Source organism: Nymphaea colorata, chromosome 11, assembly GCF_008831285.2.
Source record: "Nymphaea colorata isolate Beijing-Zhang1983 chromosome 11, ASM883128v2, whole genome shotgun sequence".
Lineage (NCBI taxonomy): Eukaryota > Viridiplantae > Streptophyta > Magnoliopsida > Nymphaeales > Nymphaeaceae > Nymphaea > Nymphaea colorata.
Window position 1 is genome coordinate 1491290 of NC_045148.1, and position 108944 is coordinate 1600233.

The 108944-nt window shown below is 40.0% G+C and overlaps 10 protein-coding genes across 26 annotated transcripts in view; 8 read left to right on the plus strand and 2 right to left on the minus strand.

The window, feature by feature from the left end:
• The window catches only part of LOC116264434 (uncharacterized), a 15658-nt gene extending 2751 nt beyond the window's left edge, over positions 1-12907 (plus strand). The window contains exons 6-16 of one of the 10 annotated variants that reach the window (XM_031644648.2): positions 639-736; positions 2765-2838; positions 3068-3155; positions 3524-3681; positions 5822-5864; positions 6859-6924; positions 10670-10764; positions 10863-10941; positions 11235-11316; positions 11479-11533; positions 12327-12907. In XM_031644648.2, the coding sequence (XP_031500508.1) occupies positions 639-736; positions 2765-2838; positions 3068-3155; positions 3524-3681; positions 5822-5864; positions 6859-6924; positions 10670-10753 (611 nt within the window). In that variant the 3' untranslated portion in view covers positions 10754-10764; positions 10863-10941; positions 11235-11316; positions 11479-11533; positions 12327-12907. Of the gene's footprint in view, positions 1-638; positions 737-2764; positions 2839-3067; positions 3156-3523; positions 3682-5821; positions 5865-6858; positions 6925-10669; positions 10765-10862; positions 10942-11153; positions 11362-11478; positions 11534-12326 lie in introns of all 10 variants that reach the window. The other 9 variants (XM_050080539.1, XM_031644646.2, XM_050080542.1 and 6 more) reach the window with 9 other exon arrangements.
• A 7885-nt stretch (positions 12908-20792) lies between these two features.
• LOC116265050 (protein ROH1-like) lies at positions 20793-23217 on the plus strand. 4 transcript variants are annotated; one of them, XM_031645578.2, is made up of 2 exons: positions 20793-20906; positions 21641-23217. In XM_031645578.2, the coding sequence occupies exon 2, from the start codon at positions 21726-21728 to the stop codon at positions 22893-22895; it is 1170 nt and encodes a 389-aa protein (XP_031501438.1). In that variant the 5' UTR covers positions 20793-20906; positions 21641-21725; the 3' UTR covers positions 22896-23217. The 4 variants fall into 4 exon arrangements, with proteins under 4 accessions (XP_031501438.1, XP_031501439.1, XP_031501442.1 ...); XM_031645579.1 differs by having other exon boundaries at positions 20812-20915; XM_031645582.2 differs by having other exon boundaries at positions 20812-20906; positions 21807-23217.
• An 8509-nt stretch (positions 23218-31726) lies between these two features.
• LOC116264280 (AP2/ERF and B3 domain-containing transcription factor RAV1-like) lies at positions 31727-32986 on the plus strand. The gene has a single exon (XM_031644414.2). The coding sequence runs from the start codon at positions 31830-31832 to the stop codon at positions 32919-32921; it is 1092 nt and encodes a 363-aa protein (XP_031500274.1). The 5' UTR covers positions 31727-31829; the 3' UTR covers positions 32922-32986.
• An 8683-nt stretch (positions 32987-41669) lies between these two features.
• LOC116264619 (AP2/ERF and B3 domain-containing transcription factor ARF14-like) lies at positions 41670-42937 on the plus strand. The gene has a single exon (XM_031644945.1). It carries the CDS (start codon positions 41683-41685, stop codon positions 42709-42711), a length of 1029 nt encoding a protein of 342 aa, XP_031500805.1. The 5' UTR covers positions 41670-41682; the 3' UTR covers positions 42712-42937.
• Positions 42938-50021: 7084 nt separating this feature from the next.
• On the plus strand, positions 50022-57846 carry LOC116264751 (uncharacterized). 2 transcript variants are annotated; one of them, XM_031645128.2, is made up of 4 exons: positions 50022-50546; positions 51216-52551; positions 54281-55410; positions 57469-57846. In XM_031645128.2, the coding sequence occupies exons 1-4, from the start codon at positions 50144-50146 to the stop codon at positions 57531-57533; spliced, it is 2934 nt and encodes a 977-aa protein (XP_031500988.1). In that variant the 5' UTR covers positions 50022-50143; the 3' UTR covers positions 57534-57846. The 2 variants fall into 2 exon arrangements, with proteins under 2 accessions (XP_031500988.1, XP_031500987.1); XM_031645127.2 differs by lacking the exon at positions 57469-57846 and having other exon boundaries at positions 50024-50546; positions 54281-56192.
• Positions 57847-60257: 2411 nt separating this feature from the next.
• On the minus strand, positions 60258-61889 carry LOC116264625 (early nodulin-55-2). Its single transcript, XM_031644953.2, has 4 exons — positions 61496-61889; positions 61058-61176; positions 60510-60938; positions 60258-60412 (listed from the first exon to the last, which is right to left on the minus strand). Exons 1-4 carry the CDS (start codon positions 61671-61673, stop codon positions 60338-60340), a joined length of 801 nt encoding a protein of 266 aa, XP_031500813.1. The 5' UTR covers positions 61674-61889; the 3' UTR covers positions 60258-60337.
• A 10097-nt stretch (positions 61890-71986) lies between these two features.
• LOC116264387 (probable mediator of RNA polymerase II transcription subunit 26c) lies at positions 71987-77465 on the minus strand. 3 transcript variants are annotated; one of them, XM_031644557.2, is made up of 10 exons: positions 77212-77465; positions 75870-76390; positions 75541-75609; positions 75337-75419; positions 74806-74870; positions 74643-74716; positions 74486-74519; positions 74249-74367; positions 73394-73478; positions 71987-72596 (listed from the first exon to the last, which is right to left on the minus strand). In XM_031644557.2, exons 2-10 carry the CDS (start codon positions 76284-76286, stop codon positions 72490-72492), a joined length of 1053 nt encoding a protein of 350 aa, XP_031500417.1. In that variant the 5' UTR covers positions 76287-76390; positions 77212-77465; the 3' UTR covers positions 71987-72489. The 3 variants fall into 3 exon arrangements, with proteins under 3 accessions (XP_031500417.1, XP_031500418.1, XP_031500419.1); XM_031644558.2 differs by having other exon boundaries at positions 75870-76393; XM_031644559.2 differs by lacking the exon at positions 77212-77465 and having other exon boundaries at positions 75870-76408.
• An 8470-nt stretch (positions 77466-85935) lies between these two features.
• LOC116264489 (monooxygenase 2-like) lies at positions 85936-88745 on the plus strand. Its single transcript, XM_031644757.2, has 5 exons — positions 85936-86318; positions 86398-86460; positions 86647-86818; positions 87026-87260; positions 87885-88745. The coding sequence occupies exons 1-5, from the start codon at positions 86032-86034 to the stop codon at positions 88427-88429; spliced, it is 1302 nt and encodes a 433-aa protein (XP_031500617.1). The 5' UTR covers positions 85936-86031; the 3' UTR covers positions 88430-88745.
• A 574-nt stretch (positions 88746-89319) lies between these two features.
• On the plus strand, positions 89320-93548 carry LOC116264866 (monooxygenase 2-like). Its single transcript, XM_031645302.2, has 5 exons — positions 89320-89919; positions 91077-91142; positions 91673-91844; positions 92009-92237; positions 92717-93548. Exons 1-5 carry the CDS (start codon positions 89699-89701, stop codon positions 93259-93261), a joined length of 1233 nt encoding a protein of 410 aa, XP_031501162.1. The 5' UTR covers positions 89320-89698; the 3' UTR covers positions 93262-93548.
• A 4026-nt stretch (positions 93549-97574) lies between these two features.
• LOC116264406 (probable mannitol dehydrogenase) lies at positions 97575-105873 on the plus strand. Of its 2 annotated transcripts, XM_031644587.2 has the most exons (6): positions 97575-97726; positions 98077-98190; positions 98290-98803; positions 98932-99085; positions 99236-99399; positions 105786-105873. In XM_031644587.2, exons 1-6 carry the CDS (start codon positions 97629-97631, stop codon positions 105819-105821), a joined length of 1080 nt encoding a protein of 359 aa, XP_031500447.1. In that variant the 5' UTR covers positions 97575-97628; the 3' UTR covers positions 105822-105873. The 2 variants fall into 2 exon arrangements, with proteins under 2 accessions (XP_031500447.1, XP_031500460.1); XM_031644600.1 differs by lacking the exons at positions 97575-97726; positions 98077-98190; positions 98290-98803; positions 98932-99085; positions 99236-99399 and adding exons at positions 103880-104002; positions 104352-104465; positions 104565-105078; positions 105207-105360 and having other exon boundaries at positions 105622-105872.
• The last annotated feature ends 3071 nt before the right edge of the window (positions 105874-108944 follow it).

Sequence of the window (108944 nt, forward strand, 5' to 3'; positions counted from 1 at the left end):
GCTGAGGGTGTGGTATGGATGCAAAGGGGAAAGACAGTTAGACAGCACTTCTGGGAAGGCTTTGAGTATATTTACATACGAGTAGGCATGAAAAATGCACTTGTTATGTGACAAGTGGAAAGTGTGAAAGATTCAGGAAATGCTCTGGATAAGAATTTACAGGGCATTAGTTGTAAAGTTGTAAACTAAAATCTTAAGAAATGTAGAAGGTATATTGTTGGTGTTGAAAATTTGAAAATTTATAGTTTGCATTTTTCATGTTGAGCATGGGCTGTATGTTGGTTGAGAACAAGCAATTTGAATTAAGTTTGAAGTAAATTGGTCCTAGCCCTGGAGGACCCAGTACTTGTGTGGGTATTACACAAATATGAGGATAAGTACATGGGACCGGTAGGAATGTTCAGGACATTTTGATTTAACTTCGTTCATAATGTTCCCTCATTTGTAAATTACTGTCTCCTGAATTGATCATTCTATTAGTTTATCATAGTGAACAGCTGGCTTTTATTCAAATAGGCAGATCATGAAAAGTTAGGATGTAAACAAAGATGCTTCCTTTTGGTAATGGAGAAAATAATGTTTTTTCTGTCCATTATATATTGGCAAATGCCTCCCGTTTACACGTGTCAAATTGTCAGACATTGAAAGGCTCACGTATTCCGCTCTGCCTCTGGATTGTGGTGTGGGTGAGGGTAGCTGGGCTGGTCTTTGCTTCAGTCCAAATCAATGGTCCACGGTAATACACTTATGTACTTTGCTCTCATTTATGCTGTAGGTAAATGTTGCTTCTGTTTTCCTCATACTATAAAACCTTTTGGATTGGCATCACAACATAAAACTTGATTGTACTATGAACCAAGGGATATTTTCCATTTGTTTGTATTCAGCTCCTAAATTTTTTGTTAATTAATCTTGCTAACTGCCTGTTGACGATCATATACTTCATTAACCTATGACTGTTTAAGTTCTAACTGTCAAATCCTTAATTAGATGCATCAGGTGTTTTGGTATTGTGGCTAACCTATGACCCATCTGTTGTTTTCCAGACAATGACTGTCTACTTAGATATCAGTTGTGTTCTAAGTCATAACTTATTGTTCTAGTGGTGGTATGTGGTAGTTGTGCCATTATGGAACTAGGATGTAATTTTTCCTCTGTTGGATGTCACAAGGTTCATGCTATCAAAAGTCCACACATGTGTGTGCCTACACGTGGGTTGGATCCTCATTTTCTAACATGGCCTTTGAATTGTGATGTTTGAGGCTAGAATTGTGGGGTGACTTACAGGTATGGACATCTATAAAGTGTAGACGCTAATTTCAGCTGCGCGTTTCACCTCAAAATTCCCAAATTGAAATTAATAAATGTCAATATGGAGGTTTATTTGCTTATTGCTGTGCCTATTGATTCTTCGATACTGAAAAAGCTGAGACAATTTTGTGAAAATATGTAAATAGCCTGACATCATCTTCGTCTGCAATTGAAATCATCCATCAGCCAACCTGATTGCAGAAAGTCCAAAAACATAAACTTCGGAAATAGGCACCTCTGTCAACCATTGGTGAGCAAATGAACTGTCTTAAACACATTAGAGATAGATGCAATTAGCATCATGCTGGGAAGATTTTGTAGATTTTGGTTTTAGGGGGGGGGGGAAATGGCACAAGCGCTTGCATGGAACTATGATCCTGTGAAAAATGGAATAAGATGTTCTTTTTGCAAAATGTTAACATTCTCTAGATTCCTACAAATATTGGCAACTGGATATTCAGTTTTTTATTTTACCTTCGTGCCCAATCGTTCAACGTTGTTGAATACCAGAAATCATGTATGTGCTTATATTGATCTGCTAATATCAATGTTATCACTGGCGTATCGTATCGCGTATCGGTCGGGCCGACCTATACGCCGTATCGTAACATATCATAAATGTATCGTAACGTATCGTAAAATTAATTTTTAATTTGTAAAAAATATTAAAAAATTATAAAAAATACAAAAAAATCAGAAAAAATCTAAAAAAGTCCGAAAAGATAAACAAAAATCAGAAAAAATCAAGAAAAATGTATTTAAAGGAACATTCATCATTCATGCATACGAAGTATGAACTATGAAAGTATGAAGTATGAATATGAACAACACATTCCAAAATAAGAAACCAGACGTTCAAAAATCAAAATAACATACTAAGCAGCCGAAGAGTATTTGATTACATCACAATTTATAAGTTCAGAAGTCAAAACATATAGACATAGTTATCATCTTTCCTGATTCAACAAAAAGCCTCGTCAATCGTCATTTGCATCATCATCTTCATTCTTCATCATCATCTTCATTTTCTTCATTAAGTGCTTCTTCTATCCCCTCTGTTGCAAATGGAATGTCACAAAAAAACCAAAAAACCCTCTTTCTCCAAGCTTCCCATTGTGCCCTCTACGAGAAAGAAACATTTTCACGGGCAAAACTTGATGCAAATGAGGAAAATCTCTCCCTCCCACGTCTCTTGAAGCGTTTAGAAACAAGAAAAGAGAGAGAAAGAAGAGCGTATATACAAGAAGACGCAAAAAAGGGGACGTCGGGGCCCCTTTTTTATAAATTTCCCCGTATCGTACGATACGGGGGTGTATCGCCCATGTCGTGCAATAAGCCTACGATACACGGCCGTATCGTGTATCGTAGACGTATCGTGCGATACACGTCCGTATCGTACGCTACGGATAACATTGGCTAATATTATATTTGTTTTTTCTGTTTTGATCTCCAGGTGGCAGTTGCTCGTAGTTTTTGCAAAAGCATAGATATCTACGACCAAGAGATTCATCTTCGGAGTTTACACACGTAAGCTATTTTATTATTTAAATGGATCTCTATCAACATCTGGATCTTATGTTTATGTGCTTGAGTAACAAAAAGAGGCTCACAATAAGAGCACATAAGTTAGTTATCATCAGCTTATTGTTATAAAGGTTTCTCTGGCTTTGTTGAAATTTACCTTCTTTCTGAGCTATAAAAGTGATAGTAGTTGTTTCTGTCTAGCGACTGATTCAATTATGAGGTCTTCTTGCAGCTTGTGGAATCCTGCTTCTATATGCTTTGTGCAAACGGTAATTGGAGATGGTGGCTCTTCTATAATAGCCATTGCTGAAGGCTGCCAGGTATCATGCTTCTAAGCAGATGATTTTAAGTTGTTTTAGATAACTCTTGAAGGTGGTAAACAGGTTTTCTCGAAAGGGTCCCCGTGTTTGAAGATGGTTATTATGGTGTATTGAGCCACATTTTCAAGTGCTTGCTGCAATAAATAAAACATAATTTACTCTTTAGAGTTTACAAAAATTTCTATTTTTGTTTTTCCTAAACTGCCTCTCTGATGCTAGTCACCTGAGTTCCTTTCAGTCCTCAAATGCTGAGGTTTGTATTTACTTTCATCCATGCCCTCAATCAAACATCAATGTCAAGAATTTGTCTCTAGATTTAATCTTTGAAATACAATTTTTTTCTTTCCTCACGAGCCAACTTGTTGCAGCTCTCCATTTGGGATCTCAGAGTAAAGCAAAATGGTGGTTGCATACAGCGCATTACTGGGACCCTGGGAAGCCCTTTTCATGCTGTTTGCAGTTCTGCAGATGGTTCGGTTGCAGTTGGTGGGGCCGATCGTTCTGTGACCATCTTTGACTGTCGCAGGTTAACAACCAAACGAACATTGGAATTATGATTTGACTCTGATATTATTACATATGGTTCCTGTAATTCTTGCTATCTGCACCTTTAGCTCCCCTATTTTGGATGTTTTCATGGATGGTTCCATGCACTTTATAATTTAGCTAGTAAGTTAATTCCTGTGATCCTACCACCTCCAACACTACTACTGGCAGTCTTTTCGACAGCCGCTATTGCTTCTGCCATCACCTCTACTCACTTTCACCACCACCCCAAATGGTTGTCACACCACCTGCTACCTTCACCAACACTTTTCGACTGCAATCACCATTGTTACAGCTGCCACCTGGCCATCACAACATTACTATTGTTTCACCCAGTGTTGTACGTATCGTACGATACAGAGTCGTATCATACGATACGTATCGTATCAAACGTAAAAAACGATACGATACACCCCTTGTATCGTACATTTACGATACGGGCACGATACAACAACGATACGGTTATGATACGACACGATACATGTACGATACAATAATTTTTATTGATTTTTTATTATTTTTTGAGAATTTTTTATATTTTTTCTGATTATTTAAAAAAAAATGATATGTTACGATATTTTACGATACAGCGTATCTTAAAGCCAGATCGATACGGCTTACGATACGCTTTTTACAACATTGGTTTCACCACCAGTGCCATCACTGCTGCTATGCCAGTTCTGGCATAACCACTGTTTCTTTTTTTTCTCTAATTTTGTCTTAAACTAATTCATTATCGAGCACTTTCATTCTTGTACATCAAAGACATCAATTTTTTGTGTCTTTGTTTTGACAATAAATAGAGTTCAAAGGACCTTAGATATACATTAAACTTTCAGAATGAAGTTATGGAAGCCTTATAGGAACCATACTCACAAATATTGGTCTTAGGCTCTTAGCTAATGCCTACATCTGTTCAAGGCAGAATCACACAATATTAGTGGTTTTCTAATAAGATCTAGGAAAACCTCAAGAATAAAAAATCTGTTGAGAAAATTGAAACGCAAGCAAGAAAAATCCTATTCAATATGAAAACAAATGAGAATTTCATGATATCACAGTGATATTGTTGTGAATTATCAACTACGTCACGCGGATGCACTTGTAAAGCACCAGCACTTGTTTGGGCACTTCAGGATACTTGAGTGTGGGCATGGGTACAGTCAAAGGTGTGGCAGATGCATCAATGCATTTTCTGCCATTTTTTGTCCAACTTTAGATCCAGTGAACTTTCGTTAAGTTCGATTTTATCTTTTTTGTAATTTTTTAAAACCTTTTAATATTTTTTATTTGGTCACTTGAATTAACCGTTTCCTGAAACCTTCTAATTCTGAACACTTTCATGTTATGTTGTTTATCAATGTAGTAACTATTTTTCAATAATTATTTTTTTGTGAGATATATATGTGTATGTGTGTAGACTTAGTAAATATGATAACCATGTGAATGTATAGAGCCATCTAATCAATTTTGTTCACACTTCATAGTTTACGCAAATTTTTTTTTTTCAAATACAAATTAATCATGATTTGAAAAATAACTGTATATGAAGCACCATATGGTCATCAATTAAGTTATTTGGATGACTCTTAATCAGTCCACATAGTCCTCATATTTTCTTAATCTATATTTATATATAAAAACTGTGGCTGCATCCAAGTTTTCCTAAATTGCTTTGCATTCGAATGCGCACTGCACCTTTACCCACGTGACATAGGTTTGAAAAGTGTTTAAATTTCCTGTGTTTTCAATTTCTTACAAGATTTTTCTTTTATATTTTACCACTATCTTGTGATTTTCTCAAATGCTGCTGACATCTATAACTATGATTGGAACTAAAAGCAGAAAAGTCAACTTCCAACCAAAAGTAGATTGGCATTTTATTTTATAAACATACTTGTATTTAAGGTTCTAAAGCTAAGAAGACGGAAGCTAAATGTGATCTAACTGGGTGCACTGGTAGCTCAAAACCGAAGAAATCCACAGGAGTGTTTGTTTCTTCTCAGCTTTCTAAGAGCAGTATGACTGTCAAATTTTGGTTTCAACTGTATCTAGCGTACTAGTTAATTTGTTTCCGACCTTTTTAAAAACTTGCATTTTGACTTCAGCATTGCATGCAGATGGTCAGCTTTTTCAAGGTGGGTGAATTGTTCAAAGTATGAGGTGGGTTGTCCTGCAGCTGCTTCTCTCTTTCGAAGTACTTTTTTTGTTATCTTCTGAAATAGCAGGTCTCCTGCTGCCAGTTCTATATGCATCATTTGAATATATTATAGACTGGCCAGCGGCCAGTATGCTCTCTTCTTTACATGGTGGTCATTCTCCTTATTACTTTGCCCTCCTGAAAGCTGTTTGGAGGCTATTCCTTTATTGATGTTCCCATTTGGCTTTTTTTTTCTGAATGTAGTCTGGTGCACTCTTGTTAGTGTTGTATTACCTCAAGGAGGTATTTTTCCCTCACCGTAATGAGATATTTTTTTTGGTTGTCTTGTTGTAGTGCTTCTCCTTTCTCTTGCAGTAACACTATTGGAGGCACCCAACATCCTCCTGGATGGTGCCTAATGCCTAAAACTTTTTTATCAAACTGTATTTTCTCCTTGCGATTAGAATGTCCAAGACTGCCCTTAGCTACAGATGCTTCAAATCTCTATCTAGTCTTTTAATAATATATTTATAAATGCTTGCATCAGTGCATTGCCGTCAAAGAAAAAAGAAAGTAATTGATTCCATTCACATTGCCAGTGAAGCCATGCAATATCCATTCACCTTTCCAAGCCATGGACTATCCGGGCATCACATTATCTAGTCAAGCAATAAATGCTTTTAATCAAGCCATGCACTAACCATTCACCTTGGCTACTCCAGTCTTGCGGATCCCAAATTCCACTTATCTTGCACAGTTTCAAAAAATTTTACATGTTGAGCATGTGTTCTCTAAATTGACGGGCCAATAAGTTTTTTGCTTGAAAATGACTGTTTTTTTCCCCTTTCAATGACATAATGGTGAAGAAACATTTAAAATTTGTAAGCTCTCTTATGCTTCTACATGGTTAATCAATATTTCATAGATCGTCTAAAGTATGTTTCTATCAGACGTATCACCTGCAGAATGAATATCTTTGAATTGGTGGATTCTAACTGTAATTGCTTGTTATTGTAGATAACAGGTCTTGCATTCTCCTCTCTGGATGCTGATCATATTTACATTCAAAGTGTTGACTATGAGGTAATTGTATTTCCTACTATTCTCTTCTTTGGGCATCCATTCTCTATAGGCAACGTTTGGAATTTATTTATGTCAGTTTATTATTGTTTACATGTTGTAGAAACACGCAGCGGAAGAAGAGAAAGAAAAAACGAACACAGGATTTACGTGGGAAACCTCAGAACGAGGTGAAAAACTACGGGGAAGCTCTAACCTAGGGGCAAAACCGCAACCCTAGGAGAGAGAAAACTTAATTCACTTAATCAACAATTACAATAAGTGATTAGAATAAAAGAGGGAGGAAGAGAGACTTGCCTAGGGAACCGAGCCCGTCCTCGGTTCCCACGCCAATGGGTACCGGGTCCATATCCGGACCCGGTTCCCTATTACACGGTATTCTAACACACCCCTTCAAGCTTGGCATACATGTCAAACATACCAAGCTTGCTAACATTTTTTTCAAATTGAGATGTACATAAGGCTTTAGTTAGAACGTCTGCAATTTGATCTTCAAACTTCATATAAGGAAGGATCAACTCCTTTGAATCTATGCGCTCCCGTATGAAGTGGCGATCTATCTCCACATGTTTGGTTTTGTCATGCAGGACGGGATTATTTGCCAGGTTAATCGCAGACTTATTGTCACAATACATTTTCATCTTCTCTTCAATTTCAATTCCAATATCTGCTAAAAGAATCTTTAGCCATAACATCTCAGTAACCCCCATAGCAACAGCCCTGTATTCAGCCTCAGCACTGGATCTAGAACAGACCTCCTGCCTTTTACTCCTCCATACCACCAGGTTTCCTCCTAGAAAGATGCAGTACCCTCTGGTAGATCTTTTGGTATCCGTGCAACCAGCCCAATCGGCGTCAGAGTATTTCCTTCAATATTAAGTTTGTCCTGTCGTGTATACAGTAACCCTTTACCTGGTTTATTCTTCAGGTACCCCAACACTCTTTCTGCACTCTTCCAGTGACAATCAATAGGAGCATGCATAAATTGACTCAACACATTTACAGCATAAGTAATATCAGGGCAAGTAAAAGTAAGATAAATAAGCTTACCAACCAGCCTCTGATACCGTCTTTTTCCTTCCTCATCCAGGATGTTACCAGTTTTGATACTTATCTTTGTACCTGACTCCATTGGAGTTAGAAAGGGCCTGCATCCCAGTTTACCTGTCTCTTTCAGGAGGTCCAGAGTGTACTTCCTTTGGCTCATAACAAGCCCTGTTTCTGATCGTGCAATCTCTATTCCCAGAAAGTACCTTAATTTTTCCAGATCTTTAAGGTCAAATTTAGCAGCTAACCTCTCCTTCATCTTCCTTTTCTCTTCTTCATCATCACCTGTGACAATCATATCATCAACATACACAAGAAGAATGCTCACCAGGCCACTTCTCTGCTTAATGAACAGGGTATGATCACCATTTCCTTGTTTGTACCCATTTGTCTTCATTACCACCCTCAGTCTTTCAAACCATGCTCTAGGGGACTGCTTCAGGCCGTACAGGGCCTTCTTGAGATGACAGCATTTTCCACTTTGAGCATATCTGGGAGGCATGCTCATATAGACCTCCTCCTCTAGATGGCCGTTCAAGAAGGCGTTCTTGACATCAAGTTGGTCCATGCCCCACTTCTTTTGCACTGCAAGTACCAAAATGACCCTCACAGTCTTCAGTTTTGCAACAGGAGCAAAGGTTTCAAGATAGTCAATTCCGTATTTTTGGCTGAACCCCTTTGCAACCAGACGAGCTTTATACCGTTCCACAGTGCCATCATGTTTATACTTCACACTAAACACCCACGTGGAACCAACTAAGTGAGTCCCCTTGGGAATATCAACCACTTCCCAAGTGTTGTTCTTTGCTAAGGCATCCATCTCCTCTGTCATAGCCTGTAGCCATTTAGGATCCTCTCCAGCATCTTCCACACACCTAGGAATCACAGACATAGACAGAGTGGTAATAAAGCATTTGTACCAGCGGCGGTGGGACGGCGAGCTGCGTCGGCGGCGGGACTTAGGGCGGCGGGACTTAGAACTCCAGCAAGGTCAGACTTAGGGTTCCAAAAAAAACCCTAAATCACACACAACGAAGAAGCCAAACAACACGATTTTGGCTCTGATACCATGTAGAAACACGCAGCGGAAGAAGAGAAAGAAAAAACGAACACAGGATTTACGTGGGAAACCTCAGAACGAGGTGAAAAACCACGGGGAAGCTCTAACCTAGGGGCAAAACCGCAACCCTAGGAGAGAGAAAACTTAATTCACTTAATCAACAATTACAATAAGTGATTAGAATAAAAGAGGGAGGAAGAGAGACTTGCCTAGGGAACCGAGCCCATCCTCGGTTCCCACGCCAATGGGTACCGGGTCCATATCCGGACCCGGTTCCCTATTACACGGTATTCTAACACATGTTTTCTCCTATTGCTTGCTAAATGTTTCACGTATGCTGACTTACCCTTGCATCCAAGGAACTATATCTGGGGATATGAAATGACTTCTGAGTTCTCATTTCCATATTACTTTCTGTATTTGTTCCTATTTGGTATCCGTGGTTTGAATACTTCCAAGTTATGGTTGATATGAGGAAGTATGTTTCATTCGGTTTTGGTTGGATCTTATTCTTTGACTGTTCTCTGTTTTCTGATATTTTCCCTTATCCTCCTCAATTATGTCTCCCTTTTGGTTATTATTATTTTTTTTCAATAATTGATCAGCTGTTGATTCCTCAATTTGATAACCTTTTTGTACAAATACCAACTTTGCTGCTTTACTATGCCTTTTATTTTCATGGTTAAAAAGCAAATTGTGAAAAAATATAGCGGTGGCAAAGGAACATGTCAGAGCCAGGACATGAGATGGTTGGGTAGATGCAAGGATCTGAGTTCTGAAATTGTCCATCGAGTGCAGAACCACCAAAAGTCATGAATATATCCATAATATTTTAGAGTATGACTACAGAAAACAGATAAGAAGAAAAAGAAGGAACTTCAAATTGGGGAATCGGAATAATATGTTTAAAATTTTAAATAGTATTTAAAGAATTTCATCCAGAAATGACCCATCAAATAATTGCCATAATGCAGTCTTGTGGAATCAGAAATTGAATTGAATCTGCCAGGCGGCCGATTTAATCAATTTTCTGATTCAGTGGTTCAGCTTTCTGTTATGAATAGGCATAAAATACTATTATATGCACTTTTCTTAAATCAAATGACCAATAGAAAAATTAAAAAGAATGCGTTAAAACTTAAAACTGTTAAAAAATAATAGAAAATGCATAACGTACGTCAGGTTGCACTTTTTTCAGCCTGCAAATCAAAACAATTTTTCACTAATTCTATTTGATGTGGCTGATTCAGGCTGATTTTGGTAACATTTGTAAAGAAACATTTGTAAAGAAACAATATCTTCTTGGTGACTGAAACTTGCACATATTGAGTTTTAAGTATTTTCCTTTAGTCTAAGCAATATTTTTTTATACATACTCTCTCTCTTTCTCTCTCTCTCTCACACACACACAACCCTATGCAAATGCATGTTTTGTGCCTAATTTTTCTTTCTTGTATGTCCATGCTGTTGCATGCATATATGTATCTGATGATGCCTTAAAGAGCTTCGTTTAATTCAAAAGTCCACAATTTTTTATCCTCATAAATTTTCCTTTTAGTTTCACAATTACAAAGATGCATTTGTCCTAGCTGAGAAATTAGAAATGCTTTGACACAAAATTTTTGCTCTCATGGTAAAAAGAAGGATTCCTTTCACAGGTTTCTTGTGGGAATTGGAAAAAGAATAATAAGGTATTTTCTTTTAGAGGAGACTCAAATTGGCTAGGGTTTAGCAAGGTATGCACCTGTTTCCTTGCTACAAAAGTACCTAATTTTGTGCGTGACAGAACACTTCTTAGCCCTTGGATTCACAAGCTTTGTGTTGGAAATGACAGCATTCAACGACTGACACTATAGCTGGTTGGTGTGATTCTGGAAATATATTTGTTGCTGATGTTGGAGTTCAACAATAAGGTGCATAATAATGATCTAGATTTTCTGGTTTAAGTTTTGCCTGCTGAAACTTTTGTATGTAGCTCATTGCTGTGCTTAGTTGATTTTATGCTCTTTTTAGGTCCTTCATGCAAAGATTTTGAGATATGTACCATTGAATAAATTCTGTTTTCAAGTATCTTTCTTCTTATACTTCTGTTGATATATCAGATTCAATCATAAAAATTTTGCAGTACAATTTAATAGAGGGTACCACAAGCAAACATAGCACCTTGTAGATTTTGAAAATCACGAAAGGTTTATGTTTGTTCAAGGTGGGGACTGACATGTGCATGCACACACAATAGTGCCTGAGCAGTAGTTGATCCAGCTTAATGATATGAAGAGGAGCTTCAGGTATAGAAGTGCTTTTGGCAAATGTGTGTGTTGTTTAACTGGCAGGTATTCTTATCACTGTGCATCATACACAAGAAAACCAAAAAAATATCATGCCTAGCACATTTATGCAAGGGACTTGATAGATACTGATCTAACTTCGTCATTTGAGTTTTGTTGCAGGTAGAGTCGTGCTGGCCTAGTTCTTGCCAATTTGTGGAAGATGACATACATAAAGGTAAGATCGTCCTCCATTAAACCAAATGCGTGGATTGGCAAATACTGTATCTCCAAAGAACTTGCTGGTTTTCCTCACCATGAAAGCCAAGCCCAGAAAATTTTCTTTGCTAGCACCACTTTTCGACAGTAGGACTTCTCAATTTCCATTTAAGCCAATCTCTTCCTCATAAATTTGGTTTTTTGGACCTCGTCTTGCTTAGATGACTTTGCAAGGTTCCACCAGTTTGTTCTTTACATGCCTCGAGTACCCCCATAATTGAGTGATTTCCTCTCTTGTCCATTTTATTTTCCACTAATCTCTACGTATGTGCTTTTTTCCTAGTCTGTAAAAGTAATAAAGTTTCGTGGAAAAGTACCATAGCTTCAAATTGATCAGATGTGGCTAAAGTTTTGAAACGACTCTTCTGAGATGCTAAATCTGGTGGAACCTGGTGGCTAGGGTGATCCAAAATTTTAGGTACGGGCACCAACAGATAGTAAAATGGGGAAAACACTCATAAAAATTTTAGTTTCCTCCCAACCTAGACGGGTTAGTTCATTGGTGGGGTTTCAGCCGGGTCAGGGGTTGAACCTCTGGCCACAATGTAGCCCTGCGCCAATGCAAGCTCTAACCTCCTTACTAATGTTAAAGTATTCAAACTACTGAAGGTATTAAAATGTAATGTTTCACCTCTCAAAAGAGAAGAAAAACATGCTAAATTTAACTGGATTTGTGTGAGCTTGGATAAATTCAGTCTAAAAATCATGTCCGTTCCACATTAATGTTTTTGCACTTGTGCATTTCCTTACAGATGATAGACTTTGTTGTGCCACCCTCACCTGCGTTGAAGTTCCTCCTCCTGGATGCAGGAGCTAAATGTGCCTTCTCTGGGCTCACATTTTCACTCGCCACATGGCTCAAAGGCCTTCCTGCTGCTTTGGGACGTCTACAGTCTCCGCTGAGCTATCTTTGCATGATCAGGCACACAGAATAGATGGTTATCCTCACCTCATGTTTGCCATGGAATGCTTACTCCATTTTCTTATTCTATGATTAATGAAATCAGGGTTGGGTTATGATAGCATAAGACAGGCTCATGTTAATTACATAAGTGTTAGTATTTGGAGAAACAATTGCTTGGTTCTTTCATTTCGATTCAATATCTAAGTGTCGTTAAAGGGTCACATTTCAGTTGCCATAAATCCTTGGACAATTTAGTCAATTATGGAACTGCCTTTTCCCTACATTTGTACCTCACTAGTTGGGTCTCTTAAGGCTACAGAGAGAGATTTGAGTGGGCAAGTGGCTCTAACCTTCTAGAAAGTACTTGTAATGACTAATGGGCCATGTTAGCCTCATTATCCTAAAAAAGGTCTTACTTTTTGGCCGATATCCTGATTGCTATGTCCATTTTTTCTCTCTTCAAGACGTGCCCTCTTGATACAGAGTTTTCTTGCCTCCGTGCACCATAATGGCCGTTTACTATGTATCCTGAATGATGGAATTCTGAGATGGCAGTGACAATTCAGATCTTTTTCCCCAATTGATTGCAGTGAACAGTTACAAGCCTCAGAGAAAGGAAAGCCTGACGCTATGGACGTGGGTCCGAAACTGTATCACCCTTTCTCCTTTTTGAGGTCCAAGTGGAGTCACATAGGCGGGGTGAGGGGCCCCTACGCTATCTGGTGAAACAAATGATGGGGCCTAACAGTTCATCTGCAGTTTCATGCTTCGATTTTTACATGAATGTTCGAACTCAATTTTTTCTTGTTTTTTTTTTCATCTCCTCCTGAGAGACGCATCATATGGACGGAGCCTGGTCCAGTGCCCTTTACCCTTCCCCCACGCTGTGACAAATATACTCTGGGAAGAGAGAACTTTATGGGGTTTGTGATTGGGACGCACAACTCCCCTTCTGCATGTTGACTGCCGTTCAAGATGGCAACTCCCCTTCTGCATGTTGACTGCCGTTCAAGATGGCGGTGTTATTATTACTATTAATTATTATTGTTGTTCTAAGGAAGCATGCATGTTTCTTTTAGAGGGTGTCATGTGGGTAGGGTGACATTTGGTGCAGAATCAGAAATTTTTTATGAGGAAAATATAAATTTTGTTGAGAGCTGAAATATCATTTTTTAAAATTTTTATTTAGAACAAATGAAGTTTTATGAAATTTACATGGTTTTTTTTTTTTTTTTTTGAGATGGGCAGACCCTTGACATGAATATTGTATTTTAAACTTTTAACTTTTTTCTTCGATTTTGATTTTGATTACATGGAAAATAACTTTGAATCCTCTAAAGTTATTTTCCAGAAGGTGCATCTCTTTCTTTTTTTTCTTTTTAGTCTTCAAGTTAAGGAGTCCCCTCCACTTGTTGGGAGTTATCAATAGTTTGCCGGGTCGTTTGACAGCAGTAACACTTTGTTACTAATCAAGCTTTAGAAAACAGGAGATATTTATGAAACACTAGAACAAAATGTTTTATGAATTTGCTTCAATTTATGGGGTAGATTCATGGAATATTAACGATTGTGTTATTGCCACCAAACGACCCCTCAAGGTGCACAGCTGGTGGTGGGCAAATGAAAACTTTTTAGGCCTTTTGGAGAGAAATTTCATAGCAGATTTCTTTTGCTGAGTGTAACCAACAGCAAAGCAAGAAAACAGGCGGGACCCAACATTCCCACCTAACGTTAATGAATGGCAAGTTCCTCCGGACATGCCATTTTCATGGCAAAGCCTAATCTCATCCACCAGTCTTGTAATAAAAGAGAAAAAAGAACGATTTGTGAACCGAATCGGCGGAGGTGCCGATTCACTGATTCAGCTGAATCAGCTGTTAATCGCCAAACATATTAAAAAAATGTTTTTTCAGAAAATTTAAAAGGAAAAATATGCAAAAAATAATTAAAACAATCTTTCTTAAAATATTTCAACAAATAATTTATTTTGCATATGAAAGGTGGTGTTGGGCTGGCCTGCATCAGTCTTACCAACAGAGGCACACCTTCTGTTGAGCCCCATGAATCTTTTGAGCTTAAATGATGTAAATGCAACTCCTGGTCAGGTGGATGGAGATGAAGCTCTTGTTGGCACTTCGTTTTTGTGTTTTAAGTAGCAAGATAATGAATGTGGATTAAATTGCAGTTCTAAAGCTGGACCAACTACAACAAAAGCTTGGAATATCAACAGCAATGGGCCTGTTTAAGGGGCCCGCTTTCAAATCTGGAAGAAACTCAAAAACCTGAGCAGCACTAATTGGCCTTGTTATCAAATGAATTCGCATATTTGAACCATCTAAATTTGCCGATCGGGCCGGTCCTTGGTTCAATTTTCATAGGCATCAACTTATTGTGTAAGTCGACACAGTCATAGACCCTAAAGGCAAGGGAATGCGGGCTTTTGGTCCAGATGAGGACAGAATCAGGGCTTGAGGGAGGGGGGGGGCATCTGGGCCATGGCCTCACTTCAGCAAATTGAAAAAAAAAATACATTGAAAAAATTGAAAATTTTTAATTGCGTCATGTATTGTTTGGATTCGGGTTCAATTTATCCCCACGCAAATCTAAAGGTTGGACAATTTGTCCTGCCCCTGAAAATAATCCTGGCTCCGCTCTTGGATGGAATGGTTGAGTTGGGTGGATTCTGCTTACGTTGGCACCTTTATTTTTTAGTTTTGTTTTTTTTAAGTTACAAAATAATGAATGATTTTTAAGTTGTAGATCTAAAGTTGGACCCACTACAGCAAAAACTTGACTTGACCTTTGAGTATCAATAGTAATGGCCTGTTCCAGGGACCCGCTTTCAAATCAGCAAGGAAAAAAAAACACAAATATCAAACCAATTTTTTTAATTACATGAGCAGGAACCTAGCCAATAGGAATCTTCATTATTAATTTCTAGTTGCATTTCTTAAGTTTTTTCTCTTTTAGAACATTTTACTTCCCTCGAAGGACTTGGGCCAAAAGTAATGTGTCATTTGTCGTTGTCTTTCTGTGAATCTCGAATTGTTATATTCAGGAAATATTTGTGGCCTCCAATCATCTGCTTGCTACATCAAACTGGCTTTTTTGATACCAGTGATGATCCTAATTAAGGCAACTGAGAGAGTTGGTGGTCCGTCATTTCTTCACACTATTCTTTCCAACTATAAATAATTTGATGTTGCGGTGAGTTTGACCCAATTCCAGACCCGACTCCTGTGGACCCTGTTTTCACATACACATCCAAAACAAACCACATGGAACAGATTTTGGGTCCAAAAGTGAACCTTTCTTTCTTACCGGATATATATATATATATATATATGTATATATTAAAGATTTTGGTGCCATCGATTCCAAGTGTCAGATCAAGGTAAGACTGTAGCCCCCAGTTGTTTAATGACTTATGTTTCTACTCAAGTTGAAAGATATACGATAGAACCACCCAAGTCTCCCAGCTCTAACTTTAAAAACATTGGTGCCGTTGATTCCAAGTGTCAGATCAAGGTAAGACTGTAGCCCCCAGTTGTTTAATGACTTATGTTTCTATCCAAGTTAAAAGATATACCATAGAACCACTCAAGTCTCGAAACAACTCTATCTTTAAAAACATTGGTGGCGTCGATTCCAAGTGTCAGATCAAGGTAAGACTGTAGCCCCCAGTTGTTTAATAATTTATGTTTCTACTCAAGTTGAAAGATATATAATAGAACCACTCAAGTCTCGAAACAGCCCTAACTTTAAAAGCGAGAAAATGAATGGTTTTCGTTCAAGAATACTACCATTTTGAAATGGATCAGATTTCCCTTTTCTTTTTCCAAATGCCCCAAAGCTACAGCCGACTTGCATTAAGTGGGCCTGCTTCTCCAACTCAAGGCACATGGAAGAAATTGGATTTAAATAGGACTTCGAATCCTGGATATATCTGCGTAATCTATTTCAATCTGACCTGTTGGGATCCGAAAACGTATATTCTGATTCAAAATTATCTATAGAATATTAATAGCCACTTTCGTGGACCCATATGTACCCACCAAGATCTTGAACTGAGGAGCAATTCAAGGGATGTCAGCGGATGGGACACCCCTTTTACCATTATCTGATCTATTGGATATTCTCACATTTGGATTCAAATTTAGAAAGTAAAGATATTGTGTCAGAATCTGATTTTTAAATTACAATCCAAATTTGATCAGAATCAGTCGGTTAAATTCGTATCCAAATTTAAATCTGACTACTGGATTATAATCTCTTGAGAATCCGTCTTTCAAAATTTGTGTGCATCAGATATAGAAAATTTATCTACAACTGAATTCAAATCTGGACCATAAATGATCGTATATTTATTTAAAACTGAATCCGGATCTCTTGGGTTGTTATTTCAAATTCATATATGATCCAATTTTTTGATCGAAGCTTAATTTTTTTTTCACATCTAATTTTTTTTTAAGCATTTGGGTTGGACATCCTCCAGATTAAATCAAATCCACTGACATCTCTAATCCAAACCATTTGGAAACTACTTCATATCCTGACATTCCCTTTGGAAGGCAAAGAGCATTTAGTGGAATGTCCTTTGAAATATTAATAGAAGAAGCAGGGAATGACTGTTTGCTGCATTAATGTGCCATTTATATTCTTCTAATTGAAAGAAGATGGTCAGAACCGTTGAATTTCTTTTACTTTAATTGTTCTCTTATTTTAATCTACAGACTCTTTTTTATATTTTAATTCATCATCGACATTGGTTGATAAACGAAGCAACCATGGTTGATAAACGATATTGGTAAGAATATTTGACCCTGTAGAACCATGTGCTCTACTTGCATGGGAGCAAACGTCTCATTATTTAACAATCTTGGGAACCCTAAATCGTGTACTTAATGATTGCTTGCTGCTGCGACAGCAATATAAAAAGCTCGTTTGACTCATCCCAGTTTGAGGACGGTGAATGTCTTGGATACGAGAGAGGTTGGTCAAGAGATAAAATGTCCTTGGATTTAGTTTTCTTTAAAAAGCCGAAGTACTATGTATATATATATAGGACCGGTCATGCCATTTTCTTTGGTGCGGTTTGTAAGTGCCTAAACGGATATGGATATGGATCTGGACAGGTGAATTAAGACCCTTGGTTTGTTAGATTGGAATACTAAAGTGGTAGATTTTCGGATCCAGTTTCGTTTACCTGAACCGATATCCGAATTTGGTTTCCCATGAAAGCTTGGTGGGCGTCATCCGACCCGCATGATGCGGGTCCAGATCCGACGCGTGGGCACTTGAAAAGAGTCAAAAGACCATGCAGCCCTGGAGCATATGGTTGACGGAAAACCTGCTTCCCGGTTTCCGTTTCTCGCTTCTCACCGCTTCCACGAATCTCACCTGCCGTCCACGCTAGTGCAATGCCGCTTCGCTTGTCGCATCCCGAATCCCCGAGACCCGTTCGTTTCCTTGGTAACTGCGGCGTGGGGAGACGGTAACGCTCGGTCGGAGGCTACCGATGTGCATGGGGATGGGGATGCCATTTCTTTCATTCCTCTGGACAATTGTGTCATTTTACAAATGACCGTACATACCGTTCGGGCAGGTTTTAGCGGTTAGACGACCTTATCTGGCCGCTGACTACGGTCAACGAAATACGTATTTTTATTGATATACGTATAATGTACCGTATATCCGTATGCGCTCTCACCGGCGTGTTTGAGGGGGGAAGGCAGCAAGAAATGAGCTGGCGCAAAAGATCCCGGCCGTCCATCTTGCCACGTGTAGACATCATGGCGCGAATCCAGGAGCCGAGACCTTGCCTTATTTCCTAATATACCCCTAATTTTTTTTGAAAACGTTTTTCGTGCCCCTTTTTCGATTTAGAGGACGATTCCATTTCCGGCCTCACAGACCCCCGAGGGCATGGTCGTCGCCGGCGGGTGGAGTATGGGCCGGATCTGATCAGATATTTTATCCGGATCCGTTTCTGCACAGAATAGGACCGCACCTCATAATGGCTCATGGCCCAGCCTGTTAGCCATCAGCTCCAGTCAAGGTTTGACATGTTCTTAAAGAACTATTAATTGGAATTAAGAAGTTTGTCTAAATATGGTTGAACACATTCTTTTGAAGAACTCCCTAGAAATTATGATAAAAAAAGATAAAGAAATGTTTTCCCTAGGGAATTATTATCCAAACTAGTAAGTTGGACCATAGTTGGTGTGCCAAAAATGGCTGAGAAATGCACAATCAACCCTTATAAAGAACTACATGTAAGAATCATATGCGTGGTTATTTTGAAAAATGATATTAAATAAGTACAGGTCGTCAAATTGAGAGAAAGCAATTTGAAGTGAGAAAAATAAAAGGCGAAAAGGTTAAGTTTTGGGAAAAAAATAAATGTAGCTTTTGTAGTCTACTTAGGTCTCGAAGCAACCCTAAATTTTAACGACAAGGAAAAAAGAGAAGGAGCTTCGTCGTATGTATCGACCCCACGCTTAAGTTTGATTTTATTTCATTTGACTACATTGAGCACAAATTAATTGCTTCCCTTAGCACAACAAGACTAGTTCAACATTGGTAGGTTACTTTATTGGATCTGGATTTGGATCTACTTCTAATAGTCCGGGCCAGATGCAACCCCAAAGATGGGGATGGCGTCGTAGTTATTTTCTCGAAATCAAAGGGTGAGAATGCGAGGACCAAGTAAAACATGGTGTGTGTAGATTTCTTCCAATCCGTGTTCCTCTTCGTTGGCCTCGTTAGCAGACTCGGTCCTCCACCAATTTAGTGACAAAATTACTGAATAACCCTCATCCTGAGATCGTCTGACGAGTGCTTTAGGAAATTTACATGTTGGTGCTTCTTCTATGTAAATTTCTTCTTAGGTGCACAAACTTTTCGGTATATAAGAATAGAGGGGCGTCTAAGTTATTCTTTGAAGAAAAGAAAAATGCACACTGAGAGCCAATCTTTTCGCTCTAACTTCATAACTGGCTATAATTTCCTGGCATAGGTCAAGTATAGGATGTTCTTAATCTTAATTTATTTTAAATGTCATTGAATTTAACCCTTCAAATATTCTTAGCAAGAAAAAGGCATCGAGCCAATGCTATCTATAGAGTTGATTATTTCGGCGTTCTACTTACGACGGTTGAATATCCCAACCACTTGTCGCTCACTACATACCAGTTTCTTACTCATAATATGAAGTATTATTTAATTATCGCAAGTGAAATGCCTTAACACACACATATTACCTTCATAACATCCATGGCGACGTCACAACTGTTGCAATTATATTGCATTACTTTCAAACCAGTATGTCCCAAAAATTAAAATATTTCATTTACCTTTTGGATCTGTTGACTCTGAAGCCATTTGATGTCATTTCCCAAGAATATTTAGCGTGTTTTTTTTAGGAAGTAAATAACTTGCCCATTCTTAGGGTCCATCGACAAGGGTCACATTTCACAATCTATCCCCTTTATAATTAAGTTGTCCATGCAGATATGAAAACTAAATAGTTTTGGATCTGACCCGATTTTCTTTTTTACCTTGCAATCCAATCTTGACCAGACAGAATTCATACGACTTCTTTGTTCAAGTGCATGCATGCACACAGCAAGGAGGGTCCACTAGTGATGCTGACCTCAATCCATACATCACATCAGTAGGATCCAGATCCAATAGACGTAGAAGTAGGGACCCAGTTGGACAAGACCTGTATTTATTACGTCTGATCCCACCAGTAGGACCCGGACCTTGACCCAGTGCACCACAAACATGGATCCAACTGCTATTCTGGATCTAGATCCCGGACTCGAAACGTCATGCCAGTCGGATCCAGGCAGCCTCCCAAAGCGAGCATCCCATCCTAAGAATCTATCACGATATTTTGAAAAAAGCAGATATAATGTGACTTGAAACGATATTTTAAAGATATAAAATGGCAAATTACAAGTTTATAATGGTTTTGAAACAATTACTTTCTTACTTCATCATCCACATGACCAAAATAATTGGGGAGGACGTATACGATATTTTCAGGAAAAGAAATTTATCGTCGAACGTCGAAGGGGGGAACGCTTTGGTTATTTTGGCGGTTACTGAGGGTGAATGGAGGAAGAGGGGACCTGGATGTAATTCTGGTTACAACAGAAGGGTGTTTACGTCGTCCCGGAAGAACACGGTCGTCATTTTGGGGAAAAACAGAGGCTTTTTAGTAAATGGAAGCCCTAATTTCCATTTATTCATAAAATAATTGCATGTTTTACTGAGTCACAAGGTACACTTTCCCTCGTATAAAATCGGGCAAAAGTGGCCGATGAGTGAACTCACAGCGGAAGCAAACCCATAGGGAGAGAGAGGGGGAGAAGGAGGGAGAGAGAAGGATCGATCAGCCATGGCCGAAGATTAATGATATGTAAGCCAGGTGCCTCTTGGAAACTCCGCTGTCCTTGAGCTTTCTCTGTGTATCTGTTTCTTCTTACTTGCTCATGGGGTGGGTCTCTGAGCGTCTTCATTTCTTCTCAATCGCTAGTTTGAGGCGATCGATATAGCCCTAACCGGATCTCGTTCGGCTTCGTTCCTTTTGAGCATAGACCGCTCATGAGCACGGATTATCTGTTTCTTTCTACTTGAAATCTATTTACGGAACATTTCGGGGTGCGGCTAAATCTGGGTTTTTTTTTTGTTTTTGTTTCCTCGGTTTCCCCCATTTTTTCTCTCTTTTTTTTTTTTGAGCGGTTACTGTGCGGGTCATCTAGAGGTGGTTTGTGGTGATTCTAGGGTTTAGGATCGGAGATTCAGAGGGGATTCGAGCCTGAGGGTGAAATTAGGGTTTTGGATTGAGTTTGGGTATTTACTGTTCTTTCCTTGTTGTATCTTCCTTGTAGGGTTACCAGAGTCAATTACGTTCTTTATATGCTTTTTTTTCGCAGATTTTATTAACTAGGGTGAATAGGGGGAGAATTTAGGTTTCTTATGTTTGTCTTATTGTCTGTATTTGGCAGGCCTGAGGGTGAGTTTGTGTCTCGGAAGGCTCTCTGTTGTTGCATAAAAGCCTCTGCTTTTTCATATATTCGTTTAATCGAGCTCTATCAAAAAACGAGTTTTTGACCCATCCGTCTTTTAATTCTTTCTTATTTTTCCTTGCAGTCCAGAGCCGTGATTTCTTCCGTGTAAGGGCTGTTTCTTATGCTTGTTGTCTGCGTGGAATGTTGACTAGCTGTCTCTAGTGAGAATGCCTGCTACAGATTACCAGGGTACTTCTGTGCCTTTTGGGTCATTAGGACGTACAATTCTAAGTCTGAGACGTGAACAGGTTCATTCAATGGAGGGGAGTTCTGAATCTGGGTCTGCACAAGAGCAGAGGCTTGAGGCCTTCCAGCGGATGGTCACTGAGAACTTCAACCAACTTGCTTCCTGTAATCCGGATGAGCTTCTTTCATTGTCTTGGATTCGCCGCCTTCTGGATGCATTCCTCGCCTGTCAGGAAGAGTTTAGGCTAATCCTTATGAATCACAGGTTCCAGTTTGCAAAACCTCCTCTTGATCGTCAAACAGCTGAATTTTTTGAGCGCAGCGTCAAGGCTCTTGATCTCTGTAATGCTATTCGCGATGGGATTGAGCAGGTCCGACAATGGCGCAAGCAGCTTGAAATTGTACTGTCTGCATTGGATGCACGCCATCGTACTCTTGGGGAGGGACAGTTCCGTAGGGCAAGGAAAGCCCTTAGCGATCTGGCTGTTGGAATGCTTGAGGAAAAGGAGTCTGGATCATTTCTGGCCCAGAGAAATAGGTCTTTCGGACGGAATTCCACCAAGGAACGAACGGTGGGTCATTTCCGGTCCCTTTCATGGAGTGTATCCCGCTCTTGGTCAGCTGCCCGCCAGCTTCAGGCTATTGGGAACAACCTGAACCCACCACGGAGCAATGATATATTAGCAACTGGTGGTCTTTCTGTTCTTGTATACACCATGAATACAATTCTTCTCTTTGTCATGTGGGCCCTGGTTGCAGCAATTCCTTGTCAGGATCGGGGCATTCAGATACATTTCTCAGTTCCACGACATTTTTCGTGGGCATCTTCTGTTCTCCCTCTGCATGAGAAAATAATGGAGGAAGCAAAGAAGAGGGACCGAAAAAATTCTTGTGGGCTTCTTAAGGAAATACACCAGATCGAGAAATGTGCCCGTCAAATAACAGAGTTGGCAGACTCCGTCCACTTCCCGTTGCCGGAGGCCAAACAGAAGGAAGTTAGGCAAGGAGTTGACGACTTAGCTCATGTGTGTGAAACATTGAGAGATGGGCTTGACCCATTCGAGCGCCAGATTAGGGATGTCTTCCACAGAATTGTCAATAGCCGAACTGAAGGTCTCGATTGTTTGGGGAGACCACACAGTTCTGAGTAGCATGCTGTGCCAGATGGATGGCTATCCTGATGTAAATTTTTTGCAATTGATATTGTTTTTCTTTTTTTCTTTTTCTGAGCATTTGGCTTTCAGGATGTGATTTTATTGTTTTAATGGAAGGAAAGATATAGATATACTCCGTTCCCCTGCTCACCAAGAATAAGATGTTCTTGTGATATGATAGGAAGCAGGTTGCACCTTCTGTATCTACTATGTATTTTGTACAAAAAAGTATTGTTATCACCTTGTCATTAGTGCTATATCTTGGCTCCTGTCTTCATTGTATTATTTCTCACAATGTTTTAAATACTTAATTCCTTAACTTTTAGTGTGTCCATCAGGTTTCATTCAATTTACTATCCCTCTCGCTTCTTTTCACGCTTGAGAACATGTAATGTGAGTGTGTTGTCCCTTTTGTTTGCTTTTCGCTATATCCATCATGCTCTTGTGGATATTTCTAGGGCGATGGTGGAGGTTGAATGTAAAGGGTGATAAGATCCATGATTTTCACGTGGTGGCTGCCAATATGTAGCCTTCTTCTGTATGTGTCATTTTCGTAACCATGAGTGCTTAATCCTTATGAGTCTGCAGCAACATACTTCTGCCCGTCTCAAGAGCAAAGATATATAATTGCATTGCTCAGCTTTATGCTTTATCAGGGCAACAGTTTGTATGAATGCTAGTGTTTGAGTTGTTTGGAATCATTCTTGTGGTTGTGATGTTCTTATTTTGATTACCTAACTGATTCTTATGATTAGTCTCTGTAGTCTGGGTCTTGAGGGGAAATCTTTAGGCTTAATGGACTGAGACAAAAGAGGATTGTACCTGACAATTCTGAAAGTCGCTTGGTTTTCTTTTATTTCCTTTTTCTTTTCTTCTTTTTTTTGGGTTTTTTTTTTTAATATTTGGTGTTACAGAAGGCTATTTGGCACTCTTACGGCTTTTGTTTTAGGAATGGCTTAAGATATTACATTTGTATGTTCATTTCTCATTGTTGTTCATGGGCCTAACTAAACCTGTGAAAATCACTTATAGTAGGTCGATCTCTTCTGTTGACAATGCAGAGGATGGAGTCCACCAGGAATTATGAATCTCAAACGTGAGTCTGATCCATTTTGTTCTAGGTCCATGCTTGAAATGCGCCTTGGATACGAATTAGTGCTTGGACATTTATCTTATCTATAGAAAACGGAGGCCAACTTTGGAGTTGATTCAATAGCCAAGAAGTGATTTATTTACTTATGAAGGCTGGAAGCTTGGGATGGTCCTAGTTATATAAGCTCTGTTTCTTAGATGGCTCATCTGATTCCTTTTTGTTCTCTTTTCCATTTGCTGATATTTTAGATTTCCAGTGTGGTTAAAGAAATCCACGTTCTTATCAATTTTGTCTGCTATCTTTTTTCTGAGAGAGGAAATTATCGAAGTTCTGCTGCCCTACCATTGTTTTCTGTTCATTGGCAGGTCGGTTGATTTGGAAGTAATGTGGGTGGGTGGCACATATGATAAGAGGAAACATAATTGATGCGAAGTTTATGTGACGTTTTTGTTGCTCCGTTGCCAGTTTCTCTTATAGTTTATCTTTATGCTTTTGTCTAGTTGGGACAAGCAAGTTTTCAAATTTCCATTGGATAAACATCATTAGGCGGTGAAACTGGATCCCTTTTCATCCCAAAAGAGTAAAAGTATCCTCACCACTCTGGGAATGGTTTGTATTGCTTATTTAGAAACCTATATAGCTCTGTGATATAGAAACTTCTATAGCCCTGTGATCTCTTGCGCTGTGATATGGTTTTTGCTGTATATTTCTAGCTATTTTTTTTCTTGAATCTCTGTGTCCGTTGGCTTCACAATGCCTGCGCCCCAACATCCTTACTGCGAGTGGAAAAAACAAATAATAAGTCATCATTTTGCGGAGTTTTTTTTCCTTCAGCACTTGTACTTTTGTCTTGCACTGGCCTGAGTATGCAGGTAAAATTTGTTGTTGGCACCTGTGTGCTAACAACAAAAGTAGCATCTGATAAGTTTTTTTGACTGCCGGAGACAAGGGTGCACTGCACATGAGATGAAGATTTATTGATGCGCAGAATGCATAGGTATTCTTGTTTTAGTTGGGTGGGGTTGGGTAGGGTAGGTTGGTACCGCGGGGTTTTGTGCTAGTGGAGTAAGTTAACACTTTTTTGTTTCAATGTCTTGGAGAAGTTCTTGCATCAGTACCTGCGACAAAGTGGGTACCTTTTCGAGGATCTGCTTTAGAGAAGGCAATAAAGAAATATGTGCTTCTGAAATTATTTTAGAACCAAAATACAACTTGTAATAAAGGCCATAGAGAACTTTTAATGGGAGACGAGTTTCATCGAAGTTGTTACTCTTGAGAATTGAAGTGTTGTTTGGGGAAAATTTTCCCTTAGCAAGGAGTTTTCAGCCACCATTGTTTAGGGTGGGCGTTTGTTTGCCTGGTGAAGTACTGTAGAGAAGGGGAAATGGTACGAACTTTCCTTCCTCCACCAAACACCGAAAACTTTACTCAAGGAAACCGAGGGTTTTTGGTTGAAACTTACCACGGTAAATAGTCAGACCCCCCGTGGTAAACTTTACCTGCGCGTCCCTTTGTTGTGCATCGAAAATCCCTGCGCAAAGAAGCTGCGTCTCCATCTTCCATCCCTCTCTTTCTGACGCCATTGCAGCCTCTTGCAGAGCTCATCAAGCGGCACCAGTCGTTGCAGTGCTGCTTTCATTTGTTTCTAATGTCCTCTGTTTATTTATTAGATTGGCAACACCTTCTTCTCCTGCTTGCTTGATAATTTTATTACGTTATGTTTCTTTGTTGTAAACAGTTCTTTAACTGTTTTTCTCTCATTTTCCCTCTTTTAACAATCAACACCAATACATTTCACCAGGTGAAATTCCACTTGTTTGTCAGACGTGCCTGATTTCCAGGTGAGGTGAAATTTCACCTGTTCCAACCTTTACCAGGGGAACTTTCCCATGGTGAAATTCCACCTCCAAACCAGGGGAAATAAACAAACGCCTCCTTAGGAAAAGATTATATATCAAGGTTCGAACCTGTCATGTTTCACCAAATGTCAGAAAACTTCAAAAAATAAATCGAAACGCACGACCTCACATAAGAAGCAAACATGAGTGAAGGGAATTAACGCAAGGAAAAAAGTATAAGCAAAAATGTTCAATGTGTAACCATCAGAGGGCATATAATAGGAAGATTGTGCCGTTGATATACACGTTTCAAGTGCATTGTTTGATTTAAAAGGGAAGTATTAATCAAAATTTGTTTCATGACTAACGAAATTTAAATGACCTACTTACATGACGAGCAATTATAAATAGTTTTCACAAAAGATAATACTAAATCTTTAATGAACGCAAGAGATTATGGAATTTTATTTCAAACACAAACTTAATAAGATGATCAGCTTTTGTCGATTTTTCAACAATACATTTTTTGTAACCACAACCATTATGCTAATCATGTAACCTTATGATAAATAGGAATACAAACGGCTATATATAGATGTCTGGATACGAACTTTTTGGAATATGCTGATTACACAACTTAATATACTCATTGGCCACGACTAAGGGAGATCACGTGAACTAAAAGCGTGGGGTTAGAACAGTTGGGGAGAGGAACAACAATACACACGGGCGAGTGCTCTGGCCTGCTACCCGTTCAATCCTGGGCCATGGGCTTGGTCCAAAGCCAACATAGATTTTGAAATTTTGGAGATTCGGTTAAGAATTTAAACATTATCCTAGACTTTTTCCATTTCCAAAGTCTGAATTCGAATCCAAATATGTGAGTATCGGAAAAAATCAGATGCAGTAAAGGGTTTGATGTTTGGAATTTGATCAATTGACATCCCTATGACCTGCAGCTTTGGATTCTCGTCTCCGTGAAAAGGGACGAAACCCTTTTTATGCCTCTTGTCTGGTTGAATTGCAACCAGCAAAAACTTTATTTTCGAGTAAGGCAGAAGTATGACTTGTGTTAGTCCCAATCAAAAATTCTTTGTCCATTCTTGCCAACTAATTTCATGTTCAACTCTTTTTTAGACGTCGTTTGATAAGAAAAGGAGTTGTCTTTGATGCAGCGCTTAAGCTTGGGCCCCGACCTGGGCTGCCGGCAGGTATCTGGTACCCGGCCAAACCTAGGCCAGAAAAAAAGGGCACCGAGCCGGCGTGATCAACTATCTGGTCGGCTCAGGTGGGCATGATAATATTTTTTAATATATAATTTATTAATATATATATAATTATAATATTTTATTATAATTAATTATATTTATATATTTTTTTATATTAAAAATATATTTTTTAATTTAATCAGCTTGGGCCCATTTTTCGGGTGTCGGGCCGGCCCAATGCCCCATAGCAGGGCTAGAGCAAAAAAATTCTGGTTCAAAAGCATTAGTTACAAAATTTTGAATTTTTAAAAAGTCCTAATATGCAATTGAAAAATATTTGAAGTATCAATATGAATAAAAGAATTTTTTGTGCCACTGTGCAATTACCACACAAGGCGACGCGTGCATTCGCCTTGCTTTGAGTAAATTCTTTCAGAAGAGTCAGATCCTTTAGTAAGGTAAAAATACTTTTAGAAAAATACTTATCTTGCTTATAATTATGTTTGTAATGTAAAAGTAGTTCCAGAAAAGTACTTATTTTTCTTATTCCTTTATTGTTGAAGGAGAGACCGGTTCTTATGCTTCTGTTTCTTTTACTTCTTTCAACGACCAAACATGAAAAGTATCGTATTGGCCAATTTAGCCAAATTTATCCCTCGTTGAGTGGCATCTATATTGTGCAAAAAAAGGAAAAAAGGAAAAATTAATTCAGAAACAGACACCAGACTTGCTTACAGCTTACTAATAGAACTTATTATCCCCCATTAGACGTATAGGGTTCTAACTCTACACCCTAACAAAAGGAACAGAACGAAATTAAAAGCATTATGCATCACATGCCAACAAGCCAACAGTGTCAATGATGATGTACAACACCCATAACAATCAGAAGTAGCAATTATTTTGGCAATTACTGATGTGTCTAAGACTATGCATAATCAGAAATAACACTTTAGATACACAAAATTATTATATATCTCCATCATTTCATGTTTGATGTTTTTTTTTTCAGCAATAAAGGCCTCCACCTACCCACTATTTTCGAGGGGTTTGGCATGACAAGATGTTAGGTGGTCAGTTTTTGTTTTGAATCCTTAAAGTGTCAATTCTTTGTGCTGCAAAATGAGTGACTAACAATACACAAATTGAAGCGCAACTTAGATGGCACCACCAGACACCAAAAGCATGCTCTATGCCCTGAAAGATGAGGCGTTGAGTTAAGGCTGTTCATGAGCCAAGTTCGAGCCTAGCTGAGCCAGCTCGAACTCGGATTGAGTGGCATAAGCCACATCTTGAGTTCAAGTAGATGCCAAGTTGGCTAACTCGAGTTTGCCTCGAGTTTGGCTCTAACTTTACTGGTTTATTAAAGAGTAAGTTTTATCGAACTAGTTAGAGTTGGTTTAGTTGTTGAACAGCCCTAAGTTGGGTGGAGTCTTCGACCTTAACCAACCTTTCCTTTTTACCTTTCCTTTTTTATCTCACACACATGCGCTCACTCATAACCTGAATCATGATAAAATCAGTGATTTGGGATGATTTGAGGAAAATTTTCACTTTCTTTTTGGTATTTATGTGAACAGATGGTTCAATGTTTAAAAAACGACGCAATTTTCACTAAAACCATATCAAGTGAAAGCCTCCAAAGAGAGACGTAAAAGCACGATGACTCCCGCTGTCATATCATGATCATGATCATCAGAAACATGATGGCCGCTGACGATTCCTTGTATCCTGTATCCAGAGACCTTCATCACTGCCTGAACCCATGTTCCCTAAAGCAAAACATAGAAAACGATCACCACGAGAAGGATACAGCCGGAGGCCAATTATTCTTCGAATCTCAAAATCAACATGCGCGCCTTAATTGATGCGTCGAGAAGGTTTCTGTTTTCTTCTTTTTTCTTTTGGAAAACCGCCAGCAGAGGCCTGTCACCGTGCCCCTTCATGCAAATTATATCTGATAAGTTGTATTAAAAATCTAAGTTAAATTGTTTTCCAAAGCACCAATATTTAAACAACTTAATCCTAGAAAAGTATGAGAAACTAGAAAAGCAAAAAATCAAGGTCTGCCAACCTGATTTGACGCCACTTATCTTAAATCAGAGGCACAGCCGGTACATTGTGATATATGAGGCTCATTTTTGCGAATTATTATCAAACGGATGGCACCAAAATGCGAAGACTCCTAATGTTTCTTCACTTATCATCAATAATCATCATTCATTAATCACCAAAATGCACGAGTCACTAATATCCTGTTATTATTATGTCCATCTTTAACGTTCTATCTTTTTACTGTCGTCTTCCTTCTCTCTCCCTCTCTCTCTTCTCCTTTTTTTGTGTATATATGCATTGAACGAGCTCCAACTTGGGGCCAATTTTGTTTTCTTCCAATAATAACTGATTACGCCCATATGCATTCTACCTTTTATCTAAACACTGCCAAAGTTCAGACTCAGCAGCAGCTCGAATCTTTGACCTCCTACCTTCAAATACGTCCAACCTGTTCAAGACGAAGACAAGATCTGGACCCTCAGACCTTTCAGATTTGGAAGTCTGGGCAATAGAAATGAAAGCTTGCCGCGGCCGCAGCAAGAAGATCGATTGTAAGAAACACTTACGTTTTTCATTATATTGGTATCTTCTATATTGAGATGATTAAAAAGTTACCTAGTAATTGCGAAGAAGGAAAATAAAAGCAAGCAGCACATAACCTTGAGTTGTTAGAAAGTTAATGTAAGCATCTCAGAATATGAGCATTCTGCATTCTTTTTGCAATCTATGTAACTTTTGAATGACTATTGTGTTGGTTTGCTGCTTGCACTTAATTTTTGGTTTTTGAGGACAGTAATGGATAAGTCGTTCTTGGGGGTAGCAGACCTGACTCCATCGGTTCAGCTTCCTGTATCTACAGCTACACCCTCGAGAAGCTAAAATCTCTACTAAGAAAGCTCCGTGCAATTAATCAGTGGAAAAGCTTCAATACAGGAGTAAGTGCAGCAAGGCACTGGAAAGGTGGCTATAGTGAGATTGGAACCCGTGACCTATACCTTGAACTCCTAGATTTGCTAATTAATGCATGCATGCCTCTGCTTTCGATCATCTAATCAATTTTTATTCCGGCCAACACTGCCATGATCATTATCTCTTATAATGACGGGACTCTTAGGGGTTGTTTGGCTACAGTAATGTTATGTTTTATGAATCTGCTTCAACATTTGAGGTAAATAGTAACATACTATTGCTGTTGTCAACCAGCCCCATAAAATACTGATCTTAATCTAGGTATAATACTTTAACAGTCCTAGCCTCATTAAGGTTGGTTCAATTATTTAGACAAAGTTCAAGTAGATCTTATAAATTTAAGTTTTAAACTCAAGGTGAATCTTTTCAAGATGTAAATAAAAGAACAGGTATACTTTGGCAATTAAGAATATCCATCTAGCAAGGAAAAGCCAGATCGAATTGGGTTGTTTGGACTTTCCAAACTATAGGAGCCAAACAGTCCTTTATGACAGCCAGACACGAGGTCATACGTACCTCCTTTACTTTAATCAACCCTAGTCAGGTCGTACCTGAACGTACCTGAACGATGTCGGCAGCTTGGCATATATAACATGCATCTTTAAGTGCTAAAGAGTCCTTAGTTATTAGTAGCTCCAAACATGAAATAGTCCCCAATGTCCAATTACTACATAAAGAACAAGCTTTTCACATAAAATTTTAATAACACCAAACATTAAATACATGATTCATCAAAGAGCCTAACATAGCTGGTTGAGCTGAGTGGCATATAAATAGCATGTCATCGTCTTGATTAGGTGTTATATACCTTGGATAGCAAATGGTGGTACCACAAGCATAAGAAGTAGGGTGGGGGTTTGGGGGGCTGGGTGGGGAGGGGAAGACTTTGGCTTTTGGGTATCACCTCCCAAAACATGAAGTAGACACCAAACCACAATTATCATATTAGTAGCAAATATTGCACTTTGTAATATTCAATCAATTTAGGGCTGCACACAAGCTTAGTTGATCTCGAGCTGGGCTAGCTCCAGCTTGACTTGAATAAAAAAAAAACTTGAGCTTCCAGCTCGATCTCGAGCTCCATAGGGCAAGCTTGAGCTCGATTGGACTATACAACGTCAAGCTCCAGCTCAAATTGCTTGAGTCATTTTTGCTAACCTGTTTTGTTTCTTTTAACTCGTTGAACTCGTCAGCTAGTTAACTTGTTTAACTAATGCAACCTATGATAAACAAGTTTTATGTAGTAAAGCATAGTCGAGTTTAAATGAGTGGAGTTTTTACAACTCGAACTCGACACATTTAACATTTTGAGTATAAATTTAAACTATGAATGAGTGGAGCTCAAGTTGAGTTTTTTTCAAGCGAGTTCGATTGGAGATCAAGTTGGTTTGATTAGTTGTGCAGCCTTACCAAACCTCCCTCATGATATCTCTCTCTCTCTCATACACATACATACACACACAAACACACAATCCACAGAATTAAGAGGTTATGTCAAGGGGGATGCACCCGAAACCACTTGAGCTCCAGTGCCATCTCACATACATCAACTTGTTGTTGTATGGACCCCATCAACAACAATATTTTCCAATAAAACTAAGAGGATTCTAGCGATCAATAAATATGTAGCCAAACTGATTTCTTCCTTCACCCTATGTAGGCTTCTCCTAACTGCCATCTTACACTCACAGGCTTCAGATCTTCTGACCTAATATAGACCTTTGTTCCAATACCTATCTCACACTATCCTCCAGCCGCAAGCTCAGTCATGGAAGCAAACATTCCACATATCAATTTCTTCGGGTCCACGTCCTGTGGCGTTGAGAGGCTCCACATCGCCGGTACCGGTCTTCTCTTGGCCGGAGACGCGGACTCAGCGGACTCGTTCTCTTCAAACCGGAAGCTTTCGGTGTCTCGGTACAAAGGAGTGGTGCCGCAGCCTAACGGCCGATGGGGTGCTCAAATTTATGAGAAGCACCACAGGGTCTGGCTGGGGACATACGGGACGGAGTCGGAGGCCGCCAGGGCCTATGATGTAGCTGCGCTCAGGTTCAGGGGGAAGGATGCAGCCACCAACTTCAAGAACTCGCCGGAAAATGAGCTCGAGACCTGGTTCTTGGGCTCACATTCAAAGGCGGAGGTCGTGGACATGCTCAGGAGGCACACGTATCAGGAAGAGTTCTCGATTGCCAGCCAGAATAGGAAGAAAATTGCAGGCACCACTGGTGTCACGTCTGCCCGACCGGGATTGAGCTCAGAGTCCAAGCGGCGGGAAGAGCTGTTCAGCAAGGCGGTCACACCTAGCGACGTCGGCCGGTTGAACAGGTTGGTGATCCTAAAACAGCACGCGGAGAAGTATTTGCCGGCGGCAAAGCAAGAAGCTATGCTGCTGACGTTCGAAGACGAAGGCGGCCGGGTGTGGAGGTTCAGGTACTCTTACTGGAAGAGCAGCCATAGTTATGTATTCACTAGAGGATGGAGCAGGTACGTGAAGGAAAAGAAGCTCAGAGCAGGGGATGTAGTGGCATTTGCAAGGTCCACCGGTGCAGAAAAGCTGTATTACATAAGTTGCACATCAAGCTCATCAGCTGCAGAGAAGGTGCATCATGCTCCATTATTGCAGCAGAGCCCCGTAACGTCGGAACTAGAGGTGCCACCATCACCGCCGGCAGAGGCAATGGTGGCGGTACTGCCGCAAAAACTGGTCAGGCTTTTTGGGGTTGAACTATCCAGCAGTAGTACTAGTACTCCTCAGCCTTATGGTTGCAGAAGAAACTGCAAGAGGATGAGGGAGCAGGAATTGACTGGCAGTGAGTGCTGTAGCAAGCAGAGGATATTAGGCCTTTGTCTCTCATGTTGAATTGAATAGCTTTGTAATAACAAAAATGGCGAATATAAGTGTTTTTCTTTTCGATCTTTGCCCAGGTAAATCTCCAAACGAGATGTAAATATTTGCAAGTGGGGGAAGTTCAAATCATGTGACACTCTAAAAGGTAAAGATCTTGAAAGAAGAAGGGGAAAAGATTCAAAGAAACATGGTATAGAACCTTTTTCAGGGCCAACTTGCATGTGCTGTCCATGCTTTTTTATCTGTTAAAAATGATGAACACATGAAGTGCTGACTTGACGTCAGTGAGAAGTCTCAAGTTGATGGAAAATCTGTTCTTTTAAATTATTTATTCCGTTACAAGGAATCTATAATGGCGAAGCTTATGATATTTGCCGACAGGAGCGAGATTCTCGTGTTGAATCCAAAACTAAGAATTGACTACAATGAGCTTGCAATGAAGCAATTAATGGTACATTTCCTTTTAATTCGTAATACAATGATATTCCATCTTTTGAGATTTAGATTCCAACACTAACTTTAATTTCTGAGTGACTCTGAATACTTTATCCACTCTCACATATAATATGCATTCCTGTTAGCATCCTCATATCTATACTGACGTCCTTTTTTTTTTGGGTTGGCGGGGCGGACAGGAAACCGTTCCATTAGTCCCTGCGCTTACCCTGCTTGTTCTTTCAAATTTATATTTCTTATTGATCAAACAGCAAAATTTTCCTAGATAAATAAAAGGTAGCATGACAGTACGTCGTGAAAAAGCAATGAATGGAGAAGACTTTTCCGTCATGCTAAACTTTGAAGTTTGAAGCATCAGTAGTGGCTGTAATCTTGAGTTCAAGTAGCGAAGGAACTGTAGAAATTTACCTAGCTGCTTCATTTGAGGTTAAAGTTATCAAGTGAAGCAACTCGGTAGATTTCTTCGGTTCCTTGACTACTTGGTCTCGAGGAAAGAAAAAGGTGGTACGTTCCTGCTGTCTTTTTCTCGAAATGTATAATTTCGATACTGTGCTTCAATTTTGATAAAGTTTATTTTAGAGACAAAGAATAGATCAACTTACATAGTGGACGAGGCATAATCTTTTTCAGCAGCAACTGGCATTTCCTCCTGTCCGTGCTTTATATCGGTTAAGCAATGGGGATACTTTGTGCAGCCACTTTCAACCGACTACTAGCATGCATAAGTAGGAGGAAATAGCCGGTTTTTTCTCCGGCATGAGTTCTTGATGGATGATATTGCCTTGTTCCCTGCCTCACTTAATGTGTTTTTGCAAGCTAGCTAGTCCATACTGTTATATAAATTCCTGCAAAATGATGTCTTTGCCCTCCTTAAAAAAGAAGTAACCGTGAGAAAAGGAAAAAGCCGAAGGGTTTTATGGTTCTGTGGCCGAATTTAGCGAAGCTAATTAAAGCAGGCCAAAACCTGGCTTTTATTGCACCACAGTTGAGCAGATATAAACTAGTTTTGACGGTAACAATCAGGTTTCTTATGTGATTTTAGCATAGTCTAAAAAGCCTTATATGTATGGACACCAATAGATCTGACTTGGATAGGATGTTCGACTGAACTGCTTGCTTCGAAAAATCGGACATGACAAATTAAAGCAATTAACATCCGATTGAGAAATCAGTTTGGATTACGAATGACATCCGATCCAGTGGAGTCGAATTTAACTAATAAATAACTGATCAGGTTCATATTCAAATTTTGTTTTAACTCAAGATTCTATATCTAATAGCCATGCATCCATTCTGAAAATCTCAGTTTAAAAGCTCTTTCGGATGTGAGTATGGTATAAACTTATCTTTTTTCCTAATCAAATATGAATATACGAACATATATATATATATATATATATATATATATATATATATATATATATATATATATATATATATATATATATATATATATATATATATATATGGTGTGGCAAAAGGTACATCTAATTCGAAAATCCAATTGGCATCCCTTGTTTCAAGAGGGGACAGTCACAAAAACAACTAATAGAAAAAACGAAGGGCCATAGCATTATATATATATATATATATATATATATATATATATAGTGAAGCCTTCTACCTTCCTATAAGTTTTCTCTCATTATAGAGTCTCAGAATGGGTGGTGATATCATATTATGGAAAGTTCAACACGTAAATGGTGCATTTGCCATATACATCAAGAATAGCACTTAGTTCATTACCTTGCATGTTAATGATACGGTGAATGTATTTGGTTAATATTGAAGTTACACTTTGGATAACAGTACCCGGCAATCACGTTCGATGCTATGGAATATTTTTGGTTTCTGAATTAAATGAACAAGTCATCAAGATAGCATCTATAGATGCATAGGTATTTGCCCAAAGAAACAAAACAATATCGAGGACAATTTGTCTCGACTCATCAAGTACAAAATTGTTTCAACCTAGCGATTATCTTTTTTGCGATTCTCATAGCGTGAAGTTGTTTTCCAAGACAATTTATCGACAGATACTTTGCTGGAGACATCGAAAACCATTTAAAGTGAAAAGGATTGATAAACTACCTACATTAACATTTCTTCCCCTTAATGAGTTTCGGGCAACTCATTTAAAAAATTAACAATCTTATTCAAAGTTAATGATTGGATAACCCGTCTGTTTCGGGCAAGTTTGATTGCTTGGATGTATAATAACAGTGCAACTCCTTTGTAAAGACAAAGGAGTGCGCGCCATGCATGCAGCGGCGGAGGCAAGGAAGGCCGGGACATTCAGATTTTTAGAAAAACCAAAATTTGCTTATAAATTTTTAAAATTTTAGCTTTATCTATACAAAAAATTTGAAAAATTATGTTTCGGTTCATGCAGTTAAAGTTTTGAAACTATAGTTCAGTTCCTGCTGCAAAAAATTACTAGCTCCGCCCCTCCATGCAAGAGCAGGTCTTCAAGCATTAATAAATAAATATTGCTCAACTACAATGTTTAACATACCCAATGTATGCCTTTTTCTACAATTTTGGTTTGAACTGAAGAGAATCCGACTGGAAATTGGCAGTCTTGCCACTGATTGGATCGATCAAATTGGCAGACTGGAGCCGGTTCTGATACCACTGCACATGAATCCGAAAGGATTAACTTATTTATGCCATTATATATAAAAAGTGGCAAAGATCTTCATAATCAACCTGGATCTCTCACATGTGAGAACAGTCTCCAATATACATCTCCTTCAATAGCAAGTAACAAGTTCGGGATCGCTGTACTTGGATTAAATTAACGGGTCTGGTTTGTTTGGACGTGCACCACAATCGAGAAGAACAAAAGGGTAGGACCTCCGTACATGGACTAATTAATGGGTCAGGTCCAAGTGGGCGTGGGGTTTGGATCTGACTCTAATTTATGGGCGCCCTCAAGACAGTAGCAGGTTCATGCACCGCTGGCTTGTGGTGTGGTGATAATGTACACACACATATATATATATATATATATATATATATATATATATATATATATATATATATATATTTTACGCTGTCTTGGGCCATGTTTGGATCGGATCTGACAGTGGCAGTACGACTTGTGACAGGATCTGCTTCCAGTTGGCTCATAACACTCCCATGGTCCGGCACATTCAATTCAGAGCCTCACGAATCCACACTCAGGCTGAATGCTTATCCACAGAGACAAGTTGCTCCGTGTTTTAGAATGTCATGGTAAATCGAATCCCCCTCGTCGAAATTCTACCATGAGATAGAATTCCTTTTTGACCGCTGCATTTTACCAGGATAGACTTCGTTAAACACTTGTCAATATGTAGTTTTTCTCTTTGAATGTAATGTAGAGGGGGATTTTGAGAGAACTGAATTTGAGGAGCATTTAAAAAGGATATAAGGATTTGAGAACACACCTATATTTTTTCTTTTACAAATTTTGGAATTCTTAGAAATTTAAAATGGGTGTACGAATGTCTTAAAAAAGAGCTTTCAATGTTTTGTTTTTTTGTTTTTTTTTTTTTGTTTTTGGGGAGGGGCTCCGAGTTTTACATTGTGACTAGGACTTTTTTTTTTTAATATGTTGGATTTGTTGATTTCGGTGCAAGGTTCTTGTTTTTTAAGCTATGTATCGGTCAGATGAATGTAAAAAATGCTTCTGGTTTGATTACCTTTTTTTTTGACATATTTTCGTTTTCAGCCTTCGTAATAGTTGATGAACAGAGCCTGGCGGGGTTTAACCACTAGATGAGTTCATCAACTTTAATGATTTCAAGAGCTTTTTTTAAAAGACCAACCTTCATCAATGTCATGCAGATGATTTTAAATCGATTTTTTTAAAAGACCAACCTTCATCAATGTCATGCAGATGATTTTAAATCGATTTTTTTAAAAGACCAACCTTCATCAATGTCATGCAGATGATTTTAAATCGATTTTTTTAAAAGACCAACCTTCATCAATGTCATGCAGATGATTTTAAATCGCTTTTTTTATAAGACCAACCTTCATCAATGTCATGCAGATGATTTTGTAGAATTGGCTCTTGATGAGTTGCCTATGGTAAATCTATGCTTTTACTAAGAAATTAAGCAAGCAATAATATATACATCTATACATACATACACACACACACACACACACACACACACACACACATATATATATATATATATATATATATTCAAAAGAAGAAAGCATTTAAAGTATATAAAAATAATAAAAGTGTATGGCACACATGCAAGTTTGCCAGGAACCAGATTGGAAGCAAACACGTTTGAAGCCCATTTTACAACACCACCTGCCCGGAGACACCGCCAAACCACCACAATTCACCTGCGTTTGCCTGCGACATGCATTCAACATTCTCCCTTCTCTCTCTTTCTCTCTCACAGACAACGAAGCTAAGCCCCATGAAAGGGAAAGATCCAAACAACTCGTGGGCGCAAGTTTAAATGTGGCAGATGGGCTCGTGAGGAAACTGCCACACAAGTTGAAGATATTCCCTTTATGGCAGCTGCAACTTCATCCTACTTGGCTCGGCCCCTATTGTCTTCCTCAATAAATTGCCTTGACTTGGCTAAGCCTTTAATTAATTTCCCTAGCTAGTTGGACCATGAATTTAAACAAGGATATATATGAGCGGACATGGAATTATTGAGCTCGGCGTCTTGTGGTCTGGGCCTCAATTAATTTCTCCCATTGACTATATTAAAAAGAAATGAAACCAAAGTTTTTGAATGTAAGTGGGTGTGATTGACATGTCAAAATTTCTAAGACATATAATATTTGTTATGGATGAGAGGCCATAAGTACAATATATGAGAGATTTCTTGGAATATTTAGAATGCTCTAGTTGAGCGAACATAAACTACATGATTCAAACTTCAAGAATATATGAAATATGGCCTTGTGAACACGAGCTAGTAGAAAGATTGAGACGCAATGGTTTTTTTTTTTTTTCTGGTAGCTAGGAAGAACAATTAGGAAGATGATTGCATATCATTTGAATCTTAGCCAACCAGACTTTCAGTATATGACAAAGAGTCCCCATTCAGGATCAGTTGATCATTTAGTGGGTTGGTGACCAATGCAGCGCCGGTTAAGAACATGATAACCACTTCGCCTCCATACACTGTACCCATAAGTTTGTCATGTTGTTTATTTATTAAAAGATGGATTTGCAGGTGGACTCAAGATCTCACAGTTGGGACATCTTCCAAAGGTTCAAAGCCTTTCATCCTTAACTGGGATTTCAATTTTTTATTGTACACATTATTTTTTGATGGATAAAGGCAGGGGGCTTATCCCCCTGCATGCATTATGCATTACATTTATAATAATTTAATATTTCGAGATGAACACTAGGACTACCATGACGGGATAAACCTTTAGAGTGAAGCCTAGCTCTCTGAATCTTGATACATTACTTAATTGGAGCAAGTGTGGCAGAAGGGCTCAGTCATCCAAGAGACTATGAGGTCATAATCAACCACCCATTAGCTACGACAAAGGGGTCAAGTATTTAGGCCGAACACTTATTTTGCCTGCCCCATGCCCATGACAGGGGCTTTCTCGGTCCAAATATACACCTAGTCTCCTGGTTAGGTGTGTGAAAATAACTTTCTTATATATATATATATATATATATATATAGCCATAACTTTTCTATATATTATCCCCCAAACACCATTGCTATCAAAGGACGAGATGGGATGCAACGTAAAATCTATTTGTTTGTGTTGATGTTTTCTAACGACGTAAATTTCATGGTTGACAGTTTTTTTTTAATGTTTTATGTAGTAAAATCCGATTTTTATATAAGATTCTGAAGGTCATGTCTTTATATCTTCAAGGTTTCAAGGTTCTGTCTTATTTTGGTCCTAAGTCGATTTTTAATGCATATCTTTCAACTTAAGTATCGTACTTGTTATTAAAATTAATGTGACAACGACCACGAGATGCAAACCTCACATTCTTTAAGTGTGAGCCACCTCCTTGATGCCTCTTGAGACTTATGGCTGACAATGTATTGACTTACTTTTACATTGTTTATTTTGGTGAGTATAGATAAAATTTTGTATCTCATGAAATTTCAAAACTTTAAGATAAATGCAAAAGCTGGGTTTTTGTTTGGTGCATTCAAATAACCCGTTCATGCAATTTATAACTACGTTACAAGTCGTAAATCTAAAGCACAGATGATCACATGCATGTAAGCGGTTTGGATTTGGTGCTGAAGGTTTTGGAAAAAGGATGGAATGTGAAGTTGATGGTGATTAATCTTTTGAGACATAGATGGGAAATCCCGGTGAGAGGTAGGTAAGTTTCTGGCCAAGTGTTAGGAATGTCAATTCAAATGAATTGTCGCCATCAAGACTTGGGCATCCATCCTCAAGTAGTCAACTTGAGACGGTCGCTTTCTCATGAGTGCCCCAAAAACAAGCTTCCCGCACTAAATGTGGGAATATCTTTTCCATTTCCAGCGATCCGTTTCAAGGAGAAGGACAAATTAAATACTGTGAAAAAAAGGACGAGAGGGGCCGTGTTTGCCTGTGTGGAAGACGAGACGGTCTCGTCCTCCATGTCCTCGACAAAGCATGCGCTTGACAGGGGTCCATGCATGCACGAAAGCAAGAGGAACTAAAGGCTTTCCCATTCTTTAATGCCAAAATTAAAACAAATAACACCATTCTCATACGTCTACTCTTTTCCAATTAATACTTTTCGGCCTTCTCTCTCTCTCTCCCTCTCTTCACTCAATTCAATGAATTCTCATTTTGTTGGCTTTTTTTTCTCTTTCTTTCTATATATATATATATATCTTGAATTCTATCTAATCACAACCATCCAATGTATTACTTGAGACAATGTGATTACATACACTATCTGATGAAATGCATTGAACAATGTGTTGTGAGAGGTCGAAAGATTTCAACATTCAAACCTAAACGAAGAAATGCTTTCCATGCACATAAAGTAACCAGGAAATGCTTTCCATGCAAATGATTTGTGGAACTGGATCGGGTTCTACCGGCGAAAGAAAAAGGGATCGGAGAAAGATTGGAAATCAAAAAGGTTGGGAATGAATGTTGAATGCTGAGCATCATGGTCGCCTACACATTCATCGTCATCATTTATGGCCATCATGGTTCAGACTATTTATATCGTCGCATTTAACCTCGAAGCCAACTTGTCTGATCCGGTTATAGAGTTTTATAGCAATGAGGCAACATATTTCCTTGATCAATAATTTAAGCTGCTTCTTAGAAAGCTAAAACCAAAATATGTATAACGATATGAATATTTGTTGGAATAAATAAATAGGAAAAAAGTACGGCAACAATTAAATAAATAGTTTCTATACAGGACAGCATATATATCTTCCTCATAAAAAGTGCCATACTTAAATAACTAGTTAAAAAAATGTGGGGACAAACAAGAGAAAGAAAAGTCCAAGCATCAAAATTGCATGGCTTGGATAAGGTTAACGCCACTTGATCAAGTGGCACCACTCCTAATTTGTTATTTCTCCCTCTGTCAGACCCACTTGCTACAACGCTTTTGCTCTTTGCATCGTCTCCCCACTCACAACATCGAGTTGGTAAGAATAGTTTTAAACTATTATACAAGAGGAAATAAAAGTCAAACTGGTATTCATATCTTTGTAGATCTTCTAATAAATTTGGTCATGTGTTTTAGGGGGGACAAGAGGTTGGTGGGGACTTCAGCTTTTTCTAAGTTGTGGGATGAAATACTTTTCCTATTCACTCTCGTACGTCAGTAAATGAACTTGAACGGTTGGAGTACAGCTGCCCTGAATCATTTACCTGCCAATATGTATATCTATGTATGTATATATGTGAACTTGGTGCTCTAAAGCCAACTGGTTTGTCGGTATTATTTGTTGTACGAGTCATGAATTCCAACTTGGCAACGTGCAAGAAGTGGCATTTGGTTGCGACTAATTGTAGCTTGCCACGTGGCACACACACATATATATATATATATATACATATATATATCTCTCTCGTATATATTTGGACGCTTCAAATTAAGAGGGTGAGGGTAAGGGGGATGAACCTTTGGTTTCTTAAGGTCCACTTCCATGTGAAGGTGATCAACTTGCCGCGGGGGACCCACTCACATCAGGCATCCCCTAATCAGAAAAGCAAGAAAAGCCAAGACTTGTCACTCCATATCCAACTTAGCACAAAACGACACTTCCTACTCTTCATATTAATTTGTACCTGCACTTGCCGCTTTTCCTTTGGACTTTTCCAAGCACCCGGTAGCCTCTTTCATGGGTACCGGAGTTCGCGGAGAAGAGGGGCTGGTCGGCCGTGGGGATGCCGCCGGGCTCGCCGGCACGGTTTCCGGCCATGAACGACAAGGCCGGGGAGTGGTCGGAACAATCGCCGTCAACGACCTAGAGTCGCACGAGTTCTGGCCCTCAGCCAGGAAGCTCCCGTCCTCCCGCTACAAGGGAGTGGTTCCGCAGCCAAATGGCAGATGGGGAGCACAAATCTACGAGAAGCACCAGCGCGTGTGGCTCGGCACCTTCCGAACCGAGGAGGAGGCGGCGAAGACCTACGACATAGCTGCCTTGAAGTTTAGAGGCAAGGATGCCGCGACCAACTTCCGGGACATGTCGGTGGCGGACGAGTTCGAAGCAAGGTTCCTGGAATCCCATTCGAAGGCGGAGATCATCGACATGCTCCGGAAGAACACGTACCATGAGGAGCTCTTGGTGGAGAAGAGGAATCTTACGGGGGGCATGTTGTCGTGTCGTTCGAGACGAGACCCCAAGAGGTTGAGGGAGAAGGAAGAGCTGTTCGAGAAGGTGCTCACTCCCAGCGATGTGGGCAAACTGAACCGGCTGGTGGTGCCGAAGCAGCACGCGGAGAGGTACTTCCCGGTGGCCGCCGGCCGGAGACCGGAGGCCGTGCTGTTGAACTTCGAGGATGAGGGAGGAAGGGTGTGGAGGTTCAGATACTCCTACTGGAACAGCAGCCAGAGTTACGTGCTGACCAAAGGGTGGTGCAGGTTTGTGAAGGAGAAGAGCCTGAAGGCCGGGGACGTGGTGACTTTCGCGAGGTCGACGGGTCCGGAGAGGTTCAATTTCATAGGATGGAAGCATGGGGTGGTCCGAGCCAAGGCTCACCCACCGCCGCTCTGGGCCTCCTCCATGTGGCAGCCATTGACAGGAAAAGAACAACAGAGGCCGGCGAAGTTGGTTCGCCTATTCGGCGTGGACCTTGCGGCTGGCGACGATCACAAGCTATGCAGTTTGGAGTTGAGCCGTGATCTACAGAATTTGGGTGAGAGGTGATGAAAGGTGAGTGGGGATATCCAGTAGATGGAACTATCAATATTTGGTTTTTCATTGTCTTCTTTCCTGCTTGTATTGAATTTCAGTTGATTGATGAAAAGTAAAAATACTGTACACATCGGACATCTGAATATGGAAATAGGCTGAGTGATCATTGTAGCAGAAGTGAAGCCATTGCTCTGATCTCTCTCTGCCCATCTCTCTCACAGAGACAACAAACACAGATCAATACAAGTTTTTGGAATCTCCTTTAGTTTGTGTGTTTCTTTTCAAAGTTATGAATTGTCTTGACAAAATCAGGAAAGCTCCTGCTAGGGTTTACATGGCGCATCAGAAATATGTAGGTGAGCCTTAAGCCCCACTTTTATTTGAAGGATCTTCGGTCGACCGGTGGGGATCGCGGCCAAAAAAATGTTTCCGCCCGTGTGTCAAGATGGCCGGCCGTCTCCTCTTTTTGGATTGTTAAGGTTCTGTCGGTTGCAGAATACTACATCTCTTGAGCACGAGGGTTTTCGTTCTGAATTTGGTAGTAAATAACCAACTGTGAAGAACGTCCAACTAGGTGCTCTTAAACAGAGGTGGCATTAATTGACTTGGCCGCCATTGAATGGTGCCAAGAGAAATCTCTCTCTCTCTCTCTCTCTCTCTCTTTCTCTTTCTATCTCTACCTACTGAGACCTATTGCAGGGAACCTTAAGGATACTGCTAAAAAACTTAAAGGAAAATAAACAAGCTTTGTTGGAGTCTAACACGAAGTTGTACCTATACTGTACAAATCAAGTAACTGCAATGCAAGTTTGTTTCATGTATTTCTTACCATACAATTTTTAGATTAAGATTTGTAGAATTATTTCCGTTAACATTATAGTTTTCTCAACTTATGTAATGATTTATGTATTAATATTATTGAGTGCCGCAAATTGAATTCTAGGTTGAAAGGAGAATGTCCGTCTATTCATCTGTATGATTATAATTCATGAAAACAACTTCAGTTTGACAGAAAGCCTGAAACGCACCCAGAGGCATCATATTTCTATACAACACAACTGAATTATTCTATATGTATGCAAGAAAATTAGATGTTCACTTTTACTTTCCTCATCATGCTAAATGTCATGTACATCATTATCTTCAATCAATATTTATTATTCTACGTTCAAAAAGAGAGAGATAAACACAATTAAAATTGCCTGATTAATTTGCCTAAAACATCTTCATCACAGAGTTTGAGATTTATCTTCGAATATCTCTAACTTTGACATCCTCAATAAAATGTGGAGGAATGATATACTTTTTCCTATTTTTAGGAAGAAAGTAGCACATACGGATGTAATTTTCAATTGCACTTTAGAACTCGTACTCTTTGTTTTGAAGTTACTTCTATTTAGTTTGGATTAGAGTAGTGCTGCATTTCACGAGACTCGTTCGTTAGAATGCAAACTATTTCAACAAAATAGCAAGTGTGTTCCAACTTAGTTATCCTAGTAGCTAGTTTACTATCTGCAATCTGCTTTTGTGTTAAAAAGATGCTTTTCAGCCTAGAACTGGTTTTGCCTTTTATCTTGTGAAGGTTATTGTTCCTGCGAAATCTACAATTAGAGGAAACTTAGGGGGAACGTAGACTTGAGTAAAACCATAATTTTTTTTTTTGGTTGTATTGTGCTCGGGTATTCTTCACATGTTGAGGTTTCTTTCTTTTGTTCATGTATATTCGCTAGCTTCATATTCTAGTTATGCAGTAACCATGCATTCCTCGAAAGGACATTGTTCTCTTAAAAAATGTTAGTTAATTAACTATTTTGAAGGAAGATATTTAACTTCCTCTTTCTTCTCAACCGTCCTGTTATTCAGTTTTTTTTGGGTAGCATTATAATCTTTCATTGACCTTTTCTTTTGTCCAATTTCAACAACATTTTATGGGTGAGAAGGAGGTTTACAGGCCTAAACCTCCCCTCCCTCAATTTTCCCTAATTTTAAGGTCATCTGCTGCTTGGTGTCACATATGACAGCAGTGTACCATTCAACTTGAATACTGATCCCCATCGCTTAAGACACGAGGACATAGCCCCACAAGAGTCCAACTAGCGACCCACCTTACAAAGGGGCTTAGCCCGACCGGTTACACCATGTCCCTTGAGGCAATTTCAACGTTAAGTGTCAAATGTCTCAGATTTTTCTCCGTGCCACAAAATATACTTGTTGCAGGATCCAAATTACAAATTCTTTATGAAATGGCCATCAATCAATTGCACTATGGTTTGACTACATAGAACTCCTCTCTTTGTTAACCACTAAAATGATCCATGCAATCAACTAACTGCCATATAACTATCTCAACGATTGAAAGAATAAAAAGGAGCAAGATAGGAGATATTCTCATTAAATTCATCTTTGAGGTTGTAATCTGATAAGAAAATTAAAGAATCATGTAATCATAGTCAATATATAAAGTTAGCCTCATTATTGTGCTGTAGGCAGTTTGGTCATGGGCTCAAACTCCCTTTCGACCTTTCTTCTCCTGGGGTTAAAGAGGTTCTCACTTTGGAATCTTACATTATGTTGGGGGATGCCCTTGTGATATGATATGCTAATGGAGATTGGTCAGGTCTCCAACCCTAGATCGAGTTGCATGGTGCACATAATAAGTATACACCAAAGCAGCGGAGGGTATTTTTAAATTTTTTTATAAAGATAATGGGTATTTTAATTTTTTTAAGTTTTTACAATTTCTTTTTACCGTTTAGAAAGTTTCTTTTTTTTTTTTTTAATGAGAGTACTTTGGTCATTTAAAGGTTCATAATTTTTTTGTCGAACAGGGGTGTGCACATAACCAGCTTAGCTCCAACCCAAGCACAATTTCTCCTCTCTCAAGAACACGTCCATCTCGTTAGGCACTTCACGTATATCTAGAAAATTTCAAGGAAGACTATATAGACTAAATTCCAAGCACGAATAGTCTCTGGCATTAGAATAATACTTAATTTAGCATGCTCTATTATATTCTGCGGTTCCCGTTGTGTCTAATAGAGTAGGTCGGTCTGTGATACATAAGGACCTACAAAGCGAAATCTTCAATCTGGAATCAGAAATTCCGTTCGATCAAAATGGGCCCTTTGGTTGGTCCTGGTTTTCGAAACTACATGTTTGTATCTTAGGGTAGAGGATAGGCATGTGAAAGTATGTGGCCAATTTCAGGCTTTTGAATTGTACATTAATGTTGAATGGCATCATTTGATGTCATGGCCTTCTATTTTTCTATGAGCTGGGGGACACTATTGAATCAAATTTTTCGATGGTGGAGGTCTGCAATAAATGGTGCCTGCATGTAGGCGTGTGCGTGCGTCTATATATATATATATATATATAAAGCAGAGTCTAAATTGCTGGCTGCATGTTAGAAAAGTGAACTATATATATATAGAGTCTGAATTGATGGCTGCATGTTAGAAAAGTGAACTAAAAGCCAGGGTTCAAGTTTCTTGATAGTTATGAACTGAAAAAAGTCACAACAATGATATAACGTAGCAACTTTTGTGGAAATATTGAAATGCAAGTGGTGACAAATATGAAAAGTGTCAATATTATATTATTGCATGATCGAATATAGCAGGATATTCGACTTGCAGGAACTTTACTGATGGTCCAGTCGTCCAGATATCAAGTTCTTGGAAGGGAGAAAAAGCAATAATTGATGTCAACAAGAGAGGGGACTAGTGCTCTTATTTTCTTCCACGAATTGAAAAATGGAAGTTGGAAAATTTCTTGTTCATATGTTTTTTATTATTATCTTTACAATTGGGCTAAAGAGCTAGACCCACTACACGGATCATCAAAACTTACGGTTAGTAAAACCCGTAGGGCTGGTTGATTACCTTTGATCTGTTTGAAAATCTCCTTAGGATTTTAGATCTGTAAATTTAATATCAGACCTTTTTTTTTTTAATTACTTGATCTTAGATCATAATTTTGGTACCCAATGTAGAAAGTAAAATAAAGATCTCAAACATCCGTCTTAGCTATGCATGACTAGATGTAGTTCATTAGATTCATGAACCAATATCAATTTTAGAGGGAACAAAAGCATGTGAGGAGGGATCCATAAAACTAAAATCTGAGGTAATAAACTTCCCTCTAAAGTTTCCTTGTTCATCTAAAATCTATCCAAGTTTAAGCTTGCCGCAAGTATTATGCTATATATGCATTTGAACTCGTGTGATGCTCTACAACTTTGCATGACTGCAAGGCAAGCTTTGCTATTAGTTTCACGAACGGAACTTGTTGTGGCGGAAATTTTGCCGCTGCAAATAAACAATATTGTGATGGAAACCCAGAAAGCAGTGATGATTTTGGCCGTTGCCAAAAGATCAAAATTGTTGTAGTGTGGCAATCCTTCCGAACAAGATTAAACTCGGTTCGGATATGTGTACGTATTGAACTTCAACTAATTCTCTTATCTGCAAAATTTGATGCAGCACTAAGCCCATACAGTATGGAACTCTCGCCGGATTTTGAGTTTGGTTTAGACTCAGATTTACGTTCAGTTACGAAATTGTAGCTAGGTGAGAATTCGATGTCCACTTGCTTTAAGGAATGCAACTACAAGGATTCTGAGTCTTGTACGTTGTCGCCACCGTTGCTTTGCTTGGAACGCTCATCCGGCCAGTTCTTATTTAGTTCATGTTTTTTTCCAGAAATATCGATCATGAGCGGTCAGTGCAATTCATCAACGATAAAAAATCTTGCCTCTGCTTAATTAATTTCCATGATTTTTCAATGTTCCATTTGAAGGAACTGGGCAGAATGGAGGATGTAGTGCTAGGTGGGCACTCTGGGTCGACAAACACTATTCATGTGTTCGACCAGTCCCAAGGGGCCTATCATATATTGCTGATCGGACTGGTGGGCTGGTGAAAGTTCGGTCATCAGTTCAATCTTATTGGCTGCTAATCTTCTGGGCTTTGTGGATGCACAACAATTTTGCTCTTCACCCAAGTTTTAAAGCAACCATGAACCTCCGAAGAAAGGAGAAAAGAAGGGGGGCGAGGGGAAAGAGAGGGGCTGCTTCGACCTCTTCAAGGTATCTCCAAACCTCCATGTATTGATCTACGTTATTGGCAGAGCCAGAATTTTTTGGTTTAAGTGGCACTCGAGTCACCAGCCTAAGTCTAGTGTAGGCACCTAATGTAAAACTTTTGAGTTATCACTTTGTGATTTTAAGTCTTTCAGTTAAACTTTTAATGGGCAGTGCGATCACATTGTGTCCTACACCAGCCTTCATTTGTCTCCGCCACTGGTCTGAGTTCGAGTGCCAAAACCCTGGTCAGGCCTAACAGTTCAAAATTAAACATCTATACCACAAAGATCAAGCTGTATAGTTCTTGACACATCCAACCAACCAGAGAATATATCATATTTAGGACCCTGAAGACAGGACTTGTAGGTTATCGATCCGTGCTTGGCTTAATTTTGGATTGGGTTACAATATTATAACGAATCTAAATGTGAGAATAATTTGAACGTGAAAGCCAAATTCACCGTGAAAGACACTGCGGAGCAAGATTCCCTGCTCTAAGTTGGATTTGCATATAGAAAGCGAGACAAAACCTTATGGGCTTGTAATTCACTAGTTGAAATTGTTGGATAGTGACCATGAGCCTTCTTCATATCTCTCTCAACTGTGATACTCGCAGTTACGCGATAATCTTTACAAAGTTTTTCGAACTGAAGATTTTTTTTTTTAAACGAATTTTGGTTTTGCACTATCCTGAAATATTTCACTCGCTTTAACCGCACGCTGGAATCCGGAGTCCAATGAGGCTGGACATATCATAGAAGGAAACTCGGTTATCGCCCTGCTTCTGTCTATGTTTCTCTTCTTCCTTTTCTTGTTTCAGCTTCAGCTGCTACCTGCCTTTTCTCATCCTGGAGACTCCGTTGGTGAATTTGCTCAGGAAACTTAGAACTGATCAAAGGCGCTATTCCGCTGCATCAACTCCAACAGAGATCACCACTTCTAGGCCAAAGGATCGTAGCTGGAAGATACTGGTTCCAGATGTGGACATATTCTTGATTACAACATCTCGAACTGATCAAGCAGACCCCAAAGCCAACAACATTTTTTTTGTACAGAGGCAGAAACTTGAAAGACTCATGCACGGTTAATACGTAGCTCTGTTGCTCTGGACCTCAATCCAAATCTAAAAAGTTTGGTAGGATGCATTCTATATCTGAACCGATTGTGCAAACATATATACTTTTCTCTTTCTAGTAATGATGGTGGGCTTCGATGAGACCTCTTTCATCTTTCTTCTGAGAAATAAAAACTTTTCCTGTTGGGTGATTCTGGTGAATGATCACCGAATTAACAGTATGTTCGAAACTTGCAACCAAACGCGGTGTCAAATTTGCACTTATATTTGAACCGGATCCAAATGGTAGCTGAAAAGCCTCAAAGGGCACAGTGCAAATGGGCTGTAAGGCCACTACTAATCTTTTTTTTTTCTTTAATATGTTATTCTTATGAGATGATATACCACAAATCCCTTCAATAGATAGATACAAAAACAAATACTTGACAAAATACATAGAATACGAAACAAACACTGGACAAAAAGATACAAATATTGGACAAAATAAACAACAACAAAAACAAAAATGACGAGCAAACATTAGACAAAACAGACAAATGTGAAACAAAAGTCCGACAAAAGAAACATCATGTTTTGTTCATACAATCATCAAACAATGAACCGAGAGCACCACTAATAGAACCAACAGGACAATAATATAGTAGAACAAGACAATAATGTAGTAGACAGGATGTTCTATCCATTCTGTAAAACAATTATCAAACTGTGCTCTAAATATTTCAAATCTTAAGAGACACTGGTGAAAAAAAAAATATGTATATACAAATAAATAAAAATTCTGCAAGTTAGTGTGGGCAATTGCCCACAGCAGCCTGAGTGCGGCATTGGAGCTCAGCACCTGCATCAAATGTACTAGTGAATTGAATGTTTGCCATCAATTCAATCTAAAAATATACAGATTTTGACGACAACACTGATATAAGAAATTACTCTCAAAATTGTAAAGTTTATAACTTACGAAAGTACACGGGCACATGGGCCTTATTGGTTCAGTGACTTAGGTTGTTGGGAATCATCCCGACTAAGATTTTACATATTACATCTAGCAGCCTAAATGAGGGGGAACTTACAATCTTGCTTTTTTGTTCTTCCACAAAGTTTAGTTTCAGTTTTATCTGATCCAAATTCCAGATCCGTGGTTCTTTCCTGCATTTGTGACTCCCATCTGCTCTGTCCTGCCACGCGTCCTGGAAGGGTTTAAGGAAGAGAACAGGAGGGAGTCCATAAGCCCTACCAAGCTCTAATAGCGGAGGATCGTCGAACCTGATTTCAGAGAAGCAACAATGAGGGCGGCGATTTCTGCCTCCTCTTCTTCTTCATGCTCTTCTCCTTATTGCGGCTTCCTCTCTGCTGCCACCGTACGTTGGGCTATTCTCTTCCATACGGGTGGCGGCGCCACCGGCCCTGAGGAGCGGGCAGGAAGGAGGGAACGGTGGGATAGTGAATGCAGCAGAGGAGATGAAGGGCGAGACGTGAAGGTGTCAGTATGGTGGGATTTCGAGAACTGCTCCGTGCCCGCCGGGGTGAGCGTCCGTAGGGTAGCCCAGCGCATCACCTCCGCCCTCAGGGCTTCCGGCATCCGCGGTCCCGTAACCATCACAGCCTTCGGCGACACTGCCCAACTTTCTCGCTCCGCTCAGGAGGCGCTTAACGCTACCGGCGTCGGTCTCACCCACGTCCCACGCCGTTGGTTCTCTCTCTCTCTCTCTCTCACACACACACACACACACACACACACACATTGCCAATTTGTGCTTATTCATATTTACAGGCACCTGTGCTTATTTTCTGTGGTGTTTGGTTTATTTTTTGGAATCACTTTTGCGGGGCGCAATGCACTTGTATTTTTGGGGACCCAGGGTTTTTATCATAAAATGGGATTGAGGTCCACTATAATCCTTGGTAGTCTTACCGTGAGAATTCGAGCAGATTTCTTTATAAACTCTGCAGGTCCCTGTGTTTGTGACTCCAGGAATGGGACAAGAAAATGCTGTATTTTTCGAAGTTAAATGTGTGACTCTTTTTTTCATGATAATTTTCCGTAAATGTCTCAACTACAGGCCATCGACTCCCCTAAATGAATTATCAATTCCATATGAATGGGATAGGTTTTCCGGGCAATGACAGCATGAGGTTAAAGTCATCTGAGAAAGTAAGACAATGGGTTGTATGTGCATGTTCTGGAAATCAGTGGCTTGGGAGTTCTAGTTGCAATGGAGCTTCTTCTGCATTTTTCTGTGCATGAATTGAGTCATAGGCCCGTATATGCACATAAGGACGCTTGGTTGCCTTTGAATTTTTATTTGAACGTCCGATTATGATTTCTAAGTCAATTAGGATTTTCTTCTTGTGCAGGTGGAAAGAACAGCGCTGACAAATATCTTCTGGTTGATCTTATTTACTGGGTCGCACAAAATCCACCACCAGCGCATCTTTTCTTAATATCTGGCGATGGTGATTTCTCAAACATTCTGCATCGGTTAAGGATGAGTAACTACAATATATTGTTAGCGAGCACAGAAACCTCTTCACCAACGCTGTATAGTGCTGCAAGCATTATGTGGCATTGGAATGCACTTGTTAGGGGGCATACCCTTGTGGGCAAGCATTTTAACCATCCTCCAGATGGGGCGTCCTCTTCCTGGTATGGCCATTTGAAGGGACCTCTGGAGGACCCTTTTGTTGTTGTGGAGCAGCCTCCTAGTAGTCCTTTGCCACCTGAGATGTCTCAAGAGCCTGCTGTGGAACTGAAGCCTCGTCCTGTCCCTAAATCAGTGGTTGCTAGGATTTGTAATATAGTGAATTCATGTCCAGATGGCATGAACATTCAGGCGCTCCGTTCAGAACTAATAACAAAAGATGTGGTAAAACATAAAGATTATTTTGGGCATAAAAAATTCACTCAATTTCTTTTGTCATTACCAAATCTGGGTATCAGGCGTGGCATAGGAGATCTAGTTGTTTATGGGCTTCATCCTACACCTGCTGAACTTGGCAAGTCAAATTCAAAGTCTTCGTCAGAGGCGAGAAGTGACAGAAATGGAGATGAAACAAAACCTGTTGCCCAGGAAGAACCTAAAGTTGTTTCTCCATCATCAGTTTCAGTTGCTAAAGGGATGGAGCTGGCGCAAAATACCTGTGCAACATCAGTTGTAGAAAGCGAGAAGCCAACAGAAACTAAGGCTAGCAACTTTTCCTCGTCTATTTGTGTACAGGATTCAGGAGAGAGTTTTCTTCATAGAGTGGGAAAGATTTTCTTTGGAAGGAAAAGTAATGTGTCTGGTGAAGAAACAGACACACATATAAATGATTCTTCTGGGAGGAATTCAGAGAAGCAACAAAGTTGTCAACGTTCTGATTCTGTTGGTTCAAGTTCTAGCTTCCTGGTGGGGAAAGGCGTTGAGTCAAGTATTGATAGCTCCAATCTGGTGTCGAGATTCCGAAGGCTCATATTTGGTGTTCAAAGGTTCTGGGTTCCTGGTGAAGAAAAGCAGAAGTACACTTCTGCAATCAACGACATAACCATGGAAAACCAATGTGCAGTGAAAAATGTAGGTGTTGCTGATATTTGCCAGACAGACCATCCATCTTTAAGTCATGATGTCTTTCACAACCCCAACTTCTGGGATGATATTAAATTATTTATTTGCAGTCAAAAAGGTGTTTCTCTTGTCTGTGAAGCAAAATCAAGGTATCTTTTCCTTCTAGCTCATTTATATGCATTCACTATCTAGAACTAATCATTTTGAGGAATAATTCCTGAGGGTTTGCTGGGATGCTTTATATGTCACATTGGCAATTCTTTCTATCTGCTTGTTTTCATGTTTCTTTTCATTATGGGAGCTGTGAAATAAGGGTATCAGATATGTCATATGTTATAATAAAAAGTACCAGACTACCAGTTACCACAGCTCTGCTGTCCTTTCAGCTGCATCCAAAATCTTTATTAACTCTCGCATTGCATGGGATAGGTTGAGAACTGGACCAACATCTATGAATCAGTTTGGCACCATGCATTTGTTCCTGTCGGCTGAAAAAGAAAGAGTTAGAACAAAGGAGAAAAAGAAGAGTGTCTATATGTCTCAAAAGTGTATCTGTTTATATTATTCTTCAAAGTGTATATGACACAGTGGAGACATAATGGTTTGCATTTGTTCCTGTTCATTGGACATAGTTATATGCAACTGACAATTACATGAAATTCTCAGTACTAGTAGGAATGGCATTTTTTATAGATAAAGAAATAGAAACTTTTGGGACTTAAGATTCCTCGGTATAAGTGTCTTCACTTAATGCCTGAATTGGAAGTTGGACATAAGTTGGTTGACCCCCTAAAAGACTAGTTGGTCGAGGTCACTCTAAATCAGACTCGAACTAGCACAAAAAAATGTGCCAAAATTAATAAAAGACTAAAATATGCATGTGATAGACAATAAATATGTACAATAGTTGTCTATGATGTTGAAATAGAAGGATTTGAATCTTTGACTAACAACATGCACAAAAAGAAGACAAACAAAACACTGAACATACAAAAGGAAACATGCAACAATAACATGCCGAACAATAGAACAAATAAGTGAGACAGGAAAAGGAATATGCAATGAGCCTACAAAAGAAATTTGAAAAGAAATGGCTAAACAGTAAAGAGAAAATAGAAGTTTCTAAACATGTTAAAAAAAGAACCTCACGAAAGGTTTCCAAATGTTTTTTAGAACCTCACAAAAGGTTTCCAAATGATTTGTAAACTCAACTACTAGCCTTGAATAGTCAACCGAGTCATTCAATAAATTGTTTCTCCCATTAGATGAGAAAAGCTGTTATTGCTAGACTGCATTTTTTTTATTGTATGTTTAGCTTACATTTGTTTGAAACTACCACCGTACGTGGTTAGTATGTGGTAAGGGGTTGTGATGGGTGCTGAAAAACATGAACCTAGTTCCAATCTTCTCATTCTGCAGAATGAGCTTTCACATGGTGTTGTCCTTGCGAGGCACAGTGGTTGGATCTTGGGATTTTCCTCTCCAGGAGCAGGCCCATTAAGTGATCTACAATTTGAAGGGTTCCTTTTCTTCAAAATTACATTGAATTGGGTTCTGAATGGTGTTAAGCTGAAAAACTTGGACCTAGTCCCAATCTGCTAATTCTGCAAAATGAGCTTTCCCATGGTGTTGTCCTCATAAGGCACCGTGGTCGGATCTCATCTGGAATTTTCCTCTTTAGGACGAGGCCCATTAAGTGGTCTACAATTTGAAGGGTTCCTGATCTTCAAAAAATACATTGAATTGAAAATCTGAAGCTATTATAAATTGCTAAAGACTTAATATTTTTGTTGGTTCTGTTATGTGTACAATTTTATGTTATCTGTTTGTTTGGTTTGAGGTATTAATTTCTCTTATGCTTTCCTTAACATTTTGTAGGGCTAATATGGCAAAAATGCTGCAGAAGGAAGGTCCTTTGATTCTTAGCACTCTTAAAGAAAGTAGTTTGGAAATCCTGTTAGATATCTTAATTTCAGACAAAAAATGGATAGTTGAAACTTCCACTTGTACCTTCCCGTTCAAAGTTGCAGTTCCTATGGAGAATAGCTCAAGTTCTTCCACTAATCAAGGTTCAAAAGGATTGAGCTCACTATTTTCTAGTTGTATGCTCTCATATAAAGCAAGCAGCTCAGAAACACATGAAATGCGCAAAGTCATGAACAATGGAAGCTATTCAGTGCTGCAACCAAACAATCTTCTAGAGTTGAGAGCTTGGCTGAAAGACATTCATGAGAATCATGGAAGAGTTGGGGTAGCTGACCTCAGAAAACATTTTGAGAGTCAATTTCAAAATAAACTTATACCTAGCTTTTATGGTTTCGCTACAGAAGAAAATCTTCTGGAAGCCTGTTATGCTTATATGTCCAATAAAACCAGGAAAGTAGTAGCCAGGGAAAAGATGATAACTGATTGTCAAGATTTGCTGGATGAGTTGCTGAAGCATCATCCGGCAGGGTTCAATCTAGGCCTATTAAAAGATTCATTCTTGGAAAAGTATGGGTATGTCCTAGATCATCAAATAATGGGCTATCCTAAGCTATCTTCCATGTTGCAGGTAATGCAGGGAGTCAAAGTAGATGGTAGTTTTGTTTTTCCCAAGAGAGAAGCTAAGGTGACAAGCAATTGTGGACAGGAACCAATTGGATTGTCTTCAAATGATCCATATGAAGCAATAAATCTAAATAGTGAAGACATTGATTCTGGAGAGTCGGATGATGACACTGGCGCAGTATTCGGGCGACAGTGTGCTTTTGAGGAACTTGGTCCTGTTACTGAAATGGGCGCTCATGCTGAGCGTATGCAATCTAGGCCATGTGAGAAAACTGGTGTAGAGCTGGAGAAGCTTGATCTCCTGGATGAGAGTTCCTCTCATTCAGAGGAGTTAACAGACTCAGAACAGGAACTCTCAGTTGAAAATGATTCAAAAGAATCAGAAGAATGCACAAACTCTGGCGGAGGAGACTCCTTAATGCAGATCTTGGATAAATGGTATGGTGTTCAGGAGCAAGGTAAAAAGAATCAGTCACACGGTCTTGATGGATTGGTTGATTGTTCTCGTTTTAGTTGCCCAACTACAGTCTCTCGGAATCATTGTGGAAATGTGAATCGAAGGCAAAGGTTGAAGCGTTCTAAAAGCCACTCTTTTGTTTTAGATCCTATTGATGACAAAAAGGAAAAGCTGATAGATGGCATATTGGGAACATTAAAGAAACCATCAACCTCAAACTTGAAAAACTGAACAACACATCTTGGTTAAATTTTCATGACCATAATGCTCCGAGGAACCTAAATGTTTCAAGAGATGCTTTATCTTGTGAAACACCCACCTTGGCCCTTCACTCAAGTTGGAACAGTAGTTAATGATTTACTTCTCCTTTGTGACTTCCCATGTAACACACATAGCAGATGGCAAAAGGGAAAGGAATTTGAAAAAACCCAGGTTGATCTCATCAATCTAGCAGTGAGTGCTGATGTTTGATGGATGGTGAAATATGATCTCATATAAGCTGCTAAGAAAACGGCAGATGTTCCGTATATTGGAGATTAAAAACTAGAAAGGAATATTTTCAACAATTGGACATACAAACATCACATATAAAGTGAGAAACTTGTTAGTGATTGAAGAACTTCTTCCTTGTTATATTCCTGCTAATTTTTATTGTGATTAATTGTTATTGTTATCCAAGGGCAGGAAGATTCAGCACATGGTCTGGAGTCTTACTGGCCATGGTTTTACATTGATGCCAATACTGTATATGCTTACTTCACACATCAAATTTTATTTTGTGTAGCTGCCTGCAGTTGTTCCTTTCTCTAATTTGGCTGCATTGCATGTGAAGGAGAAAAAACTAAGATAGTAACTCATTTTTCTACTAAGTTTTGCTTTCTTACATATTTTAATCTCTCTTTCAATAATTTGTGTAGGTTTAGTTTTTTACTCCTTTTGCTTATATTTTTCAGTGTAAGTTAAACTAATATGATGTCCGAAAAAAGCAAGGATTAGATCTTTTCCACTTCTCTTTTTCATGTGTTCTTAGTGAAAAGTCTGATTCTGGTTCAACGTGAGGAGGTTCTAATTGATATTTTATTTAAACTTAAGGTCATATGCCAATGCAGTGGATTGGTGTAAGGGGAAAATGCGAGACAAACACATAAAAAAAGAAGAAGAAAAAGGGAATTGACATTACTAAACCGGAAGAGATTATTTGGTATATGGAATGATTGATATTAAATGAATATGGCATTCAAAAATCCTATCTAGAATCTCATATATCTAGAATCCCTATTATGGCTATATTAATACGGCTGTCATTCTAGTGGCAAGTATACTTTTCGAGAAATGTTACCATTTTGGATTCTTGCCATTAGCTTCAGCAAAGTTGTTGTTATCTCGGTTTTGAATGCATTTTGGCTTATGATGACTTAAGGTTTGATGCTTGATAATCTCGTTTTTCTCTTGTATGAACTATGAGCACCACTTTCTCAGCAGGCCTAAGCAGACATTAGGCCCAGAACTAAGGATACAGAATGTAGAGTTTACGTCCTTGAGGGAACTGGACTGGATTTCACACACGTCTCTCTCTTCGGGGGGAGAGGTGGAATCCGGTCCCAAAATGGAACCAGATGAACCCAGTATCTATGTGGATTCTATGCCGTTGTGTATCGAATGTTGCTGGATGGATAAAAATAAAATTCAATCACTAAAAAACAGTTGTTGCATGAACAGTAGTTTTTTCTTTTATAATACAGAAATGGTTCATGGTGTTTTTAGCAACGATTCATGGTGCTTTTAATAACAGATTTTTAATTTTTAGCCATCCAGCAACATTTGATACATGACACTATAGAATTCTCCTAGATATTGTATCCATGAAGTTCATAATATGACCAGTTATATTTTGTGTCTCGGCAGTGCCGTAACTATACATTGTAAACCGTACTGTCCTTATTTAAGGTTGTGGACATTACCAAATATGTAATTCGAAGAGTTTCTAGCTTTTGATCCCATATAATTGTCTTGAGGCCCTTGATGCTGAAATCTGTTGCGTGTTGTTGGATCTATACAGCTGGCAAGCATCTCCAACCATTCCAAACTTTTTGTATACTGCAAGGAGGTGGTTTCTATTTCTAAGGCCTCTGTGAACTCAAAAGAATTATGGTTATGAGCTTGATCTAGATTCTGCTTGATCAATCTTCTCTGCTTCTTTCTTTCATTTTGTTACGGACATTTCAAAGAGCTGTTCTGTGGTCAACAATGATCTAAAGCCAATTGCAACGATGTGCTTTGAAGTCATTGTAAGAGGATACAGAGACTTGTAATGGCTGGTAACAACTGTGCAAGTGAGAAATTTTGCTGAACCAATGGAGACCTCTTGTAGTATCTTGAACAGAAAGGGAGTGGTGCTCCAATTTGCTGCTTCTCTGCAAGGACTCCATTATGTCCACTGCTCGGACTTTCATGCAATATTTTTTGTGCTCGGAATTTTAATGATTTGTGCACTAGATCCTCACGTTAACACACACACACACAGACGTGATCTAACACTTCTATTCTTTTATTCATTTCTTTTCTTCCTTTTGTCCTTCCACAATTGCACAACCACCACTATGAGGAGTGTAATCGTTGAACTTACATACAACCAAAGGGAATACAGGGAGCATCTGTTGCGTGGCCATACTGGTGTCTGAGTGGACTGATCTTTTGTATTGTTCTTTGTTCTGGCCATACAGGTGTCTCAGTGGACTGAGCTTTTGTAGTTGTTCTTTGCTTTGCTTCTGACAAAATGTCATCTTCTTCATCTGTAGAAGTTTCATATGTTTCCTTGCTTGACATACCTCCACCTGCAATCTCTTCAATATTCTCTCTTTCCTTTTCTGCTTCTTTCTGCTGCTTTTCCCAGTCTTCTGAAATTTCAGCTTCAGAGGTCTCCTGTTCAGTTGTTTGACTTGAGGTGCTTTTCTTCAAATGGTGCTCCTGACAATTTTGTACCAGGGACAGGTGACCCTGGCACCTGTACTCCTGTTTATTTTCCTTTCTTAATGTATCTTTTCCCACACTTTCACGCACTTCTGGCTTATTTCCATCTTCCCTGCCTTTGTTTTGTGACATTTCTTGTGAAACCCCTTGGTCCTCCCTAAGCTTGAAGGGCACTGTGTTTTTTTTTAATTGTTCACGTTGACTGTTATCTTCTAAGTCGGTTACCTCCTTTTCTTCGTTTTGGAAGGCAGCTTCTTGAAGAATCATTTCTCCAGGCCCATGTCCTGTTTGCTCCTCTTCTTCCACCAGTTGCATTTTGTCTCCGCTACAAGATTCTGTATCGTCTTCCTCCATTGAAAAGCCTTCCATGCCCCCACATGGTAATCATCTTCAGTAGGCAATGTTTCCAGACTTTGCTCCCACTTTTCCCATCTCAATGGCAACAATTCGTGTCCCTACATCAGTGGCTTCATTAACTTCTTGAATCCATATTCCTGAAAATTCACCAACTTTGATCTTTGGCATGAAACTTTCAGGGTTTCTTCTTCATGAAACCTGGCCTGTATCATTTTGGCTTGAATGACGCTTTCTAGCTTCTTTTGGTTTCACTTTTGTTCATAGCATTTATTCCTTTCTTCCATTGAAGGCAAAAATTTTAATTTAATTTCTATGATAGGCGTTACCTCATGTCTTGGGTTTTGTTACCTGTGGGTTGCTTTGCATGGCATGAAAATTTGATACTTCGGACCTTACGGTTTGGTGAACCTGGTTTGGGGTTTAATTTTGTTTAATCTTTTAAAATTTAAAGTTCAAGTGGCATAAATCTGATGTAAGGGGTATGTAGTTTTTCTCGCTCTCCACCGTTCCTCTTTCTCTCTCTCCCCAGCTGCCATCCCAGATGGGAGTTGTCCAATGTTGAGCCAAAATTTTCTGGCTAAGGGACATGAGTAATAAATTTTAAATTTATAGAAAGAGATCAACATGTAAATGAGAAAAATTGTCTTATCAAACGTTTCTGCCGGCCCAGCCGCCTCTGTATATGCCGTCGCTTGTAGGAATTGCCGGGCACGTCTTTTTGCATGAAGCCAACCATGGTCTAGATTGGGTAGGAAAACCTTGGAAATACATTTGGAGTTGGATTTAGATTTGGATTTACGTAGGCCTTGTGAAGAAATTGATGGATTGCACTTCCAGTTTTTGTCACTTGGCAGGAGTTGTCAATGGTTGAACTTAAGAGGGTCGAATCGATGGATTGCACTTCCACTAGCAACACGAGTCACTCGTCTCTTCTGCGAGGGTTGATCAAGATACTGTCACAACTCGACATGCGCAGGTGATCCTCTAAGATGAAAAAGTGTGTTGACCTGCTCCTCACTCGACGATGGCGGTGAGGCCATTTGATTTGTTCTGGACATGGCTGTAACTGGTAGCTTGGATCAGTTGGCATCTAGATTAGGTGATTAGCAGTGGTTACTTTTACTATTTAGCGTTGGATTCCAAATTCCGGAATAGATCGTCTCAACGTTTAATTATGTGTCGGGCCCTGCAACTATTAAGATCAATGGTGCATATTTAGGATAACTGTCATTAATGGGAATCTCAAGTGTCACCTGGTTGGCTTCCCCTGAAGGTTAGAAAATGCACAACGAGACAAGTAATGGAAGCTCTGTAAGACTGTAACCAGATGACTCGTGTTGAAGAGTGCAAGCTGATGCTCACCGCGTGTTCTTTGGGCTCTAAACTTTTTAACTTTGGGAAGATTTATGGGTGCAGAAGCTTCCATATCTGAAAATGCAAATGCACATTCCAATCTAGTGGCAAACAGTTAAGAAAGAGAGAGAGAAAGATATAGGGCCCTTTTGCCCTTCAAAAATCACGAACAAACAGCATTGTATCTGCTTTCCTGCTTCATCATTCAAAAAGAACTACAACTGTTTATACCAGTTCAGTACTAAAATTCAAACATGTAAGACCGTGACACTGTAAAGGAGAAGCCCCAAGAGTAGGATTTGAATTTCCCGCCAGCCCACCGCCTGTTTTTTGGTGAATGCATGAAAAGTAACCGTTAACCTTGATCAATTTTGAATTGAAAGGAAACAACACCATACAGTTGGAGGTTTTTTCACATACCTGCCCTTCTCCGCCGGATGTAGGCAATGGTCGAATTGTGGCAGCATCCGTCTCCCCTTTTGGTAAAGGCAATGCTGGATTACTACTGATAAAAGGGATTCCCTTGCTGAAGTCCGGCAGGACCGGGGGCATTGGCACCGGAGACGGCGAGGGGCTGCTCCCCGGCGCAGCCCAAGTGGAAGCTCTTGGGGATTTACTCGGTGATCTGGCCAGCGAACCGGCACGCTTAGGTATCTTCAGTCTTTGATCCTTTGGCGACGGAGCGTAAGATGGAGACAGTGCCGGCGCTACACCGTGAAATCCTTCATGAGGCTTTCCGTAGACCAGCACAGCAATCTTCTGTCCTCGTTGGCAATGAGTGGTGCTGCCGCCTTTCTCTATGGGGCCGTTGCAAGAGAAGTAGAAAATGCCCGGCCGAGTAGCAGTCCACTGCAGTAGTCCGGCACAAAGCAGGGGATCAAGTCGCCGGAATATTCTCGAGACGCTAAAGAGAAAAGGAAAAAGTAGAAATAGGAAAAAGCGGAAGGAATAAAGCGTCCGTGCAGCACCTTAAAGTAACCAGTGTCTCCTCGGTCCAGCATCGTCGCATGCGTGAAGTTGCAAGTCTGAAAAGCGCTTTTATGGTGGAAAATGTAGACGTTGTGTCTTTGGAGCTCGTACCTGAAGACTTGAACGGGGAAGGAACATGGCGTCAAGCTCAGAGAGAGGGAGAGAGATGGGCCATTCTTAGGTGGTTTTAGCAGCAGACAAGAACTAAGACCAGTAACACAAGCGTGCAGGGCAAACCCGTGAGGAAGAGACACAGAGAGAGAGAGAGAGAGAGAGAGAGAGAGAGAGAAGGACAAAGGGAAGGGTTTGGTTGCAGCAACAAGAACTAAGACTAGTAAAGCACACACACTTATGACATACAGATGAGCGTCCCTATTCTTACTTGGCTACGTCCACAAGAACCAGGATGCAGAGAGAGAGAGAGAGAGAGAGAGTACCAAGGGTGTTGCCAACATGTAGAGTATGTGAAGCTGCCCAGGCAGAGTAGTTAGCCACTCCAGTTGTCCATCCTGTGCTTCCTCCAACAATGTAAGTTTCTGCAGAGGAAAGGGGAATTGGAAGAAGACAGAATAACAAGAAATAAAGAACCAGCGAGGCAGTAGCCATGGGAGACATTAGTATGTAAGCAGAATAAGGAGGCGAAAAATGCAGCAGTTTAAAAGGGGAGAGGAGAGAGAGAGAGAGACGGAGGAATCAAGAGGCAGGAAAAGCAGGCATTGTCTGCACTCTGCAGTGCTTTGGCGTGGACGGCGACTACCTTCGAGATGGCGACGGGTAATAGGATGCTAGGAAAGCCACGTAAGGAGAAAAGTGAAAAGAAGGTGACCGGGGAGTGCCGCAACTGAACACAAAAGCTAATTTCATATATAAATTAATCAGCTGCACTTCGGCACTTATGGCCCATAAGTTATGGGTTATTTTGATATTTTTTTTTCTACTAATGCCAAATCGTGTATCTAGCAGATTTTGTGTTGGAATTAGAATTCTAACTTTTCTTTAATCTAAATGTTTTTCATATTTGAAAATGCAGTTAATTTGGATATTTCTTACGTTTCTTAAATGGATGATTTCATTGATTTACTGATAGATTTCTTCTATATAAAAACGGCTCAGTTCACTTTAGATACTTTCAAACTTCACTTTATAATGATAAATTTTAACGAACTTGCTTAGTTTGTTATATAAAATGAAGTGAAATATTTTAAGAACTAGTCCCCTTAACACGCTCATTGTTAGAGAGGTACAGCGAAGTAAGCGTGGACTGCTGTCTCAAGTGGACAACTGCAGCAGAGTTCCCAAATTGCGAAAGAGATGTTAATGCAAGGCGCACTCAGGTCGACCGGTATTATGGTAGCTTCAGGTTTGATTATTAGAATATTATAATCCACTTTAAATCTTGGGCCGAACATCTGGTAAGGAGTGCTTATTATATAGGCACCAAAGTATGGTGCAGAAATTTTACGCCGAAACAAAGTTGGACGTAATTTTTTTTTTTCAAGACAAGATGTAACAAGAAAACTTACTGCTGGCTGCTGGGTGGCGCGGAAGGTTAGTGAATTCTTACAACGATGGGAATTTTTTGTTAGTGTTAAAAGGCCCGGATTTATGCAGAGCATGGATTGAATGGATACTTGTACAATATGTAGCAAACTGGACTGCCAAAATGGGCCTCTAAAAAAGCACGTCTAGCAATGAGAGAGTGTTATACAAAAATATAATGCAAAGTGTATCTACTAGGCCATGTTTGACAGACGGCATCAGGCAAAGTTTTGAAAGATGAAATTTATTCATGGTACAGAAATCTTGGATAATTGATTCGGGTGTAAGCGTTTCTCGATCAGTTTATCTTCAGTGTACCATGCATTCGTTGTGGATTATTATGATGAGATTATCTAAGATTTTCCCCTTTCTTATGCTTGGTTTCTAATGGTTTAACTAAATAAGTGGCTAGTGTGACTTTAATTTACCCGTCACCATTAGGTATGCAAACATGGAATACTGTCGAAAAAAGGATTGTTCAAACAGCTAGGAGACAAGGTAGGCGCTTTATGTACGAGTTGAATTAGTTATGAACGTAATGAATTCGTTTTTCGATCCAAGAAAGGGATTGCCTTGTAAGCTCAAGTATGTATTTAGGTTGCCTTCTCCCAAGTCCTCCATGAGCAAAAAAGAACTAATAGGCCTTCCCATAGCAATATAAGAGCTTTGAATATGCTCTCTCTCTCTCTCTCTCTCTCTCTCTCTCTCTCTCTCCACAAAAATAGTGGAGAAAGTTTTTTTGTCTCAAGTGAAAACTGTTACATCCTTTTCACCTCTTCCACCTTGGGATGAGCCAGGGCCAGAGAATATCACACATAACATGGTTGCCATTCTAGCAAGAAAAATAACAGCAAAAATCTGTCAGATGAGCAGGCATCTTTGGATTTCATGGATAACACTCCTCGCTAGAGTTTGGGAACACATGTACACACATACAGCAGCAAATAAACAACGGGCAAGTCCTGTGGAGGCATTCAAGTCTAAGATGCAACCCAACATACGTAGCATAACAGACAGCAAATGCATTTTGAATTTACTCAAATAACATATGCAAAATAATACACTATATATATATATATATATTGGGGATCCTGTCTTCAACCTGCCCCTATTTCTCAAACAAAAAAGGCGATGAGCAATGGTTTTCTGGTTGACTCAGTAAACTGACACCACCTGAGAACTATAAGTCATTGTCATCACTTTTGAGTAAACTCAGAGACAGTGCTTGGGGTCCTCTTCGTCATGTTCAGTATGTGCAAAGGACTCAGCAAGAACCTGCATAAAAAATTGCTCAAGAGGATGCAGAAGCCAACCCTGCCCTTGACAAAAAAAACAGGGACCAAGAGAAGAGCCCTCAGCCATCTACCACTGCGTGGAACTAGTTCTTTGAAGGGTACGTCTCGGCCTCTTCCCTTCTACGACAGGTATCACGTTGTCTATGAGCTGCAAGAATTGGAAATTAGTTTGTGAGTCCAGTAGTTATATACTACTTATGCATTGAGACATGTATGCATTTGTGTGTCTCCTAGTCAGTATAGATGGCCCTCTTGTGTATAGGTTCAAATTTGCACAAAATGAAAACACGCTAATGAACTGGCCATACGAGAGACAGCAAGCAAAGAAGGGGGGAGGCGTACAAAGAAAAACTTCAAAACAACATTACTGAAGCTTACAACATGTATAAACTGAGAGAATGGTAATCCGTAGCGGCCACTCCAGAGTGAACAGAAAGCTCCAGTTCTCGCGTCCCTAATTTGTTCAGAGATGCTGCATGAACCTAGTTATTAAGATGTTTCATAGAAACGCTAATGCAAGTCCAAATGATCCTCAGGTGATTCTGGCAGATCCTACTCCATTTTGCTATCAAGAGCAAGTAATCCTTCAAATAGAACAGATAAGAGTGAGAAGACCTCAACTAACATCTTTCAAGTTTCAAATTATGCTATGAACTTCCTTCATGCAAAATGAGTGCACTCATGTCAAGGGAAAAACTAGGTTTGTCAAGCTGAAGTACAATTATACAAACTGAAACGATACTTAGCCGTACTTGCTTGCTTATATCATTCTTTGCACAAACACATGAAGTTGCTCTATGTTTTCCCGCTCATATCTGTATAGTTTATATTCTCGACTCTTTGACAAACGGAAAGGTGAAAGCTGCACAGAATGAACAGTGATGAATTATCCTTACAGGTCTAACCACGAAGGGTCTCCACTTTGATTTCGTTGAGGAGAGTTCTTATGCAGGCAGAAACAAATTTTTGCCCAAAAGACAGAAAAAAAAAAATCCAAGGAATATCATACAAAAATAATGCTGCTCTTTGTTCACTAACTGACTAAGCAATTATAACAAAAAGAATATTTATGCAACTTTTTTTATTCTTTTTTTCTCACTGCGCCAATTATGCACCACAAAGATAAGAAATGGGTTATTCGGTTAAATTGGAAGCTTCTGGCCGTTTTCAGAACTCCATCAATCTTTAAAATCATACCGAAGGCCACAAGCAAAATGCATAGAGACACATGGAATCAAGATATATACGTGGGAGGGAGGGGGGGGAGAGAGAGAGAGAGAGAGAGAGAGCTGCTTATACCTCTTCTTCTTCTTCTGCTCCATCTGCAGTAATTTTGGTGTTAGTATGCAACTATGCAACCAGATGCATCTAGAATCTAGATAACCAACTGAAATTGTCTATAGCAATACACTAATATGCATGTTATTGTGAGTTAATAAATGTGACATTGTGATCTGTCAACAACCTTGTTATTATTGACTAATAATGTAATAGAATGTGAAGCTCAATTAGGATGGTTGAAAGACACAATTGTGATCTGCAAACCTGACACACAGTAGTGCTGGACGGGGGAGAGACACAAACTATAGAGACTATACAACCAAAAAAGAAAAGGATGGTTGAAAATCCCTTGCCGTCTACACACCGAATGTGACAAACAAGTCTGTTCTTTTCAACTAAAGGCCTTCTGGGTTCAGGGATTACAGTTCAACGAGTTCATTAAATACTAACGGGCGTTTGGATGACATCCGCCTTTAGCCCAGTTTTATAAAAACTTGGTTTTATGAAAACCAAGTATCTTAATGAGTTTTGGAAATTTTGTTTTCCATAGGTGACCCATCCAAAACCTGGTTTTTGAATAACCTAAAGGAACCAGGTTTTTTTTACTCCCTTTTACAAAACCATATCAAAACCCTCCAAAACCAGGTTTTACCTCCAAAACCTGGTTTTGAAGTGTCACCCAAACACCATTGAGGAAACACGACCCAAGGCTCGAGTAAAGTAAATCAAACACTCTGAGTAAGTATTTGGTTTTAGTTTGGTCAAACGACTAGAGACATTGAGGATGCAGATTGACAAACCATGCGCTGCAGCCAATTATATCAGTAACACACACAGCCCAACACATACATGAAGATACCGACCTGCTCTTTTACTAGCTTCATGTTCTCCTCCTTGAGTTGAGACACCGCTGAAACTAATTCCATGGTGTAAGCCTACAGAAACAGAAAAACAGGCTCGTATGACCGTTGTCCCCAAAATTCTCGCGAAAAACTATTACTATTCATAGTAGTACAGGTCAAAAGCCACCCAAATTTTTCTTAAGCGGAAAAGAGGAGCAAGAAAACGGAAAAGGTATGCCAACTAATTACCTCAACAACGAGAAACCACAGACCGTTTTCATCAAAGATTTGTAAATGAAGAAAACCAAGATGAGCATATTTCCACAACGACCAATACAATAATTGAGAGCTTAAGCAAAATACTATAGTGCAAGTGGAAACCAGGAAAGCAGACCATTCTTCAGAGGACGGTGAAGCATCAAAATCATCAGCGCAACGAATTCAAAACATCAATAGCAAGACCGCGAATTCTGCCATTAGGAAAACCAACCAAAGAGAAAATAAGATTTAAAAAAGAAACAAAACTCAGCACAACGTACAATCTATAGATTCACACTCTGCAACCGAAGAGATCGCATAGACACCACCACTAACAAAAATAAAACAGAAAACATAGAAAATGAAGAGAGAGAGAGAGAGAGAGAGAGAGAGAGAGAGAGAGAGAGAGAGAACATCCACCAATTTCCGCTCCCTGGACCTCGCGGCAGACTCCCGGGTCTTAATCATCCTGTTCTGCCGCTGCTGCGCCGCCCTGTCCACCGGCTCTGCCAACGCAGCAGCGGGAGCGGCGTGCCTTCCGCTTCGTCCTCACAACATCCTCTCGGCCGTCCGGCAACCGGGACCTTTTCAGAAAGCCCTCGACTCCACCAACGGAAATATCTACTCCGCACGCGCCGCCCTTTCGACGACGCCACCATCGACTACCACGCCGGCTTTGGCGAGGAAGTCTTCGAGGGTCATCTCCCTGATCTCCTGCCCGCCAACGCACCCTCTCTGCTCTCCGATCTCCTTCCAGTCCTCCTCCACCGTCTTTGGTCCGCTGAGCTTGGCAGCAAACACAGGCGCTGCTGGCGGGCTTGGTTCAGCCGGCCAGGAGCCTTTCATCAGTTCATCCACTGTCATGGCAGTGGCTCGGGAGGGATGTGGGTCATCTGGCGGCTGCAATTCCGCGCTGCCTGACTGTTGAGATCCGACTCTGCAGTGGAGGACGCTGACGCTCTTACCTTATACGCCATTTCTCTGTCGCTCACCGTGGAATGAATGGAAGTTTATGGTTAGGAGAGTGGCAGGGTTGGCTTTCGAAATTTTAGGGAGGGAGAGTCCCGTAGCGGTAAACGCTGGGGGAGTCTTCCCACTGTTCTTGTGCATCTTTTAATTAGTAACGGTATCCTCCTCGTCGTCCTCGGGTACCATATTGGAAAACTAAGAACTTCTTGGGTGCTGTCGGAAACTTACCAAATCAAACATATTCTTTTGTCACCGTAAAAAAAATGTTATTATAATTTACCACTTTCTTTGTGGGAAAAAATTATTTTCATTTCAAGTGTCCCTCTTGCCCAAGTCTAAGCCAAAATATTTCCCTTATTTTATTTCAAGCATCAGTGTGCAAGCTTCGCTTTCGTTCTTTTTTTCGTTTATAGAAGTTCAATAACGAGTGAAAATGGATGTCACATCTAAGAAATAAGAACCTCCTAGAGCGGTTTACATTTTCATTAAAACATTTATGTTTTAAGAAATACATCTATAGAAAGTTGAATAGAGTATGAAAGAATTGTTTGATAAATGGACCACACAGTGTAAGTGTTTTATAAATCAAATTTAAAGATTGTAACATATTCATAATAATATAGTTTTGGGGTCCTATAAATCTACCTGAACATAGATTCATTAAACACTTATAACTAACTAGGTTGTGGAGTTAATGATATCAACTCGATAAACTATTTTGGAAGAGTTAGGAAAAAGGTAGGCTCCATTTTTGTAAAAACTTTACGATAAGAATGTATTTAGTTCTTCCAAGTTCCACCTCAGTTTAAAGTAATGGCCGAGGATTGTTCATGATGTTTCTTTCCTCCAAAGGCGGTAAAAGAGGAGGGTAAAAGTTAACTCCAGAAACCTCATAATGCGTTTGGTTTTTAACGTAAGGTCCCCGTCCCGTTATTTCCATTTCTGTCTTTTTCGGCGATTTGACTCTTTACTTTATAGGCTAATGACGCATGGCATGACCTGATTTTGTAAGCCATTTCTGATATATATATATATATATATTGTTGAGAAGCGTTCAATTGTTAATCTTGTAGAAGTAAAAGTACCATGAATGATACTTTATATAAAGTAACTAACATCAAGAAGGGGGATCCTAGAAATTAATAAACAATGTTTATGAGGCCAATTTCCCCCAAAAAAGTCATAAAAGTAAAGGTATTTCACATCTTCCTTTGGTCAGGAGGCAATTTTCAAGAGAAATGACAGCTTTGAGATTTCCAGCAAAAGAAAATTTAAGTAACACTTAATTTTTTCAGAGAATGTATCATTAAAATTTATACAATTGTCTTATCCATAATCAGTGTTTACTTGTGAGGGAGCTATATTGAATAAACAATACATGCTTGGGCCCTCTGCCGGCCGAATGTTGAAGTTTTCATCAAATTCCTTGTTCTCTTAAGTGTTGTTCGATAATAAATACAATTTTGTGAGTATTATATAAATCTTACTTAAGAGTTAAAGGTAAATTCATACAACACTTACAAGTTTTCAAGATCAGATATAACTTTTGAAGAGTTCACAAAAAGGGTAAAATGAAAGAAATTCAAACTCATGCTTCGTTTTCTTATATTACCCAAAAAATTGGGAGCATATTTATAAAGATTTTCATCTTTTTTGGAGTTGAACTTGCTTTTGAATTTTGAAGCCATCTCAATGTCATGGAGAAAAAAAATTGTGTTCTTTTATGATATATCCTGGCCACTGCCAATCAAAGTCATCCTGAAACTGCACTCATGTCAAAAATCTCATGAATGACAATGAATACCGCTTTTTGTTATACCAATTTTTCAAGTATGGTGAGGAGTGATTTGATTGATTTACGCTGATGCAGGATTTTTAAGATTATTTTTGTCAAGATCAGACTCTTTCTCCTTTCATTGAGAGCAGACTTTTTCCTCAATCAAAAATTTAACAAAATATTTCAACCTATAAGGATTTTTAGTGAGAATTTTTAACCATATCAACCAAAAACATGCATGTCCCATCAAATTTATGAATCTAAAGTAACCAAATACTCCCTTTAAGAGAAATAGTCCAAACTTAATTCCTAGATGAACGTCATATGTCAGAGAGCCAGGCACACCTTGTAGAAGAACAGGGTCCAGCAGCAATGCACTAGTGGCAGAGCCCCATATGGGCTAGTGTGGGCAGTTGCCCACATCAACCCCTTAATGTTTCTTTGCAGATCTGTTGTTGAATCGTCTCTGTCAAAGACAGAGGGCAGCATTTTCTTCTCTTCGCGAGAACTTCTGGATCGGAGAAGCATTTTCTTCTCTTCGCGAGAACTTCTGGATCGGAGAAGCATTTTTTCACATTAACATATTCACATATGTGCTCTCTTACATGTATATATGAGTGCCCTCTCGTTCTGCCACTGCAATGCACCTATCTAGCTTGGATCAACTGAGCCAATGAATTCTACAAACCTTTGTGTTCATGGTTTCGCTGCCCAAGTGAAGCTATATGGGCTTCACAAAACTCCTAACATGGTTGCCTTCCACCATAGATTTCCTTGACATGATATGACATTGCTGATAATCATGTGACTGGTTCAGCTTTGGCGGAGTTGAGGAGGTTTCGAGCGACTTGATCTAAACTAAGGTATCTCAGTTATGTTAAACTAGATAGGTTTATTCAAGGCTTAGGGCGCAAAGAAAAGGTTTATGAATATTCTGCAAAGGATAGATAGACGTGTGCACGCAAGATGAAAAGGGAAAATAACAGATGAATGTTCTGCAAATCTGGAAAGTCATAAAAATAAGAGAACTGAATTACAATGGGAGCACATCTCATATGCAGAGGGAAGGCATGCAGTGGAACCTCTGAAAAATTCGATGCTAGATGAAATTCGAATTTGTTGATTAGAATTCCTTGCTTTTTGTTGATTCTTCAATGTACAGTTAGCAGGCTAGGCAGCAATGAACACAAACATTAAGGATGAAGGTTCTGCTTATGATGCTTCTGTAAATAGGTTCAGCACTTACCATGCTCTTTGTTTTCCACAAATTTTTTGCGGTAGTGAAAATTCCATGCAGCTGTGGACATATAAGAACTTTGTTCCACTTAAGTCTTTTTTTTTTTTTAATTGACATCCTTGAATATTTTACTATATACTTGAAGAGGGAAAAAATGAAAAGGAAAAAAAATATTTTTTAATTTGTTTCTGAAAATGCCAAACCAAAAGTTTCTCCTTGAAAAAACAGAATATTGAGCCCCTTGTTATGGGCGGGGCCGAACAGGGGGCAGCCACTATTACTCCCACATGATCTGTCTGGCGCCAATAACAAAATATTACTATCCAATGAATTTAGGGCAGATTCATAAAACAATATGTTACGAACTACTGATACACCTGTGGTTGTTTCAAAATTGAGATCACATTCAGTTTTATCTGCCTAAACATGAAGATTTGCCAAATCCAATTAGTTGACAATGACAAGATAGAACACTAGGCCAGCCGAACTTCATTCTTGTGGCTTTGTGGCACTGTGGGCTGTTTAACTGAACTGCTCACACGGGCTTTCTTCATAAGAATCGAAGTTTTTTATTTGCGTAAGTGCAACCTAAGTGCAGTCCTTCGACAATATAAATGTCTCCCCAAGAGCGACGGAAGGCCTGAAAGTCTGAAACTGTGAGTTGATTGGAGACGTGGAAAATCAAAGGAATTGCTGGTTTCTACCTGCTTTTTCGGCCGGATTTCTTTAAATTTTTAAATCTGCAATCATAAATATTCTGCCATTCGAAAAATGAACACCTACACGCCGGTTTGACTGGAACAATGAAACACCGATTTTGACTAAAAAAACGTACAAATGAAATCGAGACATTGATTGATTCCATCAAACTGATTTAGATAGTTGACGCGTCATAAGGATAAGAACGAAGTCTAGATGAGTGAGGGGACCAGGCCCCACCATGAAAAGCAGTTTTTTTTTTTTTTTTTTGGTTTTATTACAAAACCTGATTTGGGGATTCCGTGGGCTGGGTTGCCCTAAAGAGTTTGACAAAAAAGAAAAAAAAAAGGAAAAATAATCCCCATAAAAAACGTCGACATGGACGTAAGTGACGCCGGAGACGCACCCATACCTACTTCCATTCGCCAGCTTATTTTATACTTTTTCGTTTTAAAAGATTAAAAACTACATTAACGAATTTAGTTAACCAGCACAAATAAATAAAACTATCAACATTTATATCAACAGGGACATTATGGTCAGAGGCCAGCAAACCTGATACCCCAATCACATTTATAATACCAAGCTTCGAAACTAGAACCGGGTGCTCTCAAATATTTGAAGTGGATACAGGCATTAATGAAACGCCCCTCTCAAACTGGCTGAACATGGGACCCTCCGTCGCTGATAGACAGCTACGGTCCCAGCCTCCGCGCCAGGTAGGGTCAGCAGTTAAAATATGCAGACCACCTGGGGCAAAACTTCAAGAGAACAACATCAAACCAGTTGGACGATTGAAGCAGGGAAGAAACACGGTATTCCGGAATTTATTCACAACCAAATTCTTATAAGATTATGAACATCATCACATATTTTGAAGAAATCCAGGTCGCTGCACGACCTGCAGAACAAGATACAATTCTACCAGAACGACCAATTTAACTGGTGAACTCCATGAATCAATCATTAGACCCACCCGAAGGATGAAGTCAAATATTCGCCACCAATAGCTTCAAAATATACCATCAAGAGGACCAAAAAAAAAAAGGAAAGCATTTGGAACTTGCAACTTTTTTTTACACTCGCGAAGACCAGAAAAGAAAATTAAAATATAACGAGTACCTTAATGGAATGACTAGTATGATTAAATGTATATATCCCAAATTTGATCCATCCATACGGCAGCCATCACCAGGCGTCCCCACGCAAGGCGGTATAATTTACAAAGCCGCCATACCGTCTATAGAAGGCAAACTGGATCGCCATTGCTCACAGGAGGGATGATAAATTATTATATTCAATGCCAAAGTACGACGCATAAAAGTACATGCACGTTCTCGACTTCAAGACGGCTTAGAAAACGACGGCCCCGATGCGTTGTCGAATGGTTTACATTCATCAGGGAAGCTGCTTCGCCGGCGCGCTGGTGATCCACGAAGCACGAGGTCCAGATTGACAGTAAAAGGTATGGGATCCGAGTTCCTGGGGAGAGACCAAGAAAGAACCCTCCTGGTTCAATCTTTATTTTATTCCTTCACCAATGCTTGGCCTGGAAACCACCCTTGTTGCGGGAGAAAAAGGCGTTTTTGGGCTTGGGGATGTCATGGATGTCCATCACTTGAATAGTTCTTTGTTTTTTAGCTACACAAGAACACCATTAGACGATGCAACGTTAATAGACCGTTGTATAGGTCGGGAAAAAGAAGAGCGAGACTGTCAACGTGAATTCAGATTAATGGCGCTGCTCACAGCCGAAAGTAATAAGGCCCTTGATGTACAAGAGGAAACTGTTCCATCCACGTTGACGTCTTCTATGTTGGAGGAAGAGAGCCACGCTTCGAGAGCAAGGAAGGTGGCCGAGGTTAGGGCCTTAGACAGCGGGACCGATGGATGGGCGAGGGAAAAAAGGAAGCAGGAACACCCTTGTCGAAACGAGTCACTTCTCACAGAATCTGAACAAATTTACTGGGCTGAGTTGAGCATCGGACGCGAGTCCGAGCAGCGGCTAAGCTACCATGCCTCGGGACGCTTACAGGGAATTTTCTCACTCACACCTATTTACCCATCACTCGTCATCATAGACTCACCCTTCTCAAATCTCGTACAAAGACACAAAAATTTTGGACCTTACGTTGACAGTCACGTCAAAGGGCCGGAAAGGGAAGGAACAAATGGACTAAAGCTAAAGGATATATGAAACAAAAAAATAAAAAAGATAGGGCCTCCTTTCGAAATTGAGTAAAAGAAAGGCACTCAACGAAAAAATTGGTCAGCAATGAGGAAAAGCTGATTCCAACAGGTCACCTCGGGGCGCGCGCACAACCTGGACCCAGGCACGCACGAAGATGGGTCCAGACGAGGACGTGGTCGTTCCCTTGAAATTATTAAAAAAAACAAAAGAAAAAGGCACCAGTGATGAAAGAGGAGGAACAGCCTACCATTTTGGGCTTCTTGGTAGTTCTCGTGAAGCCGTCTCCTTGCAGAGGCCAGCTTTTCTTGGTCGATGGCGCATTCTTTCTGTTTCTGCAGATCAAAGGGGTGCTCAGTGATGGCCAACAGTAACTAGTAACTACACTTTTTTTTTTTCTAGGAAAATATATCCGACGGGCATCGACCACGGTGATCTGGAATATCCGACGGCAGAGCCCCCCAGATACGGAAATAATTTCCCGGGAACGATTATAGTGTCAATGCCACAAAATGGAATCATCAAAATTTGCCAAGAAAGGGCAATCAAAAGCCACAATCCAAGCAAGGAGCAGCGCAAGAAGCGGCTGGAAAGAAAAACACAAACCAGCGGAACCCTAAAAAAGACGCAATAATTGCCGAATCACTCAAACATGTGCCCCGTTTGTTTGCCAAATGAAGCAGATCGAGTCTCAGACAACTCAGTTATCCGAGCTTGGTCACTTTTTAGACTACTCTGAAAGCCGAAAGGAGTAGGGAACTGTGAATGACTTTGTTTTCACATTGGTTTCTGATAAGAAAAAAGTTTTGTAATAACCAATGATTTGTAAAGACCTTCTCCTCTTCATGTGAAAACGACCATTTGCGCGTCCATATGATTTGGACAACAAAAGAGCAAGGGAACGCCAAGACGGGTTCAATAAAAGGGAAAAGATAGAAGGAAAAACAGAAAGAGGAAAGGAAAAACAGCAAAGCTAGTACTTGAATTAGGGTTCGGGAAAGTACTGCTGACACGATATAAACAAAGGCTTCGGGAAACTTAGAAAGAGAGACAATGGGTTTGGATGACTTCAGGCAAGTTAAAGTACATGCTATAAATTTCTTACCGGGATCGATGAAGACAAGGGAGCGGCGGGATGATTCTGCTTAGCCTGCGGCTCCCTCTGACCGTTTCCTTTCTCGCCTTTCGTACCCGAGTCGGTCTGGCCGTTCCTGTCGGAACCATCTGAAAGGAGCCAAAAAAAAGAACAAACAGATATTCACCAAATCGAGATGGAAGCGGGGGAAATCAAGAGCCAGAAATGCAGCATCAAAGAACTCCGAATCAAATTCCATGTACTCACGAATTCGATTTGGAGAGTACGGCGAATCCGAGGCCTGATACAGCGAAAGGACGAATCAGAAGATCCACATGATAAACTTCTTTGTTAATGATCGATTTTCTAATATCGGGATCAAAGACATTTTCTTTATTTATTTCAACTTTCTTAATACGAGTACCTGAGTTCCACCGTTCTGGATTGGCTTAGGTAGGGTTTGTTGAGGGGGCGTGTGCTGGAGGGGCGACTCGTTACCTGCTCCCACCAGTCAAACCGTCAGAACACTTGCCATTTCAGAAAAAACGATAGGAATCATAGGAAGAGGAATGGTTGTTGCGGTTTACCGACAATGGGGGAGGCACCCATTTTACCGGACTTCACCCATTGATCCACGAGGTCTTTCCATTTCCTGCAAAAATAAAAAAGGAATTCATAGACGCGAGAGAGAGAGAGAATAATTGCTCCTATCTTAACCACTTAGCAACAGAACGAGGTACGAAGACGCAAGCTACAAAATCGGCCGTTCGAATAACTAGTTCAAGCCAACCTAGACATAGTGAGAAGGAGCACAAGGATCCTGGTGGTTTGCCAATTGACTATTGCTTGAAGACTTGCCAGCACTTCGAAAGAACTAGCAAAACTTTTCCAGGAAACCAGAAACGACAATAATGAAAAACGTAACTGCAAGCTTTTGGTATAAGCAGGCAATCCTTTAGTAAAGCCTCGACGTAGTGGAACCAATTTCTACAGTTCCCAAAGAACAGCAGCCTTGCGCCCACCTCGGCGAAGCCAGGAGCTACAGTACTCAGTAGAAGCCACCGAAGTGAAACAGAGCTGAAGCCTTAAACCAACATTAGATGGTGACGGACTTTTACCTGACGAGAAGTTTTGCTAGTCGCCTTACTTCGCCGGAAGAATGTTTCCGAAGGATGTTTACGTGTCTACCAACATCGGAATCCTTTGCCACAAAGAAAGTGAGAGGTGTGAACTCCAAGCAACGAAAGAGGCAGAACATGCAACCTGAAATTTCGAAATAACTTCGAAATTGCAACTAAAGAACGAATAAATCGCGGCCGCACCTTGAGGGCTTTGAACGTGACGTCCATGTCAGCGAGTCTTTCCAACAGCTCAACGAGTGATTCGTCACTCTGATTGCAAAAAACCAGAAAAAAGAAATCAGAACATTTCTAGGGAAAATATTTGCAGCAATCCTTCCTGAACCGACTCGGGAAATGCTGAGTATCGACCTGCCCAGTCAGACCCACATTCCCACGAATGATTTTGGTCTATGACATTGGCACCGCATCACACTATACGGTACGGTCGAATGCAAGTCGAATCAGATTCGAACTGGAAATTGCAGAGGGCAAAAGAGGACGAGAATTGAATGCCTTCGGATGTTCCTGACCTGATCGGGATCTTCCAGCATTCCTTTGATGATGAGAAGCTGCTCTTCCTCGGAGTCGACGGCATGGAAGTCCTCACCTTGGTGCTCATCCTGGCCGGCGTCCACCAACGAGGGGGACGTATCCGGGGATATTGCCCCCCTCCGGCCCCGACCAGCCAATGGTTTCTCCCTCACTTCATCCTCTTCCTCTTCTTCCTCCGCTTCGTCCTCTTTCATCATCATTTCCTTTGCCGCACCGAGATCGCAATTCTGGCAACGAGGGAGAGTGCTGGCGTAAAGGCGTTCGGCTAGCCCGTCTCGGCGAGCCTTCAGCTCCTGGCCATGGTCCAAGCACGCCACCGATATTGCCGTCTCAATGAACGTCCACACATCCAAGCCGGAGCTCCTCATTATCGACCTGAAATCATCTAAATCCATCTCTGTTTTCCTCCCGATGAGATGTTCCCGATGCGCCTGCCGGCGAATTCTCACCGGTTGTACCGCGGCTCGCTTCAAGCTTTTCGTGGCCTCTCTGCTTCTCTCTTCTTGCAAGGAAGAGAAGAAAGAGAGATTCGTTACTTTGAGAGAGTAAACTCACTGAAATCAAACGGAAAACAAACACTTCGAATCGTTTTGGGCTTGCAAATGAGGCGATCGGAGAAAAAGTATGCAAAAATACCAGTTTCCGATACTGCTCTTCTGGACTGAATCCGAAGAGATGGAATGTATTAGGAAATGGACTGACGAATAACTTCAGCAGCAAAGACTCCTCAAATGGAGCAACAATTACCAAAATTACTCAATTTCTTCTCAATCGATCTTATCCAAGCTCAAGCAGATCGGACTTCTAGCTTCCACCGGAATCCGGCTATTTTAAGTCGAAAAATTGAATGTAGAAAAAGACGAGGATTCACAAACGGTGTATCGCCGAGTCTCCAAAAGGAAGCCTCGTAGCCACACAGTTTATGCAGGAGAAGGCCAAAGACTCTAACAATAGGTAAGCGAAAGAGAACAGCCAGGACCCTCACCTTCCGATAACTCATCGGAAGGCTCCAGATCTGGCCCTCGGTTAGACGGGAAATACACCGCCCGTAGCTGATAAACGGTGAGACACCCTACGATTCCGTCCAATATCTTTCTTTCCTCCACCGCCTCCGATAGATTTTTTTTTCCCCCATAGATCCTTAGAAACCTCAATCGGACGCTTCAAACAGCGGCTCCGGTTTCAAGAGAAGGGAAATTACAGAATTTCCCCTTCTTATTCTTCCACCTCTCCGTTACTAACGATCAGGAGGACATGACCAAAGCAGAAGAAAAGACAGAGAGAGAAAGAGAGAGAGAGAGAGAGAGAGAGAGAGGAAACCAGGGAACAATCAGTTGCGGCGGCAGGGGTCTCCGGCTTCACCGGGTCCTACGTCCAGATGAGAACCGAACTGCACGCAGCTGTGGTTCCCGACGGAGCAAGATTCCGGATATCGTCTGGTTTTTCCGGCGGCCCGGAGACGCCCGCTTGCGTTCACTCGGAACCTTTTTGTGCTTGGGAGAGGTCGGGGATTTGGGGGAGAGAGAGAGAGAGAGAGAGAGAGAGAGAGGAGGAAGGCGTGGATGGAATTTACTGGTCACATCGTCCGTCAGGCGTGAAAAGAAAAATTTTACATTACCGATGATCCCGGCATATTCTTGAAAACCTCATGACCAAAATACCCTCACCTTTACAGCAAACGGACCTTCAAGTTCCTCTTCTCCACCAGAAAATACCCATCAACTCTCCAATTTGTGACGATAAACATAATGTCGAAAAGACACGCAAGTTCTTTTCCGTTTGCCAAATGCAGGGGCCCCACGCCGTAGCGAAAAACTTTCTCCATCTTTCTTTCTACCTCTTAAAGGAATAGCTGACAATAAGCTCCGCTTTTTCGAAAATAAAAATAATATTTTTACGCAAGCGCACTTAAGTTTTGAAATGCTTTAAAAGCACCTAAACTTTTTTTATTATTGATGCGACAATTTAAGCCATGCAAACACCGGCTTTTTATTAAATTTTTAGAGAGAGAAAGTTAAAACTAACGAGTAACGTCCTACCTGCTTTCCCTCTTATAATTAAATTATAAATATTTTTGAAAACGTAATGCCTTCTTCATTTGTCAATGAGTACCCAACTTGTTTTATATGGAAAACCATTTTTATGTAGCAATAATATGTGTTCTTATGTTAATGAACGTGACATTTATATATATATTCTAGAAATTTGAGAGATATCTAATATTGTAAATCTTTCAAATTATTGATCATTAGAAATCTAAAAGTTATAATGGTATTCCAATATTATCATTTGATTTTTATATAGCTTACGTAATTAACTAGAGCAATATTCTATTAATATTTATTTCAAATATAAGCAGGTTTTTAATTGATATTTTGATGAAATAATATAAGGAAGGAGTTTATGTATACAAAAAATATACTGCAGTTTTTTCTCTTTTAATATGTAAGATTTAATCTAGAAACATAAAAATTAATTTTTAAATGAATGATATTTAGATATTTCATTTTTCTGTTCTTCTAAATTTTTCGCATGCGTCTATGATGGCAACGGTCAAATTCTCGACAAGAATTGGACGTCAACTTTACAAGAGATCGTTTATATGTAAAACGATTTTTCGTTCTTTCCCTTTTCTTGTTTGGCACTTGATAGCATTGGTGGCGATGTGGAAAATCGCAGCGAAAATGGTGGAGACAACGACGGAGTTTCGTTAAAGATGATGATCATTACCGTAACGGTATAAACCGTAGCAAGTGATGGAACTCTAACGTTATCATGGAGAATAATTATGATGCGATGCTAAAATGTTGAGAGTGATTCTGCGATAATGATGCATTGGGAGGGCAACAATGAAAGAAATATTGTTGAAACAGCGACAATGGTAAAGTTAATGTCAGGAAAGCCACAGTAGTCATAATATTCGTTTTCACCCTTGATTTTTTCTCAAATGTCTTTTAGAATGTTGTGATAAATATTTAACCAAATGTGCTATATTTTCTGTTTTTTTTATTTTGGAGGTGGGGGTGGGAGTGATGTTCGCTTTTTTACCATGACAAGAGTGATGTATAATGAAAATTAGAAAAAAAAAAAAGAAGAAGATGATGATGGTACAGATATATTTGGAAGAATGGAGCAACTTGAAGATCCAAATGTTCCATGTTCCTAGCTATGCATGGAAGATTCTTAACCAAGATAGAATAAAGAGATCTGAGTTTCAATTTGCCAATAGATGTCATTCATGTGGTAGTGATGAAGTTGGAAAGAACAGAAAGATGAGGATCCTTGGTACAGTTATATTTGGAAGAATGAAGCTACTCAAGATCCAAATGGAGCATGTTCTTAGCTACACATGGCCCCATGCATGGAAGACTCTTAACCAAGATAGAATAAAAAGATTAGAGATTCAACTTGCTAATAGATGTCATTCATGTGGCAATTATGAGGAACCTATCTCTCACTTATTTGTCGAATGCCCTACAACTAAATATGTGTTGCATCTTGTAGGGAATTAATGATATCAGAACAAAGAAAGAAAAGGATCATTGGTACATATATGTTTGGTAAAATGAAACTGTCCCAAGGTTGAAATGGCACATGTTCCTAGCTATGTATGGAAGATTATTAACCAAGATAGAATCAAGAGATTTGAGACTCTATTTGCTACTAGATGTCATTCATGTGGTAATGATGAAAAAATACATCTTCCATTTACATGTAGATGCCCTACAAGTAAATCTGTTATGGAATCCTGTAGGGATGTATATGCAAGGAAAATTTTAAACCAAAAATAGAATCAAAAGATTTGGGATTCAATTTGCTAAGTAGATGTCATTCTTGTGGTATTGATGAGAAATCTATCTCTGACTTATTTGTTGGATGCACTAGAGCTAAGTTAGTTTGGAATCTTAGAGGAATGTGAATCATGAAATCAGAGAAAAGAAAGAACAAGATCCTTCATACATATATATTTGGAAAAATGAGCTACTCTAAGGACCAAATAGTGTATATTCCTAGCTATACATGGAAGACTCTTAACCCAAGATAGAAGCAAGAGATTTGAGATTCAATTTGCTAATAGATATCATTAATGTGGTAGTGATGGATGTACAATAAAATCATGGAAAAGGAAAATAAGGATACACAGTAAAGATATCTTTGGTAATGTTGGAATTGTGGATGTTCTTAACTATGCATGGAAGACACTTAATCTAAGATAGAATAAAGGAATTTGATATTCAAGTTGTTAATAGATGGTATTCATGTGCTAGTGATGAGTAATTCATCTCTCATTTATTTGTTAAATCTGTTTGAGATCTCGCAAGGACGTATGCAATGAAATCAGGGAAAAAAAAAAGAGGGACAGACTCAGACTTCAAAAGATTTCAAAGTGAAAACTCACTCAAAGTGAAATTTCACAGAATTTGGTTTTGATCGAAATTCAAGAAAAACAATAACAAAATTATGAAACCCTAAAAGACTTTAGATGTATGAAAATAATACCTTTTCCTAAAGTCTACCCAAGTTTTCACCTTGAACATGTTTTCCTTGGAAAAGGAGACATTAAAAAATGTGGGCGAGGCCACATGTAAAAAGAACACGAAGCCACATGCCAAAAATTTAATTCATGCTTATAAAATTCGATCGTAAACGATTGATTACAAGGGCGTGCCTCCTCGCTTCAAGGAGCATAGCGTAGCTGCCGGGCTAGAGACTTGTAAAAGGCAGGTTTCTAGTTCGATTTTCATGGGCGTTATGTTCCTGTGTCTTAAGGCGGTAGGGCGCGACATCCAAGTTGAAGGGTGTCTCGTTCTATCACTGACGCTGACGCAGCTCAGGACCCCAGAGGCAGGAGGAATGAGGGGGGGGGCCTTTGGGCTTGGTTTCAGGCGGTGGGATTGACCCTCTCACTCACCCAAAGGGCGTGCCTCATCAGCTACGCTTTTTTATTTTTGTCTCATTTACTTAAAAAAGTTCGGCTTTACAATTTATGGGTGGGCGAACGAGAATCCTAGAACCCAAACAAGAAGAACTTCCAGTGGAAGGCAGACATAATTAGGTGAAAATGAAGAAGGATTAGACAGTCGAAGCCATCAAATGTGTGGTGGTTCGATTACTCTCTAGCAAATTAATAAGCACGCCATTCTTTTCTTTTTTCTCCATACAATCACAAGAAGGTGCTGCGCACCAGCGAATCCATGAAAAGATGCCAGTGTTTTGGACCAAGGAAGGTGACGGAAAGGTCCCTTCCAGTTCTCAGCTAACCATTGTGCATTGCTGCAACCAGGCAGATGGAAAAGGTACCATCCAAAAGCGAAATACCCACCCTTCAGACTATTATTCTATGATTTTAACACCATATTGTTCTATTATTTTAATTTTAATATATATATATATATATATTTATTTATTTTGAATAGTAATTCTAGTTTTTTAGAGTCACCTAGTGTCATCGAATCAGAGACATTCAATCCATCATGATGAACATTAAAGAAAAATATCTAACTAACTACAGTTGTTTCAGGCACTCATATATATATGATTTGGTATCTGATGTAAGTGACTCAAATACGTCCATTAAAGCCAAACTTTTTTAAATGCATGTCTGCAAGGGGAGCGTGGCAGCAGTTCCCCCCCGCATATTATTAAGTTAGAGTTTATAAACACATTAGAAGAAGGTTCATATTTTATTTGAAACTTGAAGGTGTCCTACTTTTATACCTTACCCAAGTCGTCTGGTATCTACCTATAACTTTTATATATATATATATATATATACCAGAACTAGTGGATGCCCTTGAGCGAGTAAAATCGACCTAACCAGCATTAGCTCCTCAAGAAGAAGGAAAGACAAACCAGAACAAATGGAAGAGATTAAGGATAAGGTTAGGCATCAGGCCGGCCCAAGGCTAGACAAAGTCAGGCTCGACGACGACAAGCGACGGTTGGCAGGAGACATCGGTTACCCGACTGTATGCTGAGTGTCGTGTGTCTGCTTTTCTTTTATTGTTCAATAAAAAAATAACACGCGCCATCCGCTTGGACGGCCAAAATCAGCGGCGCAGAACCCTTTGCTGGGATTTACAACCTGTTTGGATGGAGGGAGAGAGAGAAAAAGAAATGGAAAGAAACTCTATTAGGGTGCGTTTGATGCACTGGTTGAAATCGAAATTGCATCAAACGGGATGAAATTCACCCCGTTTTTTTTTCAAAAAGGAGCGGGTGGAATTCCACCCGCTCAAAAGTCCGAGCTCCGAGCTCCGACCTCGGACTTTCGAGCGGGTGGAATTCCACCCGCTCGACACCCTCCCCCGACCAACGAAAGACCATCCCCTCGCAGATCGCCTTCTCACCCTTGCAACTCGCCTTCTCACCCTTAATTTCTTTCTGTGCATCAAACATGACCTCAAATCGGAAGAGGGTTAAATTTCATCTTGAAATTTTTTCTAGAAAAATTTACCACGTTAAATTCTTCCCTGTGCATCAAACACACCCTTAAGGAGGGGAAGGATATGATTTTTTTTAGTGTAATTATGATCCCTTTGAAAATATAAAAATTGGGAGGGAAATGAAGCCCTCTCTCTCTCTCTCTCTCTCTCTCTCTCTCTCATAAACAATATTTACCAAATTATCAACACTCCATCAGAGAGCTGTAAGGTCAGAGGACCAACGGTGGAGATGTCTTAGCATTCCATCGTTCGTAATTAGATTATCAAAAAAATAATTACAGATTATATTAAGCCGAATAGCAGTTGAACAAGGATTTGACATCTACCTAATCTGCCATTAAATGCAGTAATAAGCAGAAGGAAATATTGTTAGAGAGTCATAAATTAGCTCTAGCTTTCATGTGGGAAATAAATAAACCACCAAAAAGAGAAAGCAATGATCTTTCAGGCTATGCACACAAAGTACGATTAGTTTGATGGACAGCTCACCAACAAGCGTAAAATTTATTTTTATTAAGTCAACATAATTGGTTGTCATTTACTTGAGAAAATATCTTACATATTGCAATTTTAATACATTTCAAAAACTTTTAACAACGACTCAAAGATCCTTAATAAAAGTTTGGCTTAGCTTAGGAGATGATCACACTTACGCCTTTTCCTGCCTTGAGAACGTCTCTCTGCCTTCCAATAAGCTGGCCATTCAGAAATGACTGCTAGATTGGACCTTAGTTCTCGAAAATAGGAGTACAGAACTCATCAACCTACTTCTTCACATTAGTCATGTGGGAAATGAAATTGATATATATATATATATATATATATATATATTTATTTATTTATTTATTTATTGAATGGTGACTCTAACTTTTTAAAGTCACCTTTTCATCTAAAAAGGATTGTCTGATCCAGCATATAATGGACAGTTAAAAAGAAAAACAATGAAAAAAAAAAACAATAGGCACACCTTCAACATTTATTTTTAATTTTCATATTTTTTTTCTTATTTTTTTCTCAACTATCCGTCAGTCCATCTAAAGATTGATGCCCTTGTTAGATAGCTGGTTATTTTGAATATGTATATATATATTCAAATATTTAAATGCACCTCTTGGTTTGGCTCATTCAACTTCTTTGGCACCTCGCTCTCGACACCTGGCTCAGTGAAATGACTGGGAATTTTATTTCCTAGGCACAGATCAGATGCTGCTCAGTTGCTTGTTGGCCAAGGGTTTGGAAGCTTCTCGCTTGATTGCACCCCATTTCCGGAACTCCTTCCATCTGCGTCCATCTTCCGTATAAATTGACGGTCATGGTCACGATCTTGGTCGTGTATTATGAGTGAAAATAAAGCAGAAGAACGAACACTCCAGAGGGATCTGGATCTAGAGAAAGAGATAAACGGAGGGTGAGTACCAATAGATTGTGATCGTCCACCGAGGCATTGCAGGCAGAGGTGGAGTGATTTTTTTTTTTTCAGGGGCAAACCAAACGGTTCAACGAATTTATCTGGATAGGGCTAAACTAAACCTCAATTCAAAAAATACATTCGACAAATAAAAATTTTCAATTTTTTAATGTATTTTTTTTTTCAATTAGCTGGAGTGGGGCCACGGCGCCCTCGTCCTCCCTCTGCCCCTCATTGCCCTTAGTGCTCGAGCGATTGATAGCAGTTTGATTCTTGTGGAACACTATTCTCTCTCTTCCTCATATATATATATATATATATATATATATATATATATATATATATATATATATATATATATATATATATATATATATATATATATATATATATATATATATATATATATATATATATATATATATATATAGAGAGAGAGAGAGAGAGAGAGAGAGAGAGAGAGAGAGAGAGAGAAAAAAAAGCAAACAATGGTGATCGAAAAGGAAGTTGTGATCATAGGGGAGGGCATCACGAGGTTGGCGATGGTAATAGAACTGAGAAGGTCGGGCTGTCGTGCTTGGTGCTTGAGCACTCGACTGAGCTGCGACTATGGGTGCGGCACTTGCCCTCTTCCCCAACGCCTAATGAGCCCATTAAAAGATGGGGTTCAATTGACTAATAGATGTCATTCATGTATTATATGGATGCCTTATAGCTAGATTTGTTTGGAATCTTGTAACTATCTATACAATGAAATTAGAGAAAAGAAAGATCAAAATCCTCAGTACAATTATATTTGGAAGAATTGCGCTACTCGTTCCTGGCCGCACATGGAAATCTCTTAACCAAAGATAGAATCAAAAGATTTGGGGTTCAATTTGCTAATAGATGTCATTCATGTGGTATTGGTGAGGAATCTATCTCTGATTTATTTGTTGGATGCCCTGCAGCTAAGTCAGTTTGGAATCATATAGGTACAATGAGATCAGAGAAAAGGAAGATCAAGATTGTTCATACATACATATTATGAAAAATGAGCTACATCAAGGACCAAATGGTGGATATTCTTAGCTATATATGGAAGACTCTTAACCCAAGATAGACTCAATAGATTTGAGGTTCAATTTGCTAATAGATGTCATTAATGTGGAGTGATGAGGAATCCATCTCTCATTTGCATGTTGGAAGCCCTTGGATCCTCAGATAGCATTGAGGAATTTGAGATTCAATTTGTTAATAGATGTCATTTCATGTGCTAGTGATGGCTAATGATCTTTGAGACTATGCACACAAAGTATTGAGTCATTTGATTAGCTTGACCGATAGGTCACCAACAAACGAAAATTTCATTTTGTTAAATCAAATAATTAGTTGCCAATTACTTAAGAAAATATTTACATATTGCAAATTGTGAACTACGACTAAGTTGATTAGAAAACTCTTAATAAGCAAACATAGTTTTCATTATACAAAATTTTTTCAACGACTCCATAGATAAACGTGGATCTTAAAGTACTTAAAATTCGTTCCAACTCCTCAATAAAACTTGGCGTCGGATACGTCTGCTTAGGAGATGAACACATGTACACATTTTCCTGCATTGAGAACCGAAGATGCTTCTATCTGCATCAGAAACGAGCTGGTCATTCAAAAAAGGCTGCTAGAAAGGACCCTGCTTCTGGAGAACAACAACATTCAGGTGTAAAGATTCGTTAAACAGAACTCCAACAAAGAGTCAAAATTAACGCCCTTTATTCATTTCTTTGATTGGCTGGTCAAATTCTTACTTTTCATTCAACTTCTTTGGCACCTGGCTCAGTGAATTGACTCAAAATTTTATTTTTGAGTTTAAACAGGTGGTTTTATTTCACTTTTGTTTGTTAGAAAATCCAAGAAAATAAGGCAATAAAAAACTCAACATCAACACCAGGTCCCAAGTCTCAAACTCTGTAAGTTGAATATTCTCATGAAAAAATATTGTTCTCCTAGAAAGCAGGATCATCGAGTGGTTTTCTCTGGTTATTTATCAAGATGTTTTTGGACTTGGTAAAGTTTCTGAAACGAAAATGAATGTGACAATTTTTTTCTTTCACTTCTACTTTTTGTTCGTGACTGACATGGTGACCAGAAATGCGAGAGGGTCAAGGGCGGACTCTGCCATCACTTACTTGTTGCCCAAGGATTCGGAAGCTTCTTGCTTGCACCCGGCCATTTCCAGAAATCCTTGCTTCTGCGTTGATCTTCCTTATAAATTCATGATCACGATCATGAGCTTGGTCGTGCATTATGAGTGAAAAGAAGGCAGAAAAACAAACACTTGAGAGGGATCTGGATGTACAGAGAGAGATGATGGAGGGTGAGTACCAAGAGATTGTGATCGTGGGCGGAGGCATTGCGGGGTTGGCAACGTCGATAGCGCTCCGTCGAATGGGGCTGCAGCCCTTAGTGCTCGAGGGGTCGAAAGAGCTGCGAGTCACCGGTGCGGCCATTTCACTTGCGCCCAATGCCTGGCGCGCCTTGGAGACGCTTGGTGTAGCTCACAAGCTCACCCCATTTTACGCTCCTCTTAATACGTGAGTATCCACCTACCCAGTATTCCTTTCTTCTCCTTCTGCTGTTCTTCACAGTTGCTAATCAATCCTACTGCAACAGGATGGTGTTCACCGATCTTTCTTCTGGAAAAACCATCAGTACTAATTCTTTGCTAAACATCAGGTACTGATTCATGAAGTACTCAAGTTTTCTTCCTCCCTGTTCTATATGTATATGTAAGAAAGTCTGTAATTTGGATTCAATTCTTTTGAATGAAGATGGCAGAGTTCAATCTCTGGTCGCACACCAACCAGAGGCATTAATTTGAACATGGACTCACAATATATTTGTTGATCTCGCGCGTTGCAGTGACGATCTAAGTTTAAGATCCGTCCACAGGAAAGCATTACTCGAGGCTCTTGCAGAGGAACTTCCACCAACAGCAATTCGGTTTGGCTCGAAGCTGTCATCCATAAAAAATTTACCAGATTCATCTCTTCTCGCCCTTCACTTAGAAGATGGAACAGTGATCAAAACCAAGGTGTGAACTCAAATCATCGCTTCTGTATTCATTAGTGAGTAAGATTGAAGAACTAGTTAAGGTCACTATGCTTCAAATCGAATGATGAGTAATTAATTCCAGCCGGTGGATCACCATGGTGCAGCCACCTAGCTACTGTTGTTCCAAGCTGAGGCACAATTATTAGTTTACTTCTATAAACGTTTAGTTGGTGTTGGCTAATGGCAGGTACTAATTGGATGTGATGGAGTTCGATCCGTGGTGGCTCAGTGGCTAGGCCTTCTCCAACCCGTGCACTCAGGTCGGTCAGCTGTGCGCGCCATAGCAGTTTTCCCCAATGGTCATGGCTTCACCAAGAATGAGGTCTACCAGGTGCTTGGCGAAGGAACCCGGTCTGGTTTTATTCCTCTGAATGACAAGGAAGTGTATTGGTTCATGACATATAAATCTCACCTCGATCAAGGTAATTAATTAATCAGCCTCTTGAAGTAAATTAAAGTCATAAACTGACCATCATGAATTGACACACATGCATTTTGGGTAGAACCAATGAGTCCATTAATCATGGAAGTCCACGGCTGGTTGATTGATTTGGGATTTGGGTAAAGCCAAATCAAGCTGCTAATCTACCAATGAGTTTAACTATGGTTCTTGTCTGGTTACATAGCGTGGAAATTTGGAGATCCATGAAAGAGTACATTATTGGCTTTACTGCATTATAAGTGGTTAAAATCCATGGTATACCACATTGACATATTTGATTAGGAAACACATGCATGTTAAGTACTTAATTTAAAGATATCTTACCACACTTTGTGCTTTTGTATCATTTCCTATTAAATCTGCATCGGGAGAAAATGTTAATACTCATAAGAAACACAACCAATCCTCTCAAAGGACAGATTAGCATTGCATTTCAAGTGGACGTAGACCAGATTAATTTTAAAATCTTGCAACTTAATACTCTTTTGATATTGATTCTTAAGAGAAACAAGCAGAATAAGAAAATCAGTACAAGTAAATACAAAAGGCCGCAGCTTTAAGTAAGTTCAATGTATCTCTGAATTTTCCTGTTTGGCTTCTGTAGATGCAGATCTTTGGAAGCATCCAGAGTTGATACGGGACACGGTGTTACAAAGGATCGAGAAGGCTTTTCCAGCCAAATTTGTGGAAGTGGTCAGGAAGTCTGATCTGGAAACAACTTCACTGGCTCCATTGATTTTTAGGTATCCATGGGACTTGTTCTTCGGTCATGTCTCAAAGGGGAATGTAACAGTTGCAGGGGATGCCATGCACCCAATGACACCTGACCTCGGCCAAGGCGGGTGCTCGGCTCTGGAAGACGCCGTAGTCCTTGCTAGGAACCTTGGAGAAACCCTGCAGAAGGATGGCAGGACCGAGTTCGATGAGAAATCTGCGGAGGAAGCACTGAAGAAATATGCCAAGGAGAGGAGAATGAGAACTGCTGGCCTCATCACTGGCTCACTGCTCTCTGGTTGGCTTCAAGGAGAGACAGGATGGCTGGTGAAGATGATAAGGAACACAATCCTCTATCGTTATTTGTTCAGCAAACTCCCTCAGGTTGTTGATTATGATTGTGGGAAATTGCCTGTCATCGGCTCCCACAGTTGAAGGCATGTGCAGCTTGCTACACACGCTCGTATCTTAGAAATCCTTATCTGGTAGATGGACTGGACTTCATGATTTTGTTTTGTGTTTCAGTTGACGCACAAAGCCATATCTTCCAGTTGCAGTGATCGATCCTAAGTTGGTCATGTTTACTTGGGTCTTCGTAGATGGTGCACTGAAGATGACCATGATTCAGTGGTTTCTTGAATAAAAGGTTTCTTATGTGTTTTTTGCTAATGTAACATATCTGTAATAAATAAGTTTTGAATTGTATAATGAAGGTCAATGAAGGTAATCAGCTAACTGCTTGTGCCTTTTCTCTTTCTATAATTCAACTTGTCTAAGCCTTTTTGCTCTCAAGCCCAATGGCCATTGATCCCAATTTTGAAACCAGTTAACATTCACCGAGATGTGATTCCATTAGTTCACTAAAGGCAATTAAAGAAGCATATACAGAGGGGAGGGCTGTTAAACTAACCAAGTAGCCTGCGACTCAAACTTATGAAAGCAGAGCTGCTCTTGTCATCGAGTAGGAACGGAGCGCAAACTGCAAAGTTCAGTTTTTTCCAATATGTAAATATATCTGCAGACAGAGTGCTAATTTTTTCAATTTTAAAGCTGATTAGTGCATAACCTGCAAAGAATTTTCTGATTCTGCGCAGCTTTTAATATCACCTTTTGCAGAGGGGTTCAATGACCTCTGGCTTTAAAGCAGGGACCAAGATAGGTGGGGCTCCATATACAAAGTAGTTGAACTTTTGGGAAATACTTAGACATCTTCTTCCATTCACTTTTCCGGTGCCTCTTATGCCTTTGGGAGAAGAAATGTAGTTGCTTCCATTAAAATTGAATACGATCTGGGTGTTATGTCATTTCACTTGGGGATATTTGACAAAAAAGGAGACCAGCCTAAAAAACCAAGTTGTGGGGATAAGCCGTAAGGCCTTCTTTTGAGAGAAATGTGTGACGCTGGCTTCAAGAAAAGTTAATTTTGAGGAGGAGGCATGGGAATGGATGACGTTGAGAATGGATAAGTGAAGTTTTTTGTCATCTTCTTCGGTGTCAGGGCCAGTGACGCAGAAAAGGAAACGAGATGTAGCTATCGTTCCTTTAGTTGCTTGCTTGGTGCACAAGCTTCTGGCTTTTGCATCTCATGATGGATCAAGCTGCTCTACCTCCCACGCCTTGAGATGCTGCACTTGTAAATTTGGTTTCCGTGCTCGCAGTGTGCAATCGAGAGAGAGGGAGAGATAGAGAGGCAGGGGAGCAGCAATGGAGATCGAAGAGGAGGTTGTGATCGTAGGGGCAGGCATCGCGGGGCTGGCGACGGCGATAGCGCTGAGGAAGGTCGGGCTCTCATGCCTGGTGCTTGAGCGCTCGACTGAGCTGCGAACTGCGGGAGCGGCACTTGCCCTCTTCCCCAACGCCTGGCGAGCCCTTCGCGAACTTGGCGTCGCCGACAAACTCACTCCCCACTACCCTGCTGTTGAGAAGTGAGTCCACATCTCCTTCATTATTTAATTATCCACACCTTTTCCTTCATCTTTACAGACGTCTATTACTGTTAACAATGTCCATTGAGTTGTCTTGTGCTTTTACCGTCGCATGGAGAGAGGTTGTAGGAACCCCTTCATGGGGATTTTAGACTTGGGACTTCAAATTGAGAAAAATCAAAAGAGTTGGAAATCTTGGTGTGTGATTCGCCTGGACAGACACGATAGTTTGATTAATCCCATCTTGTTCATTTGAAAAGGAAAAGCCAAATTAGGTATCTACTATTGGAATGTGAATTTTCACATGTCCTAAGCCGCACGACTATCTCCTTTTCAGCCTGGTAATGACCTGGTGCCTTTTCTACTCAGGAAGCCACCAGCTTTGCCTTTTCTGAAAGTGACTGATGTAATTGTGTTGATATTTGGGGGTCGACTGAAACTATCATTAAATCTCACTAACTGGACTTTATTGATCAGTTGGGCTCAGAGTGGGGTTTAGGTTCAAATTTGTCAAACACATACCTCCAGTTCGAATGTAACGGCTTGGCAGGTGGTATTTCCCAGTTGGATTTCGACGTCTAATTTGGATTTTCTTTTCACTTCAAATTACTGTCAGATCTATGTGAACTATCGAATTTCCTGTACACCGCTTTACATTGGTCGGGTATATCCAACGTCATGTTTTGCCAGAGAATCTATGATTTTCTCCCCCTGTTATGACACAAACACATCGATTCTTTGTATGTATATAGTAACCATTTATGGTGGAGTATAATATGTTCTATTCAGAATTCTTGAATGAGTGAACCGTGTCAATGACTATCAAGAAATAAGATCTGGAAGACTATGTTGCATGCATGCATGTCTATGTACGTGTGCAGTTGCAGGCATGTGATATGGGTAAGCTGATGTTGGGATAGACTCTTTTACATTGTTTCGAGAGCCACAAACAAAGATATTGATCTCTTGATCCACTTCAACTTGAAAGTATAAATATATACCTATATCACATTGACATTTACATATAGACTGCTGCACTCGGGTGAGTTTGAATGCACAATCAGGTGGAGTTATTTCCATTTGCTGCTATAAGCCTATATGGTTCACAACTAATGTGATTATTTACTTCAATCTAATCCTTTTTCTTGCAAATGAAGGGCTTCTGTCACCTCTGTTTCATCTGGACAAACACGACAACTTTCTTTAGCCCGAATAAAGTCTAGGTACTGATAATTTCCTTAATCTTTCTTTCCTGCAGGTTAATTGTTTCTGCTTGAATTTTTTGAGAGTTTCAAAGTAAAAAGGTGAAAATAGTGCATTTGCAATGTCTCCACATTTCAAAAATTATTCACCTCTTTACAGAGATGAAATGTTTTTCAGCCAAAGGTTCTCCGACCTCATGCAAAAGAGCCTAGTTACAGGAAAAATGTTTTTTACTCAAATTTTATAATAATTCACATGCTTTTGAACCCTTACATACCATTTCAAGTGTAAATGATTTAAATTCATTCTATGTTTTGCACATGATTTCTTATGACACCTATTTCCTAAAAGATTCATTGGTCAAATATGAGTGTTTCATACACTTGGGACCAAGCAAACAATATCCTTCTTTATTTAAAATGGATGCATTATCTAAGAGGCAACCTTTACTTTTTGCATTCTAAACTTGATTTTGAGCAAAACCTATATCAGGTATAAACTGGCTATGGTCCTACGGATTGACAGGATGCTTGTCTTTGGACCATTGCAGTGATGGACTGGGTATAAGATTGGTTCACAGGAAAGCATTGCTCAAGGCACTTGCAGAAGAACTTCCACCAGCAGTAATTCGGTTCAGCTCGAAGCCTACCTCCATTGGAACGTCACCAGATTCATCTCTTGCCATCCTACACTTAGAAGACGGAACAATTGTAAAAGCTAGAGTACATGACCAACCCATATCATGTTTTAAGTATATATTGACCTCCAAGTCCCAAACTCAGAAGATGACTTAAAATAGACATGGGTTCAGCATTGCTCCAAATCTTCAAGGCCTAATGTGATGATTCTCCATGTGACTGGGGTCTTTGTGGGTTGCTGTTGACAGGTACTGATAGGATGCGATGGTGTTCGATCCATGGTGGCTCCGTGGCTGGGCCTCCTTCAACCAGTTCATTCTGGTCGATCGGCAGTACGGAGCATTGGAGTTTTTCCAGATGGCCATGGCTTTGAACATGAGCTCCAGCAGGTGCTTGGACAAGGCATACGTGCCGGTTTCCTTCCTCTTAGTGACAAGGAAATCTTTTGGTTTCTGACCTTTAAAACACCAAAGGAAGGTAACTGTGTATCTTGTTGAGGTTAAATTCATTCTAACTAGCTAGCATTGCATAGTCTATTGCCTGAACTTGCATTCACAGTAACAGTCTTGAGATTCCTTTGCTCTAGTTGGACATATTTTTAGAAATATTTAAGCAACTACAGAACCATTGGAAACCTAATGTACTTTACTGTACTATACATTAACAGTCCCACTATAAAAATTCAATTGCTAATATTCAAATTCGGAGTCTTATGCAAATGATCTTTGGACAAATTATTGCTAATTAGGACTTTCTTGACGTTATCATAAATGATTATCAAACTAATTTTCGTCACATCTGTATATGCAAAATAACACTAGTTGTACATATACTAACTTTTGTTGACTTTTTCAAGAATTATTGCTTATATACTTTATGAAACATGCTTATATTCTTTATGAAACATGTATATAGCTAGCATTTGTTGCTCATATTCTCCTTTTTGGCTTCTCTAGATTTGGATATTGGAAAATACCCAGAACTGGTACAGGAATACGTATTGCAGAAGCTAGTAAAAGATTTTCCAGAAAAGTATAAAGAAGTGGTCAGGAAATCTGATTTGGCATCAACAACACTAGCTCCATTGATGTTTAGGTGGCCATGGAACCTGTTCTCTGGTCAAGTTTCAAAAGGGAATGTTACAGTTGCAGGGGATGCTATGCACCCAATGACACCGGACATTGCCCAAGGTGGATGTTCTGCATTAGAAGATGCCGTAGTCCTTGCTAGGAACCTTGGTGAAGCTCTACAGAAGGATGGGAAGATCGAGTTTGACAAGAATGCGATTGAAGAAGGCCTGAAGAAGTATGTCAAGGAGAGGAGGCTGAGAACTGCTGGTCTCATTACTGGTGCTTTCCTCTCTGGTTGGATTCAGGGGAACCCAGTCTGGTTGGTGAGGATGATAAGGGACAATATATTCTATCCGTATTTGTTCCCTAAAATCCTCAATGCTATTGATTACGATTGTGGAAAACTGCCTGCAATTAGCTCCCGCAATTGAAGGTTCAAATTGGAAAGGACTGTTTGGCCAAAAGTTTGTAGCATATGCACTTCATCCTGTTTTACGTACGTCCTGATGTGTGTATATACTTTTTATAGCTACATTAAATTGTAGGTGATCGTTTCAGTTTTTTTTCTTTTCTTTTCTTTTCCTTAGCTCAATGAACATGGATCCCCTGTGGATCTGATCAACAGGGATCATTAAGTAAGTTTCCTATATGATTTATCCTAAATGGATGAGTATTTATGCGGAATAGATCTTGCAAATAAAATGAAATCTTTCTTTCAGTTATGCAGACTTCTGCCTCTGCTTTTTATGTAGAGAACCGCAAGGAACATGTGAAAGTTAATTAAGAACGAAAAGAGACCAAGAAGATCTACCTGCATCCCCTTCGGTTACAGTTCTTTTGGTGACCCCCAGTTAGTACTGGCCTATTCATCAGTCGGCTTAACTTGACATGGTTATTGAAGTTTGTATTCGAACCAATAAGTATACTAGGCATCAAAAAATTGATAAAGGTGTAAGAGTTGCTTCTTGCAGATGAATAGAAACAACATTGATCTTCTGTGTCCATGGTGGGATTTACCTGATTATTTCTGAAAACAGGATTGATATTCGTATCCAGTTATTGGTGCAGTTAACCAAAACTTTTCTGGATTCTTAGACCAACTACCTAAAATCCCATTCCATTCTCTAAGTTTATATATCAGGCTCCTACCAAATGATCATCTGTTTATAGAGATTATTATTATTATTATGCACGTCAAAAAACAAAATATAGAAGATGGTGCACCCTAGAAAATTCAATATACTTCCCACTTTTGTTAGGACACTGAATTTCTGTTAGGTTAAATAAGCATCTTCAAACCTGAGATTGCTGGTAACAATCACAAGCCTCATACGGTCAAATCGCCATCAACAGTCACATGAAAGAGAGCATTACTTTCATAAAGACGTTTGAGAAGGAATCACATGTCACACATTTTCGTTATATAACTCGTGATCTGTTTGTCTTGATTGGCGATCGGCGCCTAAAAAAATCGCACAACTTCAAAAATGTAGTGGTAAAGCAGAGGCTTAATGTCATAATCACCCCAAAAGAGATCACACGCTTTTGGTCGTTCTAATTCATTCGTATCAACAATCATGCAACTTTTCCTGAAATAAGAAAGTATTATTAGATCATGTCGTGTAGAAACATGCATTTGGAAACACAATTTTTTTTTTCAAACACCTTCTAAAGTATGTCAGAGTTGAAGTCATGCACAGATTGAATCTTTTCCCATTCCATTGCTAATTGGATAAGGAAAAATGGGGAATTGGAAATCTTTTGGAGGTTAAAATCCTCCTCCTATAGATAAAGTCATTTTTTACAGAAAATTTTCTGGATCTCTTTCAATACTCATGGAAAAAGTTAGCTGCTACTCGAATATAACCGATTCTTTATGTTTTTTTTTTTCCTAACTTTCCTTATTGATCTTTCTTCAATTTAGTGGGGCAGGTTATCCAGAGTTTTCATATTTTAATTTCCATCTGATTTCCCTATCATTCATTTGTTTGGAGTCTAGAGTCCACAGAAATGTTAGGACAAATATCAAGGGCACTTTATCCTACTGCACTACAACATTCATATTGGTTTTGACAGTGATTATCGGGGCGGCCATTATTCTATATACAAGAAAGCTGAAGCCTGCACCCTTCCCATACTTGTGAAAATCATCCATGGTAAGAAGGATGGGATCGGTTGCCGGGTTCTCGAACAGGTGCCGGAGCTCCGAACAACTGGAGCTGCACTCATGCTCTGCTCCAATGCCTGGCAAGCCCTGGGCTCGCACGGCATTGAGCACAAGCTCACCCCGCTATACCCACCTGCCTGCTTAGCTTTCCAATTCTTTCTCATGCTTAAGCTTGTCTTGGCCAATCCACTTATTCATTGAGGCTTGTGGATCCATATGCTTGATGAACTTCACGATGTATATCCCCAAACATGTTTAGTAATAGAAACAACCTGGTGTTGACAAATTCCGCAAATTAAGTTTCAGTAGCTTCGTTTTATCTCAAAAATGTTCACAAGGTCGGCACTCATCTAAAACTCTGTTTTTGAATTGTCATCCATAGAAGAATCACGTCAGTCGTCGTCTCCAATCATCCTTCACGTGGAGGATGGTACCACCATTAAAGCAAAGGTAAATCCGGTCCAGAAATTGATTGCAGCCATAATTGAATGATTCAAAAGCTATTTTTTTATATTATTAACAAATATGTAGATGGCATCTATGTGGTCGAATTTGATTATGGGGTTATACTACCTCCAAGTGGTTTTGACAAGTATCGGAACCAACCAAAGCATGCTAAAATTCAAAGGAGTACTTATAAATAAACACATTTAAGATGAGCACTAGGTATCCCACCACCCAAGTGAAAGACAAAGTCAGCTCCAAGTAAGGGCGGAGCCAAGATTTTTTTCAAGACGAAGTTTAACCTTTGGATTTGGGTGAGGCCAAACTGAATCCGAATCCAAACAAAGATGCCGCAATTAAAAATTTTCAATTTTTTCAATGTAATTTTTTTTTTTTCAATTCGCTTGGGTAGGGCCATGGCCAGGGAACAGGTACTTATCGGGTGTGATGGAGTCCAGTCTGTGGTGGATCGGTGGTTAGGACTCGCCGATCTAGTCGACTCCAGTCGTTCTGCAACAAGGGGCATATCCATTTTCCCGAACGGCCACGGCCTTGACCATGAAATTGCTCAGTTTCAGTGTCTTGATGATGGTGTTAAGGCAGGTTATATATATATATATATAACCTAACCTGCCAATGACAAGCACGTCTATTAGGGTTTTCATTAATTAGAACAGCACATCCTCCTGGTAATTAATTATCTGCACTTGCAATTTGGGATTTTAATGCTACTTAATTTTGATTTTAAGTCATTGACAAAATACTAAATTGTCAACTTCCTTCTCTATAAATTTTGACTTCATAGGCTAGCCATAACATATTTTGAAAACATATGATGGTAGCTTTTCCAACATCTCAAAGCTGAAATTTTGCAATTTCTGAAGCTCAATGCCGTATCCATGAGATACAGCTGATAAGAACTACTACGAATTAATTAAAGCATCTCCATAAGGCTAATTTTGAGGGTAAGATTTAAAATCCCAACTAGCTAGTATTGAAAATGAACTTTTTTTTACACTTGAGATCCAAGAAAAACTTACACATTACATTACGAGTAGCTTTGAGATTCCTTTGAGGGTGGACCCATGTTGAGGAGACAAATCAACATTTTTCTGGCCATACTGCCGGAGCTGTCGATCACGATCAGTACGCTTTAGAAGCTTTCAGCCCCACTCAGATCCATGATGTTGCCTTATAGGACCCATTTTTTTACCTTTCCAGCGTGGGCTTCAATCTTAAAAGCCGCTTAGCAATGATGAAAGTTTCATGAATCTCTCTTAAAATAATACTGTAACAGAGCAGCATTTCATGAATGAATGAGTTACTATTCCCAATTGCCGAACAGTTTGGTAGAGTTACTGACAGTAAATGGCTATAGTTGCAAATGGTGCAGATCTGCTTGAAAGTTTTCTTTATTTAAAACCTAAGGGTGCCAAGTTATTCAAATATGTTGAAAAAACACAACCTTTCACAAACACAATTTTATTATCCACCAAACACATCATCCTGGCAGGTTTTAGTAACATGAACATATTTTTATCAAGATTCAATTTTCGTCATCCTATTCTAACCAGTATAAATGAACTCTTTGAATTATCTTTTCACACTACCACATCATCCGTTAACTTAGAAGCAAAGAAGACAACGATTTACGTGGTTCGGAGCAATAATCTCCTACGTCCACGGTTGCACAGATCTCTTGTATTCTCTCTCTCAGAAGAACACACAGACAACACTAACAAGCGGCGACCATCCTCAAAACATAAGGATTAAGGCAAACTCGCATTTGTACAAAATGACATATATGCCCTTACATAAGGAAATGAGTGTCCAGTATGGGTCAAGTTCCATACACCAACACTTTCCCCACTGAGCGCGCCGCTTACAACGACGCTCTTTGAACTTTTCTTCTCTTCCCTTTGGTCTTCACAAGAAAGGTGTGGAGAAACAGAAGGGAAGGGTCTCTTTCGCAAAAACCGTTTCGTGCATCAGAGTTGATGTTAGCCATGGTGGCCAACTTTTCTAGAAGCGCTTCTACATAATACAGAAGGTGCTCCTACGGGAAGGGACTACCCATTTCAAAGAGAGAAAGTATTCTTGGCCTACTCTTGTATAAGGGGAGAAGTGGGGGAGAGGTAGCACTCAAACAAGGCGCAGATAAAGAAAGACAGCTGAGCTGAGAGAAAGATGGTGAAGTCTCCAGAGGAAGAGCACCCACGGAAGGCGTTTGGTTGGGCCGCCAGAGACACATCTGGTGTTCTCTCACCCTTCAACTTCTACCGCCGGTGCTGCTCTCCCCCTCCAACCTCTTCCTTCCTTAATCTCCTTCTTCTTCATCTTCTTCGTCGGGTTGGTGGTTCTTTTAGCTTCTTCAATTATAATATCCTAAGAGTAATGACAACATATGGTTTTCAGTTTCAGAATGGATTTATGCGATTTTGCCAAATTAAAGTTAAAAATAATGAGAAAATAAAGTGGGAGGTAGAAACCTTTTACCTAAATTTTTGGACAAATTATCTCAGACCCAAGTCTGATCCCAACAGAAAAATATTACTCAAATGGTCATCTGTTCCAGTATAATGAATTCCCCCACAAAACTGCTAGCTTACCGGATTCCACCTGGTTCCGTCACCAGGACCAACGGTGCTGACGACGTCACCTTGAAGATCCTTTACTGCGGCATCTGCCACTCCGACCTCCACGCTGTGCGCAATGAATGGGGCAACACCATCTATCCCATCGTCCCCGGGTATGCCTCCCCAACATCTCACAGAAGTCTATTTCTACAGCTGTCGTATCAATTCTACTTCCCAACCAATTAACGGCGAGGGCCTGAACTTTTTTGCAGGCACGAGATCATAGGTGCTGTGACGGAAGTGGGTACCAATGTCGCCGATTTCAAGGTCGGGGACATCGCCGGCGTCGGCTGCCTCGTGGGAGCATGCCACACCTGCGAGAGCTGCGAGAGTGACCTGGAGAACTACTGCCCCCAGCCGATCCTCACCTATAACTCCATCGTCCCGGACGGCACCATCACCTATGGTGGGTACTCCGACCATATCGTGGTGCCCCGTCGGTACGCCGTCCGGGTGCCCGAGGGCCTGCCGCTCGCAGCCGCAGCGCCGTTGCTCTGCGCAGGAATCACGGTGTACAGCCCCATGAAGCACTACGGGATGACGGAGCCCGGGCGGCACCTCGGGGTGGTGGGGCTCGGCGGGCTCGGCCACGTGGCGGTGAAGATAGGCAAGGCCTTCGGTCTCAAGGTCACGGTGATCAGCACGTCGCCGGCCAAGGAGAAGGAGGCCATGCAGGGGCTCGGTGCGGACGGCTTCCTGGTTAGCCGGGATCCGGAGAAGATGAAGGTAAGCCGCTAATGAGCGTGTGACTCGAGCCATTAAGATGGACGATCATCGGTTGGAGGCTCAGGCATTTCTGGTCACTTCTTATAGTTTGGCTTATGACAATTTCTTATCCTCTGGTTCATCCACAGGATGCTGCTAACACCATGGACTACATCATCGATACCGTCTCTGCAGTACACTCGCTGGAGCCATTACTGGCCCTCCTCAAGCTCAACGGGAAGCTCATCATGGTGGGGGCGCCGGACAAACCTCTATCCCTCAACGCATTTTCTCTACTTATCGGTACGTAAAAAATTGATCAAGCTTATGATTCCTGCATTTCTACGACCGAAGCAACTCGATCTGTTTACTAGTGTTTTCGCCGGAATCCCGCTACTTCAAATTAGTGTTTTGACTGATTCTTTTCTTCCTCCTGATTTCGGGGTCGATCAGGGAGGAAGGCCATAGGAGGAAGCGTCATTGGGGGGATGAAGGAGACTCAGGAGATGATGGATTTCTGTTGCAAGCACAACATTACTGCAGACGTGGAGGTCATCAACATGGATTATGTTAACGCCGCCATGGATCGCCTCGCGAAATCGGATGTCAAGTATCGCTTCGTCATCGACGTGGCGAACTCGCTTTCAAACTAGAGATAGCGAATTCGCTAGTGTGTGTATCTACATTGTGTCGCCTTTTAATATGCTTGTTGAATGACTTGTATGAAGTCACTAGAAGATGCGTTGGAAGATGTATGTGATTTTGGTTCATTAGTTATGAACTATATGATTTTGTTTCGTCGGTTACGATTGGTATTGGATTCCTGAAGAAAAATAAAAGAAAGAAATTTCAGAGAAGAAAGAAAATTCGTGGAAACATAATTGAAACATAATTAAATGCCAACGTGGTTTAGTTGGCATCATTCAATCATGTTGGTACGTATATTTTATACGGAATCATAATTGAAGCACGGACATTTTAGATCGTCCGGCAATAAAAACAATATATTAAAAATTGTTTCTAAATTTTTTTTAAAACCTTAAGAGGTCGTTTGATTGTTGTCTATTGTGACATGATAGACAAGACATTCTGTCGATCACACTACTGTGATGTCCTTATAGACAATGATGTTCCATGTTCATGCTTGATGATTTTATGAACAAAACACTATGTTCCTCTTGTCTAGTGTTTGTTTCACATATGTCTGTTTTGTCTGGCGTTTGTTTTTGTTCTGTCTGATCTATTTATTATGTCCGATGTTTGAGTTTTCCATAGTCTGTCCTTACTTGTGTTTGTTTATGTTCTATCTGGTGTTTGTGTCTTTTATGATCAGTTTTGGCTATTATAGTTGTTGTGTCCGATATAAGATAATAAAAATATCTTATTTTTTAAATATGTTATATCAAAATAAGAATAAAATTCGTATATATATATATATATATATATATATATATACTTAATAAATTAAAGATTTGGTTTTTTTGGTGTGTGGGAAGTTATCCCACCACGCAAACGAGAGCTAAACCTTCCCTCTTTCCCTTGCTCCTAGGGGGTCTGCATAGCACTCCACAAGTCAATCACACATGCCCCCCACCCGCCTGTTTGAACTATGCTCCTGGGAACAAAATAAGATTGTGGTTTCTCGTTCTATATATTTTTACTAAGTATTTTCATTGATCGTTGCATAATGAGCGAATAAACATATATAGCTGTCATAGTTCCACTGCAAGACATGCCCACAGAAAACCCCCAAATTTTTATTTCAAAAGAATGATTATGTATAAATACACAAAAACAAAAGGAGATGTAAGTTCAAAGTTATCCCTGCTACTAGCAGTACAGTTAAACAAGCAGGGAGCAGGGAGACAATCTCATAGGCAGGATTACAATTTGAAACTTGATAAAACTTCTGCAGCAGAAAAGAGTAATATTCCTCATGACAGCTCCCCTCGGATTGCGAATACAATTGGTAAACCTTCGTCTCCAATGAGGCGGGCCTATCCTCAGAGAACTTCCTTTGACAGGGTCATCAATCTGCACTAAAATACTTTCCATAAGCTGCACTCACTGAAGGAAGGAAAGGTCTGGATCTGCTCTGGTGAAGACAAACTATGGCCCGGTCATAACCAGAATCAAGAAGTCCAAAAGCCAACTTTGTGCCTTGCTCTCTATGAAGGACAGCGACATGGATAGAGGGAAGTCCCGGCCCTCTAGTGACATGTTTATCTGCATCAATGGAAGTCATCCCCCTCCCCTCTTTCTCCCTACTTTCAGAGGGATAAAAAACATCCACCTCCCTCTGATTAGTAAAGTTAGAAGAAGTGGACGAACATGAAATTTGAAGAAGATGTTTTCATTTGTTAGAATTTGAAATAATGTCTATTAATAAAACAGTTAATATGCTTACAAACAATTATGATTACTTACAAATAAAAGCAAACACTAACTCATTCAGTCAAATGCACAAACACTTTATATACATCCGAATGACCAAAAGAGAGTGAGAGAAATAAAGAGAAAAGCATTAAAGAAATGCACCTACTAAAAAAAGTCTCGTTTCAATGAAATGAAGGAAAAAAAAAACCACCGATAAGCCCTACAAGCTGGATTAGATGACAAAAAATGAAGCGAGCGAGAGAGTGGGATGGCTTGCAACTGCAATACTATACAGAATTGAGCACATCCCATTCATAGTTGAATGGATGAGTTAGACGAGGAAGAGGAGGGAGGAAGAAGGAGGCAGGAAGAAGAGGAAGAGAGAAAGAGAAGAGAGCAACAGAAATGAGAGGGGAAGCAGCGAGAGGGTGACATGGAGGGAGCAGGGGTGAAATAGGGGGAGCTGCAACGAGGTCGGGTGACGGCGTTCCATGCAGGGGCGGAGCCAGGATTTTTTCTACGGTCGGGCCAAGACGATTCGCGGGCCGGGCCAAGGTCGGGCCAAGAGGAGCGACGAGGAGCGACCGGTCGGACCAAACTAAAAAAATTTGATTTTTTCAATGTAAAAAAAAAATTCCTGTGCTCACCCGGGCCATGGCCCGGGCCCCTCTCCCTCGTTCCATGTCCCATCTGTCCTACCCGTTTCACGTCCGTTGTTTGTGTCAGCAGGGAAAAATCAGAACGCGAGCTGTCTGTTCCGTCCGGTAAGATGGTTATCAAACAATAGGCATATTCATGAAACAGTTTGTCATTATTTCTATCATCAAACCCCTTTTTCAATGTTTAAAGTTAAATACCCCAATAGCCCATCGGCATGAAGCAGGAACCAATCATCTCATTCAAATTACAAACCTGGATATATGCACAGGCCTGTATTTGCACCAAGCGTTTGAGGAACTCATTCAAGACTTACTCGAACTGCTGCTCAACAGGGTTTTGCCTGTGTGCACTGTACGCTCATGTGCATGATAAGTACCCCTAAAAGTACTAGACTAAAGAGACACATGTCAGCTGTGTATGCATGCATAACCACCTCTCGACAAATTATTCAAAATTATCATTTCACATCTAAGTTGTCTTAGACATGTGATGCATATCTTGATAAAATGGGATAAAATTATTTTCTCCAAATCACACCGGTAGATTTCATTATAATCAGTTGGTTGATTTTTCCAAATAATGGCGGGATTCGAACTAAGCATCCATTAGCCACCCGCTCATGCCACTTCACCGAATCATATCCCATGTGTGGAATGAGTTTTTCACTTCATACTAAAGAAATGGATCTGCCCATACCTTCATACACTAATTAGAAAAGGGCGTGGATTGACTCTAATTGGCACTCTAATTTTTTATTTTATGAGTTTGAATGAAATAGAAATCAGTTGACTGTCTATTATATTGTTTCGTCTTCCAATGGAAATTGCCGAGAACATGTGACAATAGAAGAAGCATTAAGCTTCCTTTGATGGTGGACCCATGTCGAGGAGAAAAATTAGGACTTCTCTGGCCATGTGGACCGATCCATATGATTTAAAAGTTATCGGCCGGCATGGTTTATGAGTCTCTTAGAATGCTGTAACATTCAATGAATGTGTCAGAATATTGTAACATAACATTTATCGCAAAACTGTTCTTTAAAAGCTCTATTATGTTACTGCTATTATGTTACTTTTTCATGTATCTAACCCAAAATTGATTAGATTCATCGAACACTTTAACAGTATTTCGTGAATTATCTCACTTTTTGAAATAAGTGCATAAAACAGTACTATACCATACTGTTACCATCCCCAAACGGCCTCAATGTTCATCTCAAAAAATGGCTGGGGTTGCAAATGGTACAGATATGCTTTTGAAAGCTTTTCGTCATTTTTTATTACGTCGGATTCTAGTAGCTATCTATCTGACCTATATGTTCGAGATCTTATTCATTTGTAACCCTAAATTAACACCCGCTGCTAATAATGGACTAAAAGAGTTGTTGCAGTGATCATTATTTCTTACTGTCGTTGAAAGATTTAGGTTGTGTCACCAAATAAAAGAAAAAAAAAAGTTGTTTTATAAGAGCAAGGTTGTGTAAAAAACTTGTTTACCAAGCATTTTTTGAAACCCAACTCCTGCATTTGGGTGATAAAGATTCCAATACATAAGGTGATCACCAAACGGGTTAGGTGCAGTCTGTCTGTCTTGATACGTAGAAAAAGGTTTGGCTACAATAAAGAAGCCAGCCGGCCTCCCCGGCCCCGGTCCCGGCCCGGTTATGCCTGTATACGCACGCGAGCGCTTTGAATTCCAGCCGAGTCTATCTTTTCACACTACCACATCTGGTCGACGTTCACCGGCGCCGTGTGAACCGCCTCCCGTGAATCAGAGGAGGTCGGAAGTTCTTCGGGGTAAACTCCATCGGCCACTGAATGCCAAGGAAATCTACTAAAAGCCCTCAGCGTTGCTTACCGAATACGTGCATCAGCAGTGACGTTAGCAATGGTTGCCACACTTTTCGTCACCTTTATTTTCTAGAAGCGCTTCTAGATCATAGAGAAAAAGACTCCTACGAAAAAGGACTACTCGTTTCAAAGAGAAAGAGTGAGTATGCTTGGCTACTCTTATATAAAGGGAGAAGTCGGGGGAGAGGCAAAACAAAACACAAGGCGCAGATAGAGAAAGAGATCTAGAGAGAAAGATGGTGAAGTCTCCAGAGGAAGAGCACCCACGGAAGGCGTTTGGTTGGGCCGCCAAAGACACATCTGGTGTTCTCTCACCCTTCAACTTCTCCCGCAGGTGCTGCTGTCCCCTTCCTACTCTTCCTTCCTTAATTTCCTTCTTCTTCATCTTCTTCGTCGGGTTGGTGGTTCTTTTAGCTTCTTCAATTATAATATCCTAAGAGTAATGACAACATATGTTTTTCAGTTTCAGAATGGATTTATGCAATTTTGTCAAATTAAAGTTAAGAATAATGAGAAAATAAAGTGGGAGGTGGAAACCTTTTACCTAAATTTTTGGACAAATTAGCTCAGACCCAAGTCTGATCCCAACAGAAAAATATTACTCAAATGGTCATCTGTTCCAGTATGATGAATTCCCCCACAAAACTGCTAGCTTACCGGATTCCACCTGGTTCCGTCCCCAGGACCAACGGTGCTGACGACGTCACCTTGAAGATCCTTTACTGCGGCATCTGCCACTCCGACCTCCACGCTGTGCGCAATGAATGGGGCAACACCATCTATCCCATCGTCCCCGGGTATGCCTCCCCAACATCTCACAGAATTTTATTTCTACAGCTGTCGTATCACTTCTACTTCCCAACCAATTAACGGCGACGGCCTGAACTTTTTTGCAGGCACGAGATCATAGGTGCTGTGACGGAAGTGGGTACCAACGTCGCCGATTTCAAGGTCGGGGACATCGCCGGCGTCGGCTGCCTCGTGGGAGCATGCCACACCTGCGAGAGCTGCGAGAGTGACCTGGAGAACTACTGCCCCCAGCCGATCCTCACCTATAACTCCGTCGTCCCGAACGGCACCATCACCTATGGTGGGTACTCCGACCATATCGTGGTGCCCCGTCGGTACGCCGTCCGGGTGCCCGAGGGCCTGCTGCTCGCAGCCGCAGCGCCGTTGCTCTGCGCAGGAATCACGGTGTACAGCCCCATGAAGCACTACGGGATGACGGAGCCCGGGCGGCACCTCGGGGTGGTGGGGCTCGGCGGGCTCGGCCACGTGGCGGTGAAGATAGGCAAGGCCTTCGGTCTCAAGGTCACCGTGATCAGCACGTCGCCGGCCAAGGAGAAGGAGGCGATCCAGGGTCTCGGTGCGGACGCCTTCCTGGTCAGCCGGGATCCAGAGAAGATGAAGGTAAGCCGCTAGTTATCGTGTGACTCGAACCATTAAGATGGACGATCATCGGTTGGAGGCTCAGGCATTTCTGGTAACTTCTTAGAGTTTGGCTTATGACAATTTCTCGTCCTCCGGTTCATCCACAGGATGCTGCTAACACCATGGACTACATCCTCGACACCGTCTCTGCAGTACACCCCCTGGAGCCATTGGTGGCCCTCCTCAAGCTCAACGGGAAGCTCGTCATGGTGGGGTTGCCGGACAAACCTCTATCCATCAACGCATTTTCTCTACTTTTCGGTACGTAAAAAATGTCAGCTTGTGATTCCTGCATATCTACAGCACCGTTTACTGCCATATTTTCCTTTTGATAATCAAGTCAGTATGTTGGTCCACAAGATTGTTTGCACTCGGCACTTGCCGACCGATCCTTGCTGCCTTGGTCATGCGCCATGGCCCTTCTCAAAAACTGGTGTTTTCCGGTTCGCCGGAATCTTGCTACTTCAAATAAATTAGTGTTTTGACTGATTATTTTCTTTCTCCTGGTTTCGGGTTCGATAGGGAGGAAGGCCGTAGGAGGAAGCGTGATTGGGGGAATGAAGGAGACACAGGAGATGATGGATTTCTGTGGCAAGCACAACATTACAGCAGACGTGGAGCTCGTCAGTATGGATTATGTTAACACCGCCATGCATCGCCTCGCCAAAGCAGATGTCAAGTATCGTTTCGTCATCGACGTAGCGAACTCGCTTTCAAACTAGAGATTGTTCCCATGGCGAATCCGCTAGTGTGTGTATCTACAGTGGTTTTCTGTATCGCCTTTTACTATGCTTGTTGAATTAGTTGTATGAATTCACCGTAAGATGTGTTGGAAGACGTCTGTGATTTTGGTTCATCTGTAATTATATATATATATATGATTTTGTTTTATCTGTTATGATTGGTCTTGGATTCCTGAAGAAAAAATTTAAAAAAAGAAATCCTTACAAGAAATGTCATAGAAAAAAAGAAAAATCGTGGAAAAGCTTGCAACATGGTTTAGTTGGCATTATTCAATCATGCTGGCACGTATATTTTATACGGAATTAAAATTGAAGCACGGCAGCATAAATATTGGGATTTTAAATTGAGGCGGCGATTGTGATGGCTTAGAATTGGTCGGTGCAGGAGCACATATACTCTCAAACCAATTTTTACGATAAACAATACGGGAACCAAATATTATATATATATATATATATATATATATATATATATATATATATAACAATGATCATCATGAATTGTATTTGCCATGAAAGACAAAAGAGGGGACAATAACTTGTCCACTTGGCCTCATAATGAGCACTCCTAGTCTTAAGATCAATACTATTCATACCTCTAGAAATCAAATTGAAGACGTAGTTACAACACGCCACCCAACCAACCCGACCAGATGCATTAATAGACCCAATTAACGAACACAAAAATCCGAAATGAAGGCAAACATGAAAGCAAAGGTGGCATGAGGTTTAACATATGTGAATCGTTGGGAAGATGTGGTGATTTAATAGCCAGAATGCAAATGGAGCCACCATGATAAATAATAGAGTTGCCCACATCTCAGACGGTCCACCTAAATAAAAGCCCAGGTATGCTAGAGGAGCATCCCCTTGTTAAGCGGAATAGAGCAGGGGCGGAGCCAGGATTTTGTTGAGGGACGGGCCAAACCATCGGCGGGTCGGGCCAAGAGGAGCGACGGTAGGGCCAAGAAGAATGATGGGTCGGGCCAAACGAAAAAAATTTAATTTTTTACATATAAAAAAAAATTCTTAGCTCATCCGGGCCATGGCCCAGGCGGCCCGGCCCCCCCGCCCCCCCCCCCTCCGCCCCTGGAATAGAGGGAGGTTCACAAATCAGGTTGTGGATCATAAGGCTGTCATTCACCCGTGGAGAGGTCGGTCCACTCTCTATAAGGCTGTCATCCTCGAACCCAATGGTGATGTAAAGAGAGAAAGAGGCGTAAATCAGCCACTGGAAGATTGTGTTTGGTGGGTATGAAGTTGGCGCAATCTAGATCGCTAGTCATGGTGCGAGCATGGAGGTGATTCTCCACTCCACTGACCTGTGCATGCACAAATCTGCAAGATAATTAAATGGTCCAGTAAGGAGGCAAGCACATGGTGATGTTAGTTCATCTCTGCCGTCTGTTTTGAATTTGAATGAACCTGTAAGATCTTTCTCAATTGAGGACTAATCGATGCAGGCTGAAGGACTTCAAAAGTGAGGCACCGCTTTCTGGATCTTTCCCAGTGAGTGCGTTCAGTAATGTCGCATCGATTCCCATCAGCATCGGAGCTCCTTATAGGATGGTGAGGGCAGTTGTCCATGCCAGCAACAAATTTTTTATTTATTTTTACATAGATTTCTTACAATTATTTACTTTTTTTTTATATATGTTGTGCTCCTTCAGAAATAAGAATTTCTATACTTGTGAACAATTGCCTGAGGCACCTTTTTACTCACTATCCATGGTTCTTCTACTCGCTTTCTGGATTTTCTCCTTTGCAAGGAGTTTTAGGACTTTGTTTCGTTCTCTTGTGCTGCAATTCCAGTACTTAGGCCTTGTTCTTTAGTTCTGAGGGTGTTTGCAGGGATTCTGAATGTGTAATTCCTTAACTTTATGTTGGCCTGGGGTTTTCCATCACCTGTTCACATGTGGAAAAGAAATGTTTGTATGCTATTCATAAGGTTTAGGTCGTGTTTGATAGCTTAAAATCTTAGATCCAAGATTGAATAAAAAGGTGTGTTTTGAGAGATGTAAGGATCTCAATATCATTCATGCTACATGTTAAAGCTATGAATTTATGGTTGGATGGAGAGGGTGTCTGATCATAAAGCCATAGATTTAAGATCCTAAGGATCTCAAATCACTGCAAATATTAGGTCAACAGTGAAACAAACACAACCTTATAATTCCCGCAGTTTTTGCAAGTTATCTACTTATTTGCATGCTTATAAAGCCTGTAGATACTTAAAATTTATGTTTCTTAGTACAGTCCCAAACATGATAGCATGCACGGGGCCAGGAAATTCTGACTAACTGTTAAACCAATTTTAAATTTTTAAGAGGCATCAACATGTGGGTCCATGTGGGCCCGTGGTGTTCTTTCCCATCTCTATGCATTTCAGTTCCTATATATGTGTGTGAGGGAGGAAAAACATATGCTACCTGACCTTTATATTTATAAGACTTGATTGGAATTATTTGAGTCGTTGATTTCAAAGCAGTCAGACGACTGTGATTAAGGGGCAAGCATAAAAGCCAAATTCTTTTCTAACAATCTAAATTGCCTTCAAACTTGCAGAAAATGAAAAAAAAAGGAAAACAACCGAAACTCTTTCTCAAGGATATTTCAAATAAAAAAATAGTTTGATTTTTATATTTATAATTTAATTAATTTTTACCATCTGATCACTTTAAAATTAATAACGGGTCTGAATGATTCACATTAATTCAGGATAAACCAAAGAAAGTTCATTGTCTACATCAGACGCACATGTCAAACTAAGGGCCTTACAGCCGCATGATTTCAAACACGACCCATGATGTCCGTGGACAGCCTGTTAAATGTTTGGGTTAACAACCTGATAGCTACCGTGCATGCACAAAAAAATATGTGATAACTTAAATGCCTTTATTAAAGTAAAAAAAATGCCAGTTTTGAAAGGATAAAAATAATAATTATAAAAAGTTAAAAAAATGCTGCGAACGAGGCATTTTAATCTTTTATCATATAAAAAAAAATATTTTACTTTGTACGTTTTATATGGGAAGGACGTTTTTTACGTTTTTCAACCTTCCTTTTGCAATAAAAAAAAATTGGTAATTAATACAGGAGGAC

Bases quoted from the DNA above. Each gene is read 5' to 3' on its own strand.
- LOC116265050 (XM_031645578.2), top strand. From the start codon at position 21,726: ATGCCTGCTACAGATTACCAGGGTACTTCTGTGCCTTTTGGGTCATTA.
- LOC116264625 (XM_031644953.2), bottom strand. From the start codon at position 61,673: ATGTCTCCCATGGCTACTGCCTCGCTGGTTCTTTATTTCTTGTTATTC. The intron at 61,177-61,495 runs GTACTCTCTCTC...TCCCCGTTCAAG, and splicing joins ACATGTTGGCAACACCCTTG to TCTTCAGGTACGAGCTCCAA. The intron at 60,939-61,057 runs GTGCTGCACGGA...GGACTACTGCAG, and splicing joins GAGACACTGGTTACTTTAAG to TGGACTGCTACTCGGCCGGG.
- LOC116264387 (XM_031644557.2), bottom strand. From the start codon at position 76,286: ATGGATTTAGATGATTTCAGGTCGATAATGAGGAGCTCCGGCTTGGAT. The intron at 74,871-75,336 runs GTAAAAGTCCGT...TTATTTTTGCAG, and splicing joins CTAGCAAAACTTCTCGTCAG to GAAATGGAAAGACCTCGTGG. The intron at 74,717-74,805 runs GTAAACCGCAAC...TGGTGGGAGCAG, and splicing joins GGGTGCCTCCCCCATTGTCG to GTAACGAGTCGCCCCTCCAG.
- LOC116264866 (XM_031645302.2), top strand. From the start codon at position 89,699: ATGGAGATCGAAGAGGAGGTTGTGATCGTAGGGGCAGGCATCGCGGGG. The intron at 89,920-91,076 runs GTGAGTCCACAT...TTGCAAATGAAG, and splicing joins CACTACCCTGCTGTTGAGAA to GGCTTCTGTCACCTCTGTTT. The intron at 91,845-92,008 runs GTACATGACCAA...TGCTGTTGACAG, and splicing joins GAACAATTGTAAAAGCTAGA to GTACTGATAGGATGCGATGG.
- LOC116264406 (XM_031644587.2), top strand. From the start codon at position 97,629: ATGGTGAAGTCTCCAGAGGAAGAGCACCCACGGAAGGCGTTTGGTTGG. The intron at 98,191-98,289 runs GTATGCCTCCCC...ACTTTTTTGCAG, and splicing joins ATCTATCCCATCGTCCCCGG to GCACGAGATCATAGGTGCTG. The intron at 99,400-105,785 runs TTCGTCATCGAC...GTCAAGTATCGT, and splicing joins AATCGGATGTCAAGTATCGC to TTCGTCATCGACGTAGCGAA.
- LOC116264751 (XM_031645127.2), top strand. From the start codon at position 50,144: ATGAGGGCGGCGATTTCTGCCTCCTCTTCTTCTTCATGCTCTTCTCCT. The intron at 50,547-51,215 runs GTTGGTTCTCTC...CTTCTTGTGCAG, and splicing joins TCTCACCCACGTCCCACGCC to GTGGAAAGAACAGCGCTGAC. The intron at 52,552-54,280 runs GTATCTTTTCCT...AACATTTTGTAG, and splicing joins GTCTGTGAAGCAAAATCAAG to GGCTAATATGGCAAAAATGC.
- LOC116264619 (XM_031644945.1), top strand. From the start codon at position 41,683: ATGGGTACCGGAGTTCGCGGAGAAGAGGGGCTGGTCGGCCGTGGGGAT.
- LOC116264280 (XM_031644414.2), top strand. From the start codon at position 31,830: ATGGAAGCAAACATTCCACATATCAATTTCTTCGGGTCCACGTCCTGT.
- LOC116264489 (XM_031644757.2), top strand. From the start codon at position 86,032: ATGAGTGAAAAGAAGGCAGAAAAACAAACACTTGAGAGGGATCTGGAT. The intron at 86,461-86,646 runs GTACTGATTCAT...CGCGCGTTGCAG, and splicing joins AATTCTTTGCTAAACATCAG to TGACGATCTAAGTTTAAGAT. The intron at 87,261-87,884 runs GTAATTAATTAA...TGGCTTCTGTAG, and splicing joins TAAATCTCACCTCGATCAAG to ATGCAGATCTTTGGAAGCAT.